The sequence below is a fragment of the Hibiscus syriacus genome, unplaced genomic scaffold (assembly GCF_006381635.1).
Source record: "Hibiscus syriacus cultivar Baekdansim isolate YM2019G1 unplaced genomic scaffold, ASM638163v2 tig00110299_pilon, whole genome shotgun sequence".
Taxonomy (NCBI): domain Eukaryota; kingdom Viridiplantae; phylum Streptophyta; class Magnoliopsida; order Malvales; family Malvaceae; genus Hibiscus; species Hibiscus syriacus.
In genome coordinates, this window is record NW_024062668.1 from 568073 (window position 1) to 712251 (window position 144179).

At 34.5% G+C, this 144179-nt stretch overlaps 4 protein-coding genes, 2 long non-coding RNA genes and 4 pseudogenes across 10 annotated transcripts in view; 3 read left to right on the plus strand and 7 right to left on the minus strand.

Annotated features, from left to right (window-relative positions):
• Positions 1 to 5897: 5897 nt before the first annotated feature.
• Positions 5898 to 9632, minus strand: LOC120116588 (annotated as a pseudogene).
• A 6028-nt stretch (positions 9633 to 15660) lies between these two features.
• Positions 15661 to 19030, minus strand: LOC120116589. Its single transcript, XM_039137031.1, has 7 exons — positions 18235 to 19030; positions 17583 to 17960; positions 17253 to 17368; positions 17060 to 17183; positions 16854 to 16921; positions 16344 to 16490; positions 15661 to 15702 (listed from the first exon to the last, which is right to left on the minus strand). The coding sequence occupies exons 1-7, from the start codon at positions 19028 to 19030 to the stop codon at positions 15661 to 15663; spliced, it is 1671 nt and encodes a 556-aa protein (XP_038992962.1).
• Positions 19031 to 23991: 4961 nt separating this feature from the next.
• Positions 23992 to 24345, minus strand: LOC120116526. Its single transcript, XR_005515561.1, has 3 exons — positions 24311 to 24345; positions 24095 to 24180; positions 23992 to 24014 (listed from the first exon to the last, which is right to left on the minus strand). It is a non-coding gene; the product is annotated as an uncharacterized LOC120116526 (long non-coding RNA).
• A 251-nt stretch (positions 24346 to 24596) lies between these two features.
• LOC120116527 lies at positions 24597 to 26261 on the minus strand. 2 transcript variants are annotated; one of them, XR_005515563.1, is made up of 4 exons: positions 26248 to 26261; positions 25210 to 25273; positions 24770 to 24819; positions 24597 to 24643 (listed from the first exon to the last, which is right to left on the minus strand). It is a non-coding gene; the product is annotated as an uncharacterized LOC120116527 (long non-coding RNA). The 2 variants fall into 2 exon arrangements; XR_005515562.1 differs by lacking the exon at positions 26248 to 26261 and having other exon boundaries at positions 25210 to 25345.
• A 5833-nt stretch (positions 26262 to 32094) lies between these two features.
• On the minus strand, positions 32095 to 54043 carry LOC120116521 (TBC1 domain family member 5 homolog A-like). Of its 2 annotated transcripts, XM_039136991.1 has the most exons (7): positions 53703 to 54043; positions 53458 to 53564; positions 52881 to 53057; positions 50658 to 52522; positions 50309 to 50467; positions 44919 to 44924; positions 32095 to 32105 (listed from the first exon to the last, which is right to left on the minus strand). In XM_039136991.1, exons 1-5 carry the CDS (start codon positions 53873 to 53875, stop codon positions 50318 to 50320), a joined length of 2472 nt encoding a protein of 823 aa, XP_038992922.1. In that variant the 5' UTR covers positions 53876 to 54043; the 3' UTR covers positions 32095 to 32105; positions 44919 to 44924; positions 50309 to 50317. The 2 variants fall into 2 exon arrangements, with proteins under 2 accessions (XP_038992922.1, XP_038992921.1); XM_039136990.1 differs by lacking the exons at positions 32095 to 32105; positions 44919 to 44924 and having other exon boundaries at positions 50148 to 50467.
• Positions 35403 to 36087, minus strand: LOC120116590 (annotated as a pseudogene).
• Positions 45762 to 49945, plus strand: LOC120116523. 2 transcript variants are annotated; one of them, XM_039136993.1, is made up of 6 exons: positions 45762 to 45877; positions 47041 to 47258; positions 47622 to 47858; positions 48368 to 48519; positions 49476 to 49752; positions 49835 to 49945. In XM_039136993.1, the coding sequence occupies exons 1-5, from the start codon at positions 45803 to 45805 to the stop codon at positions 49655 to 49657; spliced, it is 864 nt and encodes a 287-aa protein (XP_038992924.1). In that variant the 5' UTR covers positions 45762 to 45802; the 3' UTR covers positions 49658 to 49752; positions 49835 to 49945. The 2 variants fall into 2 exon arrangements, with proteins under 2 accessions (XP_038992924.1, XP_038992923.1); XM_039136992.1 differs by having other exon boundaries at positions 45768 to 45880; positions 47038 to 47258; positions 49476 to 49749; positions 49832 to 49945.
• Positions 54044 to 56425: 2382 nt separating the features above from the next.
• On the plus strand, positions 56426 to 76644 carry LOC120116591 (annotated as a pseudogene).
• A 14870-nt stretch (positions 76645 to 91514) lies between these two features.
• Positions 91515 to 93482, plus strand: LOC120116468 (annotated as a pseudogene).
• A 45364-nt stretch (positions 93483 to 138846) lies between these two features.
• Positions 138847 to 144179, minus strand: part of LOC120116529 (glycosyltransferase BC10-like) — a 7438-nt gene continuing 2105 nt past the window's right edge. For both annotated transcript variants that reach the window (XM_039136995.1, XM_039136994.1), the window contains exons 3-11: positions 142365 to 142463; positions 141558 to 141658; positions 141410 to 141481; positions 141234 to 141324; positions 140899 to 140979; positions 139919 to 139978; positions 139717 to 139839; positions 139463 to 139501; positions 138847 to 139370 (exon numbers count right to left, since the gene is read on the minus strand). In XM_039136995.1, the coding sequence (XP_038992926.1) occupies positions 139254 to 139370; positions 139463 to 139501; positions 139717 to 139839; positions 139919 to 139978; positions 140899 to 140979; positions 141234 to 141324; positions 141410 to 141481; positions 141558 to 141658; positions 142365 to 142463 (783 nt within the window). In that variant the 3' untranslated portion in view covers positions 138847 to 139253. The remainder of the gene's footprint in view (positions 139371 to 139462; positions 139502 to 139716; positions 139840 to 139918; positions 139979 to 140898; positions 140980 to 141233; positions 141325 to 141409; positions 141482 to 141557; positions 141659 to 142364; positions 142464 to 144179) is intronic.

Below are 144179 nucleotides of genomic sequence, written 5' to 3' on the forward strand. Positions count from 1 at the left end.
TCAGCTTTTCCAGAAAAAAGTTCATAATGAGAAGAACTCATCTGAAGAAGGAAAAAGAAATTCATAATGAGAAGAATTTGTTCAACCTTTTGCTCAAATCCATCATTTGATGGATCAGCTTTTCCAGAGAAAATTCATAATGAGAAGAACTCATCTGAAGAAGGAAGAAGAAATTCATAATGAGAAGAATTTGTTCAACCTTTTGCTCAAATCCATCATTTGATGGATCAGCTTTTCCAGAGAAAGTTCATAATGAGAAGAACTCATCTGAAGAAGGAAGAAGAAATTCATAATGAGAAGAATTTGTTCAACCTTTTGCTCAAATCCATCATTTGATGGATCAACCTTTCCAGAAAAAGTTCATAATGAGAAGAACTTGTTCAACTTTTTGCTTGAATTCATCATTCAATGGATCAGCATTACCAGTTCGAGTTCATAATAAGAAGAACTCATCTGAAGAAGGAAGAAGAAGTTCATAATGAGAAGAATTTGTTCAACCTTTTGTTTAAATTCATCATTTGATGGATTAACATTTCCAGGTAGAGTTCATAATGAGAAGAACTCGTCATCTGAAGAAGAATAAATTCATAATGAGAAGAATTTGTTCAACCTTTTGCTCAAATCCATCACTTGATGGATCAGCTTTTCCAGAGAAAGTTCATAATGAGAAGAACTCATCTGAAGAAGAAGAAGTTCACAATGAGAAGAGCTTGTTCAACCTTTTACATAATTTTATCACAGAAGAAGATATATTAGCATCAACCTTTCCAGAGAAAGTTCATAATGAGAAGAACTCATCTGAAAAAGAAAGAAAAAGTTCATAATGAGAGGAGCTTATTCAACCTTTTGAATGACTCTATCACAGAAGGAAATAGGTCAACATCATCCCCAGCGGAAAGTTCATAATGAGAAGAACTCATCTGAAGAAAGAGAAGAATTTATTCAACATCTCCATCATAATCAAGTGAAGCCAAATGGATAAAAAATTTATTATCTTTTCGTCTTTGCCCTATTCTTATTAACACAAGAATGAGCAAAGAGGGGCAGCTGAAGATACTAACTTTTTACCCATTTTTATTTAATTATTATTATTATAATAATTATTATTATAATATATATTATTATTATTATTATTATTAAAAAAAATAATAGTTACAAGCCCAAATCCTAGGCCCAACCAGAACCGGCCCAAACCCAAAAGGAAACCCTAAACATTTGTGGTTTCAGCTAGGGTTTCTAAACCTTAGCTCTAGCCGCCGCCTCAATCTCAGCCGTTGGATCTGAGAGATCCAACGGTCCACACTCCTCCAGATACAAACCCTAGGGTATGATACCCTAGGGCCACGCGGCCACCGTAGCTGCTCCCACCATCTCCACCGCTGCCACGTCTCGTCGAAGGCTTCCAGAAGAACCACTCCAGCCGCACACGTCTCCCCCAAACGGTGAGTCACCACTAGAAATCCGGTGACTCACCGAAGAACCCCTTTTAGACCGGTCCAAAGCTATCACTAGTGGTGGCTATAAAAGCCACCGAGCCCCCTGCCAACAAGGAGAGAGGAAGAACGGAGAACAAAACAAAAAAAAAAAACCACAACACAGCAACCAAAAACAAAAGAAAAGAAAGGAGAGAAGCTTACCGAGGAAGCCACGACCGCCGGACCTCTTCAAACGTCACCAAAAGCCTTCGAAAATCGAAGGTACTTTCTTAGATTTGCTCCGATCGGGAGCTATTTAAAAGAAAAGAACACCGGAACCGTCATTAGGACGGTCCGATCTACGTTTTAGTATAAAATTTTTTTTTCCGGCCACCAAAGGCGGTGGCCAGCGGCGGGGTCAACGCTGGTGAACGGCTGCCGGCCGGTGTGCTTCTCTCTGTTTTAGAGAGAAGCGAGAGAATTTTGAATTCTCTCAGAGAAGAGAGAGAGGGGGAAGAAAGGAAATGAGAGTTGGCCCTTCGGGCCAGCCGGTTTCGGGCTTTAAATAGCCCTTCCCAAACGACGTCGTTTCAGGGAGGGCTATTTGTGTAATTAACTAAGGGTTAAATCCCGTCCGCAGTCCCTTAACTTGTAATTCTTTCATTTTAGTCACTAAATCAAATTTATAATCCTTTTAATTTGGTCTCTAAACTTTATTTATTTATATTTTAGCCCTTAACCGTAATTATAAATATTTTAGATAAAATACATATTTAGTCCTTTAGTTTTAATAAATAATATTTTAATCCTGAGTATATATTTTTAATTTATTTTAATATGATATTCGAATTTTATATAATTTTATTTTAGTCACCAAATTAATAAATAAGGAAAATGGCATATTTAATCCCTATAATTTTAAATAATAAATTATGAATTAGGTATTTAATTTTAATTTTATTATAATTTAGTCACTAATTTTAAATATTTTCATTTATTTTAATGCTTTTAAATATATAGTTCTAATTGTATTTTTATTTTTTTAATTTTACTTATTTATATATTGAAATATTATTTTTATTATATAGTCATATAAATATATATATATATAAATAATAATTTATATTTTTTACATAAATTATTTTATCATATTTTAATATTTATTTATTTATTTTTCAATATCGAAGAAAAGGACAGTCTTAATACAACTGGATGTCCTATTCTGGTATTTTAAAATTAATATTATAAAAAATTTTAATTATTATATATTTATTAATATCAAACAAAAGAGCTGTCTTAAGGCACTTAGAAGTCCTTTTCTGATATTTCTAAATAATATTTTATTTATAAATATATATAAATTAATGTATATTTTTCATAGTTATAATCTTAAAATAATAGGATTATAAATAAATATATTTGATTTTTTAATTTCTAAATAATAGAGACAATTTCTAATTAAAAAGTACCAATTTTGGGCGTTGTAGGGTTGCTAATCCTTCCCTAAACGTAACCAACCACGAATCCCTTTTTTTATTATTAAAAAGAACGATTTTTTGGTTAAAACGCAGATCAGTTTATCTTTTAATCGATGTTTTCTTAAAAACTCTTTTAAAGGATGATTTTTAGGTATTCGACCTACCTGACCCGAAAGGCCGATGGTGACTCCCAAATTATTTTAAAACCATTTATTCACATCACTTTTCCCTCCAAATAATATTTCGTGCCCGGACGAAACCAGTTACGACACGGTGGATCATTTCACTCACTCGTTTCTGCTCCTCAGCATGCACTTGCAGAGAACCCAGAAGATGTTCTTGACGAGCAACAGTCTCCTGTAGACTTTTAATGGCCTCTGTATCATTCACCATAGCTTAGTCGCTCAACGAGAGCACAAATGTTAGGAAAAAGGGAAAGGCATAGAATTCCAGGATTACCTTTCTTTTCACCCCCCATAACAGTTTCTTCAGGTTTCGCAGTCATGTCTGAATCAGCTGCAGTCATATGTGAGAAACATCCATTACTTATCATACAAAAGCGAAAAAGGAAAAACAGAGAAGCTCGTTGAATACCAATTTTCTCTGCATTTTCCAACATATCTTCCTCAATCGAGTATGCCATATTGTGTCTCATCTGAATTCACATGTCAAATAAAAATATATGATTCAAAATTGAGCAAACCAGGCAACAAACAGAGGAAAAATAGTTGACAATACAATCCATATGAATTTCTAAATACTAACTACAAAAACATATTGAAAGGCTAACAGGCGCCTCCACTATCTCTCATCGATAGATTTCATTAACACCATCGTTTTCACTACTTTTACTCCCTCAGATCTGTTTTAATCCTAACCTCTCTATCTTAATTTACCTCCCTTCTTCGGACCTTAATAGTTGTTTTAAAACCCTAGGTTCTCCAATCCTTTCTTTTCTCCATTAAAACTTGTTTGCTTAACAACAGAGCTGTGACACTCAGGAGGCTCAAAACATTTGTTTTTCACTGATGGCTTGAACGAAGGGATTTTTATTCGAAGTTATTTAGGATTCTCGGTTACGGGGGGATGGGCAGTGATGATTGCGCACATATTCGAAGACAGGTAGAGGACAACAATCTGATTCGGGAATAATGTTGAGCTAGGGTTTAAAAATTTTTCATTATCGATTTCGTTGAAAATTAGAGGAGATCATCACCGTTAATGAAAGAATCATGTGTTTTTGAATAAATAAATAAATAAATAAAAGATACAGAGACGAAGGACAAACCTTTACCGGACGGTTGGCGACAGTGGCTACGGTCGGCGACTAAAACAACCAAAACCGGAGAGGAGAATAATAATAACAGCTAAAAGTTTGTCGTAAGGATAGTAATCTATTTTAAATTAAATTATATAATATTTTATTTACAACTTTTTTTAAATAATGCTAAGTCTATTTTTTTCAAATAGAAATATCATTATATATGAAAATTAATAAATATATATATATATATGAAATAATCACTAAAAAGCAACATCAAAAATACAACTTAAAATTCCTCTAATAAAAAATTACTCCTATTCGATGATAATCTCTATATTCGCAGGTCCTATGTTGTGGTGGTTGTCGTCACTCGTCGATTTTCTTTGAGTGTATTTATTTTTGATACAACATATTTTCCATTATTTTTAAATGATACAAATGAGTTCTTCGTTAACCAAAGAATTATTAATTGTTCTTGAATTATATAAAAAAAAATGCAGAGAATAAATCTTTACCAGATGATTAATGATGGTAGCTACAATAGGCGGCTAGAAACGAAAGACGGAGGGGAGAATGGCATTAGGGAAATGCTTTTCATTTCTGATCGTAAGAAACCAAAGGAAATTAGTTAGTAAGGTTTTGATTAATTTTTTTAATATCTTTTTATTTTTATTGTTAATCTCGATCTTTGGTTCTCTTTCACCAGATGATTTTTAAAAATTATATTTTTTTAATTTAACACTATATAATTGGATCTTAACCCATGCATATAGATAGATTATTCATCTAATTTTTATGTGACAACATTTTAAATATGGAAATTCTTGATATTTTTTTATAATTTTATCATGTTTTTTGCATGTTTAAATTATGTTATTTTGTTTTATTCGATTAACTTTCTTTTTCATATAAAAGTATTGGATGATTATGCCCGCTCCTAAAGCATGAGATTTGTGTCTTCTTGTAATATGTATTCTCTTTTCTCCAAAATTGGATTTAATATTATCTTTACATTTGATTAAATTTTGTGTCTATTATCTTTCTGATTCGTTTAAATTTATTTTATTTAAGTTTACATTTTACTAAAAATTAGGAATTGATATTATAACAAATTCGATTATTCTTCTGAAAAGTTAAATATGAATTAAAATGTAAATCATTGGAAGAAAATAATAATCATATATAATTTGTTTACCAAATCGTATATAGTCGATGCAGATATTTGGAGTCGTCATGTAATGGATAACAGATATTGCGATCTAATTTGATCGTAAGAGAATGTTTTAAGTTGTAAATGAAGAAAACCTAACGAAGTTAATTTGCGTCTCACTGAGAGTGTAAAGAAATTAAGATAAATTATATATTTAATATCTAAATTATTAATTTTGATCAGTTTTAATACTAAACTATTAATTATGATCTATTTTAGTACCTAAACTTTTAATTTTTTAAAAATTTAACGTTAAATTTTGAACGAATATTAAAATAAAACAAAACTAAAGTTTTTAACAACTGAATACCAAAGCGAAACAAAAACTAAATTTTAAGTATAATTTTAAAAAATTAAAAGTTTAGATACTAAAATATATAAAAACTAATAATAGTTTAAGTACTAAACACATAATTTACCCAAGAAACTAATGTACAAAAGTTGGAACAAACACAACTGCTAGGAATCGTCTCCGGATTTATGTAATGCATAAGACAATAATATACAAAAGCCACGCAAAGTACAACGTTTTAATCCTTGAGCAATTCTCCGGCAACATTCTTGTAACTCACTTTCTTCTTCTTTGGTGGCGGTGCGATAATGTCGGCATCTCCCTTCTCATCCTCCACAACAGGAACCTTAGCATCATTATCTGCACGTGGTTTCTCGTTCTCGACAACGGAATTCATAGTCTCAACATGCTTTATTCCAAGGCCTGGGATCATGTCCAGTAACATGGCCTGAACTGGATCAGACATAAGTACTAGCTTTTTCCAACTTCGAAGTCTCATGGCGGGTATTCCCTTCATCCGGTTCAACATAATCAAACTTCTCGTCACTCTTGCTGCCTTGGTCATTATTTGTTTCATACATCACAGTATCAGAAGCATTATCAGGCCGTTTTATGCTTGCTTGATCGTTATTTGTTTCAGACATCACAGTATCAGAAACTTTATCAGGCCACTTTATGCCTGCGTTTCTTCTGCTACTGGATTTTGATGAAACTCGAATTCCCTGCCGGCCATTCCATTGTATTAGGTGTTCTCTTCATCCTTATCTATCCCCTCATTTGTTTTGTCATCAGAATCACTCTCCTCAGACCCGTCTTCATTAATCTTAACAGACATATTTCCACGACGTCTTAGTACTCTCGGAGCTTGGCTTACAATGGCTTTCCCTTTGTGTTCTTGCTAGCAGGTCTTCTCTTCCTTTTCCCATAATCAGGCGTAACCAATGAAAATGATTTTTCCAGGTGATCTTGGGCTGCTCTCTCTCTTCTGTTTTTACTTTCGTGAGAAGTAGATGTAACCTGGTTCTGGACGATGTTCACATCTGGCATGGTCTCGCTTGGATCTCGGTCCAATTTGCTGCACGAAATGATAACATAAAGCAATGATCATTTACGACATCCACGTAGGAGGAAAAAAAGGGAGCAAGGCCTCGAACAAAGATCACTGATACAGGTACAGATATGTGGTAACTAAGTTCGATAACGGCAACAGAACTGAAAGTGTATTTGCACAAACCGTTTGAGGAAGTTTGTTTCTTCAACATCACATGGTTTCAAGCTATATTGGTCTTCTTGCAACTTCTTTCGCTGCTCTAAGCAATTTTCCAACCACCGAGATCCCAAAACATGAAGCCCCTTTTTCCATAAAAGATTTTCTCTTCGAAAGAACAACTACAGAAAGAACAAAGTCAAAACAGCCAGCCCAGGATTTAGATGGAGAACCGTAGACAAGCTCTGTAAAATAGGCAAACAAAAGAGATTTGGCCATTCTATGCCAAGATGGGTTATATCTCAATTAGCCATTTTTACCCTATGTTATCCAAGTGAAACAAAGCTGAAAGTAAACACGATAAACTAAAAGTCCAATCGCCATAGAAGAATAATGCCTTCAGAATATCACAATCAAGAAAGAACTCAAATAACAATCCCTTTTGAAGTAACAAAACAATCGTCCAAGAATTAATATGAAATTTCAATTGCCAAATCCCAATAGCAAGTTTTAATATTCGAAAATATCTCAAATGTTTTACAAAAACCATGTTTTAATGAATTTCATAAAGCTAAAAAGAAGCCAGCAAAAAAGAACTAAACTGGGTCCAATTACAATCCCAAGTAACAAAGAATATTGTTTTTTTTCCTTAAAAAAGATAGTTCCTTATTCACAATGTGGAACGAGTACCTGAATATCATTTAATGTAAATTCATTTTTCATTGATATAATGCCACATAATAAGACAAAGGACTCTTGCTAATGTCACCAAAGAGGAAAAACAACCAAATAAACTAATTGTTCTTCAATTTCACATGTTGCAATATTTTATTTTCTCTCACAGAGTTGGGATGAGTGTAACCTAAATCCACAGACTAGTCGAAAGAACCTTAGCACAACAAATGACATTAATCGTCAACAAAAAATTGTATTAGCCAAATATTACCTCTAAATAATAGAATCAAAGTCCACATCCAGTCCTGGTATAGGGACGACGACAACATGGGTAGCGTGGTTGAGATTCTCACTTATTTTGTCACAGCCCATTAAAACTTCGTGCTTTAATATCCTCATTGCTAGTTTCAACAAGACTTGCCAATCGTCTTTCCTAGATAAAAGCTACAAGGTATGAGAAAGAAAATAGACAACTATGTAGCAAACTAAGAAATGTACCAGAAGTTATTCACTCAATAAAGACAGATGAGCCAGATAAATGTAATCATGATTGGCAATATATCTTACAAACAATTATGTGAACAATAGAAGTAAACAGAGCAGCTATGAAACAGAGACCATTTATCATTTGGACAATACTTCCCCCTGTAATAGTCAATTGTCTTGGAGTTCTCAGACCTTTGGATATTGTTTAAGAGATGGAAAACATAAAGCTATCATAAGTTTACCAAATTTGGAATCAACATCAGTGGTTATTATTATAAATTAATTTCTTAACTTCTTCTGTGTCCATCATTGCCATGCATAATAGTAGTTAATGTAACAATATCCAAATACATTTAAATGGGAAAGAGTTACTTGAATATAAATTTACCTGTTTGAGATCTGCAAGATCAAGGTCCCAATAGTAAGGATCAGAGTATTCATCAACTTCTTGTTGTAATTTCATCCTTGACAATTCAGAAAGAAAAAGGAAGTACCTTTAAAATAAAACATGTGGTAAAACGTATTATCAGCTGAATAGAGGGAAGCACAAGAGAAAAGGAAGAAGGGAATTTGATCCGATGAATCCAAGCCTTACTTTGGCTGCAAAGGTATGAGCTTCTTCTGAGAGCAACAATCCAAGACCCAAGAGTAATGAATAATTTCCCCATGACGCTTTTCTGCCCGATACTTGATCCCTGACAGGTTTTCTTGTTAACCCTATTATTCAGCCATGATAATTGTTGGTCCTAGGAAGCATCAATGCCCACATTCAAGCCGCTAGTGTGTTTCCAAACACACACGAGACATGGTTGAGCATTGGAAGGATGATGATGTGAGCATGCATGGTGAGAGAGAAAGAGACAGAGAGGGAGGGAGAGAGCACCTTTGCTTTCAGATGCAACACAATGGGTAACTGAATTAATCAAATTCATTGAGAACTTTCCCCCATGCTCCACAATCAATTTTTGAAGTGAATCAAGAGAATGTGTTGGAGGCACATTAACAAAGTCTATTCATGTCAAAAGTTGAAACTAAAACTAAATTCTGCAGCAGAATCTTGAAAAGTCAGGGAAGTGGAGAGGGAAGAACTTGTAGTTAAACTTCCACTAGTAAATACAACGAAGGAAAGAGGGGAAGGCATGCCTGAAGATGCACACATAAAATATAGAACAAAAAAAACAGCTAACTAAGCAAACCTCATTGAAGGATACAAAACATAAGATTTGAAAATCTTAAGGATTCTCCCTTCACGCAGGACGTGTCAGTCCAAATAAAATGAGAAGGGACAATGGAGTCATTCTTTTTATCTACCTTTCTTGGGGGTTCCTTGTGATTTGTTTTACTATCACGCTGGTTTTCCTGTTCTGTCTCTTTCTGAGTGGTGCCATTACTTGAATGCACCAGTTCTACAAATGTGAGACGTATTACTATTGGCTAGCATTGCTACTTTTGTAACGACATTAAATTTTAGGGTACGCTGGGACGAAAGCATAGTTTAACAGTTTTAATTATCAAAACGGACCAAAAAGATTTATTTACCAAAGTGGAAAAGGGATAGACTGTGAGAGCTAAATCATCATGAATAAAACATTTATTATAGCACATGAAGATAATAAAGCTAAGTGTAAAATAGGACAACTAAGAAACAAGTAGTCAATTATGAGATCCATTTATCAAATATGTGTGTGTGATAAACATAATCAAAAATACAAAACTTCATCTAGTAACAGAGAAATTTTTTGGTTTTGGTATGGAGGGGAAGTTGAATGGCACTATGGGTATATAATAACATCATCTACCAATCAGTTTTTTTTTCTAATGAAAATGACAAATGAGAACAACATGACACCATTTAATAAACTATTGTCAGTAGGGAAACAACTGAAAAAAAGAGTTCTGATGACTACCACCAAGAGCACTGATAGAGGCAGAGTGGTGTCTGGAGGTGGATCTTGGGTTGCGTTCGTTGATAATCTTAGTAGGAGAGTACATAGAAATGTATTATGGGATCGTTTTAGCCTTTATGGTAAGGTGATTAAAGTTTTTATCCATTTGTTAATAGAAGACCCAACTACAAGGATAAGACGTTGCCTTTGTGCACTTTGCGAGCAAGGAGGATTTGATTAACGCAAAGGAGAAGATGAACAATGTCCTCATTGATGGGAGGAGAATATGGGTGTCGTATGCAAAATATCAGAGGAGTAGTTTTCTGAGGAACTTGAGGCACAATAGTGTCGCAGAGACTGGAGATGTAGGTGGGGAGGTATTGAGAAGGATATATGCATTTCGCCAAGAGGTCGAGGTAGGGAAGAAGGAGATGATGAACAGGTTCCATGATGGTAGAACATATAAGGATACGGTAATGGGTTTGAAAAAAAGTTGAGGGGCAGCAAACCAGTAGCTTTGAAGGCAAGACGGAGGAGAAGAAGCCTTGGGATATCTTCATTCATTTGGAGGAAAGATCATGGTTGAGATCGTCTTTAACAGGTATTGTTAAAGCGATTTTTGAGGTTGAATTTATGGAGAGGGCATTAAGAAGTGAGGGAATCAAGGTCAATGTTGTTAGATGGGGATATGCGAAAAATGCATGTTTGATAGTATTCCAGTCTGGGGAGGAGAAGGATGTAGCAGCGGAAGACAAGTGGAAGGCTTTGTCCTTTTGATTTGAAAGGTTGGAGCCTGTGATGGAAGAAAATGGTGTTCTTTTACCTTATTGTACAGTATCCATGATGAGTGTCCCATTAAATGTTCAGTTTCATTCTTTCCAGTTTGGAAGCCAGATGGGGTAAAGTAGTGAAGATTCAAGAGCAGACAGTTCAAAGAGTTGATTGCAGGGTGGCTCAGATGTTGTTAAGGGTTGAGAGCCCATTTGACACCCCTCCACATGTCATCATTAATACTTGTAACAGGTCATTCACTATTAAGATTAAGGTAGATAGCAGCGAGGATTTCTTTCTTGAGCTTGAAGATGGGGTTGAGGAAGATGGTTCTGTATAAGGAACAGTGGATCCTTGGGAGGAGGCTTCGTCGGAAGGGAGTAAAAGAGAGGATCGAGGAGGTCTGCAAGAGCAGTTGAATATCCAACAAAAATCAGACTCTATGAATAGGGCTGAAGAGTGGGTTCGAGGTATTTCTCAGGGGGTGGCTCACTTAACGAGGGTAATTTGAAAAAAAATGAAGAAGTCAATAATGGTTTAATTGTTGACCTTTGTACCGAGGGGACAATATTAGGTGAAGGTGTCAGTAAGCAGATAGTGTCAGGGGCAATTTCTGAGGGGAGAAAAAAGGTGTCCAGCTTAGAAGGAGACACCTCGGGGAAAGATAAAGGTGTTCAAGATTATGGGCTTATTTCCAGCATGGGTAGGTTAGAGGTGTTTGGGCCTGAGAAAGATAGTCCAAATTCAAACACAAATGGTAATAAGATTGAAGATTCAATATCTGTTACACCGGTTGAAAATGGTTTGCAGATTGGGTCTGAGAATTCTTCACAGCGGTGATCTTCTGGGAGGAGTGCATCGGTTAGTAAAGTCGAAAGAGGTTTCCATAACAAGGTTTATGCTAGGAGATGGGATGCTAAAAGCGGTAAGGATGCTGATTTTGTTTTAGAAAATGAGAAACAAGGGAAGGAAGAAGCATTAGATATTTGGAATGTATCTAAATTGTTAGGGGTAAAGTTTAAAAGAGGAGAAAAGGATTTCGTCACCAGAGTTGCTCATTTGGTAAAAGACAGGGATGATCAAAGGCTGGTGGTAGGACTAGGGGATTATGGTTATGAAATATATATGATGGTAGAGTGGTCCATTATGTGTTGGAATGTTAGGGTTTGGGGAGGAGGGTTAAAGCTCGAGCTATTAGGAGATTTGTTGAGGAGAAAAATCGACAATTTATTTTTACAAGAATCCAAATTGGAAGTTGTCAGTACAATGTTAATAAGGAAAATGGGAGGCAAAATTCTTAATGGTTCGGCGGTTGTGCCTGCTATTGGTTCTACTGGTGGATTAATATCTTTGTGGAATCAGAAGGTATTTGTGGTACAGGAAGAGGTTATCCAGAGTAGATTTGTGGCCTTAAAAGGGTGGATGGATGGTTTTCGAGAGATGTGTTTGTTATTAATGTATATGTCCAAGTGTGGAGGCTGATAAGGAGATGTTTTTTAGGGAATTATCTTCGTTTCTGGAATAGCTAGATTGTCCAGTGTGCATAGGTGGAGATTTCAATGCAATACTAACTCATGAAGAGAAACTAGGAGGTGATGTGAATTCGGCTTCAATGATATTTTTCAAGAATTTGTTTCTAAGGCGAATTTAATTGATTTGCCTTTAGTTGGAGGTCAGTTTACGTGGTGTAATAACAGGGAAGTTCCAACTTTTGAGAGGTTGGATCGGTTTTTAGTTGATCAGAGTTTTTTTTCATACTTCCCAAAGATCAGTCAATCTTTGCAACCTAGGTCCATTTCTGACCATAATTTTATTCTGCTGGAGAATAAGGTATGTAATTGGGGACCGAAGCCATTTCGCTTGTTTAATTATATGTTAGAGGAGGAAGGTTTTAGTGAGTTGTTGAAAAAGGAGCTGCTTAAATTTTGTACACATAAGAATTCGATGTCCATTTCCAAAATAATTAACAGGGTGAAGGACGTGGCAAAAAATTGGGATAGAAAGGGTTTTCTTCAATTACCAGGCAAAATTAGATCGTTGGATGAAGTTATCCAGGGTATGGAAATGAATTTGCAACAAGGGATTTCCATGGCATCAATGAATTCTATTGTTGAAGCAAAGAGACAACTATGGGAGCTACAAAAGAAGGAAGAATCAATTTGGTTGCAAAAGTCTAGATTGAAATGGAGTTTAGAGGGGGATAAGAACACAAGGTTTTTTCATCACAGTGTAGCAATTAGAGGGAGGATAAATTGCATTAAGTCCCTCAAAGTTGACAGCGAAATCATAGAAGATCCTACTTCAGTTAAAGCAGCAGTGATGGAGTTCTTTAAGGGGTTATTTAATAAAAAAAACACATTGGAGGCTAAGGAATTAAATCTGGATTTTCTTAAACTTTCGGAAGGTCAGAGTTCAGCTTTGGAGAAACCTTTTTCTGAAGAGGAAGTTTGGGAAGTTATTGTTCATTTGGATATCAATAAAGCTCCGAGCCCGGACAATCTGAATTTAGGGTTTTTTAAGACGTTCTGGAGTTTTTTGAAGGATGATGTGATACTATTTTTTAGGGATTTCTATGTGGGGAAGGAGTGGGAGTCGGAGGTGAATTTTTCTTTCATTTCTCTTATTCAAAAAAAGGCAAATCCGGAGAGATTGGAAGATTTTAGGCCTATTAGTCTAGTGGGAGGATTATATAAAGTTCTATCTAAAGTCTTAGCTAGAAGATTGAGTTTGTGTATTAATGATATTATGAGTCCGTCTCAATTTGCTTTCATCCCGGGTAGAAACATATTGGACTGCTCGTTTATTGCAAAAGTGAGTATTGACTTTTGGAGAAAGAATGGGTTGAAGGGAGTAGTTTCAAGGTAGATTTTAAGAGAGCTTACGATTCGGTGGATTGGACAATTTTGATTCAATTAATGAATAGAATGGGGTTTAGAGTTAAGTGGAGATCCTGGATGTATCAATGTATGTCAACTGCTTCGATTTTGGTTTTAGTAAATAGGTCTCCTATGGAGAAATTTAATACATCTAGTGGTTTGAGGCAAGGCTGTTCACTTTCACCTATGTTGTTCAATTTGGCTGCTGGGTTGCTGCATTTGTTGTTAACTAAAGCAGTGGAAATGGGACTGGTTTTAGGGTTTGATTTAAGAGTTCATGAACAGGCATTCAAGCTATCACATCTCCAATTTGCGAATGATCTTATAATTTTCAATAAAGGTTCTATCTGTGATTTGAGGAATGTTAGAAGAGTATTACTCATTTATGAACTTTTGGTGGGGTTGAAGATAAATCTAGTCAAAAGCAGGATTTTTGGTATTAATGTTGAGGATGGGGAGTTATCTACTTGGACAAATGATATAGGCTGTTCGTTAGGCTTTTTTCCATCAGAATATTTAGGACTTCCTTTGGGGTACAAGAGGAATTCGGCTTCTATTTGGGAGCCTATAGTGGCGAAATTTCATGCTAAATTGAGTGGTTGGATGGCTAATTCCTTGTCGATAGCGAGAAGGGTGGTGATGGTCAAATCGTTGCTGTGTTCCCTCCCCGTATATTTTCTTTCTATTTTCAGAATTCCAGCCTCTGTGTTACTTAAACTTAACTCTATCATGGCTTCATTTCTGTGGGGGGTTCGGTTGACAAGAAAAATATCCATTGGGTCAATTGGAAGTTGGTTACTAAACCAAAAAAACTGGGGGGCCTAGGAATCCCTAATTTAGCACTTTTGAACTGAGCCTTACTAGGGAACAGGTGGAGTTTGGCAATTAGCGCACCAGAGAGTGCCGGTTAAAGAGGAGTTAGTAAAGAGAGGTGTAACAAATATTGTTGATCAATGTTGTGTATTGTGTGGTAAGGAGGTGGAATCAACGTCTCATGTATTTTTGTATTGTAGGGATGTGTGGGGTTTGTGGTCATCATTTTTTAAAATGTGGAATGTATATTTGGTGATTCCAAAGCATATCATTGATTTTTTCACTTTGTGGGATGATTTATTGCCTAAATCTTTGATTTGGAAATTCATTCCTAGGGCAGTGGTGTTGTCAGTATGGAAATGTAGAAATGAGATTATTTTTCAGAAAGGAAAGCTGGATTTGGTCAGATTGTCTTTCAGTTTTAGATTTAGAGTAGCTCGGTTCAACGATTTGGTTATTCCTTTAGATTCCCTAGTAGGCGATTTAAAACTGGCTGTTTTGGTGGGAAGATCATGAAAGGACTGCTCTCAATCAATTCGCTGGGTTCCTCCCCCGGATGGGTTCTTAAAGCTAAATGTTGATGGAGCGATGGTTTCGGGGTGGGATAAAGGAGGTATTGGTGGTCTGATTCGGGATAGTAGAGGAATGTTGTTGCAGTGGTTCTCTGAATCAGTTGGGGGTGGTCCTCCTATCATGGCAGAATTGTTGGCAAATAAGAGGGGGCTTTGTCTTATGGATGAGTTAGATTTGGCTCCTAATCAGAGAGTTATTCTGGAATCTGACTCAATTAATGCTCTGAAGTGGATCCAGAATTTGGGCTTATGCACTCCTTTGTTTTTATCCTTGGTGAAGGATATCGTTTTGCTTTTGGCAGCAAAGGATGTTATCATTAGGCATATTTTGAGGGCGGCAAACTGGGAAGCTGACAAATTAGCTAAAGATGGGATAGGGTGATTTTTGGTTTATTTGGTTGTGTTGATTAACCGGAAATGTAACTTTATGTTGTGTTAGGTGTTTTGATTTAAGTCTTATGTTCTTCTGTTTAAGGTTTAAGAGATAGTTCTGCCTATGTAATTTGGTTCTTATGAATAAAGTTTCTAGGCACTCTTTTCCTCATTCTTTGATCCTTCATGTTACTTTCACAACATTGAGGATTTGAAGGGGGTTTTAATGAGGCCTACTTTCTATCAAAAAAAATAAACCAACTTCCCATATTTTAGGCACAAACATACGCATGAGGGAATAATTATCTTCTAGAGATGGAATTCATCTCCTACACGACCAATTTCACTCAAATAAGTTTCGATCACCACCGTTCTCAACTCCCCACTGCTCCGAAAGAAAAAAAAAGGAAAAAATAACCTATTACACAAATATTTATCACTTGAACACAACCCTTATGACCGATTTTGTCAAATAAATGTGATTACATTGCAAACATTACAAATGAGTCGAACATAGAAGCTTCACACTGCAATTTAAACTCCAAGAAATGCATTAAATGCCATCTTCTCATATCAGCCATGATATTTCCCTCTATCATTGTCAAGAAACTTATATGGTCATAGGAAATGAGAAAGCTATAAATGCCAATTAAATCTTATTTAGTTTTTTTATAAGAATTTCAGGCCTCATTAAAAACCCCCTTCTTGATTAATAGAGCTTGTAGAGAAGCTCCTTAATCAGCGGAAGGAGGAAAAGAGTGCCTTAGGATTTTATTGAACAATAAAAACATAAGATACAACCAACAATACAACTGACAAAACCACCCCAACATAACCAAATAAGCTGATAACACCCATAAAACACCCTAACTAAAGACACAAAATCAATGAAAACAACATTAGTAATCCCCTTACAAAACACATAAAATCCAGACACCACCCTAAACAGCCATCAACAACTTTACTGACTCAGCCTATGTCTTCTTTAGCTAAGGCATCAGCCTCTAAATTGGATGTCCTACTAACCCATCTAACAACACCTTCCAAGGCATTAAGCCTATGAGCAATATCTTTAATCAAGAAGGCATATACAACAGGACATAATTCATCCCCCTTAATCCAATCCACAGCCACCTTACTATCACTCTCTATAATCAGACGGTCCTTGATCCTCTATCGATAGTTTGCAAAGAAAGACAACCCCATAAGAATAGCCTTTAACTCCATCAACGTAGGAGGTCCCGGACCGGCAGTTTCCTTGAAATAGCCTATAGTAGAACCTGAGGAATCTTTTAGAACTCCTCCTAACCCGCTTTTCTTTCAATCCCTTGTAGTGGCAGCATCAACGTTTAATTTAACAAAACCCAAAGGAGGAGGAGACCAAAGTAAAGTAGGAGAAATCTGAGTAGAGCGAAGAGAAAACAAGTCCCCAAGAGAAGGATCGGAAATGAGTGAGTCCATAGGAATAGACGCATCTTTATACTTTGCTAAGAACCAAGAAGCAAGCCTAAACCTTGCTAAAAATAAGAATTATGCCTTATCAAACTTCCCCCCTTCAAACACCACGAAATTCCTCATTTTCCAAGTGGTCCACAGAACGACCCCTGGAATAAAAGGCCAAATCAAAGAGTTAGACTTTAAACCATCCCAAGCTAGAAAGAAGCTTTTAGCGTCCGCTGGTAACACAGAAAAAATCCTCCAAAAACTTAAAAACTTATTCCAAAGGGACCACACCATCTAACAAGAGAAAAACAAATAAGAGGGAGACTCATCCGACATCTTGCATAGGGGACACAATATATCTTCAATTCCTTGAACACCTCTTTTTACAAGTTCAGTCCTAACAGCCAACTTCCCATGAGCGATCTGCCAAACAAAACACTTTACTCTTGGAGGTAGTAGACCTCTCCAAATAATCTTCTTCTAGAAAAAGACCTCCGATCCCGAAGTCTCCAATGAACCTAGATTTACAGCTGATCTAACAGTAAAAACCCCATCCCCAGTACCTTTCAAGATCACACGATCATGAAATTCCGAAGAGAGTGAAAATTCTGTAATGAGCCAACAAGTTAGACCACTGTTCAAGTTCCCAGTCATGAAGATTTCTTCTGAACTTGACATCCCAAGTCCAAACGGAAGAGATATACTCCCCAAATTTAGATAATTTCCCAAACTGATTTAAGGAAATAGAAAATAGTCTCGGGAAAATGACATCAAGTGGATGATCCATAACCCAGATATCTTACCAAAACCGAATATTTTTACCATCACCAACATGAACACTACTCATGCTTCTAAACTTAGTGCCAAAGAAATCTTCTTTAAAATAATTATTTAGCAGTGATCTCCAAATCCAGGATACCTTAGGTGGAAGCTTATTGTCCAAAGTTAAAACTGAAGAATCGAGTCTATATTTGGCACAAATAACTTCCCTCCAAACTGAGTCTCTATCATTTGCAAACCTCCAAGTCCATTTCCCCAAAAGCGCTCTATTCATCAGGTTAAGATTAAGAACTCCTAAACCCCCTTCACTCTTCAACTTACTAACATTAGACCAGCTAACCCAGTGAATTTTTCTAATGTCATTTCCCCCTCCCCATAGAAATTTAGACATAATAGAGTTAAGGGTTTTAAGAACAGAAGCTGGAATTTTAAATATGGAAAGATAATATGTAGGAAGCGAACATAGAACCGTCTTAATTAACACTAGCCACCCTGCTAAAGAGAGAGATGTTGTTTTCCACCCGGATAACTTGTTAAAAAATTATTAATAACGGGTTCCCTAATAGCTGCAGAATTTCTTGTAGCACCTAGGGGAAGACCTAGATATTCAGAAGGAAATCTCCCAATTGAACATCCAATAGAAGTAGCCCATTCCAGCAGTTCCTCTTCATTAACATTCACTCAAACAATTTACTCTTTTTCAAATTCAGCTGTAGACCAGAAACCAATTGAAAAACTCGAAGCACCCTTTTGACATTATGAATTTGCATCTTCGAGGCACAAGAAAATATAATAAGATCATCCGCAAACTGTAAATGTGACACATTTACAGACCCCAGTTCTCTGCCGATCATCATTCCAGAAAATAAACCCTGTGACACTGCCCTTCGAATCAATAGATTAAGTAGCTCCCCTACTAAATTAAATAACAAAAGAGACAGTGAACAACCCTGTCGAAGACCTTTAGCCATTGGGAATTCTTCAGAAGGAACTCCATTTACAAGAACCGAAACAGAAGTTGTGGTTACACACTGCTCAATCCAGCCCCTCCATCTGGACCCGAATCCCATTTTCTCCATTAATTTAAATACAATAGACCACTCAATAGAGTCGTAAGCTTTCTTGAAATCAACCTTGAATACACAACCCTTGAGTCCATTTTTTCTCCAATAATCCACTCCTTCATTAGCAATTAAAGAGCATTCCAGAATATGTCTACCCGGTATGAAGGCAAACTGAGTTGGACTAATGATGTCTGAAATGTAACCCCTCAATCTCCTCGACAAACACTTAGAAATGATCTTATACAACCCACCAACTAGGCTAATTGGCCTAATGTCATCAAGACCACCAATGTTAGAGACCTTTGGAATGAGAGTGATAAAGGTATGATTAATCCCATGTTCCCATTCTTTCCCCAAATAAAAATCATGAAAAATTTTCATAATATCAGCCCTGAGGACCTGCCAAAATCTTTTGAAAAAGCCCATATTTAAACCATCTGGTCCCGATGCTTTATTACTCCAGCGTAAATGTTAATCACAAATCATTTCACGATAAGAATATTGTTGATATTGTTGACGACAAATGGAAAGGTGGTCATATAAAAGTTCCTTACATAAGGTAAAATTTCTATTTCTTCATTCAAAATTAATTCATATATTTTACTATTTATAAAGAATTTAAAAATTTTGGTTTTTCATCATCTAACTAAAATTACATGTTATAAAAATAATTTATTGCAGTTAATCTATTATATTAACATTTGTATTGTTTTACAATGCAGAAAAATGTTGTCATTGAAGAATTTTAACAAATTATTTGATTTGGTTGGTTTCGCTTCAATAGAAGATATTATTAGTCATGGAACTAATTGTGCGTCAATTGTTGTTGGTTCTTTTTTAAGTTTAGAGTGTCTTAAAGGTATCGATGGAATTTCAAAGGAAATCAGTGGTGCTAATCCAAATGCACGGATTGATTCCTATAAGGTCTATGGAAGTGCATTGGACATACATGGAAAATCATACATAGCTATAAATGTTGACAAACTTCAGGCTGCAATTCAAGAAGCCATTGATGATATTGTTGATGTAATATTTGTATATTTGGAAATACCAATGAAGTACCATAACTTTCAAGAAAATATGAATCTTGGAGCTTTTCGTGCCATTAAAAAATATTGTGGTATGCTATTAAGCTGGGAATATGGGTGAATAAGAAGTAATAAGTTCGATATCACCCTGGGTAATTACAGTTGGATCATGTAATTCCGGAGATAAATTTATGACAAATATTGAGTTAGTGAGTAGAAAAATATTGAAGGTTATTTTTTATTTCATATATGAAACATATAATACTAATTAAGTTAATGCTTATTTTTAATACATATTTTTTCTCCGTATAGGGAATTGTTCATTTATTACTTAAGATCAAGAAAACCATGAACATGAAGTTGTTTAGTGTTCCAAGTAAGTTAATTATCATTCATAAGATTAAATATTTACATTTTAATATATTGAACTACGAACATGATTAATGTCTTGTAGTTGTTATAAAGAACAATTAACGGAACAAGCATATATGCAAACAAATGTGGTTGTTTGTCATCGCATGTGTTTTGCGATAACTTTTACTAGGTTTTTGGTTGGTTGATTGGTATTCTAGTTTTCTTGTATAAGCTCGATCCTTTTAAAATAAGCCTAGTGGGAACTAAGTGTAATTTGTTTTCATTTTCCTCTTTTTTCAACAAAGAACCAACCTTTCTTTAGCATTAAGGTCAAGTATGCAACTTTTTTTATGTAGAAAATCTTCTAATAATTTTGGTTTTCAGGTCTTCTCCAAAACGGCTTGATGGTCCAGATGGAAGGAGCTTACAACTCCACTTCATATCCATGTTGTCCCTTCTTATTTTCACAGCAGGAAAGGTAGAAGCCTTGTGTTTATATAAATATGATATCTCTTTCAATCTCTTCAAAATCTCTAAAATTCTATGAACCCTAATTTTTCAATCCTCCTCCACTCTCGATCGTTTTGTAAAAATTGAACAATTAATTATTCGATTGATGAATGCATAATACACTTATCCAACAAACAACATTCAGGATGCAAAAATTTCGGATGAACAAGCAAATACAAAAAGAACTCGAGGTCGAATATAAAATTTCAGATGTTGATAAAAATAGAAAAGTTATTGGGATCATTGACTCCGGCATAAATATTAATCACGGATCATTTCACGATAAGAATATTGTTGATATTGTTGATGACAAATGGAAAAATGGTCATATAAAAGTTCCTTACATAAGGTAAAATTTCTATTTCTTCATTCGAAATTAATTCATATATTTTACTAGTTGTAACGAATTTAAAAAATTTGCTTTTCATAATCTAACAAAATTTGCTTGTTATAAAAATAAGTTATTGTAATTACACTACTATATTAACATTTGTATTGTATTACAATGTAGAAAATGTTGTCATTGAAGAATTTTATCAAATTATTTGATTTGGTTGGTTCCACTTTAATAGAAGATATGATTAGTCATGGAACTAATTGTGCATTAATAATTGTTTGTTCCATTTTAAGTTTATAGTGTCTTAAAGATATCAATGGAATTTCAAAGGAAATCAGTGGTGCTAATCCAAATGCACGGATTGATTCCAATAAGGTCTATGGAAGTGCATTGGACGTACGTGGAAAATCATACATAGCTATAAATGATGACGAACTTCTGGCTGCAATTTAAGAAGTCATTGATGATATTGTTGATGTAATATTTGTATCTTTGGCAAGACCAATGAAGTACCATACAACTTACTTTCAAGAAAAGATGAATCTTGGAGCTTTTCATGCCATTAAAAAAATTTGTGGTATGCTATTCAGCTTGGAATTTGGGTGATGAATAAGTAATAAGTTCCATACCACCCTGGATAATTACAATTGGATCATGTAATCCCGGAGGTAGATTTATAACAAATATTGAGTTAAGGAGTAGAAAAATATTGAAGGTTATTTTTTTCATATCTGAAACATATAATCATAATTAAGTTACTCCTTATTTTTAATACATATTTTTTCACAATATAGGGAATTGGTTCATTTATTACTTAAGATCAAGAAAACCATGAATATGAAGTTGTTTTGTGTTCCAAGTAAGTTAATTATCATTAATAAGATTTTAATTTTTACATTTTAATATATTGAACTACGAATATGATTAATGTATTGTAGTTATTGTAAAGAACAATTAAGGGAACAAGCATATATGAAAACAAATGTGGTTGTTTGTCATCACATGGGTTTTGCTATAACTTTTACTAGGTTTTTGGTTGGTTGATTGGTATTCTTGTTTTCTTGATTAAGCTCAGTCCTTTTAAAATAAGCCTAGTGGGAATTAAGTGTAATTTGTTTTTATTTTCCTCTTTTTTCAACAAAGAACCTTTCTTTAGCATTAAGGTCAAGTATCAACAATTTTTTAGGTAGAAAATCTTCCAATATTTTTGGTTTTCAGGTCTTCTCCAAAATGACTTGATGGTCTAGATGAAAGGAGCTTACAACTCTACTTCAGATCCAGGTTATCCCTTCCTATTTTCACAGTAAGAAAGGTAGAAGCTTTGCATTTATATAATTATGATATCTCTTTCAATCTCTTCAACATCTCTAAATTTTTATGAACCCTAAGTTTTCTATCCTCCCCCACTCTCAATCGTCTTGTAAAATTTGAACAATTAATTATTCTATTGATTATTTTATAATACACTTATCCATCAAACAACATTCAGGATGCAAAAATTTGGGATGAACAAGAAAATACTAAAAGAACTCGAGGTCAAATATAAAATTTCAGATGTTGATAAAAATAGAAAAGTTATTTGGATCATTGACCCCGACATAAATGTTAATCACAGATCATTTCACGATAAGAATATTATTGATATTATTGACGACAAATATAAAGATTGTCATATAAAAGTTCCTTAGAGAAGGTAAAATTTATATTTCTTCCTTCAAAATTAATTCAAATATTTTAATAGTTATAAAGAATTTAAAAAAAAAATTATCATCTAACCAAAAGTACTTGTTATAAAAATAATTTATTGTAATTACTCTACTATATTAACATTTGTATTGTTTTACAATGCAGAAAAATGTTGTCATTGAAGAATTTTAACAAATTATTTGATTTAGTTGGTTCCGCTTTAATAGAATATAGGACTAGTCATGGAACTAATATTGCATCAATTGATGTTGGTTCCTTTTTAAGTTTAGAGTGTCTTAAAGGTATCGATGGAATTTCAAAGGAAATCAGTGGTGCTAATTCAAATGCACAGATTGATTCCTATAAGGTTTATGGAAGTGCATCAGACATACGTGAAAAATCATACATAGCTGTAAATGATGACGAACTTATGGCTGCAATTCAAGAATCCATTGATGATATTGTTGATGTAATATTTGTATCTTTAACAAGACCAATGAAGTACCATACAACTTACTTTCAAGAAAAGATAAATCTTGGAGTTTTTCGTGCCATTAAGAAAATATTGCGGTATGCTATTCAGCTGGCAATTTGGATGATGAAGAAGTAATAAGTTTCATACCACCCTAGGAAATTACAGTTAGATCATGTAATTTCAGAGGTAGATTTATTACAAATATTGAGTTAGTGAGTGAAAAAATATTGAAGGTTTTTTTTATTTCATATCTAAAACATATAATACTAATTAAGTTACTACTTATTTTTAATACATATTTTTTCTCCATATAGGGAATTGGTTCATTTATTACTGAAGATCAAAAAAACCATGAACATGAAGTTATTTATTTATTTTTTTTGAAAATTGCAACCGCATAATCAATTACCACACAAATGTGTCACGCATGTCAATTATTTATAATCTACTTTGAGAACGTGCAAGCCTCTTAGAGGATATCATCCTCACAGGCCTATAAATACATTCAAGGGTAAACTACATAGTTAGTACCTAAACTATCAATTTTAATCTATTTTAGTACTTAATCTTTCAATTTTTTTCAAAAACATACCTAAAATTTTGTTTGTTTTATTTTGGTACTAAACACGTAGTTTGCCCTAAATTCAATGGCAAAACAAAGTTTCAATTTCAGATGAATGTAGCAACATATTTTCACGGTGGCATTATTTCAACATCCAAGCATCCATCCCTATTACCAACCAATTATAAAATCCACTTAATACAACCAGGCTAAATTCATGGATATAGTGATCAAATATCTAACTCAATTCTTCAAATGCTATCTAACTTACCAAACCAAAATCGAAATTAACAAAGGATTCAAATATATTTGTGGGGTTGCACCAGCAGCTTCTGGACCGGGTGGCTCCAAAGATGTTTACCATGGATAATAACGATCTTCTGCTCGAGGTGGAGGAGGTGGCTTTGGAAATAGAACATGATATTCCCCATGCATCACAAATTCAACATCAGCTAACCCTGGAAAAACAAAATAAACATATGCATTAATTTCCATATATAACACACAAATTTATTAGTTAAAATTTAGTAAACTGGACCAACAATTTTATCAGCTTCTTCCTCAGTCATATAAACTTCCTTTATTCTTGGATTTTCGACGCTGCTAATATAACCAACTCCTTCACTGTCGATGAAAAACATAGGAAAAGAAAAATAGTAATTTCAATATCCAATCTAATTCAATGCAAAGTAGCAGTTAAACATACATATAATAATCAAACCGAATCAAGTGGAAGTGGAAGAACCATGCTTACTTGGGAAGTGTGTCTAAAATCAAGCACCCTTGTTCGTAATGACTTTTTTTTATAAAAGAAAGGCCTCATTAGAAACCCTCCTACATGTTATATCAGTAGCATGAAGGACATAGAAAGGAGGACTAGAGCACCTCTGAATTTCATTACTCTAAATCATAATGTACAACCAATTCCTAGTTTTAAACTGCTTTACATAAGATTTAAAAACATATAGCATACTGCAGCCATAAAACCAGAACGTAAAAAACTGACTCAGCACTCTGACTTAAGAACGTAAAAAACCAATTCCTGTTCGTAACGACTTAAACCAGGAAAAAATCTTACAGTGTAATACTGCAATTGCACAATCAAGTTACCTCATAAAAATAATAATAATGCAGCATGTCAACTATTTATAATCCCTCTTTGAAAAACATTCTAGGGGTAAACCAAAAGAGCAAACAAAAAGAGTAAACCAACCTTTCTTCCCTCCTCGTCTGTGCTCTATTCAGGTTCAAGGGTTTTGTTGCCTGCAACACATAAAGTGTTCAATGAGAAGCAAACAAGTTAAAATCAAAGACAGCCACACTTGTAAACCTTGTAAGGCATATCAATGCTTGTTAATTCTTTTGTAGCATAAAATCCACCACAACCAAATAATAATATATGTGAATTCCCAAATTCCATAAAATTAAAACAAATTGAACACAGACTCCCATAAAATCCAAAATAGTCGAGTGAGAAAGTGAAACACCGAAGCATTGAAGAGGAAAATGGAAAGGCATAGAATTCCATGATTACCTTCCTTTACTTCACCCCCCAATAACAATTTCTTCAGGTTTCGCAGTCATGTCTGAATCAGCTGCAGAAACATATCATTCAAAAGCAAAAAAGGAAAAAGATAGAGGGTCGTTGAATACCAATTTTCTCTGCATTTTCCGAAATATCTTCGTCCATCTGAGTATTTCGGATTGTGTGACTCATCTGAATTCACATGTCAAATGAAAATTTATGATTCAAAATTGAACAAACCAGGCAACAAATAGAGGAAAAATACTTGACGATACAATCTGTATGAATTTCTAAATACTAACTACAAAAACATATTGAAAGGCTAAAAGGTGCCTCCCTCTCTTTCTCAAAGATAGATTTCATTAACACCACCGTCTTCACTGATTTTACTCCCTCAGATCTGTTTTACTCCCTCAGATCTATTTTACTCCCAATCTCCTCCCTTCTTCGGACCTTAATAGTTTTAAAAACCCTAGGTTCTCGAATCCTTTCTTTTCTCCATTGAAACTTGTTTGCTTATGATCTGAGGAGACTTGGAACATTTATTTTTCGCTTATGATTTAATTGTCCGAACATGATTTTGTTCCAATACATTTATTTTTCGCTTATAATTTTAAATAGTTATTTTAAAATATGTGTCCTATTTATAATCCTATTTATCATCTTTTCTCATATTTTATGGCATTTTGAGAAACAAATTTACATTGTACCACTGTAATTGCAAATTCAGCCACCACATAAGAAATAGTAATGTCAACTATTTATAATCCTCTTTGAAAATCATGCAATTCAATTATATGAAAATCATCAACCACAAACCAAAGGAGTAAAACCAACCTTTCTTGCCCCCTTGTCTTTGCCACCTGCAACACATAAAGTAAAACCAACCTTTCTTGCCCCCTCTTCTTTGCCACCTGCAACACATAAAGTATTCAATGAGTATCAAACAAGTTAAAATAAAAAAAACAACCAAAACACTTTTAAGGCATACCGGTGCCTATTAATTCTTTTGCAGCATAAAATCCACCACAACCAAATAACAGTATATGTGGATTCCCAAATTCCATAAAATAAAATAAAAACCCCATAAAATCCAAAATAGCTAAGTGAGGAAGTGAAAGGTAGAAGCCTTGAAAAGGAAAAGCATAGAATTCCAGGGTTAATACCTTCCATTTCTTCATTCTCCATTATAATTTCTTCAGGTTTCACAGTCATGTCTGAGTCAGATGCAGTCATATGTGAGAAACATCCATTACTTATCAACATAGACAGAATTTCAGATGCTGCAATTCAAGAAGCCATTGATAATATTGTTGATGTAATATTTGTATCTTTGGCAATACCAATGAAGTACCATACAACTTATTTTCAAGAAAAGATGAATCTTGGAGCTTTTCGTGCCATTAAAAAAATTATGGTATGCTATTCAGCTGGGAATTTGGATGATGAAGTACCACCCTAGGTAATTACAGTTGGATATGTAATTCCGGAGGTAGATTTATAACAAATATTGAGTTAGGGAGTGGAAAAATATTGAAGGTTATTTCAGATCTGAAACATATAATACTAATTAAGTTAATGCTTACTTTTTTTTTATAGGAATGGTAGGCCTCATTAAAACTCCCTTCTTGATTAAAGGATCACAAAGTGCTCCTTAATCAGCGAAAAGAGGAAAAGAGTACCTAAAACTTCATTAATAACCTCAAGATACATAAGTCTTAAAACACCCATACAAACTCCCTTTACAACAAACCAACCCAAAGCATAAAAACCTAATACAACCAGAACAGTATATATCCAATACCTTCCTTTGCTAAAGTGTCAGCCTCAACATTGGCTGACCTAGCAACCCATCTAATGATACCATTCAAACCTCTAAACAAATCACCAATATCCTTTAGTAAATCAAAGTAGACATAGGGACATCGATCTCTATTCTTGACCAAATCCACTACTAATTTACTGTCAAATTCAACGATTAAATGTTCCTTAAAACGTTATCGAAACGAAGGAAAATAGGATAAGCCCTTCTTAATTGCCATAAGCTCTATCAAGATAGGAGGACCTGGACCAGCAGCCTCTTTGAAAGAACCCACCACCGAGCCATCCTCAACTCTAAGAATGCCTCCAACACCACTTTTCCTCCAATCTGCAGTTACTGTCGCATCCACATTCAACTTTGTAAATCCCTTTGGAGGATATGACCAGGACTCGATTTTGATAATAGAACTTGAATAAGAGCAACTGTCCCCAAGTGATGGATCACTAATAAGAAAGTCCTTAGGAATATATGCCTCCTTGAAGTTAGCTAAGAACCAAGCCGCCAACCTACTTCTTGCCATAAAAAATATATCAATCTGATCTAACCTCCCCCCATCGAACACAATGGCATTCATGCACTTCCAAATTGACCATAGAACCACCCCCAGAATGAAGGACTAAATTTTAGAATTAGGAACCAATTCCTCCCAAGCAAACAAGAAATTTTGAGCATTGGCTTGAAAAGCTGAACAAACTCCCAAAAACTCAAAAATTTATTCCATAAAGACCACGCCACAACACAAGAAAAAAATAAATGTGTTGAGGATTCATCTGCCTTGTTACATAAAGGGAAAACAACGTCAACAATAGTTGAAACTCCTATCCTCTGTAACTCTAGTTTAACTGGCAATCTTTGAAGCACCACTTGCCACATAAAACCTCCACTTTCGGCGGCACCAATCCCCTCCAAACGTGCTTCATCCAAAAAAAGTCTTATGTACTTGCAGGACAACATAACTTCACACTCGAATTGACCGTATATACTCCTTCCCCATTCCCTCTCCAGACCACCCCATCTGAACCCTCTTGTGAAAGAGTGATATTTTGAATTAAAGCCATTAAACCATAGAATTGATCCAGTTCTCATTCACTTAAATTCCTTCTCAATTGAACATGCCATGACCACCCTGAAGATTGAAACTCCCCAAACTCATTAAGCTTCCCATACTTGTTTACCGAAAAAACAAACAATCTCGGGAAAACCAGATTTAGAGGGGAATCATGCGCCCAACAATCATACCAAAATCTGATACTCCCTCCATCCCCCACTTGAACTTTAAACAAATTTCAGAATTTTACTCCAAACTGATCCTGTTTGAAGTGGTTACAGACCACCGATTTCCATATCCAGGAAGCATATGCCGGAAGTTTTTCGTTAAACATCAGAACATTAGGGTATTTACAGTAAATAACCTTCTTCCACATTGACTCCCTATCGTTTGCAAACCTCCACAACCATTTCCCCAGGAGAGCTCTATTCATATAACTAATATCCAGAACACCAAGACCCCCAGCATTCTTTCCTTCGCACACTGTCAACGAATTTACCCAGTGGATTTTTTTGGTCTCCACCCCTCCTCCCCATAGAAAAATAGCCATGATGGAATTAAGCTTAGCAATAACTGAAGACGGTAACTTAAACAGGGACATGAAATAGGTAGGTAAGGAGCACAAAACTGTCTTCAATAAGATCAACCTCCCTGCCATTGACAGAGTCTTAACCTTCCAACCTGCTAATTTCTTATAAAAATTTTGAACTACCGGATCCCACAACAAATGAGAATTCCTCTTAGCACCAAGAGGCAACCTCAAATATTCCACAGGGAAATGTCCTACTGAACAGCCAATAGCATTCGACCATTGACAAACCTCTTCCTCATCGGTATTAATACCAAATAATTTGCTCTTAGACAGATTCAATTTCAGACCTGACATAACTTCAGAAACACGTAGGATCCTCTTAACATTAATTACATGTGTCTTCGAGGCATTGCAGAAGATTATCAGATCATCTGTGAATTGCAGATGAGATAGATTAACTGAAGCCTCATCGTTACCCACAACCAGGCCACAAAACAGTCCCGAAGAAACTGCTTTAAGGAGCATCAGATTCAACATTTCTCCAACAAAATTAAACAACAATGGGGACAAGGAACAGCCCTGTCTAAGACCTTTAGCCATAGGGAATTCAGCAGAAGGAATACCATTAACTAAAACTGACACCGAAGTATTCATAACACCGAAGCAGAATGATTTATGCCATGTTCCCAATCCTTCCCCAAAACAAAATTGTGAAAAAACTTCATAATATCACCTTTCAAGTAAGACCAAATTTTTTTAAAAAATCCCATATTCAACCCATCGGGCCCTGGAGCTTTATTACTATCACACGAGTTGATGGTTTCCCAAATTTCATCTTCCGTAAACGCCTTTTCAAACATTTTATTCTACTCCAGAGAAATGCGTGAGAAATTCAAGTCTAAAACCTCCACTTCCAAAGTTGAAACACTGTTATAGGCTTTAAAGAAATGCTCTCTGACACTAGACTTGATAATGACGGGATCTTTGATAATTACACCATCAACATTAATAGCGTTCAAGGAATTCATTATCCTCCTAATTGAAGCGCAAGTATGAAAAAATTTAGAGTTTCGGTCTCCATCTTTAACCCACTTCTCTCTAGATTTTTGGCACCAAATTTGCTCCTCGATTCTGTATAGTTTCCATAGATCCTTTCTTAACAGCCGCACCTCTGACGCATTATCAACAGCATTGGAAGACTGATTTTGCTGCATTCTTTTCTCTAACTGTTGAATTTTTCTTCAAGAACAGAAATCTCCACCCTTGGAAATTGTTTCATATCCCCAGACTAGCTCTTAATGGGAGTCTTAGTATTCCTAAGTATACTCAAAATTCCAGCTCTTTTATTGTCTTGTTTAAATTCCTTAAATGACTCCGCAACCTTCTCCTAAAATCCCTCCTCATTCATTAAATAGTTAAACAACCTAAAAGGTTTTTTCCCCAATTATCTTCCCCACTCTCAATAAAAATTGCATTATGATCAGAGATAGATTTGGGCAGTAAAAACTGGTTGATCCCAGAGAATTCTGCTGAGAAACTAGCACTGACCAGGAACCTGTCGAGTTTCACAACAGTAGGCAAATCCCTATTGCTACTCCAGGTAAATTTCCCCCAATAAGAGGTAAATCAATAAGCACCGTTTGTTGAATAAAAAAACTAAAAATTTCCATAGAATTTCTATTGTGAGCCCTGTCTTCCTTTTCATCTTCTAATAAATAGGCGTTAAAATCCCCTCCCACACACAAAGGGATATTATACCCATTTAAAAACAGTCCCAGTTCTTCAAAAAAACCAATCTTCTCTTACTCCACAGATGGACCATAAACGTTTATGAAACCACACCTAAAATTGTTGTATTTGAACTTCCCGAAAACAGCAATAAACCTCCTATGAACATGAATATCTTCTACCACAAAAGAACAATCATCCCAGCAACTTAATAAACCATCCAAAGAACCAACTGCTGGAGACTCGACAAACCCCTGTAACCTATTCAAACCACTTCTCCTTAAAAAAGATCTTGGTAAAATCTCTAATTTCGTTTCTTGAAGAAAAAGAAAAGTAGGATTTTTCTCAGAAACTAATTTTTGCACAGCTCTTTGCTTCTCTCTTCTACCCAACCCCCTAACGTTCCAAGACAAAATAATAAGCTTTGGCATGATATTCTATATTAATAATGCCTACTCTCCAAGAAAAAAACACATGAACTCAAGGAGCCCCACTCAATCCTTGCTCCAACTCTATAATCTTTTGTAGAAAAGCTTCATTCTCTTCCTTTAAAGAAATTCCCAATAACTTACTGATTTCCCATGTAGCAATAGTTTCCTCCACCAACAAAGGAAAAGCTGATGAAGCTAAAATAGAGACACTAGCATGATCCATCGCATCCCTGATGAGGGATCTTTTAAATCTACTGTTAAATCTCCTCGCCGTAGGACCAGTCTTGTCCCTTTCAGAAACCCCAGCTGCCTCAGCAACTTCAGAAAGACAACCTTTGGAAATTAAGGCCCTGCCCAACTCATCATTGGACACCCCTCTGGATACCTCCTTCCCGTCCCTCTCGTTCTTCGAATCCTGCACATTATGATTCCAAATCTTTCTGCATTTCGTCCTACTATAAAATATCTTACGACTTCTGATTAGTTTCCTGGCAACCGGAGCAGTCTTCATGGATAACGAACTTGCAGAACCTGCTTGTGAACCAGCTCTTGAATTTAACAACTTTAAACCACCAGCAGACCCCACTCCGTCATCAATACCCACTGGATCCTTGATTTTATAAGGACATCCCAATGATTTTGGACCATAATCTTGATCCGGGCCAGTCAACCTAAGAGTTCCTAGGCCTTTTTTGAAGCCCAACCTCCTTGTCAACTATATCAAGCTCATAGGAATATCCCCCCATACTCTTCCCACTATCCATCCCTACAGAAAAGCCTCCCGGCTTTTCATGCTGAGTGGAGACAACTCTCTCGGAATCTGAACTTTTACTATGATGCGAGCCATGCACCCATTCCTGTACCCATTTATGGGTTTCTGACAACCCCTGACATCCCATGTGGCCACCTTGCTTCACCTGAACATCCTCTAAGCTCCAATTAGAAGAGTTCTCCATCCATGGCTCCACTGGAACATCTTCTTCAACAAATTCCAACAGCTCTGGAAAGAAAACATCACCACCTTCAACCTTTATTTTAACCAGGAATTTCCTCCCATACGTTGTAATGGTAGTCTGATCAGGAATGTCAAAAGGACTAACGACCTTGAGGAGCATTTGCGCCACTCTACAGTCCACTTTTTGAGTTGTTTCATCTTTAATCTTTACTAGTTTACCCCACTTGGATACCAACCTAGTAAAGAAAGGAACTGGCCAGCAGTTTAAAGGAACTCCTATCAAGGAGATCGAATAATAAGCTAAGGGAATGTTATCCTCGTCAAACAGAGGCTCCAAAATATCAAAGCAGAAAGACAGATCTTCCCATTTTCTTTCCATTGCTGACTTCATCTCCTCCACGGATTTGAACACGACCAAGCAAGCATTCTTAGAAAAACCCCACCTTACAACCTTTACATTAAATCCCTCATTCCTTAACACTTTCTGCACAGTTTGAATTTCATGAATCTCTTTGCAAATACCAGTAAGGGACGACCTCAACCAGACCCTTTCATCCACCGGAATAAACACATCCCTAATGTTTTTCAACCCCTTTGAATTTAAGAGATTCCCCTCATGCACAACCTCTGTCTCTTTATGTACCCCAGCAACTGCATCTGAATATGACCTTCCATCATGAAACTATTCATCATCTCCGACTTCCTTTCCCTTCCAACTGAAGAAGATAATCTTCTAACCTTTCTCCCTCTAACACCAACACTAGTTGCTCCCTCAACCCCTCCATCATTCTTTCTCCTCAACCCAGATAGTTTCTTATATTTAGCTACAGTCACTGAAATTCTCCTCCCTTCAATCATGACGTTGTTCATCTTTTCCACTGCATTACACATATCTTCTTTGCTTTCGAAATGGACAAAAGCGAACGTATTAACCTTATACTTCGGTCTATTATTGAATAGAGGGATGAACACCTTAATGAATTTACCATAACGACTAAAACGAACCCATAAATCACTGCGTCTCACTTGCCTACTAAGATTATCAACGAAAGCTGACCAAGTAACTCCACCATGGACCTCTCTAAAATTATCGACAGAGAACTTGCTCTTGAAAGACTCGCTCAATCTCTCTCTAACATCTCTCATTTTAACTCTCCTCTTTTGGAGTTCTTTTCAAGAAACTTACTTTTCAGAGTAAGTTTATCTCTATGGCTGCTATGTTGAGTAGTTAATGCTTATTTTTAGTACATATTTTTTCTCCATATAGGGAATTGTTCATTTATTACTTTAGATCAAGAAAACCATGAACATGAAGTTGTTTTGTGTTACAAGTAAGTTAATTATCATTCATAAGATTTTAATTTTTACATTTTAATAAATTGAACTACGAACATGATTAATGTCTTATAGTTGTTATAAAGAAGAATTAAGGGAACAAGCATATTTGCAAACAAATGTGGTTGTTTGTCATCACATGGGTTTTGCGATAACTTTTACTAGGTTTTTGGTTGGTTGATTGGTATTCTAGTTTTCTTGAATAAGCTCGATCCTTTTAAAATAAACCTAGTGGAAATTAAGTGTAATTTGTTTTCATTTTCCTCTTTTTTCAACAAAGAACCAAACTTTCTTTAGCATTAAGGTCAAGTATGCAACATTTTTTTATATAGAAAATCTTCTAATATTTTTGGTTTTCAAGTCTTCTCCAAAATGGCTTGATGGTCCAGATGGAAGGAGCTTACAACTCTACTTCAGATCTATGTTGTCCCTTCCTATTTTCACAGCAAGAAAGGTAGAAACATTGTGTTTATATAAATATGATATCTCTTTCAATCTCTTCAAAATCTTTAAAATTCTATAAACCTTAATTTTTCAATCCTCCTGCAATCTTGATCATTTTGTAAAATTTGAACAATATATTATTCGATTAATGAATGCAGAATACACTTATCCAACAAACAACATTCAGGATGCAAAAATTTGGGTTAAACAAGCAAATACAAAAAGAACTTGAGGTCGAATATAAAATTTCAGATGTTGATAAAAATAGAAATGTTATTGGGATCATTGACTCTTACATAAATATTAATCACATATCATTTCACGATAAGAATATTTTTTTACATTGTTAACGAAAATGGAAAGATGGTCATATAAAAGTTCTTTACAGAAGGTAAAATTTCTATTTCTTCATTCAAAATTAATTCATATATTTTACTAGTTATAAAGAATTTTAAAAAAATTGCTTTTCATCAGCTAACTAAAATTACTTGTTATAAAAATAATTTATTGAAAAGCAAATATTTTTAATTTTTTATAACTAGTAAAATATATGAATTAATTTTGAATGAAGAAATAGAAATTTTATCTTCTGTAAGGAACTTTTATATGATCATCTTTCCATTTGTCGTCAATAATATCAACAATATTCTTATCGTGAAATGATCCGTGATTAATATTTATGCCAGAGTCAATGATCCTAATAACTTTTCTATTTTTATCAACATCTGAAATTTTATATTCGACCTCCAGTTCTTTTTGTATTTGCTTGTTCATCCCAAATTTTTGCATCCTGAATGTTGTTTGTTGGATAATTATATTATGCATTCATCAATCGAATAATTAATTGTTCAAATTTTACAAAACGATCGAGAGTGGAGGAGGATTGAAAAATTAGGGTTCATAGAATTTTAGAGATTTTGAAGAGATTGAAAGAGATATCATATTTATATAAACACAAAGTTTTTACCTTGACTGCTGTGAAAATAGGAAGGGATAACATGGATCTGAAATGGAGTTGTAAGCTCCATCCATCTGGACCATCAAACCGTTTTGGAGAAGACCTGAAAACCAAAAATATTAGAAGATTTTCTACATAAATAAATGTTGCATACTTGACCTTAATGCTAAAGAAAGGTTGGTTCTTTGTTGAAAAAAGAGGAAAATGAAAACAAATTACACTTAATTCCCACTAGGCTTATTTTAAAATGATCAAACTATTCAAGAAAACTAGAATACCAATCAACCAACCAAAAACCTCGTAAAAGTTATCGCAAAACCCATGTGATGACAAACAACCACATTTGTTTGCATTTATAATTGTTCCCTTAATTGTTCTTTATAACAACTACAAGACATTAATCATGTTTGTAGTTCAATCTATTAAAAATGTTTGTAGTTCAATCTATTAAAATGTAAAAATTAAAATCTTATGAATAATAATTAACTTACTTGGAACACAAAACAACTTCATGTTCATGGTTTTCTTGATCTTAAGTAATAAATGAACCAATTCCCTATATGGTGAAAAAAATATGTATTAAAAATAAGCAGTAACTTAATTAGTATTATATGTTTCAGATATGAAATAAAAATAACCTTCAATATTTTTCGACTCCCTAACTCAATATTTGTTATAAATCTACCTCCGGAATTACATGATCCAACTGTAATTACCCAGGGTGGTATGAAACTTATTACTTCATCACCCAAATTCGCAGCTAATAGCATACCACAATATTTTTTTAATGGCACAAAAAGCTCTAAGAGTCATCTTTTCTTGAAAGTAAGTTGTATGGTACTTCATTGGTCTTGCCAAAGATACAAATATTACATCAACAATATCATCAATGGCTTCTTGAATTCCAGGGTTAATTCTTTCTTGACACGTGTTCTCTCGTACAGCTGTAGTGGTTATGAAAGTCGACTTGGTTGCTCTCTCTTAATCCCTTGTTCATAACAATACCATCCCCTCAGAAAAGAACCTTGTCCTCAAGGTTCTTAGCCGGTATTGTTCTTTAAAACACCTCTATAGGCATCCAAGCACCTGTCTAAGGTTCTCTTTTTCCTCTATGAAAGGGGCGGCACAAATAACTTCTATTGAATAACTTGCACTTTTGAAAAGTTGTCACCATAGACGGAAAATACATGTAGCATACATTTCAGCAGATGTAATCGTGTAACTTTTTTCATCTTGGCACTATTCTCCCGTAGCGCAAGTCTTAATCCACTATTCTCTTTTAGATCAAAATACAATAACTTGAACTTTCCTTTATCATACGATTGTACTTGGCAAACAAACCCATCTCTTGCTTCTTCTTTTGTTACCGCAACATAATAAAAATGAGCACATTGTTTTTCAACCTACCTAGAAATAGGTTGCCCCAACAAAAGTGGGCAAATAGTCACTATTCCATTAAGTGCCTCCTTTAAAACATTTGCAAACATAATGGTCTTAATTAGAACACCAAGTTTACTAAAAAGTGCAGCAAACATGGTGTTCACGGGCCCAAAACTTGAAGATCTAGCTCCAATTCTTGGTTATTATCTTCAACTGCCTCAAACTCAGCAGTGTCATACTGTTGTCTTTTAGTTGGATTATACAATATATTATAAGAAAATGTGACATCCTTGAACATATCAACTACAACAAGGTCACTTCTATTCTTATCAGGATGGTACTTTAGAGCCATTTTCCGGTAGGTGCTCTTAATTTCCTCCGCTAGTACCAACATAAAAATAAGGTGCATTTGTTCCAATCTTCACACATTCAACACAAACTAGTTCATAAATGGCGGCACTAGTCATTCCTTCGACAACACCAAATGATCCCGATAACATGTAATCATGAATATAAAATGTTGCCTCAATAATCATTCTTCGAACCATGACTCTCTTATATTTAGAGATGCATCTATCACCACAACTCTAATAATCCCCCTTGAAATGAAGCAATATATTTTTCCATTAGTAACAACCTAAAGCCATAAGGGTCTTGCACTACCATAAACTCATCAAAATTTATAAGCATTGATTTTCCATGCCGATTAGTGCAAGCATGAACAATTCCTAAATAACACTTGTCGGTGGTTTCGGGAGCAATTTCATCCTTAAAACATATAACATGTAAAACATCACTAGGCTTGTCCATTGCACCCTTATAATTTTTTTCAATCATTAAATAACTGATTTCATGTTCCTGGTGATGTGTCTGGCAAGTGTTTGATAATTGTTCAATGTGAAAGTTATTATCAAATGCAGTCGTCATACCTAATTTCATCGTCCTGTTTAGCAATTCTTCACCCTTCATCTCCTCACCATGGATTACCAATTCTTTACCCTTCATCTCCTCGCCATGGTCAGAGAGCCCGTAATCATTAGGTTGACGAACTGAAGAATCAAGTCCCTCATTTTTCTGAACCAGTTGATCAAAAGTTTTAGTGTTAACTGATGTTGACATTTTGTCGAACACTTGGTGGAGCTATGTGCCTGAATCGTCTAGCTTGATTTCCACTTTCCCCGATTCATTGATTTCAGGTTGTGCTTGGGACATCAATCCCAACTGTGATGATATAACTGCTAGTTGACGTTGCATATCTTGAAGCGTCCGGTGGATCATTTCGCTCACTCATTTCTGCTCCTCAGCATGCACTTGCAGAGAACCCAGAAGATGTTCTTGACGAGCAACAGTCTCCTGCAGACTTTTAATGGCCTCTGTATCATTCACCGTAGCTTAGTCTCTCAACGAGAGCACAAATGTTAGGAAAAAGGGAAAGGCATAGAATTCCAGGATTACCTTTCTTTTCTACAACCCCATAACAGTTTCTTCAGGTTTCGCAGTCATGTCTGAATCAGCTGCAGTCGTATGTGAGAAACATCCATTACTTATCATACAAAAGCGAAAAAGGAAAAAGAGAGAAGCTCGTTGAATACCAATTTTCTCTGCATTTTCCAACATATCTTCCTCAATCTGAGTATGCCATATTGTGTCTCATCTGAATTCACATGTCAAATAAAAATTTATTATTCAAAATTGAGCAAACCAGGCAACAAACAGAGGAAAAATAGTTGACAATACAATCCATATGAATTTCTAAATACTAACTACAAAAACATATTGAAAGGCTAACAGGCGCCTCCACTATCTCTCATCGATAGATTTCATTAACACCATCGTTTTCACTGCTTTTACTCCCTCAGATCTGTTTTACTCCTAACCTCTCTATCTTAATTTACCTCCCTTCTTCGGACCTTAACAGTTGTTTTAAAAACCCTAGGTTCTCCAATCCTTTCTTTTCTCCATTGAAACTTGTTTGCTTAACAACAGAGCTGTGACACTCAGGAGGCTCAAAACATTTGTTTTTCACTGATGGCTTGAACGAAGGCATTTTTATTTGAAGTTATTTAGGATTCTCGGTTACGGGGGGATGGGCAGTGATGATTGTGCACATATTCGAAGGCAGGTAGAGAATAGCAATCTGATTCGGGGAATAATGTTGAGCTAGGGTTTAAAAAATTTTCATTATCGATTTCGTTGAAAATTAGAGGAGATCATCGCCGTTAATGAAAGAATCATGTGTTTTTGAATAAATAAATAAATAAATAAAAGATACAGAGACGAAGGACAAACCTTTACCGGACGGTTGACGACAGTGGCTACGGTCGGTGACAAACAACCAAAACCGGAGAGGAGAATAATAATAACAGCTAAAAGTTTATCGTAAGCATAGTAATCTATTTTAAATTAAATTATATAATATTTTATTTACAACTTTTTTAAAATAATGCTAAGTCTATTTTTTCAAATAGAAATATCATTATATATGAAAATTAATAAAAATATATATATGAAATAATTACTAAAAAAGCAACATCAAAAATACAACTTAAAATTCCTCTAATAAAAAATTACTCCTATTCGATGATAATCTCTATATTCGCATGTCCTATGTTGTGGTGGTTGTCGTCACTCGTCGATTTTCTTTGAGTGTATTTATTTGTTGATACAACATATTTTCCATTATTTTTAAATGATACAAATGAGTTCTTCGTTAACCAAAGAATTATTAATTGTTCTTGAATTATATATAAAAAAAATGCAGAGAATAAATCTTTACCAGATAATTAATGATGGTAGCTACAATAGGCGGCTAGAAACGAAAGACGGAGGGGAGAATGGCATTAGGGAAATGCTTTTCATTTCCGATCGTAAGAAACCAAAGGAAATTAGTTAGTAAGGTTTTGATTAATTTTTTTTAATATCTTTTTATTTTTATATTATTAATCTCGATCTTTGGTTCTCTTTCACCCGATGATTTTTAAAAATTATATTTTTTTTTAATTTAACACTATATAATTGGATCTTAACCCATGCATATAGATAGATTATTCAACTAATTTTTATGTGACAACATTTTAAATATGGAAATTATCGATATTTTTTTATAATTTTATCATGTTTTTTGCATGTTTAAATTATGTTATTTTGTTTTATTCGATTAACTTTCTTTTTCATATAAAAGTATTGGATGATTATGCTCGCTCCTAAAGCATGAGATTTGCGTCTTCTTGTAATATGTATTCTCTTTTCTCCAAAATTGGATTTGATATTATCTTTACATTTGATTAAATTTTGTGTCTATTATCTTTCCGATTCGTTTAAATTTATTTTATTAAAGTTTACATTTTACTAAAAATTAGGAATTGATATTATAAAAAATTCGATTATTCTTCTGAAAAGTTAAATATGAATTAAAATGTAAATCATTGGAAGAAAATAATAATCATATATAATTTGTTTACCAAATCGTATATAGTCGATGCAGATATTTGGAGTCGTCATGTAATGGATAACAGATAATTGCGATCTGATTTGATCGTAAGAGAATGTTTTAAGTTGTAAATGAAGAAAACCTAAAGAAGTTAATTTGCGTCTCACTGAGAGTGTAAAGAAATTATGATAAATTATATATTTAGTATCTAAATTATTAATTTTGATCAGTTTTAATACTTAAATTTTTATTTTTTTTTTCAAAATCATATCTAACTTTTAATTCATTTCATTTTAATACCCGCTATTAAAACCTTAACATGTTTAACATCTAAACTATTAATTATGATCTATTTTAGTACCTAAACTTTTAATTTTTTAAAAATTTAACGTTAAATTTTGAATGGAATATTAAAATAAAACAAAAACTAAAGTTTTTAACAACTGAATACCAAAGAGAAACAAAAACTAAATTTTAAGTATAATTTTAAAAAAATTAAAAGTTTAGATACTAAAATAGATAAAAACTAATAATAGTTTAAGTACTAAACACATAATTTACCCAAGAAACTAATGTACAAAAAGTTGGAACAAACACAACTGCTAGGAATCGTCTCCGGATTTATGTAATGCATAAGACAATAATATACAAAAGCCACGCAAAGTACAACGTTTTAATCCTTGAGCAATCCTCCGGCAACATTCTTGTAACTCACTTTCTTCTTCTTTGGTGGTGGTGCGATAATGTCGGCATCTCCCTTCTCATCCTCCACAACAGGAACCTTAGCATCATTATCTGCACGTGGTTTCTCGTTCTCGACAACGGAATTCATAGTCTCGACATGCTTTATTCCAAGGCCTGGGATCATGTCCAGTAACATGGCCTGAACTGGATCAGACATAAGTACTAGCTTTTCCAACTTCGAAGTCTCATGGCGGGTTTTCCCTTCATCCGGTTCAACATAATCAAACTTCTCGTCACTATTGCTGCCTTGGTCATTATTTGCTTCATACATCACAGTATCAGAAGCATTATCAGGCCATTTTATGCTTGCTTGATCGTTATTTGTTTCAGACATCACAGTATCAGAAACTTTATCAGGCCACTTTATGCCTGCGTTTCTTCTGCTACTGGATTTTGATGAAACTCGAATTCCCTGCCGGCCATTCCAGTGTATTAGGTGTTCTCTTCATCCTTATCTATCCCCTCATTTGTTTTGTCATCAGAATCACTCTCCTCAGACCCGTCTTCATTAATCTTAACAGACATCTTTCCACGACGTCTTAGTACTCTCGGAGCTTGTCTTACAATGGCTTTCCCTTTGTGTTCTTGCTAGCAGGTCTTCTCTTCCTTTTCCCATAATCAGGCGTAACCAATGAAATTGATTTTTCCAGGTGATCTTGGGCTGCTCTCTCTCTTCTGTTTTTACTTTCGTGAGAAGTAGATGTAACCTGGTTCTGGACGATGTTCACATATGGCATGGTCTCGCTTGGATCACGGTCCAATTTGCTGCACGAAATGATAACATAAAGCAATGATCATTTACGACATCCACGTAGGAGGAAAAAAAGGGAGCAAGGCCTCGAACAAAGATCACTGATACAGGTACAGATATGTGGTAACTAAGTTCGATAACGGCAACAGAACTGAAAGTGTATTTGCACAAACCGTTTGAGGAAGTTTGTTTCTTCAACATCACATGGTTTCAAGCTATATTGGTCTTCTTGCAACTTCTTTCGCTGCTCTAAGCAATTTTCCAACCACCGAGATCCCAAAACATGAAGCCCCTTTTTCCATAAAAGATTTTTCTCTTCGAAAGAACAACTACAGAAAGAACAAAGTCAAAACAGCCAGCCCAGGATTTAGATGGAGAACCGTAGACAAGCTCTGTAAAATAGGCAAACAAAAAAGAGATTTGGCCATTCTATGCCAACATGGGTTATATCTCAATTAGCCATTTTTACCCTATGTTATCCAAGTGAAACAAAGCTGAAAGTAAAACATGATAAACTAAAAGTCCAATCGCCATAGAAGAATAATGCCTTCAGAATATCACAATCAAGAAAGAACTCAAATAACAATCCCTTTTGAAGTAACAAAACAATCGTCCAAGAATTAATATGAAATTTCAATTGCCAAATCCCAATAGCAAGTTTTAATATTCGAAAATATCTCAAATGTTTTACAAAAACCATGTTTTAATGAATTTCATAAACCTAAAAAGAAGCCAGCAAAAAAGAACTAAACTGGGTCCAATTACAATCCCAAGTAACAAAGAATATTGTTTTTTTTTCCTTAAAAAAGATAGTTCCTTATTCACAATGTGGAACGAGTACCTGAATATCATTTAATGTAAAATCATTTTTCATTGATATAATGCCACATAATAAGACAAAGGACTCTTGCTAATGTCACCAAAGAGGAAAAACAACCAAATAAACTAATTGTTCTTCAATTTCACATGTTGCAATATTTTATTTTCTCTGACAGAGTTGGGATGAGTGTAACCTAAATCCACAGACTAGTTGAAAGAACCTTAGCACAACAAATGACATTAATCGTCAACAAAAAATTGTATTAGCCATATATTACCTCTAAATAATAGAATCAAAGTCCACATCCAGTCCTGGTATAGGGACGACTACAACATGGATAGCGTGGTTGAGATTCTCACTTATTTTGCCACAGCCCATTAAAACTTCGTGCTTTAATCTTCTCATTGCTAGTTTCAACAAGACTTGCCAATCGTCTTTCCTAGATAAAAGCTACAAGGTATGAGAAAGAAAATAGACAACTATGTAGCAAACTAAGAAATGTACCAGAAGTTATTCACTCAATAAAGACAGATGAGCCAGATAAATGTAGTCATGATTGTTAATAGAACCATTAGGCCAAGTTATATTATTATATGTTTAAAAAATAAAATTTAGGTTAAACTATGGTTGAAATGGATTACATATTTGGTTGAATTTGGGGATGAAATTGGAAGATCTAAAACTTTAGGGACCAATTTAGAATGAGATTCATAATTTGAGGATGCAATTGGAATGCTCAAAAGCTTAAGGACTAATATGGAATGAAATTCATAGTTTGAGGATGAGATTAAAATGTTTAAAAGTTTAAGGACTAATTTAAAATGAAAATCATAGTTTGAGGACATATGATACAATTAACTCTTCTTTCTAATAGAATCCACCCTTAAAAAACTTAAAATATTCAAAATTATGAGTATTTATCACTATTATTGTAAATTTAATATATAATTTAGATATTTTCCTATAACATTAAAACTAACCACTTTAGATCATTCAAGGATCATACATAGAAAATGTTAAAACTTGAACAAAAAAATAAATATGAATAAGTTTGATTGTATCGAAAAATGAGTCACAAAAGTGATTAAGCTATTGAAATATCACTGATAACTGTAAATCAAAATCGAGAGTCGTGAGAAATTATTCACGAACGTAAAATCGTGTATCTAAATTCAATATGATAATTCATAGCAAGAAATATCAACAAGGTTACAAAAAATCGTCATCTTGATCAATCATGGCATCACTAAATCAAACTATGAGAAAACATAAAATAAAAAAAGAATGGTTGAACGATCGAAAAAAGGTGAAAACGTATTAAAAAGACTAAATTATTCTTATTAAAAAACTTTAAAAACTGACAATCAACAACCATCGTCAAAATCGATATTGTCGTTAGTTAAATAAAATTAAAGAATAAAAAATAATCTAATTTATAAAAAATTAACATAAACCCTGAAATAACAGAGAATGACTAATTTTTTTGAACAAAGGTGTATTTTATAAAATAGTAATTTTATTGTACTCTAATGATTATATGAGAAAATACAGTTATTTTCTAGAAAAGAAAAAAAGCAACTATGTGGCAAATTCAATAGAGAAAATTACATAATGCGTGGCATGCTACTATTGGCAAAAACAGCACAAAATATATAACAACAAAGTAAAAAACAATTCGAAACTATTTAAAAGAAAAGGTAAAGTATAGTAATGGTCACTGAACTTTTTTAAAGTTTGTATTTAGGTCCCCCAACTTTTAAAACTTACAATAAAATCTTCTAATATTTAGTCTATTTGCAATATGGTCCTCGATGTAACTGGTCGTTTGACGCCGTTACACTGCCGTTAGAAGAAGATGTTGTGGCATTTCTCCAATATTTAGTATGTTTGTAATATGGTCACTGAATTTTTTAGGCGCTTGCATTTAGGTCCCCTAACTTTTAAAACTTGCAACACAATCCTCAATTTTATTCTAAACCCCAAATTCTAAAATACTTCAATTTAGGGTTTAGAATGTAATTGAAGTATTTTGAATTTGGGGTTTAGAATGTAATTGAAGTGTTTTGGAATTTTGAACATGAATTTGCTATTTGACAGTGTTTACTTCAATATAAATTTGAGGTTTGTTGCAAGCACATCCAACGGCTGCCACACTTTGAACATGAAAAGTGCACCTATCACGTTTATTGCATAAACCGCTGAAGTAAAAATAACAAGGTCAATTTGTCTTGTTCGTAGCTGTCGCACTTTGGTATGACAATCCAATAGGTTTGGATGGAACTTGAGCATGCACATCCAAGGGCTGCGAAAATAGTAAAGAGTTTTAGATCATAGGACTACAACATACAGCCAAGAAATAATTAAAATAAACCAAGAATATCAATTAATAACTCATTCAAAAGGAGGGCTTAATAAATAAAGGGAAAAAGGTTTAGTCATAGTCACTCCAAAAGATAAGGCGTCAAATGGGTTGCTTAAGATAGACATTATATGTTAAATACAACATTACCAGTTGCAAATGCATTAATGGCCTACCCTTTTAACATATAATTGCTTCTAATGCTCCATGTTTAATGTTCCTCAATAGCCAAACATGATGAGAATCTAAAGCAGATAGTGAAACTAAAATCATAGGACCTCATAATTCTTGTAAATTCATGGCATGTCAGTAATAAAAGACATTGTAAAACATACAAGACACTGCAACAAACATATATATGCCAAAAATGAAGGTGCAATTGTGCAATGATTGGGCAACATATCAAATAGCTGCTCCAAATATACTACCATGTCATGATGCTTTTCGAGTTGTGTGCATGCAGAATTGTCTTCTAAAGCTATAATTCCATACATATTCAACTGCAAAATTTCCAAAAACATGTAAAAAATCCAATTCGTTCACGATATATCAGTCCCATAATCAACATGAACTTATTAAAAAGAATACGAGCTCACAGGACGTCAAAAACAACATGTCGAATCAATACAATTCCCAATAAACTAGTACCAACAGTCTCTAGGATTGAGCCTGGCAATTTCACTGTGTCGATACTAACCAATTCCCTGATTTAAAGAAAAACCAAACAATAAGATAAAAAAATTTAGCCTAGGACCCTCTTTCACTTCTATTCTGATGGATTGAATATCTTTCATAAGAAGTATTAAAAGTTTTGATTAAGAAGAAATAAAGAAAATTATATGGTTTTGGTTCAAAATTAACACTGAATATCCAAATCCTTGACATGCAGTTCCAGAAACATAAAAATTTCAACAAAAAACACACAATGCGAGTTGAAAATGAGAAAGTGCGAAAGAGAAAAAAATTACTTCCGGATAGCCCAAAAGAGAAAATAAATACCTTCTTGTAAGTGAGGGGAGATGCTAAGAAATAAACGCAATCGGTGTTGTGTTTCAGCAATTCTTCCTCCATTTTATCTTTGTAAATAAAAAGTTGAAAACAGAGCACTGCTTGGGTTTACAATTTTATATGGCGGAAAACTGAAGAAAAAAACCCAAACGAGAGTGCATGTGAGCGAAAGAGAATGAGAGGTCAATGAGCTGTTTGGGATTTCATTATATTTGATCATCTGTTAGAAAATCTTTAACCACAAGGATTAAACGAAGAAATTATTATATGCCATTTATACAAAATAATTCCAGCTTTGTTGACAACTTTCAACAATGATACTTAATTCATCTTAGTAGTATTTGTCAACTCTGCATTTCTAACCCCATTTTTTTCTCACAAACATTTCATCGAACATTTATACTTCACCTGAGATGACATGTATCTAACATTACACCTTCAATCGTTGATGGTCCCGATAATCCCTTGGTCGGGTCTTCTCTCAATGGTCAACACCTCCAAAGAATTCAAAGTTAGATTAGAATTTCACATGCATCCCTGAATGAAAAGTTATGCTGGAAATAAGAAGAGAGAAGCGAAAACAGAAATTCGAGATCAAAAAGGAATTTGGGATTTAGAATGAAATTGAGGATTGTGTTGTAAGTTTTAAAAGTTGGGGGACCTAAATGCAAGCGCCTGAAAAGTTCAGTGACCATATTGCAAACGTACTAACGGAAGTGTAATGGTGTAAAACGGCCGGTTACGTCGGGGACCATATTGCAAACGGACTGAATATTGGAGGACTTTATTGCAAGTTTTAAAAGTTAAGAGACCTAAATGCAAGTATCAGAAACGTTCATTGACCATTACTCTACTTTATCCTAAAAGAAAAACGAACTCGAGGAGAATAACGAGTTCATATAATATTGATCCCACAAATTATCAGTGCTTAAAACTTAGAAAAATCAAGGCGATTTGAATTTCTTTCCCCCTCGCAATGGCTGAAGAATCAGGAACGGCGTCATCTAGCTCACAACCAAGACCCTCCGTTAACACTTCAAAAATATCCCAGGTTTTCAACTTCAATTCACATTCTTCTTTAAATGGTTTTCCCTGCAATTCAATTGTTTTTTTATTAGCTTTTTGGTAGTTTGGGAAGAATAATAATTTGTTATTTTTTTTCAATTACCTCTCGGGGAACTTCGATGTATTATGGGGTTGAACTTTTCTAGGTATTTCTTAGCTACCCCATTTTAGTCGATATGAAATATTGGTTTTTGCATTGGAGTGGATATAAAATGATGGGTTTGATTTATCGAAAGTCTATGCATTTCGAGATCTGGGTTTTATATGGATCTCCTGGCAAATTATTGGCCGATGATATCCTATGTTTATGTTAAAATTAATTTTTCACTACAATAGTTTTGATTATTATTGATTTGTTATGTTCCTGAAAGTGGTTAGGTTTTCCAAATTAGATCCTGTTTTTTTCCGGCATTTTTTTTTTCAATTGAGAGAGTCATTGATCGAATTCATGCTCTTCAAAAAGGACTTTTCTTTTTTTTCCCCAAGTGTTTTTTCCCTTAAGAATTAGAATTATTAAACAAGTTTATTTATATATGTGGGTTTTTGTGTGTTGATAATAATAATGTGGATATTGTGTTTGATAGTTGTGCAGAGAATGATTTAATAGTTCTTTTGGGGATTCTATATGTCTGGAGTTTCCTTTTCATGAGAGGGTACATTTGGGGACTGTTTCACCTAAACCAACTAAAAAGCACTTTTGCCAACTATATATATGCCTGGTGCAAATTTTAAAGATGTTCAGCAGTAATTACCTTAAAAAAGGAAACAAAAGAGATTTTGCTGTCTCTTTGCTTGAAAATTCATGCGTCTTATCTATGCTATAAGGGATTTTCAGTCCTTCATTTGGTGGACCATCAGATGCAAATTTTTTAGCAAATCTTATCAAGCAATCCTTTTTATGCTTTGAGAGTGAGAGAGAGTTCACTCATAAGATGATAGACCCTAATATTTCCAGACAAGTAATAGAAAAGTATAAATTTAACAAAATTAAGTCTAAATTGAATCCAGTTAGCTCCTGTGCAATCCTATTTGTTGAATGCTAAAATTTCTAAATGGGAGTACTGTAATGTTATTTTTTCTTCACTTGTGCTTTGTGTTCGTAATTTTCTTTTCTTCATTCTTTGTTTCTCTATGGCTTTTATGTTGCAGGTTTCTGGATACTTTGGTGTTCCAGCTTTTCAAAATGATGATTTTCAGATGTTTCCGGTTATGTATCCTGCAATTGTCCCAGGTTTAACTTCATTACAAAATCAGGAGCAGATTAACCGTGGAGCAGGCATTTATGCTGTTCCTGTTCAACCATTTATGGGACATATTGCGGGAATTCCATCTAACAATCTCATTCCCCTCACCTGTAATATACCTACGTAAGTAAAATATGTAGCTTGTATATTTCTGTAGTTTATGTTTGTTCTGTAAAAATGAAGATGCCCACCTATACAATTTATTAATTCATCCAACTTCTAGCACCAAATCTGGGTCTTCAGTTCAATTCTTTAAAAATGTTGGTGAATTTTATTATATTAGCTCAACACATGAAGGATATTGATACAGATAGAGTGCTATGACACAAAAGTACTTTGGTAAGCAAACATTTAGTTTACCCTCAGATCATTTTCAGTTGGGGGATTGGTATGATGATGCATATTTTTATGGTAAAAAGGATTGCAAGTAAAAGTTTGTTATTGATTGTTTTTTATCTTACTTTGTTGCATGGTTTCTATTAACAGACGGTTTGTGACGGAGGCAGGGACTGCAGTTGAGGAGCAAGGGCAAGGAGCACAACCCCATCATCAACAGCAGCAGGTAGGACCCCAAAGACAGGTTGTTGTAAGGAGATTCCAAATTGCATTTCAGCTGGATTTGTTGCTTATACTTAAGCTAGCAGCTGTAATATTTTTGTTCAACCAAGACGGATCAAGGCAGAGGCTGTCTGTCCTTGTGTTCTTTGCTTCACTGGTCTATTTGTAAGTTCTGAACTTCTGATTGTTTTGAATTTAACACTTGTTCTGCTCATCAGAACTGCTATTTTTCTGATTATTTAGTTTTAGCTAAGATACAAGTCCTAGAATCCTGCTTTTGACCGCTTCGTACTAATTGGGTTGCTGTGTCTTGATGTCTCCTTGTGTATTATTTTTTAAGGCTCAGGAAGACATATTTTTGTTGTTGAATGGAGAAGGTGTAAATTTTTCTTTGAAAGAAATTGTGATCCTTTCTTTGAGTGGTGGGTGAGAAAGGGGGGGGGGATTTCTATCGTTGGAATCACATATACCCCACTAATGGCGTTAGAGTTTAGACTAATAAATGGGGAGGTCTAGTTTTTCTCAAATAATGATGGGTGATTCTTTTTTTTCAATAACCTTTCACTTCACATTTTTTCCCAGCTGGGATAAACGATGACAATTGTTTTGTGCAGTATTCTAAATTCTAAAGTTTGTTGATACCTTTCTGTGTAACATACATTGGTCTCTTGCAGATATCAAACTGGAGCTCTCACACCGCTGATAAGATGGCTTTCCCAAGGCATGCAAAGGGCAGCTGCACCTCCTCATCCACCTAGGCCTGCCGCCAGAGCAGAGAATGTTCCTGCTGCTGGAAGGCAAGGCAATGAAAATGCGGCTTTGGCAGGTATTCTTTTTAATGTTTATTTTTTGTGAATTGTAATTCATCAAGCCTTCTATTCATATTTTTTCCCATGCGTGATTGTGGTTATTTAAGCAGTGCATATGGTATTAAACTTAATTAATTGCATTTGTATACACGTTTTTTTGCAACTACATATACCTTCTAGATATTAGTATATAATAAATTCTTGAGCCTTTGTATGATAAAGAAAACGGTAATTTCCTAAATTAGGCTGTGATTTCACCAATTATCCATTGTTGTGATTTTTTATTACAAGCCATTGGCTTTATTGAATACTGCATCAGTCCAGAAAGCCATGTTTCTTTGAATTTGAAAGAGCTACATTGATGTATAGCTTTAGAGTTTTCTTTGAGGCCCGACCTTTGTAGATTTTATTAGAATTCAACTTAGTCAAAATGTGCAGCTGCTTCTTTTATAGTGCCAATCTATTTCCAAGATAATTATCATTTTTAACTTATGTTACTCGAACTTAGGTGTGAGTGTTGGATACAAGTATGTATCTGACATGGACGTGTAGTTTTTCCTTGTATTTGTAAGATTCTTCAGGAGTCGTATCCCTAGTGTCTAGATTGCATTGGACATAAGTACTTTAATAAAAATGATGAATCAGATTAATATAGCTAGTAACTAAGATAAATCATTTAACGATAAGCTATAAAGTTAAATTCTAACAATAAAGTTAAATTCCAAGTAAACTTCTTAGTTAGGCATTCAATCTCGCGACTACCAGCTAAACTTAGTTTCACGGTCTAGTTTATGCAACAAAATCCGTCTTCTTGATTGTCACTAACCTTCCACTGCTTTATGTGCAAGCTAAACGTAGATTTTACCATTTTGTACCGCTGTTGTTGATTCTGGTATGCTGAAACTTGATGTGATATTTGATTGTTGTTTTATATATTTTTTATCTATTTAACATCTTGGATATTTGAAACAAGCAGGAGAAGAGAATGAGAACCGGCCAGCAGATGATGTTAATCAGGCGGTTGAGAATGAGAATGAAGCAGATCCTGCTCTAGGAAATGCTGGGAATCAATGGTGGGGAATTGTTAAGGAAATCCAGATGATTGTTTTCGGCTTCATCACGTCTCTTCTTCCGGGCTTCCACAACATAGAGTAGGTCATACTTTACAGAACCAATGATCTTTTACTTGCTAATTCATATAAGAAAAAGGAAAAGTAGAACCGATGTTTATATAGGTAATAAGTATACCGAACAGATTCAGTGCAGTTCGTGTACGGTGCTCGGAAGCCCCACTGCATCTACAAGAGGCCTTTCTGTTTTATTTATAACCAGCATGCTTTATGTAGTTGTTTGGTACATGAAGTTGATAGGATACTTGAAATTGTATGCCAATGGTATGCGGATTTCTTTGAAATGCAGCCATAAAATGAGTGGCTGACTTCATTTATGGGTTTTATTATCTTGACTGAATTTTGGGTCATTTTTATCGTTACTTGACATATTATTTATTGGAGATAATTGCACACAAGTCCCCAAACTATGATCACTATTTTAAATTGATCTTTAAACTTCAAAATGTTTTATACTAGTCTTCAAACTATAACACCATTCTAAATTGGTCTTCCAAATCAAATTATATTAAGTCACAACAGAAAAGTATATGTACACTCCTGATTCTCTCACTCCGACAGACTTGGATTATGATACAAGTCAAAAATGAAGAAATCATGAAACCGACAAAATTTGTTTTATTAGCATAAAAAAATGGTAATTACATAAGTATATACATTAAATGGAAAAAGAAACAAAAATATCTCACATCTCTGATAAAAGATTGCTCATCTTCCGAAGCTCCTTGAGAGCTGTAATGGCTGTAACTTGTCCTTTGCCAACTAGAATGTTTTTAGATAAATTGTCCAATGATCCTACTTGACCTTGATTTTGCTGGAAAACTGACTCCAGAACCTGCCAATCAAAACACAACCGTTCAGCAATTCTGTGGAAGTAAACGAAATAAACAAATCACCGAGCTTCATATAACATTAGTTTCGAGTTTGTGTTTCTTTAAATTCTCTCCTCGGACTGTTCTATTCACCGTGAACATTATCCTTCAACGGTTTAAAGATTGGAATAGTTAAAACCACCAGAATATTACCTGGATGTGGTCGAGCATAGCCTGCCCAAGATTCTTCAATGTTCCCATCATATTCTGGTCCATAGTATCACCTTTGCTGGTGGGATGCGAGTTACAAGAAGCATCGACAACTGATGAGTCTGCTGTACTGCGCTTACTATCATGAACTGGAGGTTTTGCAGTCTCATTGGTACCTCCACTTTCATCGGATGTCTCCTCACTGACATTGCTTCGTCCAAACTTTCGAAACCACTGGAATTTACCTGAAAGATTCCTTCTCTCCTTCGTAGATGAGGTCCTCCCTGAAGATTCATTCTCATGCAGAGGACTACGAGGGACATCATCGGAAGGAAGGGAAACCCGATGCTGTAAATCTTCTGGGCTCCTCCCCCAGAGATCACCATTATCATCTACAGATAAATTTGATGTGGAACTACTTTTTTCGGAGTCAATTTCATGGTCATTAATGCTACAACCAGGAGGGGTTGGAGGGTCAGGAAAAAAAGATTTCTCTTCACTTACAACAGCTCCACTTCCATTCTCACATCTATCCTCTGTCGTGGAAATAGACCCTTTGCTAGCAGAATTTTGTCCATCCCCCTGAGCCTCTACAGAATGATGATCCTCTGAATTAGAAGTCTCGAAACAACCTCCGTTTTCAGCAGCATCCTCCAAGCCGAGCTGCTTAGTCAAATCTTCAAGAAAACTACGCCTAACAGAATGATGCTCCTTTTTGCATTTTTCATTTCTTGCAGACGATGGGGCAGATTCAGTTCTACTTGGGCGAAAATTCATTCTTTCAGCCCATCTCTTTTTCCCACTTGGAGTATGCTTCCCTAAACTATTTTGCCTTAGTTCCTCAGCCTTATGCATTACTCTCCACTTTTCTTCCCAGTAGCTGTCAGGCAGCAGGCTTCGAGCGGTTTTTGGAGAACCTGAACCAGATGGAACACTGTGACTGCTCGTTGGAGATTTCGTGCACTTATAAACTCCACCAAATGCAGACGATAACGGTGCTTTGTTAGATTCCAATGCAAGAATTTGCAGTGACTTTGCCTTCTCTATAAGTTTTTTCAGATTTATACTCTCCGGAAATTTCAAGAGTCTCTGAAGACAATAAGTTGCAGTTTCAGTTGCAAGCAAGGAAGATCTCAGATAAAGTATCATAGAGACTGCCATTGCAGAAATTAATCCTCCACGGCATGAATCGGCTAGATTAAAACTGAAATAGTCACAGTCCTCAGAAACTTTATTAAGTGGGCTATTATCTTCTGCGAAAATCTCATCCCATATGACTAAGAGATTTTGAAGTGAAAATTCCCGTCCAAATAAAACCCGCAACCAGCGAAGTGCAAAATACTGTGGTTCAACACCAAGCTCAACAAGATGGGTATGCAGAGAAGAATCGACGATCGACAGTAAATGATATAGTGCAGCTGAGGCTTCAATGACAGGGGGCAAGCCACTTTGGAACTCGGCTGCAGGAGTGGAAGAAAAAAAATCGGCCATAGCAACTGAACCTCGTGCACCAGTCATCAGAGCATCAAACATACAGTAGGCATCGTGTTCCATAAATTTCTCAGACAAGACTATACCAAGTTCACCTTCAGCTCCATAAGCATCACTTAGCAAGACAATGGCCTGTATCTCAGGATCAAGATCATTAAGACTGCAGACTTTCTTTGTATTGCCTTGACATCCAATCTCATCTTCCAAAGAATCTGAAATTTTTTTAAAATCAAAATTGTAAGCATCGCCGTTTTCTTCAAATGGGAATCCATCAAATTTATCAATAAACTGGTCTTCATATAGCTTCCGCACTTCTGAGAGATGCTCAACATCAATATGAAGAACATACAGAAGAGGAGCCAAGAGTTCATGCATCCCTACAAATACGCAAAGAAAGAGAAACAGATAAAGAGACAGCTTGATGTCTCACATATTAATAATAGTAAAGAGTTAAAAGTTAGTAGACCAGGACATTGTGCATTTGTGTTCCAAATGCAGTGGTTTTCCATTGTCTTCGCCTACTACAAAATAAAATTTGAATTACCAACTCCAACTAGCCTTCACCTAACATAACCACAACTATATAACTTCTATGTCTTAAACATTAGGATTCAAACCCTTGAAAACACAGTCAACATTTAGTATTGCAAGCATTTCTCCTCCCATTTTTCAAAATCTACAATGAGGTAACATGAAAAATAATAACACATGCGTGCAAAGCAGTTAACAAAATACCTTGTCTATAACTGCACTCCGGGTGTCTAAGGCACCACAGTAACAATATTCGTCTCAGCATTCCCTGGCAACCAGGCATCTGGAAGTAGCTTTCGTGCTCCGGATATAATCGTGATAAATCCTGGTTAACCATTTTTTCCAGCTCAGCATTCTGAAAGAATCGACTCCAGGTGCTGTCTGCATCGAGAATGGGCTATGGCTTAAATATATATCAAATGAAAAACACCTAAAATCATAAAACAGGGCGAAACCACAATAAATTTTCTTATAGAAGAACATCCCAATCATTTACTCCGGTCTAATTCACCGACAAATGAGAGTTACAATTCATGACTGAAAAACAACCAATCAGGATAGGGTATAATAGGGAGGAAAAAAGATTTGCCTCCTTTTCATGCAGCTGAAAGAGACACTGGACCAATAAACGCTGTCCACACAAATTCAGCACCAATCAAGATAAGACAGCAAGGTACAAACAACAGTACTAGATCAAACAAAAACTCATGGATCAAGAATGCAATTATGAACTAAAAATCAAAGAAATGCAACAAAATAAAGCAGAGAAATTACAATCCACCTGGGTTTTGTGAGAGTGGATTATCCATAACAAGATTGAGGGGATTGCTTGCTCCATTCCTGGGAACGTGTGGATCCACTAGCAGTTGCCTTCTCAAACCAGCATATCTGAATTCCCATAAAAAGTTATCATCTTCTATAAAATTTAAGCTAGAATTGGCTGAAATAACAAAAATAAAATAAAATATTTACAATTATAAAAATCGTAGAAAAAATGAAAAATAACGGAAAAGATGAATGGGTCACCTTCTGCGAGAATCAGCATTTACCCTCCGAAGATCATCAATTGAAGATGAGCGAGGTAAAATTCCGAGATTGACACGCCATTGGACGCCTCTGAGGCTAGCAAAAGCAGGACTTTCGGCCGGAGCAACCCCGGCCGACGGCGGCTCTTCTTCCTTTGCAATCCCTTTGCTCATTTATTGCGATCAAAAACACAAAACAATTAGACGAAAAGAGAAACCGTTTACTCCTGGATTTGGGAGACCGAAATCGTTGAAACAAAAAAGGGAATTGTTTTCTTGCAGCAATAACCAGCATTTGAATGATCAATTTCTTTTTCTTTTCCCCATTTTAGAGAGGAAAAGAAAACATAATAATTGAAAAAGAGGGACATAAAATTGCAAGTTTGTTTGTTTGTTACTTGTTAACCAACGCAAAATACCCTCGTTAAATCTAAGTTTTGTTTATTTATTTATGAGTAAATTACGTTTTTCATCACTCGATTTTTGCTATACTCTTACTTTAGTTATTTAATTTTTAAAATTTTCAATTTAATCATTTGATTTTTAAGTTACCTAATTTTTATTATCAATTGTACGTTAAATAAAAAAATAACCCAGTGTCGTGACTTATTTTTCCTGCGGGCATGCTCTTATTCTACTTATATGTAATTTTCCAATTTTATTTCCATTTTATCATATTTTCAATAATTCCAAAATTTTTATCATCTAATATCTTCATTTATGGTGTCATTCATTAATGTTTTCTTTAATCACTTCATACATGATACACTTATGTTATTATCTCCTACTATTTTATCAGTGTAATTTTTAAAATCTCTTTAAAAATCGTAAAACTTCAATCTAAAATTAAAAAAACTATAATCTATAATTTGTATAATCCAATCATTGTTAAATCATAATTTATCATCCATCTCTTTTATGCTTCTCTATTGTTACAATTTTAAAAAAACATTTCAATTTTGAGAAAAAAAATCTTGAAAGGTTATTTTCAACCCTAAAACACATGCCGAGAACTTATGAAAAAATTAACAACAAATCTAAAATTGACTAATATCAAAATCGAGTGATTACATTAAAATATTTTAAAAATTAATAATTAAAATGAAAATAGAATCAAAGTTGAGTGATGAGATCTATAGTTTAATCTTTATTTATTTAATTATATGAATTCATAATTATATATATAAGACTAGAAAACAAAAGCCACCATTTCAAACTGTACGCTCCACCGAAATTGCTTGGTGGACCCGGCAGCTCACCGTACTAGGTGGCGCTTAAGCCATTTGGAATTGTGGTGTATTTAACATAATAAATAACCATTCGCTCACGGTGATATTTTGGTAAAAGAATTATTATTTTTTTTTAGATTTATATTTGAATATTATAAATATTAAGGTGTGAGTGTTCGTTGTTGAAAGGTCAAAAGTTATTTATGAATAGATATTATAGTAACCATACTATTTAATTAATCAAATGATGATATATAATTAATCAAGGGTAAATTATATATTTAGTATCTAAACTATCAGTTTTGGTTTATTTTAGTACATAAACTTTTAATTATTTCAAAACCATACCTAACGTTTAGTTTTTGTTTTATTTTAGTACATTGTTAAAAAAATTAACGTCAAGTTTTGAAACAAACTGGAATTTCAGGTACCAAAATTGATAGCCTAAGTACTAAACGGGTTAATTTTTTAATGGTTGGATAATAAAATTAAACAAAAACTAAATATTTGGTATTGTTTTGATAAAAAATTGAAAGTTTAGGTACTAAAATTGATAGTTTGGGTACTAGATACATAATTTACCCTTAAATCAATACTTAATTAATTTTAACCAACAACCAGTTGGTCTAGTACGATAAGACACTAGATTCCTTAAGTAAGGTCATGAATTCAAATCCTAACGTTTATGTATGGAGCAAATTGGGTTGGATTACCTCTGAAATGGGCTTGTGCAAAACTCAACTTTTATTAATTGATTAATAGACCAAATACTAATGATTAGTTAAAAATACTTAATTAGCTTGTATATTAAATTTTAAATATTAGTAAATGAAATATTCATGTCATTTTACATGAAGCTCAATTTTTTTATAGGAATATTATTTGTAGGATAATAATTAGGTGTCTTTAAAGGATTAGCATCACAAGTGGTGATCCAATTTGTATATATATTAAAATAATCACTTGAATTCTTTTCCCTTTTCCACTTCAATTAATTACTGAATTATTATGGACAAGGCACGTCAGATTTAAAAGAAGATTTCGTTATTATGTATTTAGATTTTATTTTATGTTTGAGTTTTTTTTAGATATAATCTCTAAAATTCTTTATTTGATTAGTTGTGTTGTTAAGGTTATATGTTATTTTATTTCAATAAATTTCATTATCATTTCAGTTTTAAAAAATAAATTAGGGTTGATCACTTTTATTTCAGCCTTTTAAACGTATGGTCAATCGTTTCAAACTAGTTAACTCTAGGTCACTTTTATTTCATTTTAAATAAGACTTGGTCACTTAACATAAATAACCGTTAAACCTTAAAAGATTTTTTGACATGACATATTAATAAAAGGGTTTAATTTTTAATTTAACCCTTGAACTTTAGATAAAATTATAATTAGGGATCATTTTTTTAAAAAAAAGGTTTTTTAATATGTTATCTTCTCCAACCAACCAACCTCATCTTCCCCTAGCTTACCACGATGATCGGAGGAAATGATAGAAGATGGGACGATAACGCCTGGGTTTTGGTCGGAACTAAGAGAGGAACCAGATGGCGGTGGCGGTGAGGCGAACAGAGCTCGGAAACGACGTGAAAATATGAAAATAGTGACAATTTTAAAGATTTTCGACGAAGCTTTAAGTTGTTCTCCGAGGCGAACAACAACGATTAACAATGTGAGGGTGGTCGGATTTTGGTCGGGCTGGGACTACGCTCTGTTTGGTGAAGATGGTGCGACCTACGGATGCATGTGGTGATTGGTATCACAAAGAGAATCAACGGTGGGTTCTTAGGTTTTCAACGTAGCTTCAAAGGGCAATCCACAACGATCGGCGATGAGCTTCGACGATTAACTAGAGGGGTTTTGATCGAGGACGACATGAAACATCTTGGTGGTGGCGGTGCACACCTCCACTGGTCGGAGATAAGGTGATCGATGAAGATAGAATTGGGGTTAAGGAAAGGGTAAATTATAACATTGTCCTTAAATTACTTTGAATTTATAAAATGGTCCTCAATTAGTACTTTATAAAGTTCAGGGGTTAAAGTGAAAATTAAACCCTTTTACTAACGTGCCACGTCATCAAATTAATGGATGATAACGTCCCAGTGACCACGTCTTAATTAAAATGAAATAAAAGTGACCACACATTAAGTTGTTTGAAATGAGTGACCATACGTTTGAGAAAATGAAACAAAAGTGACCAACGATGTAGTTTACCCTTAGAAACAAAAGTTTAGGATAAACTACGTATTTAGTACTTAAACTATTAGTTTTGATCCATTACAGTACTCAAAATTTTAATTTTTTTCAAAATCATATATAGCATTTAATTTTTATTTCATTTTAGTATATTGTCATTAAAAACTTAAACACATTTAGTACATAAAATATCAGTTTTTATCCATTTTAGTATCTAAACTTTAATTTTTTTTCAAAACTTAATGTTAAAATTTGAACATGGGTACTAAAATGAAACAAAAACTAAAGTTTTTAACGGATGATACTAAAATGAAATAAAAACTAAATTTTAGGTATAATCTTGATTTTTTTAAAGTTTAGATATTAAAACAAATTAAAACTGCAAGTTTAAATATTAAATACATAATTTGCCCTTAAATCTAACTGGTGAGTTATACGATAATATTAAAAAAGTAAAAAAAAAAAAGGATAAAATTGATTAAAACTGTACAAATGGTAAAATCAATAAAAAGAGTTTACTGTTGAAATTTTATGTTCTGCGGAATTGTTTATATTTATTACTATAAAATTTATTAATTTTATATAAAAAATATAATAATTGGATGAATGCCATTAAAATTTTATGCAATAATATTGTTTTTTAAATTTCAATGAAAGAATATATAATTTTAATTTCAGCTCAATTATTTATTTAAATTAATACAATGACTAAATTTTTATATAAAATAATAAGATTTACATGATATAAATGGGTAATATCTTATTTTTTATTTAAAATTAAGGGTAAATTACATATTTAGTACATAAACTATAAGTTTTGATCCATTTTAATATCTAAACTTTCAATTTTTTTAAAACTATACTAAAGTTTATTTTTTGTTTTATTTTAGTACTCTCCGTTAAAAACTTTCATTTTTGTTTCATTTTAGTACCTCTTTAAAAATTTGTTGAAAACATTTTTGTATTTCGATATAACAAATTAGTTTAAATAAATTTTAAGATTTTACAAATGATTTTCTAAATATATTCGATTCAATTAATCGAATATCAAATTATTACTCCAAGTCTTTTAAGATCAATCTCAAACCTTACTAAATGTGTAAAATTGTGTTTATACTTAATATATTTTTGAAACAATTTTCACAAAGTATTTTGAACCAAAATCAAGCTTAAAATCAATTTTTCAGAGTGATGCACCGATGCACCAATCCATACATCGATGCACCATGAATTAAATTGAACATCAAATGCATTTCATGCATCGATGCACATACCATGCACCGATGCACTGAGGATTTTATGAAACCATCGAATGAATTTGATGCATCGATGCACCAGCCATGCATCGATGCACCAGCCATGCATCGATGCACTCTGGTTATTTTGAAACATCGAATACACTTGATGCATCGATGCACTCTTAGTGCACCGATGCACTAAGGGTCTAATGGTCAAAATATTTAAATTTTATACTGATGCACCGATGCACCATGGGTATGCATCGATGCATTGATGCTCCCAACTGTTTTAATTAATTGTTTTCACACTTAAACGACTATATTGACTCCACTAAGCATCCCCAACGTTTAGAATCATTTGAAGTTGTATTTAAACAAGCTTAGAAGCCATTGATAAAAAACAAGAAACATCAAGAAACTAGAATCAAGAGAGAATCAAAGAGAAAGCATCAAACCTCAAGTTTGAGCATTTCAAGCCTATTTTTCATTCAATATTCATTTTGCTTTCAATAACACTTATTGTGCTCAATTGTATTCATTCTTGAGTGTTCTTTTCTTTGTTCTAGAATTGTGCAAACAATCTACCTTGTGAGGATTTCCTTGTAAGTTTACAAATTTGTATTGTTCTCTTTGGGAGAGAGTGTTCTCAAGAATTTGGGGTATAATTCTTGAAAGTTTGTAAGGTTACTCTTTGTCCTCAAAAGAAAGACAAATTAGTGAATTTATGGAAAATTGTTAGTGTGGATAGCTATGGTAGTGGACGTAGACTTTGGTTGAGAAAGTCGAACCACTCTAAATCACTGTGCAAATTTCTTTCAATTTTCTGCAAAAGCTTCCACCAAAATTTTAATTGCCAATTTACACCCCTCTTGGCCATATTCGTCAATCGATTAACTCAACAATTGGTATAAGAGCCTAACTCATTTGAAGGTTTAATCGCCTCTTGAGTCGATTCGGGAAGAGTTACATCGATTATCAAGTCATCAATGGCCTCCGCTTTAAATTTCGACTCCGGTCTCGATTCGATGCCCGTCAACAAGCCTTCTTTCTTCAATGGGGCTAATTATGCCTATTGGAAAAATAGGATGATGTACTTCATTCAAGTAAGTGACATGGGAGAATGGAATGTTGTAGAAGAAGGATACTTCAAGCCTCTCATTCATCCAAGATTATGGAGTGAATGAGAGACAAAAATGTTCCAGCTCAACTCCAAAGCCATCCATATCATATTTTGTGCTCTTGGACCAGATGAATACGGAAGAGTTTCATCTTGTACAACCGCCAAAGAAATATGGGACAAACTTCAAGTCACTCATGAAGGTACAGATGAGGTAAAGAAATCTAAAATTTGTATTCTAACGCATAGCTATGAAAATTTCAAGATGAAACCAAATGAAGATATCAAAGCTATGACGGATATATTCTCAACGATTTTCAATGGTCTCAAATCATATGGAGAAATCATTTCAAATGAAAAGCTTGTGAGGAAGTTAGTCTACTCCCTCCCAAAATCATGGCAATCAAAGAAGACGGCAATCATCGAGTCTAAGGATCTAACATCCTTAACTCTAGAAGAGCTAATCGGTTCACTCCTCACTCATGAAATGATGCTTGAAGATGAGGTGGACCTTGATAAGATTGAAGAGACACCAAAGGAGAAGGAGAAGAAGAAAAACATTGAAGTTGCTCTCAAATCCATAAAAAATGAGAGTGATTCGGATGAAGATGACGAGGAAATGGCATTGTTTGCCAAACGGTTCAGAAAAATAATGAGACCTTACCGAGGAAGAAAATTCAAACGAAATGAAGGCCTCAAAAATGAACCAAAAGAGAAGGACCCAATCATTTGCTATGAATGCAAAAAGTCGGGGTATGTCAAATATGATTACCCACAACTGAAGAAAAAGGGTCAATCAAAGAATAAGCACAAGGCTCATGTGGCTACATGGAGCGATGAAGAAGGTTCCGATGAAGAGGAACAAGAAGTAGCAAACTTGTGCTTGATAGCATTCGGGGAAGATTCTAAGGTAACCTCTAACTCATTTGATTTTGATGATTTATCCTATGATGAGTTATTAGAGGAATATAATGGGTTGGCTTCGGATTATGAGAAATTGTTTTTAAAATATAAAAATGATGTTTCAAAATTGAAAAATGAAAATAAACTCATATCCAAAACCAACAACGATCTTGAAAGTAAAATTAAAGATTTGCAAATCAAACTAGAAGAGTTTGAAAAGAAAAATTTGTATTTGCAAAATTTACTTTCAAAGGTCAATGATGATCATCAAAAGAAAATTGATGATCTTAAAACTTCTTTTGATAAAGTTGGAACAAAACGTTTTGAAAATGGAGAAAATTCAAAATCCAACTTTGTTAGAAAAAGTTTTAAAAACTACAATCATAGAGGTCCCCAAAGAACCTCTAATGGAAAAATCGTTAGAAGTATATGGGTTCCTAAAGAGCTCATTACTACTAAAGATAAGGTTATCCTACACAAATGGATACCTAAGGGGACTAGGATTTTGGAAACAAATGAATATGGACCCAAAAGATTTTGGGTACCAAAAATTAGAAATTAATCTATGTTTGTAGTAAAAGGAGCATTGCTACAAGGCACAGGAAACAAATCCAAACTCATAGTACCTTGAGAGTGGATGCTCAAGACACATGACCGGAGACAAAAACCGGTTCAGTGAGTTTAACGCCAAAAATGGAGGAGAGTGACTTTTGGTGATGATTCAAAAAGTCACATTGAAGGTATTGGTACTACTGGTAATAACTCTTCCATACAAATTAAGAATGTTTTATATGTGAATGTATTAAAGCATAATTTATTGAGTATTAGTCAATTTTGTGATAAGGGATTCAATGTCATGTTTGATATTAATGGTTGTAAAGTCATTGACATTGTATCTAATCAGATTATGCTTGTTGGTAATAGAATAGGAAACATATACATGGTGCATTTAGATTCTACTGATATGACTAATTTGTGCCTAGTTGCTAAGGATGAACATGATAGTTGGTTATGGCATAGGAGACTAGGACATGCTAGTATGAGTGTTTTGCAACGCCTAATTCAAGGTGATTTAGTTCGAGGGTTGCCTAAGCTTAAATTTGATAATGATAAAATCTGTGATGTTTGTGCTAAAGGAAAATAAAAGCGAGTTTCTTTTAAATCCATTAATGATGTATCAACTAGTAGAGTATTATAATTGATCCATATAGATCTTTTTGGGCCAACTAGGACTACTAGCTTGGGTGGAAAACAATATGTATTTGTCTTGGTAGATGACTATTCTAGATATACTTGGGTTCTATTCTTAAGTACTAAAGATGAAGCATTAGAAAATTTCATCACATATTCAAAACTAATCCAAAACGAAAAAGGTTACTCTATCACTAGTGTTAGAAGTGATCATGGCACTGAATTTGAAAATCTTGGATTTAATGAGTTTTGTAATTCTAATGGTATTAGCTATAATTTTTCAGCACCTAGAACCCCTCAACAAAATGGAGTTGTTGAGAGGAAAAATCGAACTTTAAAGAAATGGCTAGAACCATGCTTTGTGAAAATAATTTGCCAAAATATTTTTGGGCGGAAGCCACAAATACCACTTGTTATGTTGTTAATCGAGTAATGATTAGGCCAATTTTAAAGAAAACTCCATATGAAATTTTCAAAAATAAAAAGCCTAACATTAGCTATTTTCATCCTTTTGGATGTAAATGTTTTGTTTTAAATAACGGTAAAGAAAACCTTGGCAAATTTGATGCTAAAAGTGATGAAGGAATTTTTATGGGTTATTCCTTAAATTCTAAAGCTTATCGAGTATTTAATAAAAGAACTTTAGTTGTAGAAGAGTCTATACATGTTGTTTTCGATGATAATCCCCTTCCGAGGAAGGATTCTTGTGTGAATGATGATGTAGGTATTATAAATACAAATGAAGTTAGACATGATGTTGAAGAACCATCATCAAAGGAAGAAACAAAAGATGAGGTAACTCATGATCCTCTTGAGAATCCAACCATTGAAGAAAGGGAAGTATCTTATCTAAGAGAGTACAACTATGTCAAGGATGGAGAGATTATAGGTGATCCATCCAAAGGGGTAACAACACGATCTTCTCTTAGAAATATTTGTAATTATGTTGCATTTATTTCATGCATAGAGCCTAAGAATATTAAAGAAGCATTAAAAGATTAAAATTGGATTATGGCTATGCAAGAAGAATTAAATCAATTTGAGAGAAGTAAAGTATGGACATTAGTTGAAAGGCCTATTAATAAATCTACTGTAGGTAGTAGATGGGTATTTAGGAATAAGCTTGATGAGAGTGCTAATATAGTGAGAAACAAGGCTAGACTTGTTGCTCAAGGGTATCCTCAAGAAGAGGGCATAGACTATGATGAAACATACGCTCCCGTAGCTAGGATGGAAGTATTTAGAATATTATTAGCATTTGCATGTTTTCATGAATTTAAATTATATCAAATGGATGTTAAAAGTGCATTTTTAAATGGTTTTATAAAAAAAGAAGTGTATGTGGAACAACCTCCAGGTTTTGAAGATTCAAAATTTCCGGATCATGTTCTTAAATTGACAAAAGCACTTTATGGTTTAAAACAAGCTCCAAGAGCTTGGTATGAAAGATTGTCAAACCTTTTAATTGAAAAAGGTTTTTCAAAAGGGAAGGTTGACACTACATTGTTTTTAAAGCATAAAGGTAAAGATTTATTAGTAGTTCAAATTTATGTTGATGATATAATATTTGGTTCTACTAATGATGCTCTTTGCCAAGAATTTTCTAAGCTAATGCAAAGTGAGTTTGAGATGAGCATGATGGGGGAGCTCTCATTTTTTCTTGGGACTCCAAATCAAGAAAAGAAAAGATGGCATCTTCATCAATCAAGCTAAGTACGTCAAAGATATGCTCAAGAAGTTTGGACTGGAAAATGGCAAACCTCATGACACTCCAATGAGCTCTTCAACAAAGCTTGACTTAGATGAAGGAGGTAAATGTGTAGATATTAAATTATATAGGTCAATGATTGGATCTCTACTTTATCTAACTGCAAGTAGACCGACATTATGTTTAGTGTTTGCTTATGTGCTAGATTTCAATTATGCCCTAAGGAATCACATTTACTAGCTGTTAAGAGAATCTTTAGATACCTTAAGAACACTCCTAGTTTAGGACTTTGGTATCCTAGAGACTCTAGCTTTAGCTTGCATGCTTTTTCTGATGCGGATTATGGAGGATGCAAATTAGATAGGAAAAGCACCTCCGGTACTTGCCAATTCCTTGGAAATATGCTGATTTCTTAGTTCTCAAAGAAACAAAATTATGTTGCATTATCTACCACTGAAGCGGAATACATTTCAGCTGGTAGTTGTTATGCACAAGTTTTATGGATGAAATAATAACTTTTTGATTATGGAATTGAAGTAGGTATCATTCCTATCAAGTGTGACAATACTAGTGCTATTTGTCTCACTAAAAATCCCATCCAACACTCTAGAACTAAGCACATTGAAATAAGACATCACTTCATTAGAGACCATGTCACTAAGGAAAATGTAGTTCTAGAATTTGTTGATACTTTGCACCAATTAGCGGATATCTTTACAAAACCTTTAGACAAGGAAAATTTTGGACACTTAGGAGAGAATTAGGTTTGACCAACCTATCTTCACTTAGTGTTTAAAATAATTGTAGCACTTTTAAGACTAAATGAAAAAGTCTTAATTTTTGATTGCATTATTGCTATTAGTTAGGGGGAGTTTATGATTCTTGATGAAAATTTATTTTATGTTCAAAAGTTGTTTAAGGATTAATTTGATTGATTGAACATGATTAAGTTTCAATATATGAGTTACCAATACACTAGAGCCAATTAATTTAGCATTTTGAGTATTTTAAAACGGATTTTTGTCATTTTTGTGCTTAGTGCATCGATACACTTAATAGTGCATCGATGCATCCCTTTGAATGTGCATCGATTCATCATGTTGATGCACTGATGCACGCCTTGAATGTGCATCGATGCACATGGTCATGCATCGATGCATCCATCGGGTTTTGGGTTAAAATGCCTCATTTTCTCAAAACCTAAAATCTATTCTCTCCAAGCCGTTCGTCCCTCTCACTCTAAAATCTCCATTCTTTCTCAAAATCAACAATTTTTCGTCGGAATCTTCAAGCTTTTCAACTTGCAAACCTGCTTCAATCATTAAATCGTGCAAAACAACTCCTCATCCCTCTCGATCCGAATTTTCAAGGTTTTTTTTCTAAAAACCTCTATTTTATAAAATTTTGATTTTAGAACTAGTTTTGATTAGTTCTAGGATGAACATTATATCGGGCATTGATTGTTTGTTGGTTCTAAACTAGATTTTACTACCAATTTCGTCAAAAACAAACAATTTTTCAAGATTTTTCTTTGAATTTTAAAATTTAAAAAAAATCGAAAATTAATAATATTTTTGATTTAATTGTGTTGTTTTCATGAAAACTATATTATGATATTATTAAAAAGTTTTCAAAACATGCCCATTAGGATATGGTTTAGAGAACCTTGAATTATTGAGGACTCATTTGAGTTTTGGGATTGATTGTGCATACATATGTTTCAAATTGCAGGTGATATTCCTTATTCCGATTTCCTTTAATCATGTCAAATCCTAAACGACCTAAGTCATCTTCGAGTCGGTCAAACCAAAACCGTCCTCCCGTTCCTCCTCCACCTTCATCTCTATTAGGATCTTGTTTTAACATGCCTGAGCGTCGTAGAGACGAATTGTACTCTAGGTACAGAAACTCTTTCCAAACTTATAGAATCCGTGAAGAGCGTATTCCTTCGCTTCAAGCTATGGTTGACATCGATTTTGAATACCTTTCGATTTTAAAGCTTGGAAGTTTGATAAATTGTTTAAACTTAAACCCATCGTCTATCAACAATTGGTCCGCATTTTCTATTCCAATGCGGTATGTATTCAAATGAAACTCAATGTGGAACTATAGCCATTAGATCCTATCTTTTAGGCCAATATATTAATATTGACCCCTAGACTATAGCTTTCCGATTTGGGTTAGATGATAATGGTGTATATAATGAAAGTGAAAATGTGGAATATCCCTATGTTCCAAACTCAAGTGTTAGTACTCTACGATCTCATCACGATAGTTTTCTCCATTTGATGATCTCTTGGTGGTTTAGACCATCCGGAGATAGGTACTCCACACTTCGTGCTAGGGATTTATGGTGGATGTATTGTCTTAAAAATAAAATCAAAATAAATCTGCCCCACATTATATTCAGTCAACTAGTGGACATCATAAACATTGTTCCTTCAAAACATGTTGAAACATTGATTTATGAATGTCTTCTTAGTAACCTCTTTATCAAACTTGGTCTAGACGTTTCTCTTGAAATCCTATCCCACTTCAAAAGCAAATCAATCTCACATCCTTGAAGAAAGCGGATTGGAAACAAGACGAGGTTATCGATCAATGGGTTTTTAGACCCGGAAAGCAAACTCCGGGAGCTAGTTCCTCGCGAGCTGCTCCTAGCTCCTCTCGTGCTCCTCCTCCTCCAGCTCCGACTGATGACGATGATCCTGAATTTCAACAACTTATGTAAGACATCGATGATCACGTACCTGATGACGAGCCTGCACCGGAACCAGCTCCACAAAAAGAACAAATGCCTCCGTTTTTTCGTTCATTTTTGGAGACATTTGATTTATGATATGCGTCCATGGATTCACGCTTCACATTCATTGAGTCCCAGCTCTCTACCTTGGGAGCTCGACAACAAGATATTAATGATCGTTTGGATGCACTCTCACTTGAGATGAGAGCTTGTTACCCTCTTCCTCCTCCCTATCCTTCAATGGATGAATAGACTTATCTTTCTTTGATTGTTTTTGGGTTGAACTTGAATTGTTAAAACATTTTGGATTATCTTTCTTTGATTGTTGGATGACTGTTTAATATTTTATATATATTTTGGTTTGTTACAACATATTCATCATTTATTTTTTAGTTGAAATATGACCAATTTTATCATTTCACATTTTTATTATGAATATTGATTATGAAACTAATGGCTAACTCTCTTTTGATTGTGATCTTAGCAGCTTAAGCTATATATATATATAGATATTTAATCAATTGGCTATGTTTTTCAAAACCTTGTTCAAATCGATTTTAAGTCTTTTTGATTTAACAAAAAAGGGGAGAAATGTTAAGTGTTAAAATGTTTTAAAAAGGGAGAAGTGTTATAGTAAGGGGGAGCAATTTTTCTAAATTGAAATTGATTTCAAATTTTTAGAAAATCTTAAAATAACACAAATGTTTTGTTATATCAAAAAGGGGGAGGTTGTTGAAAACATTTTTGTATTTCGATATAACAAATTAGTTTAAATAAATTTTAATATTTTACAAATGATTTTCTAAATATATTCGATTCAATTAATCGAATATCAAATTATTACTCCAAGTCTTTTAAGATCAATCTCAAACCTTACTAAATGTGTAAAATTGTGTTTATACTTAATATATTTTTGAAACAATTTTCACAAAGTATTTTAAACTAAAATCAAGCTTAAAATCAATTTTTCAGAGTGATGCACCGATGCACCAATCCATGCATCGATGTACCATGAATTAAATTGAACATCGAATGCATTTCATGCATCGGTGCACATACCATGCACCGATGCACTGAGGATTTTATGAAAACATCGAATGCATTTGATGCATCAATGCACCAGCCATGCATCGATGCACTCTGGCTATTTTGAAACATCGAATGCACTTGATGCATCGATGCACTCTTAGTCCACCGTCTAACGGTCAAAATATTTGAATTTTATACCGATGCACCATGGGTATGCATCGATGCATTGACGCTCCCAACTGTTTTAATTAATTGTTTTCACATTTAAACGGCTATATTGACTCCACTAAGCATCCCCAACTTTCAGAATCATTTGAAGCTATATTTAAACAATCTTAGAAGTCATTGATCAAAAACAAGAAACATCAAGCAACTAGAATCAAGAGAGAATCAAAGAGAAAGCATCAAACCTCAAGTTTGAGCATTTCAAGCCTATTTTTCATTCAATATTCATTTTGCTTTCAAGAACACTTATTGTGCTCAATTGTATTCATTCTTGAGTGTTCTTTTCTTTGTTCTAGAATTGTGCAAACAATCTACCTTGTGAGAATTTCCTTGTAAGTTTGCAAATTTTATTGTTCTCTTTGGGAGAGAGTGTTCTCAAGAATTTGGGGTATAATTCTTGAGGGTTTGTAAGGTTACTCTTTGTCCTCAAAAGAAAGACGAATTAGTGAATTTGTGGAAAATTCTTAGTGTTGATAGATAAGGTAGTGGACGTAGACTTTGGTTGAGAAAGTCGAACCACTCTAAATCGCTGTGCAAATTTCTTTCAATTTTCTGCAAAAGCTTACACCAAAATTTTAATTGCCAATTCATCTCCCTCTTGGCCATATTCGTCAATCGATTAACTCAACAAAATTTAATGTTAAATTTTTAGAAAATGGAAGTTTATGTACTAAAATTGACCAAAACTGATAGTTTCGCACTAAACGTGTTAAGTTTTTAACGGAGTCCGAGACCGACATCGAATCCGATGGGTTCAAATCTTGGTTGGACCCAAAGGAGGTCGAGAGAGTATGCAAGGTGATCGACGAATTGTTTAGCTTAGACCGAAATATGGAGGCTGTTTTAGATGAATGCGGGATTAATCTTACCCATGATTTGATCATTGATGTGTTAGATCGGTTCCGGCATGCTTGAAAGCCGGCCTTTCGGTTCTTCTGTTGGGCCGGGCAAAAACCGGGGTTTGAGCATGATTCCAGGACTTATAACAAGATGAGTGTTTTAGCGAAGAATCGGCAGTTCGAGACGATGTTGTCGATGTTCGAAGAATGGGTGCTAGAGGGGTTTTGACGACGGACACTTTTATCATCGCCATTAAAGCTTTTGCGGCCGCCAAGGAGAGGAAGAAAGCTGTTGGCTCTTTGATTTGATGAAGTACACATATAAAGCTGGTGTTGATACTGTTAATTGCTTGCTCGAGAGTCTCCGGAGGGCTAAGCTCGCGAAAGAAGTGCAAGCACTTTTCGAGAAGTTGAGGGACCAGTTTACGCCCGATTTGAGTTCGCATACGATAATGCTTAATGGTTGGTGGAGCGTGAGGAATTTGATGGAAGCGGAAGGGTTTGAAATGAGATGATCGATAAGGGTTTGAGCCGGATATCGTTGTTCATAATGTTATGATCGAAGGGCTGTTGAGGAGTAGGAAGACATCCGATGCGGTGAAGTTGTTTGAGGTAATGAAAACCAAGGGTCCTTTGCCGAATGTTCGCAGCTATACGATTATGATTCAGGAGTGTTGCAAGCAGGAAAAGATGGGTGAAGCGGTTCGATATTTCAAGGAGATGCGTCATTCTGGATGTCCGCCCGATGCGGCGTTTTACACATGTTTGATAACCGGTTTTGGAAATCAGAGAAGGATGGACATGGTTTACAGGTTGTTGAAGGAGATGGAGACGAGGGTTGTCCACCCGATGGTCATACCTACAATGCCCTGATTAAACTGTTGACAACTCAACCGATGCCGGATGATGCGATGATGTATACAAGAAGATGATTCAGACCGGAATCCAACCAACAATTCACACATTCAATATGATGATGAAATCATCCTTCCAGTCCAGGAACTATGATATGAGCCGTGCTATTTGGGACGAGATGACCGAAAAGGGATATTGGCCCGATGATGTTTCGTACACCGTTTTCATCGGAGGGCTAATCCGTCTAGGTAGATCGGGAGAGGCATGTAGACTTTTAGAAGAAATGATAGAGAAAGGAATGAAAGCTCGTCAATTCGATTACCACAAGTTTGCTGCCAATTTCTCTAGAGCTGGGAAACCCGCCATACTAGAAGAACTGGCTCGAAAAATGAATATCTCCGGTAAGATTGAAGCTCTAACATATTTATGAGGTGGGCCGAGACGATGAAGAAAAGGGTAAAGAGAAAGGGTCCCTTTAAAACCGATTGAAGGTGTACCTGACATGCTAACGAAGCGTTCTCGCTCCGGGTTTTTTTTCATGCGGCAAAGTCGATCTTACTGCAAATGACCTTCAGTGTGTTAGGTTCACGGAATATAAGATTATCAGTGAAAATAAAATATTGTTAGGGAATATGATTACTGAGAATATTATATTTTATGTTTGGTTGGTTTAGCATAAATGTAAGATTACCGTATTTGGTTAAAGTAATAACAGATTATTGGAATATATATTTAAATTCATAAAATTTATATAATATTTTTTATAAAATTAAAAATATAAAAAGGTTTAATGAAAGGTAAAATTTTATTTTACCTCTAAACTTAATATAAAATTTTAATTATAGATTTTTTTTGTAAATCTAAAATAGTTTAAGATAAATTTGTAATTTAACCTTCGTAGAATTTTTATTATTCAATAACAGAAAAATGATATTTTTGAAAGAAAAAAAAATTTAAAGGGCATTTTAGTCTAAAACACAAATAATCCAATAATATCTAAGAAAGGAAGGTAATAATATTCCCGCTAATATACCCCCAAAATCTACTATTGGTAATGTAAGATTACCGAGAATAACGTTTCCGGCCAATCAAACGGGAAAATGTGAATTCTATTTCTATGTGAATCTCACATTCCTAACCAAACACACCCTTAATCGTATCGTATATCATAATTTCCAGTTGTTGAGTCATGTAGTTCTAGTGCTATTGGCTTATTGTTTAGCTATTGGTCCTTGTATGCCTCTCAACTGTATTCTTTTTACCTTGCTGTGCAATAGATTTGAGTGTTCGTTCTCTATTTTGTTGGAGCTGATTGCTGAGGTATATCCTTAAAAAGGTGATTCATTTAACTTATGGGTAAAGAACGCAAATGGTCCTTTCATTATATGATATTGTTTTATTAAGTCCATTGACTATAAAAAAATATAAAATGGTCTTTCGACCTTAGAGTGTTGCTTTGTTGAGTCCCTCTAGTATTAAAAGTTACAAAAATGTTATTTTGTTGCAAATTCGTTCATTAAAAAATGGATGATATTCTAATATGCACGTTAACTTGTTGACTGCGATATGATTAGGGGTGTTCACACGATTAATTTGGTTAGCTGACCAAACCAAATTACCTAAATTTTATTAATCGATCTTTTTTTCACTTTAACCGTTAATCAAACTGAATTATTTTCAAAAACATTTAACCAAATTGAACTATGTTCCATTAATTGGTCGGTTAACCGAAATTTATAAATGATATGTAAATATTATATATTTAATATTTTTGGTTTATTTGGTTAGTGATGCCGGATAATACGGTTAAAACTGAAGTTTAAACACTTCTAAAACTAAATAATATATATCATATATTAAATAGTTAATAATTTCGATTGATTCAATTAATTAACCGATTTCGAACTGAATTAACGAAAATGAAGTTTGAAAAACATTAGCCATTAACTGATCAAAATTTCGGTTCGGTCGGTTAATTCGGTTTTAACCGAATTATGAACACCCCTAGATATGATAAATCCCAAAATCTCAAATGACTATCATATTAACATCCATCTTAAATAACTGCTAATTTTTAACGAAAAATGACGAATCTGAAACCTAATGAATAATTAAGTGATTATTTTATAATTTTTAATAGTCGAGAGACTCGACAGAACAATGCTCCTTAGTCAAAATATAACTTTTAATTGTAGAAAATTTAATAAAACAATATGTTACTATTTGTGTTTTTTACCTTTTATCTTATTTAATTTTAATTAGTAAATAGAAAAAATAGATTTTCAACTGATTCATAGGGTGAGAAAAGTTAACAATTAACATTTAAATGTTTTAGTGTTAACTTTTTTTATCGTCGAATTATCATCTTTATTTTAGACTGTTGTTAGATATTTTAGTTAAGTTTTAAAATTATCGATATATATTAATCACATGTCATGTTAATAAAATTGTTAGGTTAAACTATATTCAAATTTGTATACATTTTTACTTGAGACCGTTAAATCGTGATGTTTTATTTTTATTTTACATATAAATGAAATCTTAAACCTTTAATTTTCCCTTTTTATTCGCATACGATACTTGTTTTAATACATATTTAAACATCGTTATAGGAGCACATATTTATATTTGTATACCTACAATGCCCTGATTAAACTATTGACAACTCAACCGATGTCGGATGATGCGATGATAGTATACAAGAAGATGATTCAGACCGGAATCCAACCAACAATTCACACATTCAATATGATGATGAAATCATCCTTCTAGTCCAGGAACTATGATATGAGCCGTGCTATTTGGGACGAGATGACCAAAAAGGGATATTGGCCCGATGATGTTTCGTACACCGTTTTCATCGGAGGGCTAATCCGTCTAGGTAGATCGGGAGAGGCATGTAGACTTTTAGAAGAAAGAGAAAGGAATGAAAGTTCCTTAACTCGATTACGACAAGTTTGCTGCCAATTTCTCTAAATTTTAGAAATTATAAAGCGGTGAATTTAATTGGTATTTTGGGAGAAATTGAGAATTAAATTGTAAAATTTCAAAGTTGGTAAATCATTTTAAAAAGTGTAAGAAATTAAGTGGCAAAACTCATGGTTTGTCCATTTTTCTTTTGGAGTGAATTATAGCTCCTCCTCCACCGTATGTTTATGCAGATTTTTTCATCATTTCCCTTCCCCGTTGACCCTCATTTCCAATTCGATCTACTCACCGTCTGATTTTCGTTGACGAATCGAAACACCATCGTGTTCGTTGTCGACCGATGAAAAACAAACCCTCAAACATTTTGTCGTCATTCGTCGTTAATTTCAATCGGGAGTATCGTCGGTTTTAACTCAATTTCCGTTGGTTTTCCGTCAATTCACGTCGATCCGACCATCCGTTTTCGACACCTCTCGCACCATCGTGTTCTGCATCGTTTCGAGTTCACTGGTGTTCTCCATTTCTCCTTCATCGCCGGCGCGTGGAGGGGTGAGAAAGTCAAAGTTTTAAATGTTCAGAATCGAGCTCTCCGCCGTTCAAAATTGTGAACCGAGCTTGGTAAGTGTCTCAAAATGCCTTAAAATATTTTTTAGGAATTTTTCCAAGAATTGTTGGACACTCCACGGCATCGCACGTGCCCCACGCGCCGCCCCTTCGCGTGGGGAAGTTATGCCCGTAAATAAAAATATTCGGGTGCTAGTTTTATAAATATTTTTAGAATGGTGCCTAATATGTAATTAATTTATGTTATGGGTGATATTTGTGTAAAACTGTTGACCGTTGACCGGCTTTGACCACCGTTGACCAGAACTTTGACCGGCGTTGACTGACCGTTAACTTTTTCAGGGTATACCTAATCTGACGTTTGTTGATCTCCTGAGTCCGATTCTGTAGTCCGTTTTTCGAAATTCGAACCCAAAAACCTCAAAATTGCCAGTCAAACCCGTTGACTTTGATCGAAAAGTCAAAATTTTCGAAAAGTCATATTTATGTTTCTCGACGTTATGAATTCGAATCTGAAGACCATTTCGTCAAATTCGAACCTGGTAAGCTAGTTTTCACTGATTTATCAGTAATTCGATCCATTTTTTGGAAATTAAGTCTCGTTTTGATGAAATTTATATTGTTATGTATTTGATGAATTATTGGAAGTTGAATTAAGGATCGAGGGCGTTCAAATGGAATTTAAATGGTCGATCAGTATGACACAAAAATCGAGGTAATACTTTACTACCTCTTTATGCTTTATGGAACATGTTGATTTTGGTAAATGCATGAATAAGATAATGTTGGTCATTTTTGTGGAGTTGATTAATTTCTACACTCGATCCGAATACAATCAAAATTCGGTAAATGATTATGGTTCAGATGATTAATATAAGAAATTGATGGATTGTTAGAATTAAATTATGAGTTCTGTGATTAGTGATAAAGGAATTATCATGGATTTGTAGCTTATAATATATGTCATTAAAGGTTAAATGTTAAAGGTACTTGGATGAGAAATTATGAGAATACTCCGGTAGGGTAAAATTACGAAAATACCCTTATGTTGTAAAAAGACAAGATTTGACCATAGAAGTTGAATAAAGGATTTTTAAAGACATATTGATCTGATAAAATTTCATATATGCATAAGAAATGCTAGTTTTGTTTAGAAATTTAGATATCTGGTTTTAACCCCAATGTGGTTTGTACAAGATACAAGAAGTTGTTAAGGGAATCATTTCAAGAGTAGAGAATGTTCAAGAAAGCAATTAATCATATGATCTCTATATTATAATTATTTTTGTTATGAGTTAATACCGAAGTTATCTGGTTAAGAAATTACGAAAATACCCTTGAGAGGTAATAATAGTCTGAATTGACCGTGCATGAGAAAGTACTTTGAGGATTGTACTTAATCCGATAAATTACAGATTTAATTGTTAAGATCTTGTCTTTGTACAAAAAATTCATGATAACATGTTTGTAACTTATGATAAGGCAATTGACCTGAAAATCTCTGAGTTAAGAATAAATTATCGAGGGTGCTCTTTTGTCAGAATTGTTCGAAATGTCTGGAAAAAATGAAACGTTTGAATTAAATAATAAGATCGTATGGAAGGAAGGGTTGAAATACACTGGATCTGTAAAATAACCAGAATACCTCTGGAATGGAAATGACTCAAGAATATCACCAAGCCTAAGAATGAATAGATATCCTCAAGCTTTGAAATGAATGGAAAAACATTAAGCACCAAAATGACCAAAATGCCATTATGGTCTAGACTAAGTAAATGTTTTGGATTAATTAAGAAATCCAAATAAACATGGGTGTTGAACTACCCTTAAAAGTTATGGAATTCAGATTAAGTGAGTTGACCAACACTAATGATATGTCAGTACCTGAACAGCATAGGTATCATTTGAATGTGTGTTCGTCTTTTCAAGTTTGGTTCGATGATAATTTTGGAAGTACTCAGCTCAACTCAACTCTAGATCGCATTCGGTACTAAGAAATGGATATTCATTAGACAAATCAACCACTGAGACCAAATTGAATTAAACGGAGGTACAATATGTATCCGAAATTTAGAAATGTCTGGATTACCCTGGAAAATTGGAATGGACTTGACTCCTAAGTGAAATAAGTAACTTCAATGACTAAAGATTAAATAAGTGATTTGAATGAGTCTGAAAACGTTAATGAACATACATGATGTAATATTCACATGGGTCATGAACTACAAATCAAGCACGACATCATTTCATGATATCGTGGAAGCGTGGAAACGAAATTAAGAGCATTGAAATATCTGTTAGTTTCTTTAAGATCTATTCAGCGATGATTCCGAAGATGATCTATGGATAAGAATTTTTGGTATTAAAAAATAAATATACTGAAAGGATAATGAATTGACCAGTTGACAATCATTGGTTATGAGAACTATTCATCTAAGAGTTGTTCGATAATCCGATCAATCGACGTAGATTTTAAAGGTCCTGAATCTTCGTTTTTCCTTATCAGCTCGAATCACTCTGGTCATGTATGAAAACACAAGTAACTCAGATGTAAAGGATTCTGAATACTCTTCTGATTTTGTAGAGCTTCTGAAAAGTGTCCGAATAAGATGATCCAGATAAATCATATTCTGAATAACTGATGATTCTGTCAGTTAATGAACTCTTCCAATAATGATTCTAACTTCCGCATTCTATCGGTAAACTGAAGATTCGTGTTTCTCTACCCAATAAGATTATCCAGTATCTCTGAATAATATCTGTAAAGACTAGTGTGTTCCCTAATCACATAAATATTTTATCTGATTTCCGACTTGAATTCTATTCTGATACATGACCTGGATTCTGTTATGATATCTGATTTGAATTCTGTTTTGATTTCTGATATCTCCGTTTACCGACGGAGAAATGTTTTATCTGAGGGGTTTATTATTGGAGAAAGATTATCTGCAGACTCCTCGGCTTTGTGCTCAGGGTCTAAATGGCATGTGCGGTTGGGTGTATGGTTCTGGGGAACCTACACATTTATGATGTGAACGGATGGGGTTAGTGTTTATGTTTTAAAAATGTATATATATATATATATTAAAAAGATCTATATCTTTTACTGGTTTTACGAGAACACACTAGATAACATATTCTAATCTCCTGAACCTAGATATCCGAAATATTTCCATCTGAACTGAAAACTCATTGTCCGTTACTATCTGAAATATCAGTAGGATCTCCGCTCTGCATAAAAATCCATAGATGTTCGGAACCAATAAGAAAATAAATGTTTATCTGTATATGCACGTTTTTCAACATCATCTGGTAGTTCTGTATTACTGAGCTTTCCGAAGCTCACTCTATTACTCAACATTGCAGGTTGAAAGAATTGTACCAGTGCAACTATCGACTTCAGTAAGGGAGTTCTTCCAACGTTGTTTGTAGAGTATAATACATGTAATTAGGGGGCATGTAATTGTATTTTGTTTTAAATACGAGTATGAAAATCTATATTATTTCTGAATACTGATAAATGATTTTATGAGTTTACATGTTATGATAAAAAGTTTTATTTTCTAAGTTTTTTACAGTGGATCGCTCCGGTGGCCCTAATGTGACAACCCATATCGGATCGGGTTACCCGCATCGATCTCAAGGGGTTACAAGATGTCCGAAAAGGGATATTGGCCCAATGATGTTTCGTACACCGTTTTTTTCGGAGGGCTAATCCGTCTAGGTAGATCGGGAGAGGCATGTAGACTTTTAGAAGAAAGAAAGGAATGAAAGTTCCTCAACTCGGTTACGACGAGTTTGCTGCCAATTTCTCTAGAGCTGGGAAACCCGCCATACTAGATGAACAGGCTCGAAAAATGAATATCTCCGGTAAGATTGAAGCCTCTAACATATTTATGAGGTGGGCCGAGACGATGAAGAAAAGGTTAAGAGAAAGGGTCCCTTTAAAACCGATGGAAGGTGTATCTGACACGCTAACGAAGCGTTCTCGCTCCGGGTTTTTTTTTCATGCGGAAAAGTCGATCATACTGCAAATGACCTTTAATGGCATTGTATATCATAATTTCCAGTTGTTGAGTCATGTAGTTCTAGTGCTATTGGCTTATTGTTTAGCTATTGGTCCTTGTATGCCTTTCAACTGCATTCTTTTTATGCTTGCTGTGCAATAGATTTGAGTGTTCGTTCTCTATTTTGTTGGAGTTGATTGCTGAGGTCTATCCTTAATAAGGTTCACTTATCTTATGGGCGATTCATTTATCTTATGGGTAAAGAACGCAAATGGTCCCTTGATTATATGATATTATTTTATTAAGTCTCTTGACTATAAAAAATTATAAAATGGTCTTTTGACCATAGAGTGTTGCTTTATTGAGTCCCTCACTATTAAAAGTTACAAAAAAGTTATTATGTTACAAATTTTTTTTTCATTAAAAAATGGATGATATTCTGATATGCACGTTAACTTGTTGACTGTGATATGATTAGGGGTGTTCAAACGGTTAATTTGATTAACTGACCGAACCAAATTACCTAAATTTTATTAATCGATCTTTGTCACTATAACCGTTAATCAAACTGAATTATTTTCAAATTTTTTTAACCAAATCGAACTATGTTCCGTTAATTGGTCGGTTAACCGAATCAACCGAAATTTATAAATGATATGTAAATATTATATATTTAATATTTTTGGTTTATTTGGTTAGTTTGGTCGGTTAATTCTGTTAAAACCGAAGTTTAAACACTCCTAAAACTAAATAATATATATCATCTATTAAATAGTTAATAATTTCGATTGATTCAGTTAATTAACCGGTTTCGAACCGAATTAACCGAAACTGAAGTTTGAAAAAACATTAGCTATTAACCGATCAAAATTTCAATTCGGTCGGTTAATTCGGTTTTAACCGAATTATGAACACCCCTAGATATGATAAATCCCAAAATCTCAAACGACTATCATATTACATTCATATTAACATCTATCTTAAATAACTGCTAATTTTTAACGAAAAATGACGAGTCTAGAACATAATGAATAATTGAGTGACCATTTTATAATTTTTAATAGTAGAGAGACTCGACAAAACAATACTCCTTAGTCGAAATATAACTTTTAATTGTTGAACAATTTAATAAAACAATATGTTACTATTTGTGTTTTTACCCTTTATCTTATTTGATTTTAATTAGTAAATAGAAAAAATAGATTTTCAATCTAATCATGGGTGAGAACAGTTAATAAGTCTTCAGTTAACCATTAACATTTAAATGTTTTAGTGTTAAATTTTTTTTATCGTCGAATTATAATCTTTATTTTAGACTGTTGTTAAATATTTTATTTAGTTTTAAAATCATCGATATATATTAATTACATGTCAGGTTAATAAAATCATTAGGTTAAACTATATTCAAATTTGTGTACATTTTTACTTGAGACCGTTAAATCGTGATATTTTATTTTTATTTTACATATGAAATCTTAAACCTTTAATTTTCCCTTTTTATTCACATACGATACTTGTTTTAATACATATTTAAACATCGTTATAGGAGCACATATTTATATTTGACATTTCAAGTAAAACTTAGTTAAAACAATTCATTGCGATTGATTACATGGTGATTGAGAACTTTTCACCAGCTAGCTAATATTCAAATATTAAACGTCACGAATAATTTATATTTATATATTTAAGGTCAAAACTTAATTATCTGAAATCAAACCTAGCTGTGAAATTCTATCATTTCGTCTATAAATTTCAATTTATATTTACTCGAAACAATCACTAGTTGGCAACTAGCGAGTCAACTTTCCAATAAAAGATTAAAAAAGTTTCATCTTGTATTTCATATTTGGTAATACAATCGAAGTTTTTAATTAATAATGCCGGTAAGTTTTACGAAACAAAAATGAAATACAATAAATTAAAATTTAGCAGATTCCTTTTTTAATTGTTAAAGTAAACAAACTAATTAATTAACCACAAAAACTAAAATAAAATTTCACAAGAAAATGATTAGAACATGTTAGGTTCGATCGATCAAACGAAAACTGTCAAGAGGAGGTAAATTAGCTTTTTGAAAATTTAAGGAAATAAGGGATTTCGAAACCAGGCCCAAAATTACTTGTTTCACCTTTTAAAAACTTAAAAAACTTTGAATTATTTTTACAATGTTTGAACAAATTCAATTAAGTCCAAAACACATTTTGCCCTTATTTGTTATATCAAAATATAAGTTAACAATCTCTCCTTTTTGATATAAAAAAACCTTGAAAAATAGTTTTTGGCAAAAGCTCTCCCATAATAAAGCATTTAATGAAAAAGAGAAATATTTTGGAAAACATTAAAGCTCTCCTTTTTCATTCTTGAAATTGAATTTTTCAAACCTATACTTCTCCCCCTTTTTGTTATATCAAAAATAATTCAAACATTTAAGTTAAAAATATAAAATGGAGAGTAAGTTGAAATTTTACATTAAAGTTCATTTGAAAAAAAATCAAAAGCTCCTCCTCAACAAATGCATTCCAAAAACACATTTTAGCTCGAAAGTTAGACACTTCAAAAGTATTGATTTTCAATAAGATGAACAAACATGTTAGTAGCACATAAAATTCAATATATCTAAGTCTAACTACTTTATGCAATATCATGAATAATACATTATAGCTCATATGCATAAAGCATTTAAAAAGTTATACATTCGATATTGACATCAATTGTTAGAGAGATATCATAGGCAATAAAATCACATGCATAAACATTTAAATTAAGGTTAAAAATTAAAATTTGTAAAAACAAAACATTAAAACTAATTTTGACTAAAATTCATTTTGATGAACAAACATTTATGAAAAATCATTAAAACTTTAGAAAATGTTTATCACAACACTTTTTAACATACATGAGATAGAAGACATATGTTGAAAAATCGGGTAAAGAAAACAGAAAGAATACAAGAATTTTAACGAGGTTCAGCAATGTGCTTACGTCCTCGGTGCCCTAGGCGGCGCTAGAATTTTTATTCAATATCTCATAGGTTTTGGTTACATCTCCTTTTATAATAAATAAACCTTAGTGCATATTTGAAAAAATAACCTTGTACTGTACCGCGCAGCCCCACATAATCGTAACCCCCACTACGAGACTTCTTTACCGGTATATTTATGAGCCATACCTAACAAATCTCAACCTTGGCGAATATCCAACCCCTTAGGAAACATTCAATGTGGGTTGGGTTACCTTACTTCTTTAACAACTCGAAACATTCAACAAGTCCAAGTAATGCATGAACTTGTCTGTTGTAACTGGCTTGGTGAACCTATCAGCGACATTCTCATCAATATGTACCTTCTGAAACAAAATCTCTCCAGATGCAACCAACTCTCTAATCTTGTGAAACCTTACATAAATATGCTTAGTTCTAGCACGATATACCTAATTCTTAGCCAAGTGAATAATACTTTAATTGTCACAAAGCAACTGAACTCCACATTGTTGAACACCCAACTTCTTCACTAAACTAGTAAGCCATAAAGCTTCTTTTGCAGCTTCAGCCGCTGCCATGTATTCAGCTTCAGTTGTAGATAATGCCACAATAGATTGAACAGTAGACTTACAACAAATAGGCCCTCCACCAAGAGTAAAGACATACCCTGTCGTAGATCTTCTATTATCTAAGTCACCCGCATAGTCTGAATCCACATATCCTATAACCAAAGGATTATCCCGCTAACTAAAAAAACAATTCCATGTCCCACAGTACCCTTTAAGTACCTAAAGATCCACTTGACTGCTTCCCAATATTACTTACTAGGTTTAGACATGTACTTACAAACTTGACTAACAGCATGAGCTAAATCAGGAAAGTACATACCATTACATACCTCAAGCAACCAACATCATTAGAATACAAAACCTTTGCCATATCTTCAGCTTCCTTATCTGTTTTAGGGAACTATTTTGATGAGAGCTTAAAGTGATTCGCCAATAGAGTGCTCACTAGTTTTGCGCTGCTCATCGTAAACCTTTCTAGCATTTTCTCAATATAACCCCGTTGAGATAGCCACAGTTTCCTTGAGTCTCTGACCCTGCAAATTTCATTCCAAGAATTTTCTTTACAGCACCTAAATCTTTCATATCAAATTCCTGACTAAATAAAGTTTTTAAACCAATAACATCATTCATGTTCTTCGCAACAATTAACATATCATCAACATACAGTAACAAAAAATAAAAGAACCATCATCGAGGCTCTTAACATAGACACAACAATCATACTCACATTGCTTGTAGCCAATCTTGATCATATAGAGTCAAACCATTTGTACCATTATCTAGAAGACTGTTTCAACCTGTACAAAGATTTCTTCAATTTGCAAACTAAATGCTCGTTTCCAGGTTGAGTGAAACCTTCAGGCTGCTGCATGTAGATTTGTTCCTCTAAATCACCATACAAAAAAGAAGTTTTCACATCCATCTGCTCTAAATGCACATCCATAAACTCCTTTCTGCTGTGAAAAACCTTTTGCTACCAAAGAAGCCTTGAACTTCTCCCCCTCTTTTTCTGTTACTGCTGGTTTCTTCTTAAACACCCATTTGCAACCAATAAGCTTCTTACCTCAAGAAGGTGAACTAACTCCCATGTGCGATTGTGATTCAAAGACTCAATACCCTAAACCATGGCAACCATCCACTTTTCATTTTCCTGACTAGTAACAACATCATGAAAAGTAACAGGATTATCACTACTAACAATAAGTGCAAAAGAGACCAAGTCTTCAAAACCCAATATGTTCAGAGGCTTTATATTCGTCCGTCTCACCCTTTCTCTGGTGAGACTATAATCCTGCAAATCAACCGTAGCGGAACCACTAGAAGTCGGTTGAGAAGTTTCTATTTTCTGAACTAGAAACTGCTTGAAATCCACCACTGTCGTGTATTTATTCTGTTGCAACTTGGGTTGTTCATAAAAAACAACATCTCTACTGATCACAATTTTCTTCGCAACTGGATCCCATAACTTGAATCCTTTGACACCTGTCTTGTAACCCAGAAAAATGCACTCCTTCGATTTTGCATCAAGTTTGGATCTCATCAGTAGGTACATGCACATAAGCAGGACAACCAAAAATCCGTAAGTGATAAAAAGTAACATCATGACCAGTCTATACCTCTTCTATAACTTTCCCACTCAATGATGCCATTGGCGATCTATTGATAAGATAACATGCCATGTTAAGAGCCTCAGCCTAGAAGTGTTTGGGAAGCTCCGCATTCAACCGAAAACATCTAACTCTTTCATTCAACGACCTATTCATCCGTTCCGCAACACTATTCTGTTGTGGTGTCTTGTGCACTGTAAAATGTCTCTTAATCCCATGCTCCTTAAAGAAGTTTAGAAATTGTGAATCTGTGTACTCCGTACTATTTTCAGACCGTAAACACTTGATTTTCGTCCTGTTTGGTTTTCTACCTCAGCTTTCCACAGCTTGAACTTCTCAAAAACGTCAGACTTCTATTTCAAAAAATACACCCAATCTTTCCATGAAAAATCGTTAATAAAAGTAACATAATACCTAGATCCACCCAAAGACGATGTCATGGAAGGCCCCCATACATCAGAATGCACGTAATCAAGAATCCATTCATTTGTGTGCTTTCCAGTCTTGAAACAAGCCTTAGTCTGTTTACCAAGAACATAATACTTGCAAAAATAGAGCTTACATCTTTTAACACCATGCAACAGATTTCTTTTATGTAATTCAGCCATACCACGTTCACTAAGATGAGCAAGACACATATGTCACAGTTTGGTAGTATCATCACAGGATTCAACAGAATGAACTCCACCTACAACGGTACTCCCTAACAATATGTAAATATTCCTGCAGTCATCTTTCCTTTCATCACAGTCAAAGATCCTTTAATAATCAGAATGGTTTCCCTATCCTCATCAGCCTTAGGGATAAAACCATTCTTATGCAAAGTGCCCAAAGAAATCAAATTATTCTTTAAATCTGGGATATGTCGAACACCACACAATGCCCGAACAGAACCATCATATATATGAATTATGACATCACCAATACCAACAATATTGCAACATCGATCATCACCCAAATAAACAGAACCAGAATTAACCACTTGTATGTCGAAAACCATTCCCTATTTGGCGTGATGTGATAAGAACATCCAGAATCAAGAATCCAAGCATCCTTCAATTGAGTCATTGAAATAGAGAGCATATCACCCTCACTGCAATCAGAATTGTCATCCTCGACCACATTCACAGACTTGGATGAGTCATCACGCTTCTCATCGGCCTGCTTCTTCAACTTCGGACAGTCTCGCTTCATATGTTCTGCCTCCTTGCACTTGTAATAGTGAATTGTCTTCTTATCTCTAAATTTGGATATAAAATTCCACTTCCTAAACCCTGCCTTCTCTGGCTTCCGTCCACGGTCTTGATTACCCTTAGCATATAAGCTATCAGCTTGAAGGTTTCCCCTGCATTATGCTTCCGTTGGTTGTGAGCCAACAAGGCTGCAGTAATCTCCTCAACTTTGATAGTCTCTTTCCCATATGTAAGAGTAGTCACCATGTGTTCGTAAGAGGGAAGCAACGAACACAACAAAATCATCGCTTTGTCTTCATCCTCAATTTTCACCTCAAGCCAAGCCAAATCAGAAACGATTTGATTGAAGACATTCACGTATTACGCCAAATCATGATCATCCTGCATCTTCAGCCCATACAGCCTTGCTTTAGATACATTTTAGTCGCTAAGGATTTGGATATAAACTGACTTTCCAACTTCTTCCAAATTTCATCTGGAGACGACAAATGCATGACGTGATACATGACCTCGTCCACCAAACATAATCGTATGGTTCTTTTCGCTCTTTGCTACAATTATTCCCAATCTTCCTCCTCCATCGACGCTAACTTTGTAAGTCGCAAAGCCTTCAGATCCTTGCTACGCCAACAGATTCTTCACCCTTGTTTTCCATAATCTAAAGTTACCCTGACCATCAAATTTCGCAACTTTGAATTTGGCTCCTGACATCTGATACCAATTGTTGAAAAATCGGATAAAAAAATGAAAAGAACACAAGAATTTTAACGAGGTTCAACAATGTGGTTACATCCTCGGTGCCCTAGGCGGCGCTAGAATTTTTATTCAATATCTCATAGGTTTTGGTTACATCTCCTTTTATAATAAATAAACCCTGGTACATATTTACAAAAATAACCATGTACCGTATATTTATGAGCCATACCTAACAACATAAAATCATTTAAAATCAAAACTAATGCTTGCTTAAACCAAATGAGCAACCAATTATGCAAGATAATCAAAATCAGCTTAGAGGTTACCCATTCCTTATCAAGTGTGGCTATAACATTTGAATATCTTCACTTTCATCTACATTGCTCCCCTACACCTATAAGAGACATTTATTTGGATTTTGGTATCCAAATTGCTTTGGGTCTTTGAACATTAGTTTTAATGCCCCTTGTCCCCTTTAGAACCCATACTTGTTTAATTTTAAAACGTTTTCCTTTCTTTAAAGGGCATGCATGTTCCAAATGACCATTATAATGACAATTGAGCACTTTGTCATGATGAAATTCGATGAATTATTTAAAATGATTTCATTTTCTTTTGCTAAGCATTCAAGCTTAACTTTTAAATCAAAGCATTCTTTTTCAAAATTATCAATTTTTATTTTTGAAAGCTCTAAATCATTTTTTCAAAATTTCATTTTGATTTTCAATATCCATTTTAGCTTTCAAAGAAAATTATTTTCAACTTTAAATTTTGAAATCAATTTTTTGTATTTGGAGTTCATGATCTCAAACTCCAAGAATAATTCATCATATGCATCTTGTAACTCATTAAAAGAATATGAATTAGACTCACTAGAGTTAGAAGATACATTAGGCTCTTCAAGAGTAGTTGTTCTCGATCATCTCCCATGCATCAAGATCATTGGATTGGATAAATAACTTTTTTAATTTCTTCCATTGACAATAGTTAGCTCCATTGAAGTATGGAGACTTGTCCATTGGTTGGGAGTCTTCCATGTAAAATGAGTCAGAGTTGAAAGCTATCTTCTTGGTTGTGTCAAAAATGGTAGAGCTTCTTTCAAGATAGTCACAAAGTTGTTAGACGTTCTAATGAGTTAAGCTCTAATACCAATTGTTAGGCTCGATCGATCAACCAAAAATCGCCAAGAAGGGGTGAATTGACTTTTCAAAAATTTAGGAAAATAAGTAGAAATGATAGGAAAGATTTGCACAATGATTTATAGTGGTTAAACTTTCTCAATGAAGTCTACATGTACTACCTTAGCTCCTCACTACGGATTTCCAACAAATTCACTAATTTGTTCTTTCTTTTTCTAGGCTTAAGAGTAACGTTCACAATTTCCCGTCTTTTCAATGATTAAGATATAACCACTCCCTATTTACAAAGGATAAAAACAGTGTAAACAAGAAACCTCTCAAAGGAAGGTGTTTACAATTTAAAATCACTAAAAACACACTATTTACAAGAGAAAAATGAATAAAAGAGTGAAAAAATTTCTTTTGATGATCAATGCTTGGATAGGTGTTGTGTCACATTCTTCAAGTGTCTTGAACTTGTTTTTATATGATAGAATGAGTTACTAGCCATTTCTATCTGTTGGGGATGATTTAGAGCCGTTGAAAGTTGAAAAATCTACAATTCCGTATAGGGTTTTGAAACCATAAAGGGGGTTCCAAAACCTCTCTTAAAATTTGACTGTATATAGATATTAATGATAATAATATGATAATAATAAAATGAAGATAATTTATACATGTGCATGTGTGAATTTGATATATGAACGAATATACGTTTGTGTATGATATAATAGTAGTAATTCTTCATACATGATTATAAGTTAGAATTTCCATTATATGTTTATATGCCTCACTAAGTTTATGACTTAGCGTGAAAGTATTTTTACACGTAGGTTCAGAAGAGCAAGAGGAACAAGTTTAGAATTTGCGGAGTAGCATATCTCCACTCAAAGATCAGATCAGAAGTAAATCCACAGTATGTATTTTGTTGGGTCAAAAGTGTTGGCATGTGGAAAAGTGTAATTTACGTATGCTCTGATCAATTAATTACTAAATTATTATGGACAAGGCACGTCAGATTTAAAAGAATATTTCGTTATTATGTATTTAGATTTTATTTTATGTTTGAGTTTTTTTAGATATAATCTCTAAAATTCTTTACTTGATTAGTTGTGTTGTTAAGGTTATATGTTATTTTATTTCAATAAATTTCATTATCGTTTCAGTTTTAAAAAAATAAACTAGGGTTGGTCATTTTTATTTCAGTCTTTTAAACGTATGATCACTCGTTTCAAACTAGTTAACTCTTGGTCACTTTTATTTCATTTTAACTAAGACGTGATAACTTTTGTTTCATTTTAATTAAGACTTGGTCACTTAACATAAATTACCGTTAAACCTTAAACGATTTTTTGACGTGATTTATTAATAAAAGGGTTTAATTTTTAATTTAACCCTTGAACTTTAGATAAAAGTATAATTAGGGACCATTTAAAAAAAGGCTTTTTTATATGTTATCTTCCTCAACCGACTACCCTATCTTCCCCTAGCTTACCACGGAGATCGGAGGAAATGACAGCGGTATGGGACGATACCAACTGGGTTTTGATCGGAACTGAGAGAGGAACCAGATGGCGATGGTGGTGGTGGTGAGGTGAACAGAGCTCGGAAACGACGCTAAAAATACAAAAATAGTGACAATTTTAAAGATTTTCGATGAAGCTTTAAGTTATTCTCCGAGGAAAACAACGACAATTAACAATGTGAGGGTGGTCGGATTTTGGTCGGGCTGGGACTACGCTCCGTTTGGTGGTGATGGTGCAACCTACGGACGCCTGTGGTAATTGGTATCACGAATAGAATCAACGGTGGGTTTTTAGGTTTTCAACGTAGCTTCAAAGGGTAATCCACAAAGATCGGCGATGAGCTTCGACGATTAACTAGAGTGGTTTTGATTGGGGATGGTAGGAAAATCTTGGTGGTGGTGGTGCACACCACCGCTGGTCGGAGATAAGGTGATCGACGAAGATGGAGTTGGGGTTAAGAAAAGGGTAAATTATAACATTGTCCTTAATTTACTTTGAATTTATAAAATAGTCCCCAATTAGTATTTTATAAAGTTCAAGGGATAAAGTGAAAATTAAACCCTTTTACTAACGTGCCACATCATCAAACTAGTAAATGGTAACGTCCCAGTGACCACGTCTTAATTAAAATGAAATAAAAGTGACCACGCGTTAAGTAGTTTAAAACGAGTGACCATATGTTTAAGAAAATGAAACAAAAGTGACCAACGCTGTAGTTTACCCTTAGAAACAAAAGTTTAGGATAAACTACGTATTTAGTACTTAAACTATCATTTTATCTATTTCAGCACTCAAAATTTTAAAATTTTTCAAAATCATATCTAGCATTTAATTTTTATTTCATTTTAGTATATTGTCATTAAAAACTTAAACGCATTTAGTACATAAAATATCAGTTTTGGTCCATTTTAGTATCTAAACTTTAATTTTTTTTCAAAACTTAATGTTAAATTTTGAACATGGGTACTAAAATGAAACAAAAAACTAAAGTTTTTAACGGAGGGTACTAAAATGAAACAAAAACTAAACTTTAGGTATGATCTTGATTTTTTTGAAAGTTTAGGTATTAAAACTGACAGCTTAAGTATTAAATACATAATTTACCCTTAAATCTAACTGGTTATACGATAGTATTAAAAAAGTAAAAAAAGGATAAAATTGATTAAAACTGTAAAAATGGTAAAAACAATAAAAAAAGTTTACTGTTGGAATTTTATGTTCTGTGGAATTGCTTATATTTATTACTATAACAACAAAAACAACCCTATTCCCATATGCAATGAGGTAAGAGGGAGATAGGGTTAGGCTACCCCCAACGCCAGGTTGAGAGCATTCGCTGAAGACCTCCGGCAGTCAGAAAAATAAAAATAAGGTAAATCACATGCATGTATAAATAAATAAATAAATACATAATTAGTTGAACAGTCTTTATATGCAGTCTTCATGCACGTCTGTATTGAAGTAATCCCTGCGTAAAAATCTCTGCATAAAGATAGAAACGTAAGTCCCGACTATATTTGGAAGGAGGAAACATGCAGAGAAGGATACACAAAATTCAGCGATAGCAAGTTATGAGAAGGAATAAAGTCAAATGGGTTAAAACCTATAACTAAGGCAACATTACTTCGCTACCCTAGTTCTAAGCCTTCATAAATTCCAATGACAGAAACCTATAAAAAGTAGAAGTCATGGAAATTAATACAAAGGCATTAAAAAGCATACTGAGATGCTACACCCTATGGCTGTGACCCACACTTCTCGGCTACCTTGGTCTTGAGTCTCCATACATTCCTATCAGAGGTCATGTCCTCGGTAAGGGCTAAATCCTTTAAATCAAATCTCAAGCAGTTTACCCACTTCCTCCTTGGTCGTCTTCTCCTTCTGGCACCGTCGACTGTAATCGACTCTACCCTCCTGACCGCATCCGACGTTTGTCGCCTAAGGACATGCCTAAACCATCGTAGTCTTCCCTCCCTCAATTTTTTGGATACAGGCACCACCCCCAAGGACATCCTAATTGCAGAGTTTGGTGTCATGTCCCACAGAGTCCTACCACATGCCCATCGAAGCATTCTCATTTCTGCGGCCTCTATCCTCCTTAAGTGATCCTTCTTGATTGCCCAACATTCTGATCCATACAGTAGCGCTGGTCTTATTGCCATTTTATAAAATTTTCCCTTAAGTTTTAGAGGCATCTTCTTGTCACACAAAACTCCAGTAGCAGTCATCCACTTTAGCCATCTCGCCTTTATACGGTGTGTAATGTCATCATCTATACCCCCCATATTTATGTATCATAGACCCTAGGTACTTGAAACAATCATTTGAGGGGACAACGCGTCCTTCGATGCATACATCTACATTTTCATCGTTTTTGGTTCCCACTGAAGTTTTAACATAAATACTCTGTCTTTTCAATATTAATCCTTAGACCTTTTACTTCTAAAGCAGTCTTCCATGTAGGCAGCCTTCTATTCAGCTCAGTTTTTGTTTCAGCAACTAGGACAATGTCGTTAGTGAAAAGCATACACCATGGAACACCGTCTGGTGTCACACAATAGATGTCGTCCATAATCAAGCCGAAGATGTAAGGGCTAAGAGCCGACCCCTAGTGAAGTCCGATTTCCACAGGGAATACCTCAGTATCGCCAACTGTAGTCCTAACATATGTAGTAGATCTACAGTACATATCACGAATCGCCCGGATTTAAGCAGTTGGGATTTGTCTCGTTTCTAAGGTCTTCCAGATCGTATCGCGGGGAACGCTATCATACGCCTTCTCAAGGTCAATGAACGCCATGTGAAGATCTCTATTTTGCCCCCTATATTTCTCCATAAGTCGTCGAAGTAGATGAATAGCCTCCGTAGTAGACTTGCCTGGCATAAAGCCAAATTGGTTTTCCGAAACCCTAGTAACCTGTCTCAACCTAGCCTCTATCACCCTTTCCCATATTTTCGTGGTATGACTGAGTAGTTTAATACCTCTGTAGTTTCCACAACGTTGGGGATCTCCTTTATTCTTATAGATTGGTATCACCGTAGACTCTCTCCACTCCTCTGGCATCTTGACAGACTCTAAAATAATATTAAAGATGTTGGTCAACCACTTAACTCCCTCTTCTCCGAGGGCCAACCACACAGTGATAGGAATTTCATCTGGACCGACAGCTTTGTCCCTCACCATCTTTCTAAGAGCCATTTTAACTTCCTCACTCCCAATCCTACTTGTAGGGCAGTCATTGGCCGTAGTATGATGGTCGGCTGACCCATCAATGGTACTATCTCTACAGGGAGAGGCACCGCCATTAAATAAGCCAAAGAAGTAACTACCCCAAACCCTTTTTATATCATGCTCTTTCACTAAAAGAACATCATTGTTGTCCTTAATAAACCTAATGCTACCAAGATCATTTCTCCTATTCTTCCTGGAGTTTACAAGCCTGAAAATGCCATTTTGTCCTTCCTTGGTGTCTAATCTCTTGTACATTTCCTCGTATGCCTTATCCTTTTCTTTAGCTACTGTTTTCTTAGCTTCCCGATTTGCCTCCTTGTATCTTTGTTTAGCTCTCGACCTTTCTTCATCGTCATTACATTGTAGAATTTCTTGAAGCAAGTTTGCTTTGTCTTTACCTTAGTTTGGACTTCGTCGTTCCACCACCACGATTCTTTATGATCCTTGACCTTCCCTGTCGACAACCCAATGGTGTTTTTGCCCACTTCTCTGATGGAATTTGCCATATTTTTCCATAACAAATCTGCATTATTCGAGTTTGTAGTTCCAAAACCTGTATGAGACAAAACCTTACTCCTAAAGTCATCAGCTGTCGCTCTATGTAAGTTCTTCCAAAGGATCCGGTTTACCTAGTTTAGCCCTCCTATGAGTGCTCCGCCCATGGCGTACGCGAAACACCAAAACCAACAATCTATGTTGTGATGCACACGCCTCTTCAGGGAACACCTTACAGTCAATGCAAGCCCACCGATCCCGATTTCGAACCAGGATGTAGTCGATTTAGGTACAATGTCCCCCGCTATGGAACGTAATCAAGTTCACATCTCTCTTGTTAAAGAATGAGTTAGTGACCACCATATCGTGTGCAGTAGCAAATTCAAGCAATGTACGCCCCTCCTCGTTCCTACTACCGAAACCGAAACTCCCATGAACACCGTCATACCCGTCGATTTCACTACCTATATGGCCATTGAAGTCTCCCCCTATGAAAACTCTTTGGTTATCTGGAATGCTCGTAAGTACATCATCTAACGGAATGCAATGATATTGTTTTTTAAATTTCAATGAAAGAATATATAATTTTAATTTCAACTCAATTATTTATTTAAATTAATACAATGACTAAATTTTTATATAAAATAATAAGATTTACATGATATAAATGGGTAATATCATATTTTTTTATTTAAAATTAAGGGTAAATTACATATTTAGTACATAAACTATCAGTTTTGATCCATTTTAATATCTAAACTTTTAATTTTTTCAAAACTATACCTAAAGTTTATTTTTTATTTCATTTTAGTACTCTCCGTTAAAAACTTTCATTTTTGTTTCATTTTAGTACCTTGTTCAAAATTTAATGTTAAATTTTTAGAAAATGGAAGTTTATCTACTAAAACGGACTAAAACTAATAGTTTCGCACTAAACGCGTTAAGTTTTCAACAGTGAGGTACTAAAATAAAATAAAACTAAATATTAGGCATGATTTTAAAAAACTTGAAAATTTATATATTAAAAGAGATTAAAACTAATAGTTTAGATACTAAATGCATCATTTGTCCTAAAATTAATTACAGAAAAATATAAACTTTAATATCTTTAAGCAGTTGAAGAGATGGCAACCCAATTTATAGGTAATGAAAAGACTGAAAAAATGGGTGAATACCCCAAGCGGGTAAATATTTAGAGTATTAGGCCAGTACAAAATTTAATTTAGGATCTACGATATTTACTACAGTCTATGAAACTCGTCATATTGAGATTATAAGTTTTAATAAAAATAATTTTTTAAAAATTTAATCTCCATGTGCTAAAAATTAATAAAATATATATTTTATTAAAATTCGTTACCTCAAAATGACAAGTTTAAAAAAATCATTATTTGAGGAAACTCTTCGCCTCGAGATAATGAACTCCTCGAAATACCGTACATGAAAAAATTCTGGACTAGCTTAATACTCTAAATAATTTACCCGACTGGGGTATTGGGCTAATTTTGCCGAAAAGACTTACCTTGGAGGATCATCAACAAAGCCCAATAATGGTCGACTCTACAACCATTAGCTCATTTACTCCTTGTTCCTGTTTGTTTAATGTCAATTAAATGTATATTTCTCTAATGACTTCTGCTACCGTCACCACGAGCTTCATCGGAAAACATTTGAACTCTGGGTTTCATCGCAGATTCATCCATGGCGGATCAAATGCGGACCTTTTCATTCTAAGTCAGAGACCGAGAGCACGAGAAAAACGACGACGTGGAGAAGAGCAGGTGTGGTTTCCTCGTGGTAGCTCTATTCCCTTGTTTAGTTTGCTTCATCCTTCTCCTTATCATATTCTCCGTCGTTTTAGTCAAATTCCGTCTCTTTTGCCACACTCCCCTCCATTCCGTAATTTACAAGAACAAATGCTAGTTCTAGATTTGAATCGTAGGGGTTTCTCTAGCGTCACCGACGGTGATGCGGAGTCCGAGACCGGCATCGAATCCGATGGGTTCAAATCTTGGTTGGACCCGAAGGAGGTCGAGAGAGTATGCAAGGTGATCGACGAATTGTTTAGCTTAGACCGAAATATGGAGGTTGTTTTAGATGAATGCGGGATTAATCTTACCCATGATTTGATCATTGATGTGTTAGATCGGTTCCGACATGCTTGAAAGCCGGCCTTTAGGTTCTTCTGTTGGAACGGGCAAAAACCGGGGTTTGAGCATGATTCCAAGACTTATAACAAGATGAGTGTTTTAGCGAAGAATCGACAGTTCGAGACGATGTTGTCGATGCTCGAAGAGATAGGTGCTAGAGGGGTTTTGACGATGGACACTTTTATCATCTCCATTAAAGCTTTTGCGGCTGCCAAGGAGAGGAAGAAAGGTGCTGAGATCTTTGATTTGATGAAGAAGTACAGATATAAAGCTGGTGTTGATACTGTTAATTGCTTTCTCGAGAGTCTCAGGAGGGCTAAGCTCGAGAAAGAAGTGCAAGCACTTTTCGAGAAGTTGAGGGACCAGTTTACGCCCGATTTGAGTTCGCATACGATAATGCTTAATGGTTGGTGGAGCGTGAGGAATTTAATGGAAGCGGAAGGGTTTGGAATGAGATGATCGATAAGGGTTTGAGCCGGATATCGTTGTTCATAATGTTATGATCGAAGGGCTGTTGAGGAGTAGGAAGACATCCGATGCGATGAAGTTGTTTGAGGTAATGAAAAATAAGGGTCCTTTGCAGAATGTTCGCAGCTATACGATTATGATTCAGGAGTGTTGCAAGCAGGAAAAGATGGGCGAAGCGGTTCGATATTTCAAGGAGATGTGTCATTCTGGATGTCCGCCCGATACGGCGGTTTACACATGTTTGATAACCGGTTTTGGAAGTCAGAGAAGGATGGACATGGTTTACAGGTTGTTGAAGGAGATGGAGACGAGGGTTGTCCACCCGATGGTCATACCTACAATGCCCTGATTAAACTGTTGACAACTCAACCGATGCCGGATGATGCGATGATGGTATACAAGAAGATGATTCAGACCGGAATCCAACCAACAATTCACACATTCAATATGATGATGAAATCATCCTTCCAGTCCAGGAACTATGATATGAGCCGTGCTATTTGGGACGAGATGACCGAAAAGGGATATTGGCCCGATGATATTTCATACACTGTTTTCATCGGAGGGCTAATCTGTCTAGGTAGATCGGGAGAGGCATGTAGACTTTTAGAAGAAATGATAGAGAAAGGAATGAAAGCTCGTCAATTCGATTACGACAAGTTTGCTGCCAATTTCTCTAGAGCTGGGAAACCCGCCATACTATAAGAACTGGCTCGAAAAATGAATATCTCCGAGATTGAAGCCTCTAACATATTTATGAGGTGGGCCGAGACGATGAAGAAAAGGGTTAAGAGAAAGGGTCCCTTTAAAACCGATGGAAGGTGTATCTGACATGCTAACGAAGCGTTCTCGCTCCGGGTTTTTTTTTCATGCGGCAAAGTCGATCATACTGCAAATGACCTTTAATGGTATAGTATATCATAATTTCCAGTTGTTGAGTCATGTAGTTCTAGTGCTATTGGCTTATTGTTTAGCTATTGGTCCTTGTATGCCTTTCAACTGTATTCTTTTTACGCTTGCTGTGCAATAGATTTGAGTGTTCGTTCTCTATTTTGTTGGCGCTGATTGCTGAGGTATATCCTTAATAAGGTGATTCATTTATCTTATGGGTAAAGAACGTAAATGGTCCTTTCATTATATGATATTGTTTTATTAAGTCCCTTGACTATAAAAAAATATAAAATGGTCCTTCGACCTTAGAGTGTTGCTTTGTTGAGTCCCTCTAGTATTAAAAGTTACAAAAATGTTATTATGTTGCACATTCGTTCATTAAAAAATGGATGATATTCTGATAGGCACGTTAACTTGTTGACTGCGATATGATTAGAGGTGTTCAAATGATTAATTTGGTTAACTGACCGAACCAAATTACCTAAATTTTATTAATCGATATTTTTTTCACTTTAACCGTTAATCAAACTGAATTATTTTCAAAAAAATTTAACCAAATCGAACTATGTTCCAATAATTGGTCGGTTAACCGAAATTTATAAATGATATGTAAATATTATATATTTAATATTTTTGGTTTATTTGGTTTGTTCGGCCGGATAATACGGTTAAAACCGAAGTTTAAACACTTCTAAAACTAAATAATATATATCATTTATTAAATAGTTAATAATTTCGATTGATTCAATTAATTAACCGATTTCGAACTGAATTAACCGAAAATGAAGTTTGAAAAACATTAGCCATTAACTGATCAAAATTTCGGTTCGGTCGGTTAATTCGGTTTTAACCGAATTATAAACACCCCTAGATATGATAAATCTCAAAATCTCAAATGACTATCATATTAACATCCATCTTAAATAACTGCTGATTTTTAACGAAAAATGACGAATCTCAAACCTAATGAATAATTGAGTGACTATTTTATAATTTTTAATAGTCGAGAGACTCGACAGAACAACACTTCTTAGTCAAAATATAACTTTTAATAGTAGAAAATTTAATAAAACAATATGTTACTATTTGTGTTTTTTTACCTTTTATCTTATTTGATTTTAATTAATAAATAGAAAAAATAGATTTTCAACTAAATCATAGGTGAGAATAGTTAACAATTAACATTTAAATGTTTTAGTGTTAAATGTTTTTATCGTCAAATTATAATCTTTATTTTAGACTGTTTTTAATAATTTAGTTTAGTTTTAAAATTATCGATATATATTAATCACATGTCATGTTAATAAAATCGTTAGGTTAAACTATATTCAAATTTGTATACATTTTTACTTGTATACATTTTCTTTGTTAAGCATTCAAGCTTAACTTTTAAATCAAATCATTCTTTTTTAAAATTTTCAATTTTTATTTTTGATGGTTCTAAATCCTTTTTCAAAATTTCATTTTGATTTTCAAAATCCATTTTAGCTTTCAAAAGAAAATTATTTTCAACTTTAAGTTTTGAAATCAATTTCTTGTATTTGGAGTTCATGGTCTCAAACTCCAAGAATAATTCATCATATGCATCTTGTAACTCATTAAAAGAATATGAATTATATTCATTAGAGTTAGAAGATACACTGGGCTCTTCAAGAGCCATTAAGCACACTATCTTTGGTGGTTCTTCTTTCTTGTCACCATGAAGTTCTTCGAGCTTATTCCAAAGCTCCTTGGAATTTGAACAAGAAGAAACGCCTTCATAGACATTGAGACCAAATGCACAAAACAACATTTGCATTGCCTTGGCATTTTTTTGGGCGTTTTTTCATTCTTGGTCACCTCACTCATTCGTCTTCTTCGTTGGATAAGAGTAGCCATTCTCGATCATCTCTCATGCATCAAGATCATTGGATTGGATGAATAGTTTCATTAATTTCTTCCAATGACAGTAGTTAACTCCATTGAAGTATAGAGACTTGTCGATCGGTTGGGAGTCTTCCATGTGAAACGAGCTGGAGTTGGAAGCTATCTTCTCGGTTGTGTTAGAAATGGATAGAGCTTCTTCAAGAACCGTCACAAGGTTGTTAGACCTTCTAATGAGTCCAGCTCTGATACCAATTGTTAGGCTCGATCGATCAACCGAAAACCGCTAAGAGGGGGTGAATGGACTTTTCAGAAATTTAGAGAAATAAGGAAAAATTATAGGAAATATTTGCACAATGATTTATAGTGGTTCAACTTCCTCAATGGAGTCTATATCCACTACCTTAGCTCCTCAATAAGGATTTTCAACAAATTCAATAATTTGTTATTTCTTTTTCTAGGCTCAAGAGTAACCTTTACAATTTCCCTATATTTTCAATGGCTAAGATAGAACCACTCCCTATTTACAAAGCATAAAAAGAGTGTAAACAAGAAACCTCTCAAATGAAGGTGTTTACAATTTAAACTCACTAAAAACACACTATTTACAAGAGAAAAATGAATAAAAGAGTGAAAAAATTTTCTTTTGATAATCAATGCTTGGATAGGTGTTGTTCACCTTCTTCAAGTGTCTTGAAGTTGTTTTTCTATGTTGGAATGAGTTATTACCTGTTTCTAGCCGTTGGAGATGATTTGAAGCCGTTGGAAGCTGAAAAATCTGCAATTCTGCACAGGGATTCGAAACCTCTCTTAAAAATTTGACCATTGGAACGGGGGGATTTTCAAACCTTTAAGAGGGATTTCGAAACCTTTGGCAATTTTTGCATTCTACCATAAGGGTTTCGAAACCTCTTGAAGGGGTTTCGAAACTAGGCCCAAAATTGCTTGTTTTACATTTTAAAAACTTAAAAACTTTGAATTATTTTTGTAATGTTTGAACAAATTCAATTAAGTCAAAAACACATTTTGCCTTATTTGTATATCAAAATATGTTAAACAGAACCCCAATCAAATAATTCAAAAAGTAATTAATATAAACAAATTTCATTAACCATGGACCTTGATAAAAGATAAATACTATTAACGTTAATTTAATTTAATCATATAATTGTCTAAACATATGACACATTAATAAATTAATTTTATCATAATTTAATTGTGATTTACCTTTAATGAGCGTAAAGGTCTATTAATAAAAAAAGATTAAATTACACGCTTAATCATTAAACTTTATTATCTCTTCTATTTCATTTATCGTACTTTCAATTTTTGTCAATTTGCTCATTAAACTTTAGACATTGAATTTTTTTGTCATTCCGTCGTTAACTATCTAACAATGTTATGACGTGGATATATTAAATTATTTTTTAACCATTAAATTCAAGATCATATAAAAATAGTTAAATTAAATTTAAGCTTTTCTCTTTCCCCTCTTTTTTCCTCCTCTAAACCCATTTTCTTGCTTCATTGTCTCATTCAACCATCCAACCTATCCTTCACTAACAACCACGTCACCTCTTTTTTTTTTGGAGTTTGGAATCGAAGGCAAGAAAGTTAGAGAAGAAGAATGAAGATAAAGAAGAGTCGATGCTACACATTTGATGATATGAGGAATGAGAAGATAAACAGAAAAACCAGAGAACAACAATGGAGAGTATGGTAATAAGTGTGGTTGAGATAGGTTATCCTTTTCGATCTATCCTTTCCTTTTCGACCACCTTCCGACCATCGTTATTATTTTTTACCCTTGATTTTATCCCATCATCCCATCAACATCTAACAAAACCCCAATTTTATCCATCATTAAATCTAACCATAAACTTAATCTTAAGCTGAATTTACAACAACAATAATCATGATAATTACATCAACGATAATAGCAACAAAAACAACATCAAGATTATAAAGGTTGAATACTTACATAGAGGAATGACAAAAATAGAGGTAAACTTTGGTGAGGTTTTGTTATTTATTATTTAATGAAAATTTAATGTAATTTATTATTTATTGAAAATATGATGCTATCAATTTGATGTGGAACTTTTAATATTATATAATTTCATATCATGCAATTGTTACTGAGTAAACGGTCGAGTGACCATAAAAGTTCGATGTCTAAAATTTATTGAGTAAATTGAAAAAATTAAAAGTACAATAAAGAGAGTAAAATTCAATTAGTAAATGTGTTGTTCGAGACAACGTTGACTTTTTTTTAAATTAAGAAGAGGTGAGATGCCTTAAGCAACTACAGTGAGCTTAACATAAGGAGAGCCTGTAATATCACGATTCAGCAAAGGAATAACAGAATGAGGGGCTTCAGAAAATCTATGCATCTCTTAGTCATTGGGGACATTGAGCTTTACCATGCTATAAGCAACCATATTATCTTCGCGTGGTGTGCAAATGAACTAAACAAACCAGCTGCGAGAATACATTCGTGCGATGGCTCGGACAAGGGCAAGCGACTTATCAGCAGGAGCATTATTCTACAGGAGGTTGATTGCCTACAGATTATCCAATTGGACATGCAACAACTCCACACCAAGGTGCCATGCTTTAAGTAAACCAAGATATATGGTCCACAATTCAGCTTGGAGAGGGTGGGAAATACCAATAGCTTTATGAAATCCAAAGAGCCAAGATCCATCATGCGAGCATCCAACACCACCATCGAGCTAGAACCAAAAATAGCGTGGACAGATGCATCCGTATATACACAGCACCACCAGTTTGGTGGGGGCTGCCATTGAAATTGCACAACATGCAAAGAATTTTGAGATGGCTCGTGTAAAACCCCCAACTCGTATCTGACCAGAATACGACTCTGAGGTGTCACATTTACTTTTTAAACTCTTTGACTCTTTAAAATACGATTAAAACTTGACAAGGAAAACAAAACTTAATAAATCATAATTAAAATACATATAAAAGCATCTACACTTTACAGTTATAGTACATGCCAACAACATTCCCATAACACAATCACATACATTTCAAATTTCTCTGATCTGATAATCTTCAAAGGTATGATGTCCTGCCCCTTGCTCACTCGACTTACTCCTTGCATATCTTTAAACTTACGTGTGAAAACACTCGCACGCTAAGTCATTGACTTAGTGAGTCATAAGGAGCATAACAAAACATTTAAAGACAATTGTTTAAACATTTCCTTAGAAACATTTCATATAAAACTAATAAACAATTCATAAAAACATCATATACATTTCAATTCTTATTAACTTGTTAAAATATTTCAGTGAAATCATTGAATACAAAAAAAACCATATACATTTCATATATATAACATCCACTTTTAGTCATCTTTCAATTCAAAATCAATTTTTATTTCATAAACTACATATACACTTATACACTTTTAATCCATATCAATTTGTTTAATTTATATCCATTTATTTAATTAGCCCAAAGTATATCACTGAGAACTCAAGGTATCTTAGTACATTGAGGTTGTGCACTAAATGCAGTCACAACTGCTCATATAATTTGCACCGAAGTGCCACGTAGAATATGGACCGAAGTGCCACATAGATATGTCCCAAAGGGTCGCGTAGAATTTGTCCCGAATGACCACGTAGAGTTGTCCCGAAGGACCGCGTAGAACCCTCGACTCATGGCATGACAACTATACCCCTAATTCTCATAAAATATACTTTAGACTTTAACCATATAATTAATTTTTATTACTTTATTCAAAGTGTCTTTTATTCACATAGACTACAGTCACTTAGCATATTTCACATAGAACATTTTCACGTAGATTATTTTTTCACGTATGACATATTCACCTATAACATATACTCACAGTATTTCATGTAACATTACCTGAATTTATTATTTATTCACATAGAACCTATCATTTCTTCACATAGAACCTATACTCATATTGTTTCATATAGCATTATTCAAATTATCATTTGTTCTCATAGAACATATTCACATAAATCATATACTTATAATATTTCTCATAAAATATATATTCATAATAATGAAATAGAAACTGTACTTTTAAAATACATTTAGATAAAACCATCACATAATACAATTCATTTGGTTCATAAACATTTGAGGTTGGCTCATCACAAGCTTTCCTCCAAATTTATACAAAGTATGTAAGAATGCACTCACTTTTGCCTCACTTAAGTCCTAAACAGACATCATTTTCAGTTTAGCTTACTAACTATACATGTCCATTCATTCAACATTTGTTTTCGATCAAATCTACACATTAATATAACCCATGAATATCCAAGCTCAATTACATCTAACCAATTAACCTTTACTTAAATAAAATAAAACACTTAATTTAACATTTCAGATTGAATAGTATCGGTACTCTACCTACAGTACAAATACTTCTCTTCTATGGTACCGATACCTACCTCAATAATGATACCATTTTGGCATTATGGAATTTTATTTTCCATTACAGTATCGATACCTTACTCTTGATATCGATACCTCCACATCAGTATCGATACTACTTCAATCAATATCGATATTGTTCATTAGATTCATACACTTTCCTTCAATTTAACTTTATAGTATTAATATGTTCTTCCAGTACCTTACTCTTAACTCTATTCATGCATTAAAACATTTACACTTATTCCCACTAACTTATATCCATTAAAATCCCTTTAACATCTAAAATCTTCCATAGAACTCTTAAAACTAAAAATCATACCAATTCTTTAAACATGTTCTCAATCCTTTCTAACACTTCTAACTTCTTAATTAGACCTTTGGCAAGTCAAATATTCCTTTAAAACTCCAAATACAATCAATTTCCATAAATTCTCTTAAAACCCATTTTACTAATTCACCATAAAATCCTTAATCTATTAGTTTCTAAGCATCTTTAAGATTCATAGCTTAAGCTTCTCTACCAACCAAAGGACCAAAACCAAATAAAAAATGAAAGGAATAACCAACTTCAAATCACTTACCTTAGCAAAGGGGAGTTTACAGTGGAGAGGAACAAGAGAAGAGCAAACTTCTAGATAATTCATTTATTCTTTCCTTATTTCCCACATGCTTAAATAACCTTTAAAATGAATTTTAAATTCATTTCATGAAAAAATACCACTTTTCCCTTCCAACCTTTAATCTTTGATAATAAGTCCTAGAAAAAATTTCCAAATCAGTCATTGAACTTTTTTATTCATCGAAATTAACCCATAAAATTTAAATCCTTACATTTTTGCCACTGACCCGATGTTTGGGGTATTACAATTATCCCCCTTAAGAAAATTGTCCTCAAATTTTCACTGCACAAAGGGACGAGAAACTTGTCTCCGTATGTCCTTCACGCTTCCATGTTACCTCTTCCACTTTTGACTTCCCAAAATAACTTTAACTAATGGAATCATCTAATTCTTAGTTGTTTAAATTCACATACTAAATTTTGCACTGGTTCTTCCTCATGAGTCTGGTCATATTGGACTTTTATCTCTTCAAGTGCTATGATGTTAGTCCTCTCTTACTTTTCAACTTATGAGATTAAATCTGGCCTCGGCCCGTTGAGTCTCACTCTTGCATTTCAAACCAATTTAATGGCGTCCGACACTTTCTTCCACAAAGAACTTCATATGAAGTTATCTTGATACCTTTTTTAAACTTACTGACATGTCACTCAATTAAAGACAAACTCGATGATAACTCTTCCCATGGCATATAAACATTCATTAGACTGTAAATCTTTAGTTTCTCATTTTCCTACTTATTCTCTATTGACAAGTACTAAAATTTCATCCTTTCTCTTAAAATCTTTTATTTGATCCTGCAACAAAGGCTTTAAATACAATTATACAATCAAAACACTATCTATCTTTAAAGACAAATACATATTCAGAACTCTCAAAATATAAATATCTTTCGGCTTTGTCATAACATCCACCACAACAACCTTTCATACTTGCAGTTGATAAGCACGTCTTCAATCTCCAAGGAATTTAATCCATTTTTTTGACTTTTCACTCATTCGATTCTACACCTACTTTTGATTTTTTGAAAACCTTATAGATATAACTTCATTTATGCACCATGTAGATAGTTGTGTTCTATCAACACAGTAACCCCAATCATTGCCAACTCAAGATCGTGAGACAGTTGATTTCTTCCTTAAATCTTTAATTGCTTTGTAACATAAACCAAAATCTTTACTCTTGGACAAACCTACATCCTAATTATGATACAAATAATATTTTCCAAATTTTACTTATACTAACCTTGAAGTTTATGTTAATATTCTTTTTATCATTCCAAAATTTTCTTGGTACTAAACAGTCCAAAAATAACATGCCTATCCTTAACAACTTAGTCAGAGGGAATATAATCATTCGACTATGTCTCATGCTTCCTTAATATATATAAATCCTTATCTCTATGACTACGTCTACATGGCCAAGAAACACAACCTTAGACAAATCCACATCCCACTTGGTTAACTTAGCATGAAATTTTTTTTGATCTTTTAAACTCCATCACACTCACCCTTAACATTACTTTTTAAAACCTGAAAAATCTGCTTAAACTAACTCTATGTCTATGCATGGAAAGAAATGCTACAATTAAGTCGAATTCCCAAGACCTTATTCAAAGACTTCTAAAACTTTGAAGTAACCATAAATCTCCATCAGATATAACCACACGTACTTATCCATAGAATATTCACCTCGCTAAAATAAAAGGTGTTAACTTAATCAATCTCTTTATAAACATCCATATTTAGTCTTAAAATCAAACCTGATACAAATTTCATAACAACCCTTTCTCATTTCCACTGAAAATTGAAAATTGCTTATTACATACCAAACTTATAATCTATAACTCATTATAACCCTTATCATACTTGATCCTTTAAACTCAATCACTTAAATTCCTTATCTCTTTATTCCTTCATAAATTGAAACCTCCTTGCAACATAGGTCATCTATTTTTCTTCATGCTTCATTACTCTTCTCATATCGGTATGAAAAGCATCCTCATACTACTTATACTTATAGCTGATTACCGATTTTTATTGCACCATCATAACTTTGATAGTCAACACTACTTGCACAGAACCTTATTCTTTATCATTTCTTATACTTATATTTTCTCCGCTTGATTCATCAAGGACTAGATTCAAATACTTACCTAACCATTTAAAAATAATTCTTCTACTTCAATTTGCACAATTTCTGATAGATATTCTAATCCAGTTCACAAAATTTACATTTAAACCTAACTTCTTATTAATTAACCATTCCTAGCTCCTTATTTATTTTTTGAAATAAGTTTATCTTACCTTAAATGAAACCCGCTTGCTTTATTTCTGTACTACTTTGGAATCATTTTCAAATATCCTCTGCGACATTGCAATTACTTCTTCGACTTACTTTTCCAAATTATCAATTTCCAACTGTTCTTATTATTACATACTTTCTGTTTCCTTGTTTCTTACTAATCCAAATAATTATTGCCTCAATTACTAATCATTTACTTAGTAGGAAGGGGTCTTCGAGAGTTTCTCTATGAATCTTTTAAATAGTCAGAGAATTCCAAAAGATTTCAAATTCAAAATAACTTTTTCAAACTTCCACTCAATCATAACTCGTACATCTATTATACTTTCTACCATTTCACCATTAACTTCGTTCAGAAAGTTTAAAATCTTAATCAAGATTCTACTTCATGTCCTTAATTTGTCTCAAGTAATCTATTCGGGCTTAAAAATGACAATATCTAATATGCAACCAAAATTATTATAAATCCTTGATAACGACTTATATGTATTATCATTGCCTTTGTGGCCCTAAACATTTAACCATTACTCTATTTTGATATTCTTGTTTTTCCAATTGAGTGAACTATAGTCTCGTTTCAATTTACTCTTTACCCTGGCGGAACATTCCTTTTTCCAACATAAAGAAAATTTTTCACATCACCAACCCTTTTAATTGATCAAAAGATTATAAATCCCATAAGAGGATACTGTTCTTCTTTGTTACTTTACTTAATGGACAATAATCCATCCAAAATTTATAACATCTTTCTTTTCACATAACACTAATGCTTCCCAGTCATGTAAATCCCGGTCTTAACAGCCTTATATCACTTAACCATTATACATGTACTTGACCTCTTAGAAGTGAGACTATTTCATCCAACTTTTCCATTTCAAAACAATGGATACCTTCCAACATAATTTCTCGTCATTTAATCAAAGATCCACAGAAACAAGACCTTCCTCAGCTCAATCCTTAAACACGGGTACTCCTCTTTAAAACATTTTATCATAATCCGGGGAAGTAGATGAAACACTTCATAATCGCATCCAACGTCCGGGAAATACTCCATGAGGCGTCTGCTATTCACTTTGTCGAGTTACTATCTTATCAATTGTATTTCCCGTTTCACTTCGGAAGACCTCTTAGTCTTACATATATTAAACTATAATCATTTAACTATACTAGCAAGGACAACATACTCAATACACTATCAAATCAGATATTTTTGTTATTTTGTTGGCATGTACAAACCAAACATTTTTTACAGTTGACCGACCGATCTTTTTCGAAAACTTGACTCAACCTAAGCTCTGATACCAATAAATGTAACACTCACGACCCGTATCCGACCCGAATATGACTCTAAGGTGTCACATTGACTTTTTAAACTCTTTGATTCTTTTTAAAATGTGATTAAAACTTGACAAGGAAAAACAAAATTTAATAAATCATAATTAAAATACATATCAGAGCATACACTTTACATTTATAGTACATGCCAAAACACTCCATAACACAATCACATAAATTTCAAATTTCTCTGATGTTATAATCTTCAAAGGTATGTTGTCCTACCCCTTGCTTACTCGGCTTACTATTGAGTTAATCGATCGACGGAATCGGCCAAGAGGGGGGTGAATTGGCAATTAAAAATTTCGTGGAAGCTTTTGCAGAAAAATTGAAAGTAATTGCACAGTGATTTACAGTGGTTCGACTTTCTCAAACAAAGTCTACGTCCACTACCTTAGCTATCCACACTAAGGATTTTCCAACAAATTCACTAATTTGTTCTTTCTTTTGAGGCCAAAGAGATAACCTTACAAAATCCCTCAAGAGTATACCCCAACTCTTGAGAACTCTTTTTCCAAAGAGAAGATTACAAATTTGCAAACTTACAAGAAAACCTCACAAGGTAAGATGTTTGCACAATTCTAGAACAAGAAAAAGAACACTCAAAGATAATTACAAATGAGCACAAATGGTGTTCTTGAAAGAAAATGAATATTGAAAGGAAAATTGGCTTGATTTGCACAAACTTGGTGTTGATGCTTTCTCTTTGTCTCTATGATTTCTTGTTGATCAAGGGCTTCAGAACTTGTTTAAATACACCTTGAATCTCTTGAACGTTGGGGATGATTAGTGAAGATCATATAGCCGTTTTAGTGTGAAAACAATTAATAAAACAGTTTGGAGCGTGGGGGGAATCGGTACCCCCTATGGGGAATCGGTTCCCTAAGGTAAAATCAAAATTTCGACCGTTGAACAGGGGGGAATCGGTACCCCTATGGGGGAATCGGTTCCCTCCGAGCATTCTGGAAATCTCGGAGCCAAACCATTCAGGGGGGAATCGGTACCCCCTTGGGGGGGAATCGGTTCCCTCTGAGCAATATGGAATTTGGCTTTGAAATGGTTCGAAATACTTTGAAAGTTATTTTGAAATTGTTTTAAGATTAAAACTTAATTTACACTTAAGTAAGGATTAAAATGATTTTTGAATATTTTGAGTAATGTTTTGATATTCGAATAATTATATCGAATATACTTAGAAAATCATTTTGGAAAATCTTAAAATTCATTTAATTTAATTTGTTATATCGAAATATCAAAATGTTTTCAAAATCTCCCCCTTTTTGATATAACAAAAACATTTTAGTAATTTTAAGATTTTGAAATCAAGTTTGAAATTACTCCCCCTTACTTTAACACTTATCCCATTATCATTTAAAAACGCTTTAACACTTCTCCCCCTTTTTGTTAAATCAAAAAGACTTTTAAAGAATTTAAACAAGGTTTTGAAATCAGTTAGCCAATTGATTATATATAATATAAGCGCTAAGATCAAGCAGAGAAACGTTAGCCATTAGTTCCGTAATCAATATTCATAAATAATGTGATATGGCAAAATTGGTCATATTGCTAATAATGATGCAATAATAAATAAATCACACCAAAATATGAGTTAAAACCCATCCATAAATCCAACAAATTCACAATCCTCAAATTCAAACATCCCAAATATTCAAAATGTTAAAACAATAAGTTTGGAAAACAAAGTAAACATTTAAATCATATATCCGGATTAGGAGGAGGAAACGAGCTCGCATAGCGGCCATTTCGTTAGTGAGGTCATTAATACGTGCGTTGGTTGCTTCATTATTTGCACGTATTCCCGAAGAATTTCTAATTGTTGAGCTCCCATTGGATAAATGGGACTCTATAGAAATAAAGCGCGAATCCATGGTCGCATATCGGTAATCAAATGTCTCCATAAAAGATTGAAAATATGGAGGCATTTGAGTCGATTGTTGTGCTTGCTCTTCGGGCTGCTCCTCGACCTGCTCATCAGCTTCAGCTTTGGTGCTTCATTATTTGCACGTATTCCCGAAGAATTTCTAATTGTTGAGCTCCCATTGTGGATAAATGGGACTCTATAGAAATAAAGCGCGAATCCATGGTCGCATATCGGTAATCAAATGTCTCCATAAAAGATTGAAATATGGAGGCATTTGAGTCGATTGTTGTGCTTGCTCTTCGGGCTGCTCCTCGACCTGCTCAGTTCAGCTTCAGCTTCATCGATGTCTGCATTAGTTGCTCAAGCTCGAGATCTTGTCAGCTTCGGGTGGAGCTTGTGAAGAACTAGCTCCCGGAGTAGTTGCAAAGTTCGAACCCATTCCCCGATTTCCTTATCTTTAATCTATCCCTCTCTCGTTAAGGAAAGAAGGTTAATTTGTTTCTTAAGAGGAAAAACGGCATCTAGACCGACTCTAAGCCCGCTTTGGAAAAAGATTACTCAAATACAACCGTAAACAGAGATGAACAAAGTTTTTTATTAGGAACAAGATTACGGTTTCAATATTTCAGCAAAAATAATCTGAGGTAGGTTGATTTTAATATTTTTCGAAACAATGTAACCACCAAAGATCTAAGGCTCTAAGAGTAGAATAAGACCTCCAGATGGTCGAAACCACCAAGAAATCATTAGATGAAGAAAACGTTCATGAAGGTCTAGGACACTTGCACTATCCCTTCTTTATAACGAGATCCTAAAACCTGTTTTCATTTGAAATCCTTCATTATCTAATCCGAATGTATTGGCTATGTAAGCCGAGTTAATATATAAGAATTGTCCTAGAAGGTAGGAACGAATCCTATGGTTTCGGTTTCAGTTTGGTCTTTAACAAACGGCATTAGAAAGAAAATACGAACAAGTTGATGGTAAACGATGGGTTCAAGGTCAAAGAGTTTATCAAATTTCCACTCTTGTAAAAGATGAAGATATTTAAAATTGATAGCTAACATAGCTTGACGAGAAGGAATACGTTCTTCCCGATTTTGTAAGAGTCGAAATATTGATAATACCAAAAACGATGATTTCTAGGACCAGGATGATTGAAACAACAATTTGGATAGTCAAATTAGGATCAATAGGATTAGGATTAGAAATTGGAATAGGTGGAGGATTTGGAGGTGGATTTGGTTGTCGTGTGAACGACTAGATGAAGACCTAGCACGTTTAGGATTAGACATGGTGAAGGAAATCGGAATAGATTGGATAACCGCAATTTTAAAAACAAATGTATGCAATTCAATTAATCCCAAACTCAATTGATCCTCATATTTCAAGGTTCTCTCAATCAATCCTAATGGGCAAAGTTTTGAAAAACTTTTAAAAAAATTGGTTTGAGAAAATTAATCCCAAAACTCAATTGAGTCCTCAATATTTCAAGGTTCTCTAATCAATCCTAATGGGCAAGTTTTCGAAAAACTTTTAAAAAATATGGTTTTGAGAAACAATATATGTATAGTTTCATAACAATAACATAATTTAATCAAAACACAATGATTTGAAAAACAACAATATTTTTTTTAATTTCAAAATTTAAAATTTTTGGAAAATTTTGTGTTTTTGATGAAATTAGTTGTAACATCTAGTTTCTAATCACTAAACAATCAATGCCCGATCATTATTTCAACCTAGAACTAATTAAACTAATCCTATGTTCAAAATCAATGAAATAGAGAGTTTAGAAAATTTACCTTGAAAGATGAAGATTGAGGGGATTTAGATGTTGTTTGCACGATTTTAATGATGATTGCAAGTTTAGGAGATGATATTTGAAGTGATTTCCGATTAAAATCAATGATTTGAGGCAAGAATGGAGATTTGAGTGTTTGAGGGAGAGAAACGGCGGAATAGGTTTTGGGGTTTTGGGTGTTCTTGCCCGATTTTAACAGAACCCCAGGGGTATCGATTCCCCTGTGGGGGGAATCGGTTCCCCTTCAAAGGGGAATCGGTTCCCTCATGGGGGATCGATTCCCTCTGCACCAAAATGCTAAATCCGACTTTTAAGCACATAAAATGCTAAATTAATCTCTCTAGTGGTATAGGCAACTCATATATTGAAAAATAATTATGTTCAAACAATTAAATTAATCTTTAAACATTATTTGAACATAAAATTAATTTTCACTAAGAATCATAAACTCCCCCTAACTAATAGCAAGAATGCAATCAAAAATTATTATTATAAGCATTTTTCAGTATTTATTAAAAGTGCTAAATTATTTTAAACACTAAGTGAAGATAGGTTAGTTAAACCTAATTCTCTTCTAAGTGTCCAAAACCTTCCTTGTCTAAGGGTTTTGTAAAGATATCCGCTAATTGATGCAAAGTATCAACATATTCTAGAACTACATCTTCCTTAGTGACATGGTCTCTAATGAAGTGATGTCTTATTTCAATGTGCTTAGTTTAGAGTGTTGGATGGGATTTTAGTGAGACAAATAGCACTAGTATTGTCACACTTGATAGGAATGGTACCTACTTCAATTCCATAATCAAAAAGTTGTTGTTTCATCCATAAAACTTGTGCAAAACAACTATCGGCTTAAATGTATTCCGCTTCAGTGGTAGATAATGCAACACAATTTTGTTTCTTTGAAAACCAAGAAATCATCATATTTCCAAGGAATTGGCAAGTATCGGAGGTGCTTTTCCTATCTAATTTGCATCCTCCATAATCCGCATCAGAAAAGGCATGCAAGCTAAATCTAGAGTCTCTAGGATACCAAAGTCCTAAACTAGGAGTGTCCTTAAGGTATCTAAAGATTCTCTTAACATCTAGTAAATGTGATTCTTTAGGATATGATTGAAACCTAGCACACAAGCAAACACTAAACATAATATCCGGTCTACTTGCGGTTAGATAAAGCAAAGAGCCAATCATTGACCTATATAATTAACATCTACACATTTACGTCCTTCATCTAAGTCAAGCTTTGTGAAGAGCTCATTGGAGTGTTATGAGGTTTCCCATTTTCCAGTCCAAACTTCTTGAGCATATCTTTGACGTACTTAGCTTGATTAATGAAGATGCCATCTTTTCTTTGCTTAATTTGGAGTCCCAAGAAAAATGAGAGCTCCCCCATCATGCTCATCTCAAACTCACTTTGCATTAGCTTAGAAAATTCTTGGCAAAGAACATCATTAGTAGAACCAAATATTATCATCATAAATTTGAAATACTAATAAATCTTTACCTTTTCTCTTTAAAAACAATGTAGTGTCAACCTTTCCTTTTAAAAAAAACCTTTTTCAATTAAAAAATTTGACAATCTTTCATACCAAGCTCTAGGAGCTTGTTTTAAACCATAAAGAGCTTTTGTCAATTTTAAAACATGATCCGGAAAATTTGAGTCTTCAAAACGTGAAGGTTGTTCCACGTACACTTCTTATTTTATAAACCATTTAAAATGCACTTTTAACATCCATTTTATATAATTTAAATTCATTGAAACATGCAAATGCTAATAACATTCTAATTGCTTCCATCCTAGCTACGAGAGCGTATGTTTCATCATAGTCTATGCCCTCTTCTTGAGTATAGCCTTGAGCAACAAGTCTAGCCTTGTTCCTCACTATTTACCACTTTCATCAAGTTTATTTCTAAAAACCCATCTAGTACCTACAGTAGATTTATTACTAGGCCTTTCAACTAATGTCCATACTTTACTTCTCTCAAATTGATTTAATTCTTCTTGCATAGCCATAATCCAATGTTCATCTTTTAATGCTTCTTTGATGTTGTTAGGCTCTATGCATGAAATAAATGCAACATAATTACAGATATTTCTAAGAGAAGATCGAGTAGTTACCCTTTTGATGGATCACCTATAATTTCACCATCCTTGACATAGTTGTACTCTCTTGGAAAAGATATTCCCTTTCTTCACTGGTTGGATTCTCGAGGGGATCATGAGTTTCCTCATCTTTTGTTTCTTCATTTGATGATGATTCTCCAACGTCATGTCTAACGTCATTTGCTTGTACAATACCTACATCATCATTAACAGAAGAATCCTTCCTCGAAGGGGATTATCATCGAAAACAACATGTATAGACTCTTCTACAACTAAAGTTCTTTTATTAAATACACGATAAGCTTTAGAATTTAAGGAATAACCCAGAAAAATTCATTCATCACTTTTAGCATCAAATTTGCCAAGGTTTTCTTTACCGTTGTTTAAAACAAAACATTTACATCCAAAAGGATGAAAATAGCTAATGTTAGGCTTTTATTTTTGAGAATTTCATATGGAGTTTCCTTTAAAATTGGCCTAATCATTACTCGATTTACATATAACAAGCGGTATTTGTGGTTTCCGCCCAAAATATTTTGGCAAATTATTTTCACAAAGCATGGTTCTAGCCATTTCTTCTAAAGTTCGATTTTTCCTCTCAACAACTCCATTTTGTTGAGGGGTTCTAGGTGCTGAAAAATTATGGCTAATACCATTAGAATTAAAAAACTCAATAAATCCAAGATTTTCAAATTCAGTTCCATGATCACTTCTAACACTAGTGATAGAGTAATCTTTTTCATTTTGGATTATTTTTGAAAATGTGATGAAATTTTCTAATGCTTCATCTTTAGTACTTAAGAATAGAACCCAAGTGTATCTAGAATAGTCATCTACCAAGACAAATGCATATTGTTTTCCTCCTACGCTAGTAGTTCTAGTTGGCCCAAAAAGATCTAAATGGATCAATTGTAATACTCTACTAGTTGATACATCATTAATAGATTTAAAAGAAACTCGTTTTTGTTTTCCTTTAGCACAAGCATCATAGATTTTATCATTATCAAGTTTAAGCTTAGACAACCCTCTTACTAAGTCTCCTTGAATTAACCGTTGCAAAACACTCATACTAGCATGACCTAGTCTCCTATGCCATAACCAACTATCATGCTCATCCTTAGCAACTAGCATAAATTAGCCATATCAATAGAATCTAAATGCACCATGTAAATGTTTCCTATTCTATGACCAACAAGCATAATCCGATTAGATACAATGTCAATGACTTTACAACCATTAATTTCAAATAAGACATTGAATCCTTTATCGCACAATTGACTAATACGCAATAGATTATGCTTTAATCCATTCACATATAAAACATTCTTAATTTGTATGGAAGAGGTATTACCTATTGTACCAATACCTTAATGTGACCTTTTGAATTGTCTCCAAAAGTCACTTCTCACCATTTTGGCGTTAAGCTCAATGAATCGGCTTTTGTCTCCGGTCATGTCTTGAGCATCCACTATCAAGGTACCATGAATTTGAATTTGTTTCCCGTGCCTTGTAGCAATGCTCCTTTCCCTACAAACATAGATTAATTTTTGATTTTTGGTACCCAAATTCTTTTGGGTCCATATTCATTAGTTTCCAAAATCCTAGTCCCCTTAGGTATCCATTTGTGTAGGATATTTTTATCTTTAGTATTAATGAGTTCTTTAGGAACCCACATACTTCTAATGATTTTTCCATTAGAGGTTCTTTGGGGACCTCTATGATTGTAGTTTCTAAAACTTTTTGTAACAAAGTTGGATTTGAATTTCCACCTTTTTCAAAATGTTTTGTTCCAACTTTATCAAAAGAAGTTTTAAGATCATCAATTTTCTTTGATGATCATCATTGATCTTTGAAAGTAAATTTTGCAAATCTAAATTTTTCTTTTCAAACTCTTCTAGTTTGATTTGCAAATCTTTGATTTTACTTTCAAGATCGTTGTTGGTTTTGGATATGAGTTTGTTTTCATTTTTCAATTTTGAAACATCATTTTTATTTTAAAAACAATTTCTCATAATCCAAAGCAACCCATTGTACTCCTCAAATAACTCATCATAAGATAAATCATCAAAATCGGATGAGTTAGAGGTTACCTTAGAATCTTCCCCGAATGCCATCAAGCACAAGTTTGCTACTTCTTGTTCCTCTCATCGGAACTTTCTTCATCGCTCCATGTAGCCACATGAGCCTTGTGCTTATTCTTTGATTGACCCTTTTTCTTCAATTGTGGGCAATCATATTTGACATGCCCTTTTTGCATTCATAGCAAATGATTGGGTCCTTCTCTTTTGGTTCATTTTTGAGGCCTTCGTTTCGTTTGAATTTTCTTCCTTGGTAAGGTCTCATCATTTTTCTGAACCGTTTGGAAAACAATGCCATTTCCTTATCATCATCATCATTATTAGAATCACTCTCATCTTTTGTGGATTTGAGAGCACTCTAATATTTTTCTTCTTCTCCTTTTCCTTTGGTGTCTCTTCAACTTTATCAAGGTCCACCTCATCTTCAAGCATCATCTCATGAGTGAGGAGTGAACCGATAAGTTCTTCAAGAGTTAAGGACGATAGGTCCTTAGACTCGATGATTGTCGTCTTCTTTGATTGCCATGATTTTGGGAGGGAGTAGACTAACTTCCTCACAAGCTTTTCATTTGAGATGATCTCCATATGATTTGAGACCATTGACAATCGTTAAAAATCTATCCGTCATAGCTTGATGTCTTCATTTGGTTTCATCCTGAAATTTCATAGCTATGCGTTAGAATACTAATTTTGATTTCTTTACATCATATGTACCTTCATGTGTGACTTGAAGCTTGTCCCATATTTCTTTGGCGGTTGTACACGATGAAACTCTTCCGTATTCATCTGGTCCAAGAGCACAAAAAATAATATGGATGGCTTTGGAGTTGAGCTGGAACATTCTTGTCTCTCCTTCACTCCACAACCTTGGATGAGTGAGAGGTTTGATGTATCCTTCTTCTACAGCATTCCATGCTCCCATGTCACTTGCTTGAATGAAGTACATCATTTTATTCTTCCAATAGGCATAATTAGCTCCATTGAAGAAAGGAGGCTTGTTGACGGGCATCGAATCGAGACCGGAGTCGAAGTTTGAAGCGGAGGCCATTGATGACTTTAATATCGATATAACTCTTCCCAAATCGACTCAAGAGATTAACCTTCAAATGAGTTAGGCTCTGATACCAATTATTGAGTTAATCGATCGACGAATCGGCCAAGAGGGGGGAATTGGCAATTAAAAATTTCGTGGAAGCTTTTGCAGAAAAATTGAAAGTAATTGCACAGCGATTACAGTGGTTCGACTTTCTCAAACAAAGTCTACGTCCACTACCTTAGCTATCCACACTAAGGATTTTCCAACAAATTCACTAATTTGTTCTTTCTTTTGAGGCCAAAGAGATAACCTTACAAAATCCCTCAAGAGTATACCCAAACTCTTTAGAACACTCTTTTTCCCAAAGAGAAAATTTCAATTTGCAAACTTACAAGAAAAACCTCACAAGGTAAGATGTTTGCACAATTCTAGAACAAGAAAAGAACACTCAAAGATATTACAAATGAGCACAAATGGTGTTCTTGAAAGCAAATGAATATTGAAAGGAAATTGGCTTGATTTGCACAAACTGGTGTTTGATGCTTTCTCTCTTGTTTCTCTATGATTTCTTGTTGATCAAGGGCTTCAGAACTTGTTTAATACACCTTGAATCTCTAAACGTTGGGGATGATTAGTGAAGATCATAGCCATTTAGTGTGAAAACAATTAATAAAACAGTTTGGAGCGTGGGGGGAATCGGTACCCTATGGGGAATCGGTTCCCTAAGTGTAAAATTCAAATATTTCGACCGTTGAACAGGGGGGAATCGGTACCCCCTATGGGGGAAATCGGTTCCCTCCGAGCATTCTGGAAATCTCGGAGCCAAACCATTCAGGGGGAATATGTACCCCCTTGGGGGGGAATCGGTTCCCTCTGAGCAATCTAGAATTTTTGGCTTTGAAATGGTTCGAAATACTTGAAAGATTATTTGAAATTGTTTTAAGATTAAAATTTAATTTTACACTTAAGTAGGATTAAAAATGATTTTTGAAATATTTTGAGTAATGTTTTGATATTCGAATAATTATATCGAATATACTTAGAAAATCATTTTGGAAAATCTAAATTCATTTAACTTAATTTGTTATATCGAAATATCAAAATGTTTTCAACACTTACTCATCGCATATCTTTAAACCTACGTGTAAAAACACTCACACGCTAAGTCATTGACTTAGTGAGGCATAAGGATAACAAAACATTTAAAGACAATTGTTTAGACATTTCCTTGGAACATTTCATATAAAACTAATAAACAATTCATAAAAAATCATATACTGTTCAATTTTTATTAACTTGTTAAAATTTCAGTAAAATAATTGAATACAGAAAAACCATATACATTCATATATAACATCCACTTTAGTCATCTTTCAATTCATAATCAATTTTTTTTTATAAACTACATATACACTTATACACTTTTTAATCCATACAAATTTGTTTAATTTATATCCATTTATTAATTAGCCAACGTATCACTGAGAACTCAAGGTATCTGAGTACATTGAGGTTGTGCACTAAATGCAATCACCACTGCTCATATAATTTACACCGAAGTGCCACTGAAATGCACCGAAGTGCACATAGATATATCCCGAATGACCGCGAGAATTTATCTCGAATGACCGTAGAATTGTCCGAAGGACAGTGTAGAACCTCAACTTTGGCATGCCAACTATACCCCTAATTCTCATAAAATATACTTTGGGCTTTAACCATATATTAATTTTTATTACTTTATTCAAAGTGCCTTTTATTCACATAGACTAGCGCATTTTCACATAGAACATTTTCACGTAGATCATTTTTCACGTATAACATATCACTTAACATATACTTATAGTATTTCACGTAGCATTACCTGAGTTTATTATTATTCACATAGAACAATTATTTATAACATTTCATATCACCTTACTCAACTTATCATTCTTCACATAGAACCTATACTCATATTGTTTTATATAATTATTCAAATTATCAGTTGTTCTCATATAACATATTAACATAAATCATACTTAATATTTCACATAAAATAATATTCATAACAATAAAATCGAACAGTACTTTAAAATACCTTTTAGATAAAACCATCACATAATATAATTTATTTGGTTCATAAATATTTGAGGTTGACTCATCGCAAGCCGTCCTCTAATTTTATACAAAGTAAGTAAGAATGCACTCACTTTTGCTCACTTAAGTCTAAGCAAATCTTTCACTTAACTACTAACTTTACACATCCATTCGTTCAAACACTTACTTTCAATCAAATCTACACATTACATAACCCATGAATATCGAGCAATTACATCTAACAAATTACCTTTACTTAAACAAAATAAAACACTTAATTTACATTTCAGACTGAATTAGGCAATGAGGAGAAGACAAAAGAGTTTCGGTACTTCAAATTTGCCAACCAATGTGGGTAAGAGAACGTCCCAATGCAAAGATGAATACCAGAAGCTTAGCACAACACGCAAGATTGGTTTGGATCCAATCACTGAGAGAGCTTGTGAAAAGAAATTAGCAAGGTCCTCAGGCAGAGTAGTTAGACTAATAGACTTCACGGCATGGAAGTCATGTAAAATTTGAAGAGTGGTCTATCGTGAAGTCCGCAGATAGAGCAAACAGGTTCCGAGATCTATGATAGAATCGTTCATAGTTGAAGTGACACGATCCCTTAAAACTAGCCAAAGAAAAGTACGAAAACGTTGTGGGATGGGTAAGTTCCAAATCTTTACATATGGAGCAAGGAACAAACCAAGAAGCTTTCAGCTTTCATTGGGCATCCCAAACACATAACCTATGCAAAAATCATATTTCCATATATAGCGATCATCACTGGCATCATCACTAGGGGTTTGACGGCTAAAATATGGGTAAGAACATCGCCCGAAAGCACGGATGAAAGCTTTACCACTTCCCAATCGCCATTTTGGTTCAACAAGTTGTGAAGGCGATAGTGTAGAGGTAGCTGACTCGGATTGGACCATGATTGTAGAGAGGCCCGAGAGATGATAGCCAATCATCGTCCAAGTGTGGATATAATTACCATCGCCAGGTAGCCAGCACAAGTGAGCACAAAAAGACAGACAAGTGTTGACAAGGCCTCCAAAGGGTCAAACAAGCTTATCTCGAAATAGAGATAGGGCATATATCAATTACTCTATTTCTATCGCAAGGCCCAGATCCAAATCATTCGGACGAGAGACTAAAGCATGCCGATTTTCCAAAGAAAAGCAATATTATGGTCAGCAGAGCGATGTAAACTGTTGAAAATTCAATATTAGCCTATATGTTCACACCTAAATTAATTTGATGTCATTGCTTACATCAATTTAGTTTTGATGTCATTGCTTACATCAATTTAGTTAGGTGAAAATTAAGTATTTTTCTCATGTTTTAATTTCAATGGTTTAGATTATTAGTGTTTATTTTAATGAGTGGTTAGATTGTTTCTTGTAACTTATAAATCCCTACTGATTTGAGTTTTATCATCCAACAATTTACTCTATTTTGATTCAACAATTGGTATCCGGCCCGTTTTTTAAGATCTCTTAAAATTCCGAGTATGCTCTGCGGCTGCGTTTTTAACTGATTTCCACATCAGAAATATTTCTTGAGTTATTGTCGAGGTTATTACAACCTTGTGGAGCTTCTTTGTGTTTAGAGTAATTAGTACTCTGCACGTTTGTTACTCAAGCTTATTCGGTGTAGTCAAAGCCTTGCCGTAAGATGGGTGATCTTCAAGTAGTTGGAGGAATCAAGAAGCTCAACAACAAAAACTACAACACGGGGCAACATGTATGGAGTCACTTACAAGGTCAACCATTGGAGGTTGTCGGTGGTGGTGAAGTTACACAACCGGCGACAGAAGATGCCAATGGAATCTTGCGAAAGTGGAAAATTAAAGCAGGCAAAGCATGTTTGCTTTAAAGACACAATTGAAGAAGAAATATTGGAGCACATCCGGGATGCTAAACACCAAAGGAAGCATGGACACTTTTGTTACACTCTTTTCGAAGAGGAACGATACAAAATTGCAACTTCTCGAGAATGAACTTCTATCAATGGCGCAACGCGACATGGCGGTTGCCAATACTTTCACAAGGTGAAGTCGATATGCCGTGAAATTCAGAATTAGATCCGACAGCTGCTATTGGGGAAGCAGGATAAAAAGAATAATTGTCCTGGTTTGAGACCGAATATCGAGGGTTTGTTGCCGCTGTACAGGGATGGCCGACACAACCATCGCTTGTTGAGTTCGAAATTTGCTTGCAGGTCAAGAAGCCATGCCAAGCAAATGGGAGGAGTCTCGTTGAAGGGTGAAGAGGAAGCGCTCTACACAGCAAAAGCAGAGGCACTTTTCAGCGGTATACTGGCAATGGATCTAAAAAGGATGGTGACAAGGTGAAAATTACCAAGGAAAGGGAGGCCCTCATTCAGGGGAGCTTCCAAGAATCGGGTAATAGTAGAAAGTTCGATGGCAAGTGTTATAATTGTGGGAAGATGGGCCACATGGAAAAAGACTGTTGGACCAAGAAAAGCCTGTTGAAAGTAATATGCTACTTCTTGTTCGAAGGAGAATAGAAGATGGTGGGAGCTGAAGCGTTGCTACGGAGGAAGAAGAATTAGCTCTCACGGTACAACACCAACGGATTGACTACAAGAATGATTGGTCGTAGATTGGCTGCTCAAATCATATGACGGGTGACAAACAGAAGTTGCAAAACTGTATGAGTACAATGGAGTGTGTGGTGGTGACAGCTGACAACTCAAGGTTACCGATAACTCACATCGGTAAGACAATAGTTATCCTCGATATATACTAACCAGGTGCAACTCCAAGTGTTACCATGTTCCAGGAATGAAGAAAAATTTGCTATCTTTGGCTCAACTAACATCATCAGGCCATATGTCTTATTTGGTCCCCAAGACGTGAAGGTTATCGTGATGTCAAAATCACAGAAACACCAACAATGGAGGGACGACGTTTGGAATCATTTACGTGATGTCAGCAGAGTGCAATGTGGACAGGACAAGGAAAAATGAGACATCAGATCTATGGCACATGCGGTAGGTCACGTTAGCTATTCCAAGCTATGTGATGGTGAAAAAGTCGATGCTTAAGGGGCTTCCTCAACTAGACGTGAGAACATACACGGTCTGTGCGGATGCCAGTATGGTAAAGCACACCAATTCCATATGACGAGTCGAGTTTAAAGCAAAAGAACCTTTGGAGTTGGTTCCTCTGATGTGTTCGGACGGTTAAGCAACAGTCAATTAGCGGTATGCGGTACATGGTAACATTCATTGATGACTTCTCCAGGTAGTGTGGGTTTTCTTTATGAAAGAAAAATTGATACTTTCTCAAAGTTTAAAGAGTTCAGAGACTCAGCTGAAGGAGAAGTGGGAAAGAAGATATGCTGCTTGCGCACAGACAACGGAGGAGAATATAGATCAAACGAGTTCTCTCAATACCTAAGGGAATGTCGAATACGTCATCAGTACACTTGCCAACACGCACAACAGAATGGTGTAGCGGAAAGAAAAAACTGGCATCTTGCAGAAATTTGTCGAGTATGCTACATGCAAAGAAGTATCTGGAAGGTTTGGGCTGAAGCAATGAGGATTGCAGCCTTTGTGATCAACAGACTTCTCAACCAAGGTTAGGATTTGTTCACCCTTTGAGAAACTATGGAACATAAAACCTACAGTTAGCTACTTTCGAGTATTTGGCTGTGTATGTATGGTTTGTTCATGATCATTTACGGAGCAAATTTGACAAGAAAGCTGTTAGATGTATCTTTGTGGGATGACAGCCAGAGAAAGGGGTGGAATGTTGTGATCCATTAGTGGAAGATGCTACACGTCACGAAATGTGGTATTTGATGAAGCATCTTCTTGGTGGTCCTCAGAGGAGGTGTTGCCAGATTCGAGAGAATTGGAGACAAACTACAACAAAAGATGGGGGAGCATGATGTTCAACTTCAAACAAGTTCGATGAATCAGAATCCAAATGGCGATGATGTCGAACAAAGAGTGACTCAGAATCCGTGGCAAACTGGCGTGTATCAACAACCAAACGAAGAAGGTGGACCTGGTGAAACGAAGAATCAATTCCACAATCTCAACTTCGAAGGTCACAAGAATACGAAGGCCAAATCCCAAATATGCCAATGCAGCCATAATTGAAGAAGCAATAGAGCCTGAGACGTTCGAAGAAGCATCGAAGAGTTCTGAGTGGTGACAGCTATGAAGAAGAGATGCACTTCAGCAAAATCAAACTTGGGATATTGTACCAAAGATAAAGATGTGAAACCCATATCTTGCAAATGGGTTACAAGATAAAGCGCCGTTCAGATGATCAATCGAGAGGTACAAAGCGGATTGGTAGCGTGGTTTCTCAACAGTATGGATTAGACTATGATGAAACATTTAGTCCAGTGGCGAAACTTACAACCGTAGGAGTCTTACTTGCACTTGCAGCCAAAAGACTGGAACTTGTGGCAGATGGATGTAAAGAATGCTTTTCTTCATGGAGAGCTAGATCGAGAGATCTACACCCAACCAATGGTTTTCAGAGTCAAGATCATCCTGAATATGTGTGTAAGCTGCGAAAGCACTCTACGGATTGAACAAGCACCTAGGGCGTGGTATGGTAAGATTGCTGAATTTCTAACGAAAAGTGGTTATTCAGTAACACCTGCAGATTCTAGCTTGTTTGTCAAAGCCAATGAAGGTAGCTAGCTATCGTGCTAGTGTACGTGGATGACTTAATCATAACCGGTGATGATGAGCAGAAATTTTTCAGACGAAGGAGAATTTATCAGTTCGTTTCCAGATGAAGGAACTTGGACAACATAAGCACTTCCTTGGTCTAGAGGTTGATCGTACACACGAAGGAATATTTCTATGTCAACAGAAATATGCTAAAGATTGCTGAAGAGGTTTGGAATGCTCGAATGCAAGTCAACTTCAACGCTAATGGAACCAAATATCAAAATGTGTGCACATGAAGGAAAAGATTTGGAAGATGCAACAATGTATCGACAATTGGTAGGTAGTCTGATCTACTTAACATTGACCCGACCTGACATTCTTATGCAGTTGGTGTGATGAGTCGGTATATGCAAAATCCAAAGAAGTCTCATTTGGAAGCAGTTCGACGAATACTGAGATATGTGAAGAATACATTGACTATGGTCTTTTGTACAAGAAAGGTGAAGACTGCAAGTTAGTTGGTTATTGTGATGCTGATTATGCAGGAGATCATGACACCAGGAGATCAACAACTGGGTATGTTTAAGCTTGGCTCCGGAACAATTTCTTGGTGTAGCAAAAGACAACCAACGGTATCATTGTCAACCACTGAAGCTGAGTATCGAGCAGCAGCAATGGCAGCTCAAGAGAGTACATGGTTGATACAGTTGATGAATATCTACATCAACCAGTAGATTATGCAATTCCGTTGTATTGTGACAACCAATCGGCAATTCGGCTAGCGGAGAATCCTGTCTTTCATGCAAGAACTAAACATGTGGAAGTACATTACCACTTTGTTAGGGAAAAAGTTTGCAAGAAGAGATTGAGATAAGGCAAATCAAGACAGATGAGCAAATTGCTGACTTGTTTACAAAAAGCTTGAGTGTTGGAAAGTTTGAACATTTCCGTCGTCAGCATGGCGTGATTCAAAGAATGGAGGCTAACATTGAGGGGGAGTGTTGAAAATTCAATATTAGCCTATATGTTCACACCTAAATTAATTTGATGTCATTGCTTACATCAATTTAGTTTTGATGTCATTGCTTACATCAATTTAGTTAGGTGAAAATTAAGTATTTTTCTCATGTTTTAATTTCAATGGTTTAGATTATTTAGTGTTTATTTTAATGAGTGGTTTAGATTGTTTCTTGTAACCTATAAATACCCTACTTGTATTTGAGTTTTATCATCCAACAATCAAAGCTTAATTATAAGCATTTGAAAGCTTTCTTAAGAGTTCTTCCCTTTTGCAATTTTTGTGAGATTATTCTAAAGAGAGTTTTTTTTTTTTTGGATCAATTAGAGTTTTTACTCTATTTTGATTCAACATAAACCTAACCCCTTCTGTCGAGGGGTTGACAAAGAACAAAACAAGAGATGAGAGATATTGGCCTATTAGTAAAAGAAGAGCCCCAAATAAATTGTCAAGTGATCTTATCGATTTCATTACAAATATGTACCGGGAGCATTGTAATTTGTATGAAGTAAATTGGAATAGCTACTAAAACGGATTTAGCAAGAGTGATTCTTCCCGCGAGAGAAAGGGTACGAGCAACCCAACCATTTAGTTGTGCCCGCATTTTATCCAAAATGAAGTCGTAATCAGAATAGAAGACCCTCCTGTGAAGTACCAGAACCCCCAAGTAATTGCCAAGGGTGTCTACCTGTTGATATACCAAAAACGAACAAACCAACCGCTAAATATGCAGAGCAATGTTGGGTGAAAAGTAAAGTTGAGATTTACGGGAGTTGACACGATGGCCAGAGGAAGAACTAAATTTCATGAGAGTCGAAGCAATCAAATGGGCTTGACATAAATCAGTCTTACCATAAAGGATAAGGTCATTCGCGAAAGAAAAATAAGAGAGCGGAACACAATTACGAGTGAGGAAAAAAAGGCTTTCAGTCACCCGAAGAGACCAAGCTTCAAATTTGGTGCAAAGTATTTCCATGATTAGTACGAAGAGATATGAAGAAAGAGGATCTCCTTAACGAAGTCCACGCTTCAGGCAGAAACAATTAGTTAGCGAGTCATTCCATTGAACTTGCATAGATGAGGTGGTAATACACCGCATAATAATGTACACGAGTTCAATAGGAAGACCAATATCAACAAGGGTGTCACAAATAAAACTCCACTTCACTTTATCAAAAGCCTTTTCAAGGTCAATTTTAATAATCATCAATCCTTGCTTCATTTTTTTACTCTGAATAGAGTGAACAATCTCTTGGTTAAGAATCTCAGTGAACGATCTTCTGACAAAAAAAAAACTATTTTGTGTAGAGTGGATTATGTAATACCCCAAAATTTTGTTTAGGACCAAAATGTAAATTTTGAAAATTTAATGGCCAAAGTATAAAATTAGATAAAGTTTAGGGACTTAAGTGGTGATTTTTCTAAAAAATTTATTCCATAAATGGATAATTTACTCTCGAGAGTGAGGTTTTATTAAAATCAGATTCTTGATCTAGAATTGGTGTTAAAAACTAGAAAGTGTTAAAGTTTTGTAAAAATTCGGTAAATCGGATCGAATAGAAATTTTGAGAAAATTTGAAGGATGATAACTTAAGCTTAGAAATATTATTTTCACATTTTAAAATGATGGAAAATAATATGGAGTATTGTATTTGAGAAATAATTTACATGTTCAATTTGGACCATTGAATGAAAAATGACAAGATTAAAATTTGGAAAAGTTGCATGGGCAAAGTTGCAAAGGGTAAATTAATTTGTTTATATTTGACTTTGTAAATATGATAAGGGTTATGTGACTTGGTATGGATGTAATAATTTCATTAATGGTAAAATTGTCATTTCTCATTAAATGAATTTTATATTCATTTAAGCTTAAATACATGATAAATTAACATAAAATTAACTACAATTTCATGAAAACTTGGTCATATTTCTCCTCCATTTCGTGGCCTTCATACCCTAGGTTAGAGAATTATTATTTTTCATTTTAAGCCAATTTATTAGGGTTTTGGATTAAGACGTGAAATAGAAAAGTGTTATATTCGATGAGCTATATCATTTGGTACATTTATTGCATGCTAATCTTGCTTGAGTTCAAAGATACCAAAATCTAGGGTTTATGTTCATATTAGGGTTTATGGAATTAATGATGAATTTTAAGGTTTTTGAGGTTGTAGAATTATTTCCAAGCTTGTTTGATGATTAAATCATGATCAAACCTCTTAGAAATGCATTTGGTAGTTTCTACCTAACCCTAAAAATTAGGGGAAGTTATGATTTGAAGAAATTTGATTAGAGCTTTGATTTTAGAGATATTATAAGGTTGAATAGAGGTTGATTTCATGCTCTGATTGAATCAAAACCAAGTGAAATCATGGAACCCTAGATTTGTACAATTCGGCCTTGGCTTTTGAGGATAAGAAAAATTATGAAAAAATTATGTAGGGGATGCAAATGGGATGCAAATGATGTAGGAAGTATTCTATAAGCCTTGGAAAATTTTGGGGACCATTTTATAATTTTATGTAAGTTGGGGACCTATTTGATAATTTTATGAAAGTTGGGGGACCTATTTGATAATTATGGAAAATTATGGTATCTATGTTTAATGGTTCAATAGTTGATGTACTATGCTGGAAATTAATATTAGAGTGTTGAAATTGATGTTAGAATGTGAAATTGGATCATTTTTGGAAACTTGGTAAGTTTGGTGAATAGTTTAGAAAATTTGGAGGGTTTAAAGGTATTTATGCAATTGTAAATGTACTAGATTGATTATGTTGATTCGATGTTGGAATTTTCAGTATTGAACTTGAATTGAACAAAGAGTAAAAGACCATTTCGAATGAAACGGAAAAGTTGAGATGAATTCTAAAAGAATTCATAAATTGGGGTTAAAAATGCATAGTTGAAAATGTTATGTGAAGTTTAATGAATTTAGATAAAAAGGGACTTGAATGGTCAATTTGAAGAGTTATGGTCAACAATTTTGTTGTGACATGGAATTAGTATCGAATGAGCATCGAAAGAATTTTTTGGAAATTATTTTCTATTGTGTGCCTATGTTAGTAAGATTCTAACATGTGGTTTGAATTTTATATGTTTGTAATGATTCTCATTTAAATTGTGTGCTTGAAATAGAGATCAAGCAATATTAAAGCTAAGGAAATGCTTAAGGATGGAATGTGAATTTCTAAGGAAGTTTTACAAGCTAAGGACACCATGTGAGTGCAAATTTAATTTGTACTGATGTTATTGAATAGTCATTGTCTTGAGATGATCCAGTGAAGGAGTTACTATGGTAAGAAGTGACTCATAATTGTTATGTGTTTTGTGATTCATGCAAATTGGTGAAATATGCTCAGATTTGTGATCATAATAGTAAGTTTAGAAAATCATCGTACATTCTAAAGAAATAATTTGAGGATGAGTCTTAGATCATTTGATACGTATATCAGTCTAGTTTTGTTTAAAACAAACAACTACTAATTCCTAGGAGTATAGAAAAGGATATGAATTTTTTAATCGAGGATAGGTCAGAAAACGGGGTAGCAGATTCTGCTCAAAATAGCTTCTATAAGTCAGCTTTGAAAATTCATTATAAATTTTACAAATTGAACTAGAAGAAGTGTCTTATATGGTTAGATTCATATTCGAGTATAGTTTTTAATGGTATAAATGAAATAATTTTTAAGTGTTTAGATTAATACAAAATAATATTTATTTAAAAGTAATGCAAACTGCCAGAGTAGTAATTTACAATAAATTTTGTAGCCGAAGTAATCGAAAGCGAAGGAATAAACATAAAGCTTAGTGAGGCTTATATTTTGGACCTATAAATAAAGTGTCAAAGTTAGTGCATTATTTATTTAAGTTATATCTAACTGAGGAAGGCTTGTGATAAGTAAACCGCAGATGCTTTAAAAGAAAAGTTTGAATTAAATTATAGGATATTTCTATTCTGATTAACGAAATGATTTATGATATATTTGGATATGAAATATCCAATATGTTTTTATATATGATATTTTATGAAAATATATTTGAATGAAATTTCTAAAATGATTTTTAAGCAAGAACGACTCAAAGTATGTTATGTGATATGTATTTTAATTATGGATGGTTTTCGGGTATGAACTGCCCAATGCACTTGTTTTGATAAATGATATTCAAAAATGCTATTGATTGGAAATGTTGAATTATAAATTAATGAATTTAAAGTAAAGCCCATTGTATGTTACATTGAGAGTCGTAGGTACAATTGGCATGCCATGAGGTAGAGTGATTCTGATTCTGATCTGGTACATTTGGTATATTCTGTATCGCACCGTTGGTGCAAATGATATGATTGCACTTGGAGTGCATAGTCTAAGTTTGATGAAAGCACTGAAGTGCTTATTGCGCACACTCTTCTGACTCACATACCTTGCATTCTCATAAATATACATTGGGTTATGAATATGAAAGTAAAGTTATGAATCTGAAAGTAAAGATATGAATCTGAAATAAATTATGAATTTGGAAAGTTATGAATCTGAATATGAAAGTTCTGAAATATATCTGAATGAAAAGAATGGCATTATTAGTATGTTTAATATTGATTATCATTGTTTGACAAAATCATGAGAAGATGATTTTCAGGTTTCTGATGAGGAATAGCGGCTTGAATAGGTCGGTTTGAATATTTAATGATTTTATTTAAATTTAAGTTTAAAGTTTTAAATTATTATAATATTATTAAGTTGTTTTATATATGATATCACTTTAGTTTATTTATAATGCCTCACTAAGTGTATACTTAGCGTGTGATGATTTTCACGCGTAGATAAAGAAGAGAAAACGAAGTAAGGAGTTGAGTTTGACATCAATCAATAAAGAATAATTACAGGTATCGGTAATGGCATCCTATTATTTTAATTTCTTAGATGGCATGTATGCGAATAAGATATGCTTGCGATATATAGTTATGAATATAAATTGGATAAGTTTTAAAGAAGCAAATTTGTAACAATTTTTCAACTATAAAATGTCTGTAAATGTTATGTGACATCTTTGACTCGTATTCAGGTACATATGGGTTAAGGGTGTTACAGATTAGACGGGGAAGGGGAAGAATAGGCTTGAGCTTTCTGTCGATGACCTTAGTAATCAATTTGTAGATAACAGAACACAAGCTGTTTGGCCTAAAATATGCCTTTGTTTGAGGGACATCAATCTTCGAGATGAGAACAATAAAGGTGCGGTTGATGGAGTCCTGACGCTCAATAGAATGCGAATTAAGGAATCCAATGGTAGAAATTACAAGGTCGGCTTTAAAACCACTAATCCTTGGTTCAACAAAACCAATGATATCAGGCGAGTTATCACGCAGAAACTGTTGAGCAGCCTTAACAAATTTTGGGTCACCGAACCCTGAGCATTCCAAGTAAATATTTTAACCATTAAAAAATACAAGAAAGAGGACAATACCAATGCTTAGTCAGCCATCAGAACCGCACTGTTGTCACCTAAGAAGTCCGCCTGCCGGACCTCAGAGGATCGCTGAAATTCGACAACCCCTGACACGTTAGAACTAGATGGTGGAACACCTTGTCAAAGCGAAGCATTAAAGATGTCTAGGGGTTTTGGCTGCAGCAGCAAACGCTCAATAAGGGCAGGAGCAAGAGGTCTTATCATAACATTCGGATCCAAACTTTCAGAAATAACCACCAACTTATGGGAGCTCGGGTTATGATAGAGCTCGACTTTAGAGCAGGGGTGTCGTGAGAAGGTCGATGAATGCTAGATGAGCGCTGAAGAATGGACGGCCTCAGGCGGGACAAAGCTGGTTTGCGAACAGGGATCAGACTTTTTTGCTTGGTCTTATGGGGAGCAAGGATTTTCTTGCTATTGGAATGATCAAAGTGCGCTTTAGAGTGAATGGGGGACGGATTACTATTAGAGGGAGTAGCAGCAACTGCGAGGAAGGAGTTCAAATTACTGTTAGTGGGGATATCCGCATCCAAAGCAGAGGGGGAAGCGCCTCATCTAGCCAGATTATCTTCAGAGACATCAAAGATCGGGCTAAAATGAGAGCCAGTGATGACAGATTCCTTAGAATTATGTCCGGAGGTAGCTTGTTTAGTAGGAGCTTTGCGCTGATTTCTCGCAACTAATATCCAATGACAGAAAGCGGAGTTCTCGGGACCAATCACGGAAATATCGGAGATCGGCTCGGGGGATTTGGAAAATTCGTGGACTCTTTTGGAGGTATTGAAGGTGTATCGAGGGAGGGACAAGAGTCTTTGACATGTCCGAATCAGCCATATTCAAGGCATATGGATGGCAAAGCCTCATACTCAACAGGCTGCAGGCGGCCATTAATCAGTAATTTCGAGACTAGCGGCTTTTCCAAGTTAATACGAATGGCCATACGGGCGAAACGGCCACGTTGTCCATTCTCCGTTTGAAAGTCAATCTTGACCATCGAGCCAATTCATTCCCCGATCTCGGTGATTAGGCTGTGTTTGTATAATGTAATCAGGAGTCCGGAGGAGACGAATCCAAGCAATTATCGTCTTCGGGTAAACCTGAGACGTTGAGAAATCCACCGTCCTTGGCTCCACAATTAAGTAGTGCCTGAAAATCATCCAAGGTCCCTCCGTAATAACCTTAAGAAAGTTCGAATGAGTGCAAAAGGTAACCAGATAGTAGTCATTGTCAATATCCATAACACGAACAGGTTGTGATGTTTCCAAAGTTCATATATGTTGTTGCGGGGAATGGTGTAACTGATCTTCCTTCCCATTAGCTTGATCACGACAGTATGATCAAGGTTCTCAGAGGCCAGGTCTTACACACGACTAGAGAAGTCAATAGAAATAATACTGTCAACAAGGCTACGGGTAACATCCCCTTCCAATAATTCAATTTCATCTTCATCAAGGATGGTTTCTTCCGATTCCAAATTGCCAGACTTATCACCAAGAACAGTGTCTTTATAAGACAACATATTTGCTGGGCTAAGCAGGCGGTTGGGCATGATATAAGGTGTCCTTGAATATAGCCAAATTATTTTCTGAAGTCTCACGTGAAAGAGGGCTATTTTGCCGGAATAATGCATACGGGGAGGTTTAATTCCCCAAATAATGCACTTTAATTATTATTTCCCCAAATGGGGTGATTGCTATAGGAAATATGGAAAGCTCGGCGTCTTCAGGCTGTCGTCGTCTTCAACTTGGATATCCCGGCGTCTTCAGCAGATGTGGAAGCGTGGGAGCTGTGCATGTATGATTGATCTCTCGGCGTCTTCAATTGGATTCTTCATAGGAACTCTCGGCGTCTTCAGTGCTGTGCATGGGACTGGACGTGAGAATCACGGGTTCTGCAAGGAGAGAGCACGGGTTCTGCAAGGAGAAAGCACAGAAATCACGGGTCCTGGGTCCTGCAAGGCTGCACGTCTGCATGTGGGGGTCCTGCACGTCTGCATGTGGGGGGCATGCAACTGTTGGATTTCTCGGCGTCTTCTTTACATTTAGGTAAGGATTTCTCGGCGTCTTTGCATGGAAGGCTGGATAGCTCGGCGTCTTCTTAACAAATAAATCCTAATGCATGGATGAGTTACGAATGTGTTTATAAGAGACTGCTCGGGCTGAGGCTGAGGCAATGTGAGAGTTTGGGGCTGAGGCAATTCACAATTACAGAAGCAGTGAGAGCTTGAGAGGGAGATTGATCAGCAGTAAGATCACAAAGCATAGCCTGAGGTAATTTAAACTCAAGCCCTAGATCTCATTTGATTCTTGTTTTAAAGGTTTAGGGTTTCATATTGATCTCATAATTTTAGTTTCATAAGTTTATTAATTTTGTGATTATATGTTGTTACACTCTGAAATAATAATTTATATGTTGTTACATAATTTGAAATAAGGTTGGGACCATTTTGGAACATTGTAAAGTTTTAGGGACCGTTTTGTAAAATTTAAGGAATTTAAGGAATAAGAGTAAATTATTAAAAGTTGCTATACTATGCTGGAATTTAGTATTAGTATGCTTAATTGGTTAAATTAGAAAGAATTTAAAATTTATGGATTAAATTGCTAACTTTGAAAATGTTGAGAACCAAATATAATTAGGGATCGTTTTGCAAAATTTGAGGAATTTAAGAAATTAGAGTAAATTATAAAAAGTTGGTATACTATGCTTGAATTTAGTATTAATATGCTTAATTGGTTAAATTTGAAAGAATTTATAAATTTAGTGATTAAATTGCAAAGTTTGAAAATGTTGAGAAGCAAATAGTAATTAGGGATCATTTTATATTTGATGTTTATTTTTTATTAAAGTAGATAACATGCAATTGATTATTTGAATAAAACAATGTAATAATTGAGTGTAATATTTAATTTTTTTTGTCTAGATTTGTTGAAACATGGCCGAAGAAAATGTTCTTTTGAGGCTAGATGGTCGACACATTTCGAGTAATTTGGGAGAACTGGTAATATGATCGACTTATTTTTTTTATTTGAGAACGGTGTATTAATTCTAATTACAATGACTAATAAATTGCAGGATGACGAACAACGAGTCCTTCGTCCTCGACTTATCAACTGTGAGATGCCAGATCAACGTATTGTTGATAATTTGAAAACAGTGGGTTTTTATGATGTTGCTTTTGTAAGAGAATTTCGGTTGATCCCCGGTTTGATAAGTGCATTAATTGAAAGGTGGAGACCAGAAACTCATACTTTTCATCTTCCATGTGGTGAATGTACGATCACTTTGGAGGATGTGGCTTTACAACTAGGGGTTCCTACAAATGGAATGGCAGTGGTTGGAAATACAGATCTTGACATGTTTGCAATATGTGAGCGTTACCTTGGGAAGGTACCAGACAAAGATGTAGCAAAAGGGTCACGGCTGAGATTATCCTGGTTAGCAAATGAGTTTAAGCTCGATCCACAATGTAGTGAGTGAGACATTATATGCAACTCGAGCATCGTTTGATCGGCGGAATCTTGATGCCAGATAAATCCAGTAATCTTGTCCATATACAATATCTTCCGTTTTTGGAGAACTTCTTTATGACCCGTCAATATAGTTGGGGATCAGCAATATTGGCATTCTTGTATCGCGAGATGTGCAAGGCATCATTAATTGTTAATGATGCGTACACGACTGAAATCGGTGGATGCACGATGTTATTACAATCGTGGGCGTGGTACAGAATTCCATGGTTAACACCGATTAGCCGAACTGCAGTTGACTTTCCTCTTGTCGGAAGGTAATTTTATTGATTTAAAATATTTTCTTTAATTAAATAAAGAATATTTTGTAAATGAAAAATAATTACAAAATTTTATTTTGATTGGTATACAGATGGAGGCATAAAATAGAAAAAACGGGGTTGGCGCACAACAACGTGAAAGAGTTTAGGTTTAAGATTGACATCAAATGCAAAGTTGAGGTATATATAAAATTAATAAGTGAATTTATTTTTTATTATGTTTATATTATAATATTGTTATTTATTAATTTGTTGATTTTTATAATTATTTAATTAAATAATAACTATATAATTTTATTTTATAGTTTATTTGGAGGCCGTACCATGATCAAGAAATTATGTCGTGCGTACCGCAACATGTCTGGGAGGGTTGTGAATATTGGTGTGCTGTTACACCATTGATCCATTTCATGTTTGTGGAGTTCCAATTTGCCGATAGAGTGTTGAGGCAGTTCGGCTTCCACCAACATATTCCAGTCATTCCAGAGAATCATGATGCTCTCCATCGATTAGATGGGCGGGGTAGGGTCGGTGAGGATTGGTCGGTGAGGCATGCTAACCATATCAATCATTGGAACAACAGGGGTTCATACTTGCCAACGCTCACTCCCATACAACCAGATGACTTTGACTTCAAGAGTTCGGATTACCTGAATTATTTTTGGGAACATGGAAAGCTGTTCTTGACAACGATCAGAGAAAGGCGACAAATTATAGAGTATACCAAAAAATTCGGTAAACCCGAGAAACCAAGAAGGACTGGGAGTGGGAGTGGGAGTGGGAGTGGGAGTGGGAGTTCTTCTCACCGTGGAGCAGAACAAGAGACAATGGATAATATCCCACCAGAATCTTTTGATCACACAAGATCATTTAGTCAAATGGTTGGTGATTCTGGTGTTACGCCCTACACTCCTCAGCATGTTCCTCATCAATCACTCATGTTCCCTCCTATGTTTGGGGCAACAAATGATTTTGATCAGATGACATCTATGATCACAAGTACGAGTGTTTGTCCTCAGATGGGAGAGCATAGTGGTGGTGGGCATGTATTTACAACACCAGAACATATGCCCTCGATGAATGAGCAGGTTGGTTATGCTGAACAAACTCCTGAACAAGTGCAACGACAACAACGAAACCGACGTGGGCCTCGATATTATTACTCAACAACACCCCGACACCGACAAGAGTTGTAATCCTTATTTTAATTATTTGTATCAAATTAAAGTAATTGAATCGAATATATTTACTATTATTATATCAGTAAATATAAATCATTAAAGTCAAGTAATTATTATTAAATCATTAAAATTAAATCATTAAAATTAAGTAATTATTATTAAATTATTAAAATTAAATCATTAAAGTAATTATTATTAAATCATTAAATCATTAAATCATTAAAGTAATTATTATTAAAGCATTAAAGTTAAATCATTAAAGTAATTATTATTAAATCATTAAATCATTAAATCATTAAATCATTAAAATAATTATTATTAAATCATTAAATCATTAAATCATTAAAGTAATTATTATTAAATCATTAAATCATTAAATCATTAAAGTAATTATTATTAAATCATTAAAGTTAAATCATTAAAGTAATTATTATTAAATCATTAAAGTTAAATCATTAAATCATTAAAATTAAATCATTAAAGTAATTATTATTAAATCATTAAAATTAAATCATTAAAGTAATTATTATTAAATCATTAAAGTTAAATCATTAAAGTAATTATTATTAAATCATTAAAGTTAAATAAATATTATTAAATCATTAAAGTTAAATAATTAAATTTAAATAATTATTATTAAATATGTACTCGAGTAATTGAATCGCATATAATATAAAAATTTATAAAATAATAAGATTACTACTGAGGTCTATACTGTGGAAAGTTTGGACAATTTCTTTTTGAATGCCCTTCACCTCTACATAATCCACACCTCTTCGGTTGGCCTTTCTCTCTAATATGTATATCCATACTGGTATGAATACGAGTAGATTCCGGTCGACCCGTTGGACTTCTACGAAGTAGTGGATTTGGCAACCATTCATCATGATCGCGATTGTCCCAATAAGATTCATTTGGGATCGGTCTGAACTCATGGTTGTATATATTTAATATCCTCTGTAGGTGAAGGCACTCATCAACATAAGTGTATGAATTGATTCCAGTATGCATACATGCAGCGACTGCATGAGCACACGGATATCTCCACGCCTGAAAGCGGCCACAATCACACCATCTTTGTCGTAAATTAACAGTAAATGATTCTCGATCTGCTCCTTCGTTGCGACGTATGCATGCGATGACAACAAAAGTATGTCCAATTCGATCGAAGTCATGAACAAACATTGAGGTTGCCATACGCTCATTTGCTTCCATTGCTTCTACCACCGCCGGAGCCCAGATTTTACCTCGATTTATCAGACACTCGATCTCTTTCCCTTTATCAGACCAAACTTTAGCCAACCTAAAGTATGTCTCTTTCACCACACTCGCTATTGGGAGATGTCGTGTACCTTTAGTACTGAATTAATGGCCTCAGCAAGGTTTGTAGTCATGTGTCCGTATCTCGACCACAATCGTATGCTTGCGACCACTTCTCCCGCTCGATTTTCGACGCCCATTTCCAAACACGCTCATCTATGGCCTTCAAATCCTCCAATCTCTTGTCAAAATTTGGTTGGCGTAGTTCATATCCTGTTTCAAAATAGATATTGTGTTAAAGTCAATTTATAAACAAACACATAAATGAGTACAAATGCTGAAAATAAAACTTACCCATGCTGACTATCTCCCTACGAATACGGCCGTTATGAAACTTCTCAATACAATTCTTACCAATATGACGGATACAATATGCGGGATATGCGTGCGGAGGTGTCCAACGACTTCCCGGTCGTTCAATTGCTGCCAAAAGGCCAGTTCCTCGATCGGATATCAAGGAAACTCCTTCTTCTCGGACGACATACTTACGTAGATTATTGAGAAAGAAGTCCCAAGCCTCTGTTGTCTCTCCTTCAACGATGGCGAATGCAATTGGGAATATATTTCGTTGACCATCCTGCGCAACTGCTATCAATAATATATGTCTGTATTGACCGTATAACCACGTACCATCTATTTGGACCATACGTTTGCAAAATGGAAAACCTTCTATGCAAGACTTGAATGCCCAAAAGAGTCTATGGAATATTCTCTTCCCTTGAACAAGTTGATCTTCTCGGTCGTATGCAGGCATGGTCTGAGACTTCACGATGGTTCCAGGTATGAATTGTTTCATAGCTCGTAACAAATCAGGTAACTCATTGTATGATGTATCCCAATCGCCATATATCAACCTCCTTGCCTTCTCCTTCGCATGCCACACGGGTTTGTATTTTACATTGTATCCGAACTGGTCTCGAATAGATGCAGCTAACACCGAGCAAGGGATCCTTGGATTTTGTTCAACCAAAACCTTCACATATTGACAAATTACATCGGAGTCCAGTAGTCGGTGGTCTTGTTCGATAGAGTTTTGCAAACATGTGTGTGGACCATTGTACCTTGTGATGACCCAAGCATCTTGCCTCTGCATTTTGGACACTCTGATCAACCATTTACACTCGGGCCCATATTTAACACACTTTGCGTACAAAGTTTTCTGGTTGGACTCTGCAGTCTTGCAATCTACATGGCCTCTTATGCAATACTCTTTAATCGCTAGTGTAGCTTCTTTTTTTCCTCTGTATTGCTTCCCAACTGCTAATTCACCAGAGTTATCGGACAATTCAATCATATAGCCTGAAGTTAAATGTGGCATCTCCGGGAATTCAGGTGCCCTCATTGCTTCATAATCAATCTCCTGCATGTGAGGGGTAGGTTGATACGATGTCGAATATTCATCAATATTGATATCAGCTTCATCACCATGGAACATGGCATCATCCTCAGCCAAAAGAGGTTCCTCAGTTTCTTCATCTTCACTGGAATCTTCAAGTATTTCTTCCCATCGGTTTTCAGCATCATACTCTACGGCTCCAGATGTTCCACCAACTTCATTTGCGCTTTCCAACATCGCCACAAAGCTGTTCATCGACCTATATGTTGGGTTATCGAAATGACTCTCGAAACCCATTTGAGATGAAGTTTCAACCGCATTTATTGATGACCCAGGCACATTAGATATATTACACAACTCAACAAATAACTCAATAATTGGAATATTTGTTGAGTCATGTAATTCAACCATAGTTATAATATCATCGTCTTCTTCAAGTGGTACTGCAGCATACCTGACCGGATTGGGACATACCATCAACTTTAGCACGTATTTTTCTTTCTATCCTCTCCTTGATCTCTGCAAATGTGATGTCCCTTTTAAACATCATATTTATAGGTGTTTCAGACTGAAAAATAACTCCGACCTCATTTTCCATGATATGTCCATTGTAATGGACAATCGTGAAAAATTTGTTGCTCATTTTCTCTACACGTAAAAATATAGATATTCAGAATAAATTACATTAATAATGTAATGAAAATTAATTATTTACAAAACTATAAATAATAAATATAAATTATGTTAACAATTGTTTATAAAAATACTTAAATACATTATTATTACGGTAAAAATATCAGGATTACATAATGGGAATTTTTTTCCCACTAAATCAAAATAAAAATTCTAATAATTATTATATAAAAATACAACTAAAAATTACACGAAAATTTAAATTAACAATAATACTCAAACTTAAATTTTCTGTATACCTAATCATCAAACTTACATTTTCTAATTTTAAATTATCATTAGTACTCTAAATTACATTACTATGGTCTCATGAACAAAATTTAAATGTATCATTCTCCTAACATATATGAGCATTCTTTCAACACGAAAAAAACAGAGTTCGCATGGGAAACGAGAAAGAACTTACGTGTTTTTGAACGACGTTAAACCAAAGCTCGAAAAATTACCGAACCAACAAAAATCTCCAATATCACTTCAAGCAGCAGCTTCAATTGAATCTAATGCAAAAAAACATTCCCTCACTTGCTTCTGTAAGTTAAAACCAACTGCATGCAATGAAATACAATACCCACCCCTATTTTATAACAAGTAATTGAAGACTTCGAGTAAATTATTAGTCTCACGCTTCAGACGAATCTCACGCTTCAGACGAATCTCACGCTTCGGCCACAAAGAATACAGACGCATGCAGAACGAATCTCGGAAGAAGAAGACGCCGAGATTTCACGACCACCTGCAACCAAATATTCTCCATGTATATCTTAAGACGCCGGGAAATCGAACGCCCCTGTAACCCTATTAACTAAAGACGCCGAGCACTCCTATTATTATTGTATTGAACTGTTAAATCAACTCTGCATGCATGCAGAGATGAAGACGTTCAGGCCCCCATAATGCATGCACGATTCAGAGAGTAATGCAGAGATTCTCGCCAGACGACAGGTGAAGACGCCGAGAGATCCACATTGGCATTCCTTGTAGCATGCAGAAGACGCCGAGAGATCCCGCAGTCCAATTGCTTGAAGACGCCGAGCATTCCCATCAGACGACAGGTGAAGACGCCGAGAGATCCACCTTGGCATGTAAAAATTAACCCTAAAAACGCCGGGATATCCAAGTTGAAGACGACGACAGCCTGAAGACGCCGAGCTTTCCATATTTCCTATAGTAATCACCCCATTTGGGGAAATAATAATTAAAGTGCATTATTTGGGGAATTAAACCTCCCCGTATGCATTATTCCGGCAAAATAGCCCGTGAAAGAGCCTCAAGATTGGCAGCATGGGAATGGTCTGCATCGTCAACAACCATAAGGTTGTTGGTCGTCGAGTCCTCATCAACTCGCTATGTTTCCTTAATGCACCAGCCACCATCGGACGCAGGGTCAACGGGTTCGCCAAGGCTAATGTGGTTTATGGGGAGAGCGACAGAGAGCATTAGGGTTTTCTAAAAAAGAGACCTTAAGACAACATTGACTTTAATTATGAAAAAGAAGAAAACTACGAAAATAAATGAAATTATTTACAAATTTTAAGGAAAAGAGAATAGATATATTCAACAAATATTTGTGCATCTCAATTCGAAGCCAAATTAGTCGTAATAATGCGAATCGCAAGTAAATCGGATTCGCTCCTTCCGGTAAAAAAAACTTCTCTAATGCTATCAAACAACGGCTTCCACGACCTCATCGTCTCCCTTCTCATCCGTCCGTCGTTGTTCACGGCCGATAACGTCCTGATCCTCATTGTCCATCGTGGGATTTGGCTTAAACCGCGAGCCTCTTCACCACGGACGCCATATAGAGCGGAAAAACGTCGTCTCGTAAAGTCGCCCACGACAGCATAAAGTAGAGCTGCCCCGTCTGGAGCGAATCGTTGGCGTTCAGAGGCTAGGAAGCGGCAGACAAAAGCTGAGCGGCGGTGCAGAGATACTGCTCCGGCGGGTTGCCGATCAGTTGAGTCACCGTGATGAGATACTTAAAGTCCTCCACGTGTCCGTTGAATTAATAATTATACATGCTTTCAAATATCGAGTGAGTCGATTGTGAGTTGGATAGTGTTCGACTCGTTAGTGTTCGACTCGTGTTCGTTACAAAATTTTGTTGTTCGGCTCGACTCGTTGCTCGTTAAGTTCATTAAATTTTTGTTCGACTCGTTCTTATTAAAAAAACTTATTGCTCGATTCATTGCTCGTTAAGCTCAATGCTCGTTAAACTCACCGAAATTTTTACCTTATTTTCTTAATTATAGGTAAAATCTACAAATACTATAATGAGCTTAATATAAACATAAATTAATAAATTTAACTAAAAATATTATCAAAAGAATGTATGAAACAATTTCAAAGTCTAAACTCCAAAGTAACAATCTACAAATACATTAAAATAATAAATATTGTTAGATTTTTTAGTGTAGTAAAATACTAATTAATAATTTAGTATTTTTTATTATTTATTAAAAAATTAATAGATTAGTAATTTATCAACTTTTCTATTATCTATTAGTAAATTAGTATTTTTTTTAATGAAATAATTTTTTAAGATAATTATTGAAAAAATTATATGAAAAATTAACGAGTTGCTCGCGAATTTATCGAGCTAAGTTGGACTTTGCTCGAATTAACTCGTTAAGGTCTCGAGTCGAGCTTGAGTTCAATTCAAGTCATCCTGAGTTGATTTTTTATCGAACTTTGACCGAGTCGAGTTCGAGCTACTCAACTTATTAAACACCCCTATGTAGGCCAACTACTTTAAAAAATTCGTGGTTAAATTATGATTTTTGATCCCTCTCTTATATTAAAGTTTTTAACTTTTAGTATAACAAAGGATGATGATAATAATTCAATCAAAAAAATATTTGGGTAAATTATGCATTTAGTATCTAAACTATCAGCTTTTATCGTTTAAGTACCTAAACTTTTTTTCTTTTCAAAATCATACATGAAGTTTAGTTTTTGTTCCATTTTATATCTCGTTCAAATTTTAGAACGATGCGTTTTGATTTTTTTTTTGAAAGTTTAAGTACTAAAACTTATCAAAGTTGATAGTTTAGGTAGTGAACGCATTAAGTTTTTAATGGTGGTGTACTAAATTGAAATAAAAACTAAACGTTAGGTATAGTTTTGAAAAAATTAAAAATTTAGGTAATAAAATGAGTCAAAACTGATAATTTAGATACTACATGTATAGTTTACCCAAAACTAGACAACTAATTTTTGGATAAAGTGTACAAATTATCCCTGACTATGTATTGTTTTATTGAGGTCTCTGACTAATAAAAGTTATAAAATAATTATTTTTATTTTAATGATGTTTATTAATATAGTCATTGCTTTCAAGAACTAACTAGACGACATAATATAAATAGAGAGTCGGTCCACAAAATATAACTCAAACGGTTTGAGAATTAAATTTTATCATATCTCAACTAACATGTTAATGTCTAGCTCAGATGGTCGCCAATTTTTTAACAGAAAATGACAAGTTTAGAACATATAAATAGTTAAGTGATCATTTTGTAACTTTTAGTAGTCAAGGGACTCAATAAAGTAATACCCCATAGTGTACGAACCTATTGTGTACTTCACCCTTAGTTTTTAAAACATGTATTTTCCTATAAAAAAAAGTACCTCAACACCTGTAGATAATAGTAATTTTAGTATAAAAATGTGTGTAGAAAATTTTCAAATCCCTCGATAAAATAGAATAAAAATGTCAACTGGTAAAGTATTTTTTTAATTTTGTCTTTTATGTAAATATATATATTTCTTTTAAACGTGTCTATAAAGGAAAAAAAAAGAATGAAAACAGTTTTAAAGTAGTACATGATGTTATCAATTTGGACTTGGTACAATATAATTTTCATAGTTTTAATACTGCAGCCCCTGGAGGTATTTTTCATAGAATGTATTCTCTATTATATATATATATATATATATATATATATATATATATAAATTAATTACACCACACATCTTCAAAATATGACATCTATATTAAGTTGATATTCAAAATTCTTAATATTATAATTTTTTCTTATATTATAATCCTCATTCTAAATTAATCTCAATTTTTTAAACATTTTTACTTCAATCCTCAAACTATCAATCATGTTTCATTTTAATAAAACCGTTATAAAAATTGTTAACCATCGTACAAACACTTACAAAAACAATAACTTAGGCTAGGCTTTAACAAAATAATAATTTGATTTTGAAACAAAAATAATAAAACATTTGAAAAACAAAATTTAAAAATGAGACTTTATACGATATTTGTTATTTTTTTAATACCGTGATATTATATAATACACATTAAAACTTACATAACAATTAATAATTTTTTGATAATTTTATTAATTAAAGATGTGATTAACATACACAGATAGTTTGAAAATAAAATTAAATATATACATAACAAGGTCGAGCATTTTAAAATTAGGCTTCATATTTTCTACAAAAAAACAAAAGAGTGCATCAGGGTCTTGTTTCCAAATTTTACACAAAAAATGAGTCCCCCACTATTCTTTCATATATATAATAATGATGGCAATAGTAATAATGTATTGACTGGCTGAATTTTTTTTTTTTGGGGGGGGGGGGGAGGGGGTGTAAATGGACAGGGAATTACAATTACCCATCTGGAAGGAGCCAACACTAACAATTAGCCTCCACTCCGGCCAGATTCGAGTCGATCCTAACTGCTCTTCCCATCGCCCTAGGGCTCGATAATTGCAGCATTGGAACCATTGGCCATTTACAAAATGTATATAATCTGTGCGTGAAATTGAGGACGGAGCAGAAGGATCGAGAAAAACTGACCAAAGAATTCACAGTCAAAAATTGAGGAGCGTCATCAGTTTATCTACGGTTTCGGGATAGAATTTCCTCGCAAATAGGTAACATGGCCGTTTGATACCATTCCAGAGGCAAGGTTGTACCAGTTCTACACTCTGCGGATACCCGGGAAAGAATGAAAATATATTCAGAATCCAGAATTTTACCGAGTCGTGAAAGCATGAGATAAAGTGTTTGAAATGTATACCTTTGCTTCACTTGTTACATGGATACTCATGTCTATCGACTGCGGAAAAAAAATATATGCAAAATTCATTAGAACTTAAATTCATCAATATTGGCAACCCAAGTCTACTATAGTACATTTGATGACGAATAATGCAAGGCTTTAGCATCATACAAAGGAAACAAACATTCTCAGTGTATCGGTCAAAAGTCGAGGTGCTAAGTTGTTAAGCAGAAAGTGGTGTTACTTAAAAATAAAAAAACAAACGCCCATACCGTGATATTCTGCAGAAGAGCCTCAGTAACATCCTGAGCCTTATATGACTTAGGGTGCCACTTCCTCTCAGACCAATCAACGTGTGTTACAGACCAGTTGGCAATACCTCCAGGATCAATCATCTGATGATACCCCAAAAATAAAACATTAGGAGAAGCTAAAATGAAAAGTAGGAAACATGATCCAGAGTGTTATTCTCACACTGAAAAAGGTTGACAAGTAATGCTCATCTGCAATGCAATTTTTGCCATCAAAACCTGGCTGTAATAATCAAGAATATGAATGACAACAAGTCAGCAACATAAAACTCGTGCATTAATATAAGGTACTTCAAGTTTCTACAGATTCTTAAATCCTATCACACATCTCCACATTGAATTCATTCATTTCACATGTAATTAGTGGGCTGTTGAGTGATGAAAAAGCACAACAAAGAAAAATGTGGGGCTTCAGTTTTAGAGAGGCAAGGTGGCTGTGTAAGACATTCAGAGATAGAGTGGAGATTTGAAGATAAAAGTTAAGCTTTTTCTTATATAAAACCATTATAACAAAAAGATATTAGTAAGGCTAGAGTAGGTGCACGAGCCAGTTGAGCCCAGAACTGATAGGCTTGCATGGCTAGCGCTTGGCTAGACAATTACTAAGTCAAGTTCAAGCTTTTTCCCGAGCCAAACTTGAGTAGCTCATTAGTATCTTAACTCCTTTTTCTTTCAAAAGGAACTAAAGGAAACCTTGAAATCTACCAGGACAAACCTAAACAGATTAAGTTTATGACGAATATAACATCTAACCTGATCTCAAATTTATATAAATACAGAGTTCGTGAAAAAATCCACTTTCCAAAGTGCTTATTTTATCTTAGGCTCACAGGCAAGCCATTTACACCTAGAAATGTTGTCTTTGTGCTAATGTACAGTTAAGATCTGTAAACATTGGTTATGCAAACTGAGACCAGCCTTACTGAACAAATAGTACTGAGAATACAAAAATGTCTATTATATCCCTAAAACGGCTTTAGATATTTTATTCAACAATATTAATCGCTCTTTTAAAAATATTGAAAAACCATTCCACTATTATAAACGAACCAGTCTCTCCATCCATAAGTCAAAGGAAGTTCTTGAATATTCAAAAGAAAAAGAAAAACAGATTATCAAACTATATTATAAGATCTAATTCACCTTGCAGTAGTCCCTGAACCTCGAGTAGTAAAGATTGTCAGCCATAACTATCAGAGCATGCTGTCGCTTCATCGAGAACCACTGCACAAAATTCAATCATTTATTGCCACAGCAAGTCACTAAATAAGTTTTTAAAGAGGTACACTGAATGCTGAGAGACTTTGTAGCTGGACAGGAGAGTGAACATTCAAAATGGGAATACACATGCTTTGGCTTCATATTGTCATAAGAGTTCAGTGTGGTAGAGTTCAACATTTCCCAGCTACAGATTGACCTATTGTAGTGTGTATCTATATAAATAATAATGGCTTTAAATCATATCAATTCAGACATACCTGAGCACCTTTTCTGAAGTCTTTTTTTTCTACTTCAGGTAACATGTGATCTGAATACCTGCCATTTCCATGTGGTCCAGGATCCAAAAAGCTGACCCGGGGGAGGGGGGAGAGACATGTCAAACAACGGAAAACAGTACCCTGTTTCTGCCATTCACTCTTAAAATTTTACTTACCAGTCAACAAAACTCATATTAGCATGCATCAGATAGTCGTAGACGTAGTCAAAACTATGCAACGGGACACAGCTGCAATATCACAATTTGGTGTTAGTCTAAAGAAATCTTTTGGGGTTGGAGAGGGGGCATATCGAACTATATTTACCTATCAGAAAGTAACACAAAATGTTGGTTATCGAGATCTTCCAGAGCACGTACCAATAATCGTCTCTCTGCATCAACCATAGAGATTTTCCCCCATAGAACCTGCAACCTCCATAAATTCAAGGATTACCAGACATGATAGCAACATATCAAAATGACAACAAGAACAAGAAAACTTAAAAGTAATAATCGTGTCAACAGAAAAAAATGAACTATCATGTAATAATAGTTGTAATTGACAAACGGCTTTTTAGGATTACAAAGCTTGATCAAAATTTCAAAATTAAAAATAACATGCATGCAAGCACCTAACTAGACAAGAATTGCACCAAGTAGTTGGATGTAAACTTATGTATATATAATTACTAACAATCTTTAACATGAAAGTTGGGTGAAATGGTAAGAGCTACACTAACGTCTTTGCGTTTGTGTTTGGAGAGATTTTCCTAAACTGAAAACAAAGCTGGGGCCTGGGTCATGAACTATGACATGACTCATAAAGCAGAAACATGGACAGAAACAGACTCTTGATGCTTCAGACAAGGAAGTATACAGAGCAGTCTACCCCTTTCCCTCTAAAATACTGAAATCAAGGTGTTGCCTATCAGGTTTCCAGCTGGATCCATTTTCACGTACACAATGGATGAATCACAGTATATTTTCTAATGAGCATTGTAAAATTGAGATACTTTGCATGTGCCTCCAATGGAAAGGTAATTCCAGTACAAAAGACATCATATCAGAGAGTAAAAATCGAAAAGAAAGAGATAAATATCGACCAATTAGCGAACTAATCTAAGTTACTGACCTCATCACTGCGAATTTCCCGATTAAGAAAGTAACGGCTCACATGAACTGGTTTTTCTTTTGATGCATGGACATAAACCGAAAATTTTCTCTCATGCCCCTGCCAGTTCAAATGAGAAAATGTTTAACAAAGCTACAGTGTTAATAAAATCTTAAAGGTAAATAAATGCCACGAATGCAGGAAAAAAAAGCAGATAATTATTATCATTCCTTTCTCCAAGAACTAAACAGAAAAGTACAAAGTAAGAAGACAGTCAAACATAACTAAAACCTTATTGACACAGAGATCCTGATGCATACAAAGCAAAAGAATCTGTCGATTTCCATCTTCACGAAGCAATTGTATCAATTTATAATAAAGAAAATAACTTCAGTGACCGAAAATGCCTTATAATATACGATTTTAATCAATTTTTTTTGGATTTGCCAAAATGACCAATAAATTCGCAACGCGATCTCAAATTCGCAATCCAAGTTCCAAATTCGCAACGCGAAAGTCAAATTCGCAACGTGAAAGTCGAAATTCGCAACGCGATTTTAAGATTCGTAACGCGATAGTAGAAATTCGCAACGCGATACTTCAAAATCGCAACGCATTTGTTTCTTAAGAATTTTCTCTAAAAAGATAGTATCCGCGCGGACGTATCGAAGACACGTATTACCACGACCACGACCGGACTGGACGGGACAGGACGGGACGGCGGCGGTGCGCGAGAGTCCCCCTTGTTCTCTTTCACTCAACAAGAAAGTGGGAAATCCAAGCTTTAAATACCCATTCCCAATAGTGTTTTCAATACTATGTGGGATTGAGTATTACCAAGACTTGTTTCCAATGCTAAGTTGAAACATTTAACATTTGGAAGTTGGAACACATTTAACCAAGTGAACATCCTTTCGGTGGCCAAGATAATTAAGTGATATTTGTAATCGAGTTGGGAAAACTTGGTTTGTTTTGCAATATTTAAGTGATATTTGTTTTTAACATAAGATCATATTCCATTATTACGTGCCAGGATGTACACAACACATTTGGGTTAATCAAATGTCTTTTGTGTTGGCTACATGGTGTGATGGCGACATCGTCGGGGGAACACGACGAAGTGCTTACTTTTCCTTCACATCATCTCTTTTATCTTCTCTTAACCCAACTTTCGCCAAGTACATTGCCTTCTCAAGCATTGATTAAATGTGTTCCAACTTAATTATCTTGGCCACCGAAAGGATATTCACTTGGTTAAATGTGTTCCAACTTCCAAATGTTAAATGTTTCAACATAGTATTGGAAACAATTGTTGGTAATACTCAATCCCACATAGTATTGGAAATACTATTGGGAATGGGTATTTAAGGCTTGGATTTCTCATTTCCTTGTTGAGTGAAAGAGAACAAAGGGGACTCTCGCGCACCGCCGCCGCAGTCCGTCCCGTCCCGTCGTGGTCGTGGTAATACGTGTCTTCGACACGTACACGCGGATACTATCTTTTTAGAGAAAATTCTTAAGAAACAAATGCATTGCGATTTTGGAGTATCGCGTTGCGAATCTTAAATCGCGTTGCGAATTTCGACTATCGCATTGCGAATTTCGACTTTCGCGCTGCGAATTTGGAACCTGGATTGCGAAATTTGAATTCGCGTTGCGAATTTGTTGGTCATTTTGGCAAATCCAAAAAAAGTTGGTTAAAATCGTATATTATAAGGCATTTTCGGTCACTAAGGTTATTTTCTCTTTATAATATTCCTGATTGATATCACTGGTATCTTCACCATATACATTAGTCCATATTTGCATCCACAATCAACATGGGAAATGTTGTTC

What these genes read in the sequence shown, in the direction of transcription:
- LOC120116589 (XM_039137031.1), bottom strand. Translation starts at nt 19,030, where the DNA reads ATGGGCTTTTTCAAAAGATTTTGGCAGGTCCTCAGGGCTGATATTATG. An exon ending in TGGAGACTTCGGGATCGGAG is followed by an intron (nt 17,184 to 17,252) that starts GTCTTTTTCTAG and finishes TTTGTTTGGCAG; the next exon opens with ATCGCTCATGGGAAGTTGGC. An exon ending in TGGAAGGTGTTGTTAGATGG is followed by an intron (nt 15,703 to 16,343) that starts GTTAGTAGGACA and finishes CTTTCGGAGCAG; the next exon opens with TGGGGAGTTGAGAACGGTGG.
- LOC120116523 (XM_039136992.1), top strand. Translation starts at nt 45,803, where the DNA reads ATGGCTGAAGAATCAGGAACGGCGTCATCTAGCTCACAACCAAGACCC. An exon ending in CTTCAAAAATATCCCAGGTT is followed by an intron (nt 45,881 to 47,037) that starts TTCAACTTCAAT and finishes GCTTTTATGTTG; the next exon opens with CAGGTTTCTGGATACTTTGG. An exon ending in TTTGCTTCACTGGTCTATTT is followed by an intron (nt 47,859 to 48,367) that starts GTAAGTTCTGAA and finishes GGTCTCTTGCAG; the next exon opens with ATATCAAACTGGAGCTCTCA.
- LOC120116521 (XM_039136991.1), bottom strand. Translation starts at nt 53,875, where the DNA reads ATGAGCAAAGGGATTGCAAAGGAAGAAGAGCCGCCGTCGGCCGGGGTT. An exon ending in TCCACTCTCACAAAACCCAG is followed by an intron (nt 53,058 to 53,457) that starts GTGGATTGTAAT and finishes TTCTCGATGCAG; the next exon opens with ACAGCACCTGGAGTCGATTC. An exon ending in CTATGCTCGACCACATCCAG is followed by an intron (nt 50,468 to 50,657) that starts GTAATATTCTGG and finishes TTTGATTGGCAG; the next exon opens with GTTCTGGAGTCAGTTTTCCA.